Genomic DNA, 144,179 nt, shown 5'->3' on the forward strand with positions numbered 1-144,179 from the left:
ACAGACTCACAGACACAGAAAACAAACTTATGATCACCAGCAGGGAAAGGAGGTGGGAAGGGATAAATTGGGAATTCGAGACTTGCAAACATTAACTACTATATATATATATTAGATAAACAACAAGTTTCTACTGTACAGCACAAGGAACTATATTAATATCTTGTAGCCACCTGTAATGAAAAAGAATATGAAAACAAATATGTGTATGTATATGGATGACTGAAATATGATGCTGTGCACCAGAAATTGACACAACATTGTAAACTGACTGTACTTCAATAAAAAAAATAAACAAAATAAAAAATGCTGGACATTACATTAACCCTCTAACATAAGATAACTAGAAATGTTTCTGACTTTTTATACCCCAGTACCAACTAGTACTTCATGGTGACAACACTAAGGAAACAAAAACACTCTTAATCACTTCAAGAACTGAGAATTGTACTCCAGGCCCAGGATGACTTGAATTTCTGAAAACCAAGGTGGTCACAGAAATCACGATATACCTCCTTTCTTACTACCTAAAGCTCATCGAAATGTGTGACTTAGCTATACAGATGCCTGAGATTCTGACTCTAAAGTAATAATGGTCTGGTCATTGGTACCCTGGAATGTGGAAGGGAGAGAGCCCTGACGTGTGTCCAGGAAGGCTGGGTGAAGGCTGGCCAGGATGTGAGTGAGTCCCAGGAGCTAATGCTTCACTGCAACTTGACTTTTCCTTTCTCCCCAGCATTTCACATGCTCTAGGGAGCAGGGGGTGCTGGCTGGCTGGTGAGTTTCAGTCACAGTTTGTTTTTAATGTTGCCATTCTGCACAGATCCTCATTCAAATAGAATACACCTTTTAAAACAATGCTCACACCTAAATATCTTTCTCTGAGATGAGTCCTTTATGTCGCTGTACCACGTGTAAATCCAGCAGCGAAGTACTTCCATGTTCAGTGGATAATCACAGCTATTGCAGGACACAGACTTTCTCAGTTGAAATCCAGCTATATAATCACTGTGCCTTCCGTGCAAATTATCCTAGACGTTATTCTGACCTAAAGAAACCCAACCCGCAATTTTCAAATGCCAGATGACACAGAAGTAGTTGTCACAGAGGCGAGCCCATGGAACAGTCAAGGATTCCGCAAAAAGAATAGTTTCCGTGGATCTGTGGTGATGGGATGTCTGGGGAGGCTGAACTGAGAGAAAATGAAAACATCTTTGCTTGGAATTTCTAACCTTAATGTCCAACTCTCACCCTCATCTGCACGAAACATGAGATGCGCATAATAAGTGATCTCATTTGGAGAGATCTTCACTGTCATCTGAGGGCTAGTCACCTACCGGTGGTGTTTCTTTAAACCCTAGAAGGTCACTTGTGATCACTCTGATGTTGCAATTTATCATCTTTTGATGAAAGAAGAAAGTTCATGTCTGGCTTTTACACAATAATTATGTATCACTTCCCAGCCATGCGCATGGTGCTCTGGGAAAGGAAATGTTTTTCGCCATGGTCAGAGCTGATCACATAAACAAACTCATTAACATCAGTTTATTGATTTTGATAATTAACCCAAATTAACAGATGTCTTACTCGTTCACTGTGATAACCACAGTTATCATCTTTTGATATTTCTCAGCTGTTCAATATGTGATATGGGATAGATTTGCTAAACTTTCCAACAGCATGACTCACAAAACAAAACAGAGGTATACAAACAAAAATAGAACTTTAGACAGGCAGTGTCATTTGTGGTCAAGAACGTAAATTCTGGAACTGTGTAATGTGGATCCAGCTCTGACACTCACTCATGATCTTAGATGAATTATTTAACCACTAACAGCTAGCTTCTCTTTCTCCATATGTGAAGCCTGGGTTGATAGTACCCACCAGCTGGGAAAGCAGAAAGAGACATTTGCAAAGCCTTTATCATAGGATCTGGCAAACAGTAGATTCTCACTAAATCTTTGCTATCACAACCATTTGAGACTTCAATTGGCTAAACGTCTTAATCAAAATATCTTCTGGTCAGTGGAAGTCTTTAATAAATATTCCACATGTGTTTACCAAGGCTCTAAAAGTTAACAATATCACAGTCATAAATATTCATCATATTTGCTGATACAGCCTATCTTAGCCCACGTTCCGGGAAACAGCCCCAGGCAAACGCAGATGTGCTGGCGTTAAGCACAGTCCAGAAAGGCGGGCGTGAGGAGATTAAACACAAACAGTGCTGGACCTGACTCGGTGATGCGTGGGTGGCTGGCTTTCCCAAGATGCCTCCAGTGAGCGTTTGTGGAGTTACTGAGTCTCCACACAGTCTTTTTCTGACGGAGGAAGAGAATAGAATGTATCCACCAGACCTCTCCTTGTTCAAAATTCGCCCAAGGGCATAGACGGGTGTGGGTTGCCCCTGCTGGGCTCCCAGGGAATGCCCTGTCCTGCGTCTCAGTGACAGGGAGGCCACAGGCCTGGAGCAAGAGGAACCCAGGGAGGGGGGCGAGCTGTTTCAGGGGCACGACACGGAAGATGTGAGAAAACAGGGAGCAGCTGACTCTAACACAGACGCTGGGGAACTTGATCTGAGAATTCCTAGGTGAATCAAGACATATCTCTTTCTCTTCTAAATATTCTGGGTACAGCACGTTGTCTCTGAATACTTGCCATGATTCTCTGCGTAGCTAACGCGCTCGGATCAGCGTGAGCACCGTGAGCATCTCCGTCAGGCTCCGGATGACCTGCTCCTGCCATCGATCCTCAGTCTCTTCAAATGCCAGTTCACTCTCTGGCGGTGAATGGGCGAAGTCACAGAGAGGCAGACACAACCCCAAACAGAATTAGCTGAAACCATCCATAGCAGTGCAGTCAGAAAACAGGCAACACTTGAAGGAAAACACCTGGTCAATTATTGTTTTCAAAGGTGATGCTAAAAAAATGTCCCTATTAAATCAAATGCAGGCACAAAGCATCTTTAAGCCGTCCATACAAGTTAATATTTGACCCACATTTTACCAAGAGACTATGATCCCAAGATGCAAACTGGAACCATTTGAGGGTGTATCATACAACTGAAAAGTACCTACTTTACCTCAAAGAAAACATAAAATAATGGGAAACCATTGAGGTGCATTCTGGTTAAATCTGATCAAAAGGAGAAGTTGAAGAGTGAAAAACATGAAGATTTTTAAAAGATGATATATATAGCCCAGAAGGATTCTGCTTTGGCCTGTTACGTCAGCTTTGACCAAAGGTAGTTAAGTTGCTACTGTAAGTGAGCTAAGTTTGATCAGAAAATGGACAAAACAAAAATCAGTTTTAGGAATTAGAAAGGATTAAAGGGAGGGTGGTAGACAAGAATTGAGAGTCGTCCTCTGCTGTGTAGCAGAAAAGCTGAACAAAGCAGGTAAGACATCTGCTTTAAGGCGTGGGAGAGCCAACGTGTTAGTGGAAAGTTACTGCTCCAGGATCTTGGGGTAGAAAAGAGAACCAGAGACGTGAGCAGCTCAGCTCTGTGACCGCTTTTCACTTTTTTTTTTTTTTTTTTTTTCCTCTTAATTTGAAAGAGGAAACATGAGAGAGTGAGAGGTGCTTTTGACAGAACAGAAACAGCCCGGAGCCTTCCAGAGGGAGTCCCCAGCTGAATCCCCTTGCGGCTGGCTGGGACACGAAGGGACGCCCTTTCCGGTGATAAGGGTGAAGGCTAAGAGTGAGGGGTGTGGGCAGTTGAAGGCACTATGGCTCAGCTTAAACCATCTCAGTACAAGAAACTGGATTAAGAGTTCAGAGCAGCACTATTTCCAACAGCCACGACATGGATGCAACTAAATGTCCATCCACAGATGACTGGATAAAGAAGTCGTTGTATGTATGTATATGTGTATACAAATTTATACACACACACACACACACATATATACATATACGATGGAATACTACTCAGCCATAAGAAAGAATAAAACAATGCCATTTGCAGCAACATGGATGGACCTAGAGATGATCACAGTAAGTGAAGTAAGTCAGACAAGACAAATACCATATGTTATCACTTATATATGGAATCTAAAATATGATACAAATGGACTCTTTTACAAAACAGAAACAGACTTACCAACATGGAAAATAAACTTACGGTTACCAAAAGGGAAAATGGGGGAAGGGACAAACTAGAAGTCTGAGATTAGCAGATACATACTCCTACATACAAAATAGATAAACAGCAAGGTCCTATTGTATAGCACAGGGAACTATATTCAACCTATAATGATAAAGAATATGAAAAAGAATTCGTAAATGTATAACTGAATCACTACACTGTACGCCAGAAACTAACACAACATTGTAAATTAACTATAATTTAATTTTTAAAAATGAATAAAATAAGAAGTAATCAGGAGGGGAAAAAAAAAAAGATCCACATCTCACCATTGCTCCCAGACTCCTGGTGGAGGAACAAGTAAATCCTGTCTGGAAATTATAACATTATCCTCTTTTCCAGAATATTTTAAGGGCAATTTGTAAACATTATGGGCAAGGGGATGGGACAGGAAACAGGCAGAGAACAACACTGTTGAAAAATAGCAGCAAGAAACAAAAGAAACAGACCCACAGGAACTCCAGATTTGGAGTTAAGCTTATTATTCTGTTCAAGGACATAAAAGATTAAGGCTTCAAATTTTAGCAAAAAACTAAAGTCAGTTTTTTTAAGATAGAAGTTCCAAAACAACAACAGTAAAGCAATCACCAAAGTTAAAATTTCAGTGAGCAGCTTTTATACGAAACTCAAGATACTGAAGAGAGAATTGGTGAACAGAGATGTTGGTTAGAAGATTGTCGGAATGAAGCATGGAGGGACTGAAGAGTGAAACATTCAGGAAAGAAAAAAAGAATTATGAAGGGCCATAGTATAAACGCCTAACATGAATGTAATGGAAGTCCTAAAATAAGAACAGAAAAAACAGAACAGCAGTTAAATTTAAAGAGAAAATGACTGAGAAGCTTTCTAAACTAATGGAATAAATCAAGCCACATTTTCAAGAGGGCATTCAAAGCACAAATAGAAAAAAACTAAGAAGAAATCAGTACCTGCTCCCATCATGATAAAACTGAGTGGGGGGAGGGTAGAGCTCAGGGGTAGATTTGTGCTTAGCCTGCACGAGGTCCTGGGTTCAATCCCCAGTCCCTCCATTAAAAATAAATAAAATAAAATAAAATAAAATAAAATAAAATAAAATAAAATAAAATAAAATAAAATAAAATAAAAACTGACCCTGAGACCAATCCAAAGAGAAAAATCTTAAAAGCAATTAAAAGAAAAAAGAATTCTGACAGCCAACACCTCGATGGAAACAATATAAGCAAAAACAAACCAAAAAAAAAAAAAAATCCTGAAAGCCATGAAGTATCTCAATAAAATAACAATCTAAATTAGAACGAGTATGCATAGCAAAAATGCCTTCCAGAAAGAAAGATGACAGTGAGACACTTTCCAGAAAACAAAGACTAAGAAAATGTGTCTCCAGCAGACTGACATTTAAAATATTTTTCAGGCTGAACAAAATTTATCCCTGAGGGAAATTCAGAAATTTAAGAATTAAGGACTCAAACACAGTAAGTCCAAATGAATGAACCATCTGATGAAAGACTTCTGTGGTGAAAGTCTTTATGATGTTTCTGTCCAAGGACGAAAACCCAGTGGCATCCATCAGTTTCAAGCATGCCTCTAATGACTGCTCTGCCATGTAATACAGTAGCCACCAGCCACACGTGGCCTTTGAGTACTTGAAATATGACCAGTCTGAACTGAGATATGTTGCAAATGTCAAATGCGCTCTGGATTTAGAGAACTTAATTTTTTCAAAAATAAATATATTAGTAGTATTTTATATTGATTAAATGTTGGCATGATATGGTGGATGTACTTGGTTAAGTAAAATGTGATTGAAGCTAATCTCATCGGTTTCTTTTTGCTGCTTCTCATGTGGCTATTAACCCACCACAAATTTCAGAATTGCATCGAGGACTCTCACTGTGTTTTTCTTGGGCAGTGCTGCCTGAGAGCATGAATTCTATCAGCTCAAAGTGGAAAGTTCCGTATTTGATATCCACTCTCTGAAATCACTGTAGGGAGTTTATCAATAGCAGAGAGGTAGTAATTTACGAATACTCTGGTTTCTTCCTTGCACGATAGTATCCCTATGTTTATTTATCACTTCAAGAGCTACATCCATCCTTCAAACAAGAGTCCTTTACAGACTAGCTCTGCTTGCAACACAAAAACGCAGATCTGTAATGGGAGCGAAAGCCCGTTCTGCGTTAACCGTATCCACACTGGTGGAAGCGCCGTCACCTTTGGAGTTATATGACATCCATCACTAAAAAAGGAAAGCTGTTATGACTTAGAGATGGTTCACGTTTCTTATTTATTACAGCCTCTTGGTAAGCACTTCAAGGTTTTGACATATGAACAGCACATGGGAAATGAAATGAGAAATGAAGGCCAGCCCTTAAACGTGAACGCGAGCGTGCACACGCCGGCTGGTGATGCCGCAGCCTGTCCGGAGAGACCGGGCAGACAGCCCCACGTGCATGTATGTGTGTGTGGGGGGGGGGGGGTGGTATTCCGTGTACGCTCTGGTCTCCCCTCGGGAGTTCAAAAAGACCTTGATTGCGCTCTTTCTCCAGCTCAGTAACCAGCCACGGGAAAGGCAATTTGGTTCCCTTAACATTATCTTTTCTCTTCATTCCAGGCCCTGCTCCCTAGGTCAGCGTGTGCCTGAGTTACGGAAGCGATGCTAGTTCTACACTTCTTTCAAGTCATACCAACCAGGAAGCCAGGAGCAGGATCCCTCTACACCTGGTACAGGAAGAAGTTGACAGAAGATAAATAATTGAGAAAATATTTTCATGTGTCCAAAAATCAACCCCCTTTGGACAATTCCAATGTCATGTCTTCAAAGGACCAGTCCCAGTATCTGTGCTCCCACTTTGCAGATTCACAAATGAGTCTGCGCATTCACAAGCAGATTGGTTCCTGCCCCATCAGCCTCACCTCACCTTGCCTTCCCACCTGCCCTTGCCGTCCAGAAAGACCAGCTTTCTTCTGCTTTCCCGAGCAAGCCATTAGCTTTCACACTTACACTTCTGCCCACATGCTTTCCCCTCTGTCAGGAATGTTCTTCCCCACATTCTCTGGTGGCTTAAATCTATTTATTTGGTCTAACGAAGCTCAAATTTCACAGCCCAGTGAAACTTCACAGCACAAAAAATGATTTTGGAAATCCATTTTAAAACATTGTTTAGACAAATCTGTTTAAACCAATGTTCATTTTTATTGTTTGATGTGACTAGAAGGTTAAGTTTGTCCAGGGGTAGTTTTGGAATAAATAAAAGATAGAGATTCTACTATTTTCAATAGTCAAGACATGGAAACAACCTAAATGTCCAACGACAGATGACTGGGTAAAGAAGCTGTGGTATATTTATACAATGGAATACTACTCAGCCATAAAAAAGAATGAAATAATGCCATTTGCAGCAACATGAATGGACATGGAGATTGTCAATCTAAGTGAAGTAAACCAGAAAGAGAAAGAGAAATATCATATGATATTGCTTATATGTGGAATATATATTTTTTAAAAAAAGACTCAAATGAACTTATTTACAAAGCAGAAACAGATTCACAGACATAGAGAACAAACTCATGGTTACCAGGGAGTAAAGGGAGTGGGAAGGGATAAATGGGGAGTTTAAGATTTGCACCTCTTGGGGAGTGATGGAAATGCTGGGTATCTTGAGCGTGGTGGTGGTTTCACAGGTGTAGACATCTATCAAAATTCATCAAATTATACATCTGAAATAGATGTAGTTTACTGCACAGGAATTAAAAAATTTTTTAAATATTAGAATAAAAAAGAGCTTTGTTGACAGTACCTCTTTATTTTAATGTAAAGTCTAATATTTAAAAAGTGATCATTATTATAAAATAAAATTCTCTCTTCCTAGTCTAATAATATATCATATTTCAGGTTTCTACTTGAAAACAAGAGATGATATGATAAGAAAATTTGCTCTTTTGTTTGACTGACTTATACAATCACCGTGTTTAATGATAACTGCTTTTAGGAGGGAGGGTATAGGTCAGTGGTCGAGTGCATGCCTAGCATGCACGAGGTCCTGGGTTCAATCCCCAGTACCTCCATTAAAAAATAAATAAGTAAGTAAATAAATAAATAAATAAATAAATCTAATTACCTCCCCCTCAAAAAAAAAAAAAAAAAACCACTGCTTTTGGAATAATAGGAAGTTTTGTTAAATGCTGACTTTGTGTATATCTTAGAATGCAAATTTAATAAAAGTGTGTAAACATGCATTAAAAAACATTTTTAGATGAGTCTGGGAAAAATATGCAGAAATCATGTAATTCAATCTAGAAAAATTTAAATAATTTCATTAACAATTAGTCACACATACATATATAGGAATACATAGATACTTTCATAATTTCTCTCTGAAGATATGAGGAATTCTATATCCACACATAAACATAAAACTAGGTATTAATGTTAACCAAAAAGAAAATTTTGCCACTATTTTGGTTCATCTTTGGGAAATAAAAATTCATATTTAATAGTCACAGGAGATATATTTGCTGTTATTTTGTTAGAATATTTTCTCACTAGAATGACTAAAATTAGCTTATGATGAAAAAAATAAACGACATGGTCCACGAAGGGACACCAAATTAAAATTTCAACTCCAGTCATGACAACAAAAACATGTTTCTCTTCAAATTTAATTTCCATGAGAAACTATTCTAAATTAAAACCTTCCAGCACAGTGTCCTTCCATTTTTTGCATTTTTACTACCTAGAGATCAAACAGTTTGACACAGCAAAAATTCTGGTAAGTTAGGAAGAAATGCTGATTGGTTTGTTGGCTGGTGGCCGGGGGAATGTTATGACCGAGTAATTATGTGTTCTGGACAGATGTATTAACCAGGCTTGGGGTTGGAGCCACTGGATATTATTTTAGTCATAAGACTAGAGGAACTGAATCATTTTCAAAGCATTGGCTGGCTGACATGGCCTTCCTGATGCCTGTTCCAATGACTCTTTGGCAGTAACTTCCAACGCTGCACTTATGACATGGTAAACAAAAACTACATTAAAGGTTTGCTTTTTAATCATGAAGGAGTTCAACATTTCCACTAAGCTCTCTTGCTATTCATCAAGTCACATTGAAGGCTATTGCAGATTTTCACAGCCCCGTCTTCCGACGGAAGGATTGCAGCAATGCAGCAGGCAGAAAGGCTGAGTGTTTCATAAGCCACAAAAAGTCGCGTGATGAACATTCAAAATGATAATGCACTTTTACAACTGCTTTCTCAACTATTAAATAGACTGAAAGTTGACAAAAGCTTTCATCTTTCACCAACGACTGATTTCAGTTCATAAAATGCCATTCCTTCTACAGCATCTATGTTCAATGATGAGAAAAATGTACAGAATAAGAAAACGATACAGTCAGCACGTGACAGCTTTTGGCTTCTAGGAAAAGACAGTAAGCCCCATAATAATCGATTCGCTTCAGGCAACTTTTCCTTTTGTGGGATCTAGATTTGAAGTTAGTTTAAATTTGACATCAGGTCCTAACTATAAATTTAATAATAATTTAATTAGAACCTCGCCTGGTTGTTGCAAATATTCTATAGTGGTTATTTAAAAACTGAGTAATTTTAATATGATTTAAAATAGAAGCATTTTTACTTTTTTAATGAGCCTGAATTCTGAAGGCCTAGTGACGTTTCTCTCTAGCGTAGCACTACTAAAGTAAAATGCAAGTAATAGGTTTCACAACATTGGAAAAACTTGAATAGATTTTTCACGTTAGCAGATGATTGATCTTGATAGATAGCAGGGTAGGTGATGGATGGATGAATGGATAAATTAATAAGCATAAATGGATGATTGCCATAGGGAAATATGGGAGGGTTTCATTGGAGTTCTTTTTTTTTTTTTTTGTATTTTTAGAATATAAGGACCACAAATGTAAAACTATTTAACAAAAGTATTAGAAGATATCCTCCAAAATCAGATTCTTTGCAGATCATCATTTTGTTCCAGTTTCCCTAGTGTTACTGTGATTTTTTTTTAAGTTTTGATGACACACAAAGCATCCATCAGGGGAAAATTAAAAAATCACTTTTGTTGATAGAATTTTTCTTCTTTAATTCCCAAAACAAAAAAACGTTCAGCAATAAGTCCATTGAATTATAGTATTAGTGCATATGCTATAAATAAGTTATATGTCTCTTAAGTAAATGCAACTGAAATTTCTTAGAAAAAGACTTCTTGAGGTAATTATAAATTAGTAATGAAATACATTAATGTGATCATCACAATCACTGTAACCATCTTATTATTCTTATTAATGACGTTCACTATTTTAAAATGTTTGTTTGCTTTAAATGAACACATTCAGGAAATGCTATTCCCTGGTACTAAAGAGCTATCAGAAGTCTGGAGGGCTCAGTTAATTGGAATGTACTTAGTAAACTTGTTAGAAAAAATTTAGAAAAACTCCCTTCTAAACCAGCCAGCAGCTCCAAAAATATAAACTGACTCTTTTTGTTATATCCAAGGAGAATTCACTGGAAGAAACTTTAAAATATATCTGAAAAATAAAAGCCTTATAAATGAAACCATGATGATGAAAATTGCGAAGCTATTTCTTAGAAAATGGAGAATGCAGAGATGAAAAGGAGAAGACTGGGTTGGTGAAGAAAAAGGCAGAGCAGGAAATGCCAGCTGAATTGTCTGAGGTCAAAATTGGATCATGTTCTGAGAAATGGTTGTTTATGATTCAAAAACGTAGGATATATAGAAATGTAACAAATCCAATTAGATTAAAATTTGAAATACATGATAAAATGTTATAATGATGCTATGTTATAATTATTCTATAAGAAAACATTTTAGTCCGTTAGAATTCAACACATTACCAATATAACAGAAAAGTTTTTACAGGGAACTGTACTGAAGCCTGGCATTGAGAACATACTGCAGAAACTTCTCACTTAAAAAATTTCTATTCCTTCCTTTGCAGCAGGGACTTAAACAGTTTCACAAGAGAAAGTGTTTTCTTTTTTTTTTATTTTAGTCACTTCAATAAACTTATTTTGCTCTGAGCTGTTATTAATTTGACTAACAGTGTTAATTAGAGGAACTAACTAATTGCCCCTTAAACCCATTGCTGGATAAATGAGTGGAATGTGATTTAGTGCGATTTTATCATATGGGGTCTATTCAATTCATTTCTAAAAAACAAAAAGGCAAAATAGTTGGTAGTGTTGTTTTGGCTGTAAAATTAAAATATTTAATGCAACTTCTGCCGCAAAGCAGCTATTTACAAAATATCACGAATAAATAAATCTGTTCTTAATCAATGGGTTTTCATTTGTTTACGAAGTCTAGTATTCAAGATTTGTTTCAGCACTTACTCTATCTACCCTCATGCATTGGTTTTTATTCAGTACATATATAGGATGTACACATTATAATTCCTGTTTAAGTGTAAAAAATTCTGGGACTAGTCTTTTCAAAAGTTTTTATAAGATGCTTTTTGATTTTTAAAAAAGATAGACCATCAGATGTTCACCTAGCTGAAGTATCCTACTCCCCCCAAAAAAGGCAAAGAGACTTTGAAAAAAAAATGTCTTTGAACAAGCAAAGTATAAAATATGGTGAAAATGTTGAAAGGTATTTTATTACCACAGGGTGTAGTAAATGTGAATTTCACATAGTGACCTAAATTAAATACAGAAACTTATACAGTATCTCCTCTGGTGGACCTAATGAAAAGGCAGTTTTTAAGCAAGTTTAGAAAAAAAAAAGAATGCAAACAAAAGAATGCATGTTAACGTGAGATGACCCTCCACTAATGATTTTCTTAGAAAGAAAGAAAAAGAAAGAAAGAAAGAAAGAAAGAAAGGAAAGAAAGGAAGGAAGGAAGGAAGGAAGGAAGGAAGGAAGGAAGAAAAGAAAGAAAGAAAAGAAAGAAAGAAAGAAAGAAAGAAAGAAAGAAAGAAAGAAAGAAAGAAAGAAAGAAAGAAAGAAAGAAAGAAAGAAAGAAAGAAAGAAAGAAAGAAAGAAAGAAAGAAAGAAAGAAAGAAAGAAAGAAAGAAAGAAAGAAAGAAAGAAAGAAAGGAAGGAAGGAAGGGAGGAAGGGAGGAAGGGAGGAAGGGAGGAAGGAAGGAAGAAAAGAAAGAAAGAAAGAAAGAAAGAAAGAAAGAAAGAAAGAAAGAAAGGAAGGAAGGAAGGAAGGAAGGAAGGAAGGAAGGAAGGAAGGAAGGAAGGAAGAAAGAAAGAAGGAAGGAAGGAAGGAAGGAAGGAAGGAAGGAAGGAAAGAAAGAAAGAAAGAAAGAAAGAAAGAAAGAAAGAAAGAAAGAAAGAAAGAAAGAAAGAAAGAAAGAAAGAAAGAAAGAAAGAAAGAAAGAAAGGAAGGAAGGAAGGAAGAAAGGAAGGAAGGAAGAAAGGAAGAAAGAAAGAAAGAAAAACTTTCAATGAAGCCTAAACAAGGCAGAAAAGACATACATCTGTCATATGTTTGCTGCTTTATGGTTAAGGAAGGATGTGAGTTATGAAGTGAGTCCTTTTGTAAACATTCTAATAAAGCCTGGGTAGGACACACGAGCCATCAGAACCCTCCAAGCTGCTGCTCTAAATAATACCAAGAAGTACATGAGAGCCTCCCAGGTCCTTGTATGAACTGCTGCACCAGCGCAAAATGTGAGGCTGCTTGGTCACTGTTTAAATCCTTTTCAGAAAACCTGTGTTATTCTCCCACTCGACAAAGAGGTGAGAAGACAGCAGCAAGGAACCAACATTTTAGAAGCAGCCCATGCTTTTTGGAGAGAGGGATCAGTACATTTAATCTATGAGCCCTAATTCTCTTTTTTTTTTTTTCCCTCCTAAAACCTCCAACCATGAACTCATAAGGGAGATGGTGTGAACACAAGCAAATTCTAGGCATTTATTCTTAAGAAAGAGGTTGGTAAAAGGGACACAGGAAAGCCAGTTAGCCTCCCATTCCTTTATTAACTGCAGTGTTTAAAAACTAAATTGAAAAGACAATAGATTTCAAAAGTTTAGAACAAACAGTAGACTGTCTCCTCTTGTTCTCATTTGTCTTTTCTCCTGAATATTTCTGAATCAAATAATTTAAATCCTTTGGGATTAATGTCCGCCAAGACTGTTTAAAGAATTTATATTCCTTCCTGTCTTCAGACCGTATTATTTCTCATTCAGCCCCATTCCTTGTAACGCTAATGTCTCAATTTTTAATGATTTATTCTTATTATTCAATTCTAAACTAAAACCAACTCCTAAAAAAGAAAATGTTAAAAATTATAAAAATCTATTCTACTAGCTGAAGGAAAAAAAAATGTTTTTCTTGGTTCCTAAAAATACCTAAAGGGAAGGATGTGTTAATATTGTGAGAAAATCTGAAACTGAAGTAAAAAACTGGACCTAACTCAAACAAACGAGTTATTATCGAAGTCTTGATTGTAAACAAGCTTTAACTGTCTCCTGACTATGTGCAGTGTTACTAGTTGAAAGCAACAAAGAAATATAAACATGGTGACAGAAAAAAAATAAATTAAAAAACAAAAACTAACAGTACAGATTTGTTTATTGGCTCACGTAGGATGTGGAACGATAATCAGCTTCCTAGACACTCTCATTAGTGTTTACTATTATTTTGTAAGGATTTATATTCCTTAAATTTACTGTTAAACTTAGCCTGCGAATCTAACATCACGAATTTACTTCTACTTCCTTCAAGGGGAATTCCCTATGGATACGGATGGCTCCAGCAAAATTCGACGCTAAGGAAAAAAGAGAAAAATAGAACAAAGAGTTTGAGATTACAGAAGTTATAAGGATATTTTAATTCTTTACTTTTCTGTTAACTAAACCCAGCAAGTCTGGGGTGCACCGTCTGTAACTGATGCTATGTAATATTTATGCATGCATGACAACAAAATATGTCTCAATAAAAATATATTTGAACGAGCAAAGCAAAATTGCTTTAAGCTTTTGATCTGCGTCTAGCTCACATCGCTGAAGGTCTTTTCCTTTCAACAGTTACATTCAGAAAGTCAAAGATATACAACTGATGATTCAAGCTGAATGACAGCACGATAAACTATGGTTTCTCCCGCAGATAAAATACATCATAAATCGGGGCAACACTTACCTCATTTTAAATATTACTGTCTCCTTTTATCAGGTAACACTATATGACCTCCCCTTACCTCCCTTCTTCCCATATTTTACATGGGATTTTAATTCTATGCAATGATCACAACCAGAATTTTTTTTTAATTAAAATAGGATATATGGCTTTAAAGGTTTAGGTTATCTGATAGAGTTAATTTAAAAAAAAATAACAAGGGGCAGACTGACTTCTGATGCCCCATAAAATTCGGCAATAATGGAATTATATCTATTTTTAAGTTGCAGTAAGTCTTTGTACTTAGCTGCAGTTTATCACATGATATAAAATGATAGACAATACATTTGATGAAATGGAAATGCATTCACCACCAAACGGCAAAGAGAGGTTTTTGCAGGGAGAGTGTGTGATAACACACTGGGTAGCATTTCTCATTAGTGTATCTACTCATGAATTACCGCAACCCTATCAACACTGCACTTCCAGTAAACTGCTTGATTTATACTGTCCAGTCTCCAGCCAAAGGTTGCCCTTTTTCTAGATACTCAAATCTGGATTACACTCCCCGAATTATTCATCACGTTCAATGTGCTAGTTTAAATCCTGATTATCGTCCAAACAGCCTGGGGTTCCTCTGCTCATCCTCCCGGGCCTGTGGAGACGTGGGCTGTCTACTCTGGCTCAAGAGGACAGGAAGGTGGGCTCCCCTGGTCATCGGGGAGCAGCGGTCCAGGGGAGCGCCTCCTGCAGCAGACAGCAGGGTGACCCTGCCTCTCTCTGCCGTCGCCTCCCTCGGCCGCCCCAGAGCAGGTGCTGGTGCGACCCTCCCAGACACTTCAGTTCTTGGCTATCACTGGGGAACATCAGTCACAAAGGCTTTTTCTTCTTTTCCAGTTGCTTTGATCTGAACCTGGGCTTGGGAACAGAAACCAGAGGACTCAGTCCCCTGACTCATGCCCCCAAACAACCCCACCTTCTGAGTTCTTTTCCTTCCAGAACACCTCAGACCGAAGCCACCCAGCACACTCTGAACTGTATCCTTTCATCTGGAGGATCGTGGCCACCAGCATCTGAGGATTGCATCCCACCCGTGGAAGGAGATTCCCAAACTGGCAGAAAAGCTCTTTATGGACTCACCCAATCCTTTTTAAAATTATTGTCTTTTTTTCCCACACAAGAGCTGCTGACTATGGGAAAGCTTTATAATACACCCTATTTTCATATAATGTGAAAAAAATAATAAAATGCCTTTTATTCTGTTCTGTAGGTGTAGGTTTTAATGGTTTCCATTAGGGTCTGTTTGTGGGAAATTTGTGTGGATGGACATCCAAGTATTTCACACCCCATGTTCCATGGAACCGGGCCATGCATTTGCCTCCCCACCACCTTGAGTTGCAACCTTTACCCTGGCCACAAAAAAAGGCCAGTTAATGCCCGCATACACACCCAAAGGCTATCTGAAACCCACATTCCAGGAGCCGCAACTTTACTCCAAGGATGAGGCACCCAGTCTTGCCCTCTGCCAGCGTGCCTCCTCCCGGCCTCTGAACGGCGCCATCTCTGTGCTATAGTTTTCTTCCTCCAGCCTCAAAAAATCGATGTCCTTCTTTTCCACAAGTAAACCTCTCCACCTGTGCTTCATTCCATCTCCTCTTGCCTCTCCAAGGACTTGGTACTATCAATTCTGTGCTCCTGTCCTCACCATGGACTCCTCCCAGTATGCCTTCCAAGACACACAGAGCCAGTTGGAAAAATAAAACTTCATGTGTTTCTGCCACAATCCTCCAGCTATTTCTCCGTGTCTGTCCTTCTTTTTATCACTACAGTCTTCCCAAGGACTCATTCTTCTCCTTCTAGGGCACATAATCTGTGTATCATTAATTACTTGTTTCCTGTCTGTCTTCTCAAGAGATCTGTAAACTCCACAAAGAGATTAAGTGGTCTTGTCCTAGGCTACATCCTCAAGGCCTAATACAGTTTATGGCACACATTCAAAAAGTAAGTAAGTAAGTAAGTAAGCATTGATTATATTGGATTGTTTAATTTGGATAAGTGCTTCTTTTTTTTTCTTACCTGTTTCACCATAATTCCCCAAAATCTGGTTTCTACCCCTCCACTTACATGAAAACTTACACTCATCAAAAAATACATGGTTTACAGAAATACGCTCACAGACATAGAAAGCAAACTGTGGTTACCAAAGGGGAAAAGGATGGGGCAGGGATAAGTTAGGAGTTTGGGACTAACAGATACACACTACTGTATATAAAATACATAAACAACAAGGACCTACTGTATAGCACAGGGAACTATATTCAGTGTCTTGTAGTAACCTGTAGTGGAAAAGAATCTGAAAAAAGAACATATACATATAAATATACATATATATATAACTGAATCACTTTGCTGCACACCTGAAACTAACACAGCATTGCAAATCAACTATCCTTCAATCCTTCAGTATAGCCTTCAATTTAAAAAACAAAACATGGTCTATAGTTTCTCAGCAATGACTCACAAATCAGTCGATACCAGAGCATTTTCTCAACCCTCACTCTCTTTGACCCTAAAGGATCTGAGGCTGATGAGAAGTCTCTTTGAAGACCCTCCTCACACTCCAGTCACTGGGACTTAGTCTCTGTCTCCTTCATCTAAACGTTACAAACTCACTCTACCACCTACGCCACAACCTCTCTGCCTGGGATGTTGTCTTAGGTTCCAACCCCTTGCATCTCAACCCGCACTGCACATTATTAGGAGACTAATTTCCCCTGCTTAGAATTTTCCAAATCTTCTTTCTGCTTGTATCACTAAGTCTAAACTCCTTATCCTGGCATTCGAGGCTTTCATTATCTGTATCGTAATCTCTCCAATCCAAATGACTTATAGTCATCCCAGTCTACCTACTAAAAGCCCACGTATTTTATATTTTCTTTCATAGGACTTCTGCTTAATGCCTGTTGCCCTGCCTAGAATGCTTCCTCTTCATTTCAGACTATCCAAGTAGTATCCATCTTTCACTATTCAGTCCAACTACTATGTCTCCATCAGGGTCCAACAAAAGATTCCAAGTATAATGGTGTCCACTTGAACCATTGTCTTGGAAACCAACCATGAACTTAATGATCGATTTTCTCTTATTTTGTTAGTTTTAGAATACTTTGGTAGCACCTTCTCAGTGTTCAATAATCAAGGGCTGCAAAAGTATATACTCCCCAAAAATATCTCTCTCCTGACACCATCCTTCAGTCAGCCAGTTTCTCTCCCAGGAGTAACCAAGGTTGTCAGCTTCTCATGTACCCTTCTAGAGATATTTCAGTAGAAGCAAATAAAATGTGCTGCCTTTTAATATGTTCAGCATTTTGTACCAAGCAAATATGTATCTTATTTATCTCCTTAATAGATATTTAACATGTTATTCACTTACATATCATCTTCCTGTTTATGGAGACCGTGTGCCTTGACTTCTTTATACAAGAATCTGTCACATAAGTATTCCTTGATTGTGCAATTATTTTTTTCAAGTTTGGGATGGACTATTCAATGGTAAGGCTGAATCTCCACCACCTCCTCCTCAATTAAGGATAAAAATGTAAGCAATAGGGTTTTTTCCAAACACTTCCTCCCAAAACACCACCATTAAAGGGAAATTAAAGCATGACTAATCACACATGCAGATGTGCATTGTTTCACCGCGAGAGTTTAATGCTTTCCAGATACGAGCACGTATTGCCATATTTCCTCTCCTTCTGATACATCTGCTGATACAAAGATCAACAAAAATCACTGATTTGCAATGGACAATTCTGTTTCATTTTAGAAATCTTTCATTCCCGCAGCATCATTCCAAGTTCACCGAAGGTATGTTTGCCTGGAAATGAAATTTTTGTTTCATAATTGCACCCCTCTCCATTTCACGTTGCACGTATTAGAGATGACGAGAGCCCACCCACCTTGTTACTGCTCCCCAGGTGCCCCCCAGTTTCCTAGAATTCTACAAAACGTATATACCAAACCGAGAAATGATAAAGCCTCAATGTGCTTTCTATACTAAGGCATAAAATAATACCAAGAGTCAAGCATTAGAATCAAAGTAAGTTTTATTCAGAGCGACACACCGCACCTAGCAGGGCTAATTTTAAGTGTGTGTTTGTAATCAGACAGTTTATTTGGTCCATGAAGAGATGAAGCAGATAAGCCAGAATCCCTCAAAATGCATTAGTTAAAAGAGCCTTTATCTATCGGATTGGCTGTTTTTAATGGATCAGACTGACAAGATAGTGCCAGATACTCCGTTTACTTCACATTACACCAGACAGAACCTTAATGTATACCCCACACGTGTCCCTTGAATTATTTCTTTCTGATTAATCTTGTACTTCACTCAATGCCTAAGGTTTAAATATTAATTATAAAGGCCCAATTTTTCTTAGGAAAAAAGTGTCCTGAACCAATACAGAAAATTCTAGTTTTAAAAAGTTAATCTAGATTATTTTTATCCCATACAAAGGACTGGTGCTTTTTAAAATCTGAAATTTTTTCCTCAGAACTCTATGGAAAACACTAATATTTTAGGCTTAAGAATTTCAGTAACTCATTTCATCTCCAAAATTGTAAGTTAGTTCTGGTTTATTGTTATTTTTTTATTGGCTTATTTCTTTCCCAACTAACCACACACAAAATTTTCACAAGTTTACTTGGAGTCCTTTGTGCCTTCTACCCCGGGGCGTCTCCTAAGTATAAAATTCAGGGGGGAAAGGGATTGGTTCAGTGGTAGAGCAAGTGTTCAGCATGCACAAGGTCCTGGGTTCAATCCCCAGTACCTCCATTAAAAATAAATAAATAAACCTCATTACCTGCCCCCAAAATTAAAAAAGTAAAGAAAAAAAATTAAAGTAGCTGAAGACCACATAAGAAAAAATTAAAATAAAAAAAATAAAATTCATAGTAAACTATGACGTATTCAGGTGTGAGAGAGATTAAGTAGGTTTCCACAATTCTGATCCATCATCACAAAGATTGGGTTTATTTTATTTCTCCTCACGTTTGATCAATTTCGTTTTGGGTTTTATTTCAGAACTGGGGTGTGTATGTATATGATCATCTAGGGTTTGAGCTTTCTCCAGCTAAGAAAATGAAGGCACATTTAACTGTTCCACATACTGCAGAGTGAGGTGTTGAGACACTGGTAACGTGGGTTGGAAGCACTCAGGTTTGTTAGGCGTGACATATAACCAGGGAAGGAAGTGCACCCAGAATAAGATGCTGGCTTTGAAAGAGTGGTCTGTTCATAAGCAGAACAGCCAATGGGACTGGGGCAGCAGTTGTCAAATTTACAGGAAGTAATTACAGAAGCAGAGATTCCCTTCTTTCACTGGCTGTTTCTGGATTACATACAGATTATGAAGAAAGACAAGAAAAAGGACAGAGCAGCCTGAACAGCCCATCAAACTTTCTACTAAGAAAATTGTTTTTCTCCCAGATAAACTTTCTAATTAACCAACACTTATTGTTTTTATTGTATACCGTATTGATTGTGATTTTGCACACACACACACACACAATTTGGTTTCTATGTTTTAGCAAAAACACAGGGATGTATATTTCCCCCGTAAGGACTTGTTCCCTGTTTCACCAGCATTTTGTAATCTTCTCCATCCTCAGTTTCTTTGGTGGCTTGCCATCTGGCCTGGTGCCTTTGATTTTATGAATAAGGTCCCCAATTGCTTCTGCAGCTGCTATGGGTGCAGTCTGACCTGCAGTGAATGAGGGTAACAGAGAGAGTCTCTCCAGAATTTCACCGCCTTTCATCCCAGTGGCTCCCTCCCCAGCCCCCGCATCGTGTTTCTTTCGTGTACATTTCTCACCACAGATGGTGACAATATTAGACCTCGGGTTCAAGGAAGATATAAAAGCGAACTCTTTCCAGTAATTGTTGTTTATAAATATATGTATGAATCTGAGAATATGGAATCTATTAATTCTGTACATAGTACATACACGTACAGGATTTTCCTTCGTGGTCACTGATGATGCTTCTAAGTGTACAACTTCTCTCGACTTGCACCCAGTTGTTTCTTATGTCTATATCTTCCATACCGACCACAGGCAAAATCATGGTTTTCAAACTGTTTTCCCAAGAGCCCAGCGAGAAGTGAAAGAGACGAGCAAGGTGGGCTGCTACCAGTCTAGTTTTCAGGGAGCAGGTCCATCACCACCCTGTATTTATTCCATGTATTGAGTTTCCAAGTAAAATTCCATTTGGAGAAGGGATTTCACTACTAATTTAGAGGGTGACTGAACTCACTCATTACTGGAGGTGGCCTCAGGCCAGTTCAGCCCACAGATAGACAAGATATTACTTGTTGAAAAGGCCTTCATTAGCGATCTCCCGAAATAGCTCCCCTTGTGGCAAAACTGCCTAGAATTCCCACTTCTGGTCCCATCCCTTTTTAAGGCCTTGAAAACATCAGTTGTAGGGGAACTAGAATAGACTGGACGAGAGAAGGCTGTAAGCCTTCCATGAGCATTAACATATGAATACATTTATCTAGTAACTCCTGGGACCTACTGGGGTCTAGAGCAAACCTAGTAAGTTGTGGTGGGGGTGACAAATAGCAAAGGAATAGAACCTGAGCAGTAGAAGGTGATGACAGGGAACCTAGTCTTTGAGAGTTGGGGCTTGTGAGCCAAGGGGATGGGGGGCTGATGGCTAGTAAGAGAGAGGGGCAGTCTTCCTCTGGTCCTCCCCTGGGTCCGCAGGGCTCTGACTTCCAGACCAGTGGAGATTTTCTTCTCTGACACGTGTACTTTATTCTGTTGATCATGTCAACGGTAAATATATTTGTTTTAATTGAATTTTACTCCAAAGGGCTTCTATTGTCACCAACACCAATAATGCCTAACATATATTCATCCCAAGTTCTGTTGCTTTCAAAAGCCCCTCTATTCTGCTCCAGATTCAGGCCAGAAAGTTCTCAACTCCATGCACAAAATTCATTATGCACACTGAGGTTTAGCTATTTTTGCGTAGGAAGTCACTGATAAAAGCTCGCCTAGGGTACGCGGGTAAAATGCAATGCTGTAAATTCCTGAAATGATATTCTCCCTGCAGCAAGGTATGGCCAGTGTATTTAACTCGCACAATTTGTAAAATGAAGGAAGGGAAAGCCAACTAGGTCTAGTTTTTCCATTATGTTAAAGGGATAAGTAAAATTGAGTTATAGTCATTGCACTCACTGAGAGCAAATTACCCCACATCTCCAACAGCCTGGAGAAAGTTTCCTTTAAGCATACCTCTGTACACACAGTAATTTTGTGCTTCTGAATCAAGAGTGAGCCACGCTGAATTCTAAAGCCATGCTTGGCGGCAGCATAACTTTACAAAGGAAGAAGGCAAACAAGTGTGTATTCTATAAAAAGTGTGTAAAGTTTCAGCAAATGGCAAATTCAGATGAGAGTGGAAGCAAAGGAGAGGTGGCAGAGAACTTGAGTGAAAGGAAACCAGAGCCCTACCAGAAATTTCCTTAGCCACTGTCCCCACATTTGTACATTAAAACTTCAGATACACATAGTGATGCTGCCGGTTAAGCCTTTACAGTGGAAGAGGTGGTTTCACATGCACTCTCCCCTTTCTGCAGGCTGAGATTCCTGAGTCACCCACGATGCTGCATGAGGCTGAAGAACAGCCCTTTAGACCCCAACTTTCTCCAGGCACCACCTTTGAGAAGGGAATCCCTCCTCCTCTCGCTGCCTCCCATCCCCTCGCGCCTCCAAGTCCGCAGGGCCCAGGGCTGTTCCCGCGTTCTTCTGCACACCTTCTCCACCGCAGGTAGCACGGACAAGACACAAGGGACGGCTGTACCCTCCTTCAGGAAGGAGCCCTTTCTTCTACACAGCCTCCTGTCCCTCACGTTCGAAAGCCACACCGAAGCCCGGACACCCTTCTAAAGTTCTCAGCACCACCTGGGACGCGGACAGAGATGCCTTGCCGATGTACCCAGTCCTTTGATGATCAAGTAAAATCAAGCCCTGCTCCCCGCCGCTGTTTGATGTGCGGCTCCATCCAGGTTCTCACGGCCAGGGAGCCCTGCAGCCCCTCACTCCCAGCCCCCAGCCCCCATTCCCAGCACATCTGCTAAGGTACCCAGTCTCTTCCTGCCTTGACGTCTTTTTCCAAAGGTCCATTTGTGCAAATTATTCCTTCCTTTTATCAAGTAACCAGGATTCCTTTTCTTTTCTCTCTGTATCAACACATTCGGGACTGGAGAACCGTCAACATTTTGTGTTCTTATTTATTTTTATTTCTTATGAGGCAGGTTCAAATCAAACAACAAAGCCAGAGAAACTAATCAAACAGTGTGCGGAGGAAGCTTTGCCTTTGTTTTGATTTCGGTTCTCGTTTGTGGGATACTTTTCAACCCCCTTCTTCATCCAGGGGCAGTTAAATCAGCATCCCTGCCCACAGCACCAGGCCCAGGCAAAACGGCTCAGTCCCTGCAGGCTGCCTTGCTCTGGTCCTGCAAGAGCAGCTTTCCAGGAGGAGGCTTTCCATTGAGGAAAAGAGAGGGATTGAAAGACTTTCCAGCAAAATCAGACACTGCCTGGAAACCCCTGCCAGTTCTGGCTGCTGCTGAGAAGTCCCTAAGTCTTCCCCGGGCAACACCTCTGTTCCCGGAGGGGAGGAGGGAGTGAGGTTCCTGGGAGGCAGAGGGAGAAAACCTGGCCCCCCAGGAACATGATCTGCTTTTTGTCTTGAAATTGGCCTGGCGTCACTTAAGGTCCATGGGGCCAAGATTCCCCAGAGGACATGAAAAATATTAGCTTGTTGACTCCATGGCTTGAAAAAAGACCACCACTATTTGAGAATGACATGGAGTACCCTCCTCGACACCACCACACAGACGGAAATGGGCTGGGGGCTGGGGGCTGGAGGCTGGGTGAAAGGCATTGCTATCTGCTAGGTAAGGTGCAGGGAACCTGTAGAGAGACTGGGGAAAGGAAGGCAGTGTGATTTGATTTATTACGTAATATGAGTGTACACAATAAAGAAACCTCTCAGGTGACAAAGAGAGAGGTTCCATCCTGATGGCTGGGACTATGATGGACACATCTATTAAAAAACCACATCCTCTCAGTGTCCAGCCCAAAGTGAGTCCTAATGCAAACCTGATCCTTCCCCACCAGAGTGGAAGCTCCAGGAAAAGCTGGGGGGTTTTTGGAGGTAGGGGGGTGTTTTGTTTTAAATCGCTGTGTCCTTAACATCTAGATCAGTAGGCATTAAATCCATAGCTAATTGATAGAACATTACAAGACCCCGCCCTCCCCAGCGCCATGAAACAATAGGATGTACAAACGAAAACCAGTAAAGAAAGAAGAGACTGGGACGGAGATGCTCTCCATCCACAGTTTGGGAGGAACTGGCCACCCCGGAAGATAAACTCTTTGACTCAACATCTCCACCTACTCTTTATAGCAAAGGGAAGCCAAATCACACGTTGGGTTGGGGGCCCTGTCGCGGGGGTGGGGGGAGTGGGGCCTCCTAAGGACCATTCCCTGGGCTCTTGGAGAGGAGAAATCCTGGGAACTGGGGGCTCAGGTGAAAGGTGACATAAAACATTCAATGGATAAACGCAAGACTGCAGAACTTTCAAACTAGTAAGTGAAGGAAGTGTGTTCATCCGAATTACAACTAACTGGTAAACTGGTTTCGGAAGCGGCTCTAGTAAGAGAACTGTTGACCTTGGACCTTCTGGTTCAGACTCATCCTCGCCTTCCCCGCTTCGGGTCCTTCCTCAATGGGGATGCTCCCGGGCCAGCACCAGCCTTCTCTCGGTCGCTTACAGACCCAGACAGTCGACGGACTATCTCAACGCAACGACGGAGGAGATGCCGGGTTCGGTTCTGGAGACCCTGTCCCGGACCCCAGGCACCATGGTCACAGCCCCTGCTCCCCCTACCCCACCCCCCGCTACCGACAGAGGCCGTGTGCAGCTGCCGCAATATGTATAAAAGAATCTCCCCCAGACGTTGGTTTCCTCTGTTCTTGGAATGCTTTTGGCAGATCCTCCACGTTTTCCAGGTCTCTTGGGAGTCTGGGCATATATTTCCTTTGTTTCAGACGAGATTGCAGAGCCTTAACCTGATTGTGCCCTTCCGACTACCTCCCCCCCTCCCAGCCACCAGCCGGTCCCTTTCGGCCGCGGGCGCGCGGGGGCGCGGGAGCGTGCGCCCTGGCAAACCGCAGCCTTTTGCATCTTCCGCGGGCAGAATCTCCTTCGGAACCAGGACGATTCAAACTGCTTCTAGGTTGTGTGCTGCCGAAGACCGAAGGGGCTGGTCCGGCCAAATGCGAGCTGCTGCGGCCCCCAGCGCCGCGGCCCCCGGCCGGCCGGCGCGTGCGCCGGGGCTCCGGATCGCCGCCTTGGTTTTCAGACGCCAAGAAAGCATCCGTCCATTGGAATTCATGCCTTCTTTCCACCGCTGGGGAGAGGAGCGGGTGGAGCGGAGCCGGAGCGGAGGTCGGGGGCTGCGGGGGAGAGGAACCAGAAAATGGGAAACACGCCTCTGCCGACCTTGCGTTATTCGGCTTGGATGCTGCGCGGCGGCGAGGTTGGGTGGTTTCGGTCCCCGCTCTCACGGGCTCTCGGCGATGCTGGAGCTAGTTACGGGCGTTAAACTGACACGCGGGTGGGGTAATTCATTAGGCAAGAAATGGAGTAGTTGTTTATTATCTATAAACATGCCAACCACAGCAACCAATCATAAAATCGCGGAAGGGCCTGTAAAGGCAGGCAGCCGCGAGCCTGGCTGCGGGCAGTGCGGCTCAGCCGTCGTTGCTGGAGACCAAGGGTCGTTTCGAGAAAGGGAAAGAGTGAGAGGAGGCGGGTGGGAGGCGTGGAGTCAAACGACAAAGCCTTTTGTAGGAGAACTTCCTAGGCTGGGAATCACGATTTCTTTAAGTTGAACGGGGTGGGAGAAAGAAAGGGCGAGTAGGAAGAGGGGGATGAGGGTTAAGGAAGAAATAAGGTGTGGAGGGCAGCGGTGGGTCATTAGTGAGGTGGGTACCAGCAATAAAAACTATTAAGTAGGGAGCGCATGTAGCCCTTGGTTCTTGGTGAAATACTCAAGTTACCAACCCTGAGAGCAGCCTAGTAATATGTTATGGAAGGAAGGCACTTTCAAAACTGGCATCTTTCTAGTGACAGCAATTGACTTGGCTGTGAGGCTTTTTAAAATTCTCGTTTGGGATAAAACATTTTCTACTAAGAGTTAGCCTCACAGAGTGAAATACCGTTTTGAAGTATGACGTCTGGTGGGTTTTGTTGATGTTTTAACCAAATAGCGATTTTGTTTCCTTAGGTATTTCTTCAGACCAGCTTTAAACTCTCACTGCTCGTTTGATATTTTGACTGATTAGAAACAGTCATCCAATTTTTCTACGCTGGTTTTCTAATGACTACTTCAAGTCATTGTTCTTAATTTGATTCAGAGCCTATTACTTAGAAATCTAGTTATTAGTAAATTTCTTTTAACAAATATATTGTTTGGAAGTTTATTAGAAATAAGGTTTAGAAGATCTAGTGACATCCACACGTATCAGAGGTTTGCTGTCTTAGATTTTTAAAACTTTTAATTGTGTAACAATCTAAAAAGGGCCATGAATCATAAGTTTAGAAGCTTGATAAATTATTAAAAACAATATATCTCATGTAACTGCTTAGATCGAGAAGAGAATTAACAAGAGAATTACCAGAAGCCCCCTTCATTTAAAAGAAAACAGTATTAGCTTTTGGTTTGGGGATGTGCTGTCTTTAAACAGCTCCTCATCAAGCCCTCAGGTTTCTTTTCCGTATCAGTGTTGTAGTGGTTTTTTTTTTTTTTTTTTTTCCAGATTATCTTCTGGAAAATAAAAATAAAATGCTTTGAGCTTTCCTGTGTGCAGGAGGGAACAAAAACAGTCTCCAAATCCACCCTCCACCCCCCCCCCGCAACCCCCTCCCGATCCCAGCTCTCCTGAGTCCGCACTGAGAGACATAACAAACAAACGATTACATGTTGAAAAACACATCTGAAAACAGAAAGGTCACATTACCACCGAGTCCTGGGGAACATTAATCTCGTGTTTGGAAAACAGTTGACAGTTGAAGGTTGGGGTTTCTCTCTCTTCTGCTCTTGGACGGAGGCGGAGAGAGAGAGAGAGGCCTCATTTGAATGAGAATAAAACCAAAGAGATCACCACGTTGTGGACTCTTCAGAAATAAATGCTTTGGGGAACTAATAACTTTCCAATCCAGATTTAAATGAATAAATGAATGAATGAATGTATGAATTTAAAAAAGAAGCTGCAGAGACAGAGAGCATCTGAAATGGAGTTCGCCGTTACTCAAAGGGTGGAGGGGTGTGGGTGTACTTTCCTAAAATAATTAATGCGAATAGTGAAAAATAATCATGATAGCGTCAAGCCCTGAATGCCTGCGGGCAGAGTTTGCCGGACGAAAACCAGTCCCTTCCCTAATAGCTTGTGGGGAGGTGAAAGCTGATTGCTTGACCACTTGCCTCTCTCAGCATTTCCCTGGGCCCGCGCCCACCCCTGGTCCCCCACGTCTCTCGTCCTCTGGCTCCGTGTGCGTCGCCTGTAACCCACAGCCCCGCGGCCAGAGTGGTAGGGAGGTGAACTGGGGGTCTAGGACCCCGGAATCTAAGATCGCCTGAGATTTCTCTTATCTGAATTTGTGACGTAGGATGAGAAAAGATGTGAAGCACATTCCTGGGACAATATCTGGAAATATCACATTGAAAATTACACTGATCAATTGCAATGGCAGCAAATAGTGGTTCCTCCTTTACAGGCACCCTTGGGGTCCCGACATCTCTAAGACAATGAATTTGAGAGTCGGGACGGTGGAGGGGCCAGGCGGCGATAGCAGGGAATCAAGGAACTTAGGATCAAGCAACAGTTTTCTAGGGCTGTATGTGACCTTGAGAGTGTCACTTCAGTCTCGATGCGCCCAGGGCTCCCCGCGCATGTTCTGACGATGCGCTCTTGCGCTGACAGCCGGACGACAATCAGGCCCTGGCGAGCAGACGCAGTCCGTTGCTAGAACCTTCTCCCCAGCGCCCTTTGCGCGTCTGACGAAGTGCGAGCGCGGATTTGGAGCCCAGGAGACTTGGGTGGGAAGACTGGGGGACAAGTGCCTGCGGATCTGGAGTTTCGCGCTGAGCCGAGGCAGTTAAACTGCCTGGAGCTGGCGTGGCCAGTGCGAGCGAGATCGCTCTGCCAGCTGTCGGGGTTGACAGTGATTTATGCCCGGGACACAAGCCGGCCGTGAACCCGGATGGTTGGACGGGATTTGGGATTTGCGTGAAGGAAAGTCCTTCAACCTGCACACCTTTCCTCGGCCTTTCTAACGATGCTCACAGCCCCAGGGCGCGGGGATGCAGCTTTTCCTGCTCGGTAGATTCAATGTCAACCCCCTCGGTTAACTGAAGGCAAGTCCGCTCCCGGACGTGTCACCCGAGGGCTCCGGCGCCCTGGGCCTAGCTTGCGGGTCCCGGGCGTCCGCGCCTCGCTGAGCTCCGGGTGCAGGTCCCGCACCGATGGTGGGACCCCCCCACACACACACCCAGATTTCAACCCCAACTGCCCTGATGGGGCGGTGGGGGGTGGGCAGGGGAAGGGACGTTTGCTCTGAGAATAACTGTCCCTGATCATTTAAGACGTGAACTCCAGACCCAGGAGCATCTGTGGCCGTAGCCCCAGCACCGGGCAAGCGGCCAAACCGCGCTCTCTCTGAAGCAGCGAGACCGGTTCCATCCGGTTGCAAATATACTTTTTTTTTTTTTAAGCCACGGACACTGTGTGCTTCCCTCGCCGTTCGCGGTCCTCAGCAGCTGCCGCCCCCAGGCAGGCGGCGGGCTCCCAGGCCCGCGAAGCGAACGCCGCCTCCGCCTGGCAGGCCCCGGGCGGGACCGCTGGACCTCGCCTGGGTTCCGTGGATGCCGGCTCGCCCCTTCCCGCTTCCTTCATCAACCCTGGGGTCCGAAAATTCGTTTTACAACCAGCTCCGAACAAAGGCGCCCCGACCAAGAAAGATAACAAAGAATTAAACCGAAGTCAGGCCCCCAGGTCTCGGGGAGATTTTCTCTTGAGGCTGGGGCGGGGGGGGTGCCCCCTTTTCGAGTCGCCCAGTTTCTTACAACTTTGTGGTCCGCTTGGTTCCAGAGAGCGGCGTGGACACGGTCTGGAACCAGGTATAGTGGGCGGCTCCTCTCGCTGGCTCAGGCCGGGAGACTGGAACCCACCGCCCTCCCCACCCCAACCCCGCCCTGGATGCAGGGACGCGGGGAAAGCGCGCGCCGCTGGGCTCCCGGACCGCAGTGGGAAGACCTTCGGCCCCAGGCTGCGGCAGCCAGGCCTTAACGCCCGGCGGAGACGGGGGCGCGGGATCTTAGAGGAATCGGGCCCCGGTCCCTGCTATGCCTCTTGTTTGTATCAGCCCCCTGCCCCGCCCGCCACACACACACACACACCTGGAGGGAAGGGAAGTGGACGGAGAAGGGGCTGCAGAGACACTCCCCCCACCCCAGGCGATCAGACTCTCCCAAGGCCACGCGATTTGCCCACTTCTGGTGGAAGTCACAGAAGATGCTAATGAGAAGATGAGAACGGTCTGGCTCAACAAACCTCGGGACAGCCCTCCCTCATTCCTAAGTGTTACTCCAAATGCGTTAGAGACCTTAAGGGATAGCCGTTTGGGGTCCCCGCTCCTACACCTAAGATGCTGAAAAAGGTCGGAAATACTCTGTGCGAGTCACGTGCCAGAACACCGGTAAAGTGAAAGTTAAAAAGGAACTAAAACTATTTAAAAGCACGCGCTTAACATTTTAAGATAACTATATACAAAATGCTCACGTAATTTTTATGAGAACAGTAATGATGAAGAAATAATGTTTCTAATTTAGTAAAATTAGTCGCTTCCCCAGTTTTTCTGAAATTGATGACATGTGATTATAAAACTTTACTCTGCAGAAAAAAAAATATTGCTCCCTTTTGAATTGTAACACCTGGCAGCAAAATAGTACATTTGGTTTTTTAAACATACAGTTTTGAAACAAAATGTTTTTAACTATCTGGTACAGACACAAACCCTAAGAACATGGTTGTTGTATTTTAGAAATTATCATAATACATTCCACTCTGTGAAATCAGACTTTGCCCTCATTTAAACCAAGAAAGAACAACTAACTCTTCGGTTTAAACAATTTTTTCTTCTTAATTCCTAGACGTGGAATGAAAATTAATGAATGAATATTTGCAAGAAATCATTAAAGTCAAGATTAAAATGCTGTCTAAACTTTCTAATAAAATATAATTTATATACTTTTCACATCTGACCTTATGAAACTGTCATTTATACATTTTACATTTTAATGAAACATAATTCACACATTTTATGTATTTTGTAGCGAAATGGAGGCCTTAGTGTTTAGTTTAAGGACATATTGGATTGTTACTTCCCATGATTTATTTTTATCTTTAAGAAATCCTTCTCCCAAATGAGAGATCTTTTTGTTTAAACAGCAAATTATATCAAAATACAAAATCTGAAGCAACTGGCCATTTGAAAGTCTTTTGACAACTTTAGAGATTTTATTGGTTGGGTTTTTTTTTTTTCTCTTTCTAGTTTCCATAATTTACATGTGTGAATGTGTGTTTGTGTGACTGTCACTATCTTTTCCCACATAAATCATGCATTCTAGCTAGGAAAAGTTAATTTTGAAACTCTCATTTATTCTTAAAATGTTACACATTGTGTGTATAAGGTGAGTCCACTAACTTTAGAGTTTTTTTAGTCACACTGATAGGACAAATGCAAGTAATACTGTATTATTGATGTTAAAAGACAAAACCTCTCACCCTGTGAAAATCAACGACCTACCTTCTCCTGATTAAAAAAGTGAGTATACATTGAGTTCTTGAGTCAGGCTGTATGTAGCTTTTATGTAAATATCGAGATTAGAGAGCTAGCTTTATTTCAGTTAAAGAGAGCTTCTGAACAACATAAACATTAAAAAAAAAGAAAGAAAGAAAGAAAGAAATCTTCTCTACATACCCACATGCCAAACTTCCTATCCCCAGTGCCGCAGGAATAATTTTTTTATCCCATTAAAGTGATCACTAACCTTATAATAATAAAAGAACGTTTCAATCTCCTACCTGAAAGAGTCTTGTCAATGTAACAGGAACTGAAATTGTGACTGTTTCGTGTTGTCTATTACAGTGCAGGGCTCGGTAGCGCTTTGCCTCCGTGAAGGCTGCAGTTACAATGTACAACTACTGCCTCCCGGGACCTTGTGAAAATGAGATAGATAACTGGTTCCAGTAAATGTTATAGACCTGGATCCTGAGACACAGTTGAGAAAAACAAATCATTTCACATACACTAAAAAATAATTTAAAGGTTATTTAAAACTTTGTTTATCTTGCATCTGTTATTTTGTATGTACATATGAATGTTATACTCAGTCACCCAAATATGTAAGAAGTGATTTTACTTCTAAAAGTAATACTTAAGCCTTTTGTTTTGAGAGGGGCAAAAATCACATTGGAAAGCAGTTGTTTTGCAAATCCCACTTTTCAAGTCTGAAACGTGAGTATTGTCATTCATAACTTATATCTTTCTCATTCTAAAAAATTTTAGGTTTCTTTAAAGCTAACTTTTTAAAATTTTCTGCTTTTTGGTAAGTTGGGTATGTAAGGTTGTATTTCCCATTGATTCTGTCAAAATAAAGTCATTGTTTGCTTTGGATTTAATATTTATTTGAATGTGTGTGAGTATGTGTTTAAAACTAATAGATAAACAGAAGGTCCTACTGTACAGCACAAGGAATTATGTTCAGTATCTTGTAATAGCCTATAATGAAAAAGAATATGAAAAGGAATATATACATATGTGTATGTATGAATGAGTCACTATGCTGAACATTAGAAATTAACACAACATTGTAAACCAACTATACTTCAATTTTTTTTAAAAAGCTACAAAGAAATATTGTACAACACAGGGAATATAGCCAATATTTTATAATAACAATAAATGGAGTGTAACTTAAAAAAAAAAAAGAACTCTGGAGAGAGTTTTTATTCTATGGAACGTAAGTGAGTATTATATAATGAATATATATGGTTTCCACTAAAAAAACACGAGGTTCATATCTCAACAATATATTATTAAAACATGTTAAGATACTGTTGACCTAAGATCAGCTTGATTTGAAAACAAAAAGAATAAGTTATTTTAATGAACTACTAGCAGATGTTATATGGAAACATATTTGGCTGACTTTAGAATGGAAATAATTCTCCTGAGAAAGAGATTTGAGGTGGGTTACCTAAAAACTTTTTTTACCCTATATGTTAAGGTACTAAAACATAGTCGTATGTTTTGCTTTTTAAAATATTTTCAAGAGAAAGTCTCAAAAATCAAAAAGACACTAGAGGAAAACTCTACTTAAGTTACAGTCACAAGGTGAGGGGTGTAGCTCAGTGGTAGGTTGCCTGCTTAGCATGCACAAGGCCTTGGGTTCAATCCCCAGTACCTCCATTAGGAAAAAGATAAAAATTTTAAAAATAAATCAACAATTAAAAAAAGGTTATGACCATTATTCTGCTTTTTAAAATTACCAATGTTTATGCCAGAAGCAATATGTTTGAGACATTAACACTTTAGGCACACTGAAGCAGAAGCCTAAAATGTTATTTTGAAAAAGAAAAAGATACATTCGTACATATGCATATGCAATCTCTTTTAAAAAGAAGGCTAACTGGGTTCCATCATTTTTAGCAACAGAAAAAGGGAACAGCAAGTATCACGGCCCAAAGCAAGAAGAAAGCCAGCCATGGCTTCCAGGCAAAGAAGAAAGGGCATTTTCCAGGGTGAATTTAGTTGTTTGGAGCACTTGAGGTGAAGGAAAGGTAGGCTCTCTAAATTAATTCATCTGGATTACCTGTCTACACAGAGCAATGAAAATGCTTCCTGTCCCTAACGTGCTATATAGACCTTTCTCTAACCCAAGAACATAGACCACCATTTACTTTCGAAATAATTTGGAGCTTTCATTTCAGTTAGGGTACATACTTCGCCAGCTCCGTACTGTAACTCTTCCTTCCAGGACATTCTCCATAAGATTGGTAGTCTTCAAATGGAGCAGACCTCCAGGGGTAACTCATCCTTCATTTAACAGCTACCGACTGATGGCCCACTAAGGACCAGGCACTGTGCCAGGAGCACCGGGGCGCAACACAAACAAAATCTTTGCCCTGGGTGGACCCAAGGCAATTCTTCCTGGAGGGTATGGAAATTAATCACTATCGGGGGTAAAAATCCTGTAGTTTTCAGGTTATCCACTAGGTGGCAAAGTGTGAAAAACTGAAGGCTTAATGTGGAGCAAAATTGGGTGCAAAGAATAGTGTCTATCTCGGAAAATTCCATTCATGTTTTGTTTACAGTGTCTCTTTTTGAGCACTGCAGTTAACAGCTAATGGTCAGAATGCATCTTGTGTTCGGCTTACAAAGCATTCATTGCCGGGGTTGGGGGTGGGTGTCTTCTAGGAAATCAGAGCCCGAGGTCTTCCCTAGGGCCATCTGGAAGATACCCACTTAGAGGGGGAGGGTGTAGTTCAGTGGTAGAGCGCACGTTTAGCATGCGTGAGGTCCTGGGTTCAATCCCCAGTGCCTCCACTTTAAAAAAAAAAAATTAAAAAATAAATAAATAAACTTAATTACCTCCCTCCAAAAACAAAATGAAAACAACAAAGGAAAAAAAAAATCTGACCTACACACAAAAAGGAATGTTTCTCTTTATCTCCCCATATTTCTCTGTGCCCTCAGGTGTGTAGGATACAGACATCGGCCTAAGGGTCTGAACATTTGGCTTTGCCTGGGGCCCCAAGAAGCCTTGCGTCAAGTTTATTCACATTTACACAGATAAATTTAGGCATGAGACTTTGATTTGCTAATTAGGGGAGTTACTGTCTAAAACACTAACATCTTAGAACAACATTCATGCTGACGAACAGTCAAACACACTTGCTAAACACACACATACATGCAATCACGTACATCTTTTGTTTTCAGGGACCCCTTAAGTAAGAGCTCATACTTAACATTGAAGAAATAAAATTACTTCATTTAATCAGATTGTTTTTTCGGGTTGGAACTGAAACACTAGCCCCAAATGAAATGGAATCTGCATTCATTTTTAGATCTTCCAAAGAACTTAAAAAAAAACAAACTTCCCTTCTTTGAAAAATGGCTTATATAGTATATAGAAACACTGGCAGAGGATTTAAATGAAGAATTTGCGATTTTTCTGTTTCCACATGAGTGTTCTTTCAACCTAAAAATGAACTGTTGTTGATAAATATTTCTGTATGGAAAGACACTTTCTCCAGCAAGTCTGTGAGTTCCTTTCCCGAGGACAGAGTTAGCAGAGCGCTCACATCTTAATAGGTATTGCTGACAAGTTTCTCCTTGCATTTTGACTTTGGCCGTGGTATTTTTCGATCTATTTGAAACGCATGGATCACAGTCGAGTTCATCAGTTTGGTCATTGGCGTTGATAACAGTTGTGAATAAGCAAAGAAAGTTTTTTTAAAAAATTTTTTATTGCAGATTCTTGGACCCCACCCAGAAATTCCTATTTTGTGGGGTTCAAGAGTCTACATTTTATTTTATTTATCTATTTATTTTTTAAATGGAGGTCCTGCGGATTGAAGCCAAGACCTGTGCCTGCTAAGTGTGCCCTGTTCCCCTGAGCTACACCCTTCCCCTCAAAGGAAGGATAATTTTATATAGCAGTTGCAAACGTGGCTAAGTCTTCTGGAGGCTGTGGCTGTGGCTGTGGCTGTGGTTGTGCAATTTGTGGAGTTCTAGGGTAACTGCTGCTTGATGGAACGTGAAAACATGGATAACGCTCAGTCCTTTCAGTATACACAGCTGGGCATCAATTTACACCTGTATTTCTGGGGGGCTCCACCTAAAGCTGAATTGTAACAGCTTCACTTTTTGGTAATGATGATAATTTCATGCTGAAATCATTTGTTTAAAATCTATTCATATCTCTTAATGTGGTCAACGGCGTGGTGTGGTATTACTGTTGAACAATCTGTTCTCAATATGCTTTTCATTGAAACGGGATTCACCTGTCTGAACAAAAGGCTGCATCATTAAATAGTGTTGGAGTGTACAAAGTGCTCCAACACTACAGGTGGCAACTGGTTGTTACCCCCTCCTACCGACCCCAGACAAGGAAGAGCCTCAAAGGGAAACACTGGGAGACTGGGACTTCAGGTTAGAAAAAAGGGGGAAAATTCTAAAGAAATTAAGGTTACAAGTTATGGAATAGATTATCATGGAACCTCATGGAATCTCCTTCTCTTGAGGACTTGACCAGTGGAATTTTATATCAATAATCTGGGTTTGACTTTTTTGTTTGTTTTTTTGTTTCTTTTTAAAATGTTTCTTTATTTTCCTTTTTTCCCTTTTCTTCTTTTTTTGCTATTTGACTTTTTATTTGGTTTCTCCCTCTCCCCCATTATCCACATTAATTCTGCTTTGAATCTCAAGACTTGGGAATACACTGCTTAGTGGTTTTATGATAATTCCATTACAACATCCTTTAATGAATTTATTATACCAAAATTTTATTCTGGATGGCAATCATTTTAGACTTTTCTCATAGACTTATGGTCTTTTACTAGAATTTTACTTTCTTACTCCACAAACAGTATTATAACATGTGGAGTAAAATTAACATTTTAAAAGACAACAAAGCCTTCAATAAATCCAAGTTTTTACATAACCACATTTTTGACTCATCTTTTTCAATATACAAACATATTCTTTTTTTTTAAATTATAATTATTGTATACATTCTGATTAGGTTTTGTAACTTAATATTTTATTATTGGGGGAAGGGTATAGCTCAGTGGTAGAGTGCCTCCATGCATGAGGTCCTGGGTTCACTCCCCAATACTCCTTTTAAAAAAAAATCAATTGCATCTCTATACACTAATAACAAATGGTCTGAAAAAGAAATAAAGAATAGAACAACATTTTTAAAAAAAACTTTAAAAATATTTTATTATAAACAGTCCTCCCTATTCTTTTTTTCCTTTTTGGGGAGAAGGGGAAGATGTGTGGAGATAATTAGGTTTATTTACTTGTTTACTTTTGTAATGGAGGGACTGGGGATTGAACCCAAGACCTCATTCATGCTAAGAAGGCGCTCTACTGCTGAGCCACATCCCTCTCGCTCCGTAGCACCCTCTATCCTTAATGAGTTGTACGTTTTTCTAGGTTAATAGCTGAACTCCTTTGGATTTCTTTCCTAAACGTGTTCCTCATCGTAGTAAGTGGCACCATCATCTATCCAGGCCATAAAGCCAAACACCTAGGAGCATTCTATTTTTTTATATCTCAACTGCCACCGCCCTTCTCCAGGCCTCCGCGACCTTCCATCTGAGCAACCTCAAAAGCCTGATAACTGGTGTCCTTACTTTTATTCTCCACCTTCTTATCCATTCCTCACACGGCAGTCAGAATGACTGCTTTAAAAACATAAATCACATCGCATCACTTTTCTTTTTAAACCCTTCTGTAACATTCCCATGCGCTTGAGCAGAACCCGGACTCCTTACTACCTGTGAGACACGCCCTCTGCGCCGGTCACACACTGACCCCCCGTGGGCGGGGCCACTCGTTCACTCGCGCATGCGTGCATTCCTTAACGACTTAACAAGCTCGCTGTTTCTTAGGCTTCTGTGACTTTTCAGGTGCCTGGAACAGAAAATTGAATAAACAGGTGTCTTCCTTCCTGAAGCTTCCATTCCGCCGTACCTGGACCAACCTTGCTTCTGCCTCAAAGCCTTTGCATTTGCTGCTTCCTCTGCTTTGGAACGGGCTTCTCCAGATCTGCTCAGGGATGGGTGGGTGTATTTACATAGATGCAGATACATGTATGGGTCACTGTAGTCAGTATATTCAGGACTCTGGCCTGTGACTTTTAAGTAAAGTCACATTTCCTTTCTCAGTGTGTACTTGTGAAAATTAAATCAACATTATTCATAATTTTGATTTTAAATAGCTCCCTAATCTTTCCAGAGGTTTCTGAGACGCACTTCCTTATGGCTTTGACCCAACTTTAAAATAAACTCCTCTGCAGGGATTCTAAGTTACAAAATACATTTCCAGCAAGCTGAAAGCCCGTTTCCTTCCGGAGCCAGAGCTCTGGTGTGCGGCGCGGTGCAGATACCCCCGGCTTCCCGGCGTGGTTTCTATCATGGATGCCGGTTGGAAAATAATTTCGAGATGTTTTTGATTGGAAACAAATTTTGACCCATCGGTGCATTACATTCAAAATGTTTCTCCTGCAAAGTGTTTAAACTTTTATTATTGCATTTATCACATTGTGTTACAGTCACAGGGAGGGCCACCACACTTCCTACTTTACGCCCGTCGTCTTGAAGTACCATCTGGTTTAGCATTTTAGCGCTCTCAAAAGTGTCCTGGTTTAGACAATAAACTCTTGAGTCCCCCAGGTTATGACGCAGGTGCCTGGCTGGAGGGGAGGAGGAGCACTGGGGTGGTCCTAAGCCCAGTGTGCGCCTGTTTGAGAAATCGGTGAGGCTGGTGCCCCAGAGAGGTCTGGCCGCTTTGCCTGCAGAGAAGGGCTTTGGGGGAAATGCAGGCACTGGAGGCTAAAGACAGAATCAGTGGAGGAGAGTCAGGAAGGCCTCAGAGATGATGGTGAAGCCCCGTGAGCAGAGTCCCTCTCCCTGTTTCTGGAAGAACACAGCGTGGTCTAAGAGGCGAGACTGCAGAGAAGAGCGAAAGTCTGGCTCTTCTGGAGTCTGCAGTTCTAACAGCCTCCTGGTGAGGAAATGAGGAACACGAGCCATCACCTGAAGACGCTTTGCAACCCTGAACCTCCGGGATCTGTGAAAACTACTAAACCTGAGTTTCTAGAGACTGAGAAATATTCCGGTTGAGGGTGGAGCGATAGTGGATTTGCGGGGACTTAATCCTCAGGGTGAGATTTAATTTGGTTTCCTATCATTTTGGTTTCAAGTCTTCTAATTACAAGGTCAGCTGCAGTCTATTCATTAAAAAAAAAAGAGAATATTTGATGAGTGGAACCTTTGTATTTCTGCAACGGCGTGGATCGGCAAGAGGAAACTTTTCTGAACAGATAGGACCTTGGTTATTTAGTTTTAAAATAGTATTGCATAAGATTCTTTAAATTGAAACAGGATGCTATCTTTCTATATCCAAGGCATAGATACAAATATTAACGTTGTCACGCTCACTTAGCACAGTGCGTAGAGGGTCTAAGGAAGTATTTGCTGAATAAGCAAGTTGATAAGTGTGCTCAAATATCTAAAAATGTCAAAAGTGCTTTAATAACATGCCTTGGACTCACCATCTGACTTCCAACCCAAGTAAACTTGTCCTTCACGTTTGTTCTCGCTGTTTATGACAGCAACATTTCTTGGAGTAATTTTTAACTCTATCCTTATGTCCAACATTCAGTTGTTTGCCAAGAGGGTTTACTTCCAAAATGACCCTCAAATTTGCCTGCTCTCATTTCCACTCCAATAGTGATGTTGAGGTTCAGATTTCTATTATATTTCACTTGCACAATCCCAGTAACCACTGCACTGGTTTCTTTATACAACATTCTGTTGCATTTCTACTTAACCTTTTTGATTGGCTTGAGAAAGAGCTTCCCAAACCACAGATCAGAAATGACATCTTTGTGAACATCTCCAACCGCCTCCAGAAATAAAGTACCAGCTCTCCATTTTAGCATACTCTCTGTCCCACCTGTCTTTCTCCAGTACTTTCTTACACTAAACCATTGCTCAGATCTTCCCGCCAATTCCAGTGGATTACTCACTGTTCCGTGACTTGACACATTGTATGTTTCAATCGGACAAGAAGCCCCACCCAGGATTACACGTATTGAAATGACATTTGTCCTTTCACACTCCACGAGGTAGTATTAACTGCTCACTCTTCTGTTTCTAAAATACTGATTTTATTCTTTAAAGATCTTTTAACACATCCTCTTCTGCAGTTCACTGTGGTTAGTAATGTACCAAATATGCTTGGGGGTCTGCTTCCCTTGATGTCTATGAACAGTCATGTGAACCTCCAAAATTCACATAACTTCTCCAGACCTCTGCAAAGCTGTGGTGGTAGATAGAAGTAATCTAGAGCTGTTTGTGGTTATGACTACCTTCCTCCCACTGGAGCCCTTGACAACAGGGGATTGTTTTTTTCATTTTTGTTCTTTCAGAGCACATAGTTAATTCCTTCCTTGTGCAAAATGAGCCATCTTTATTTATTTATTTCCCTTAAAAGGGCCACTGGGGTTTGAACCCAGGACCTCGTGCATGCCAAGCACATGCTCTACCACTGAGCTAACCTCCCACCTGCAAAATGAGCCATCTTTAAATGCTCATTTAAATATTTAAATTAAAACTTCATTGCCCTTTCACACTCACCCTACCTTTGAAAACCATCAGACTGGGGAGTAGGTTTCAGTGTATGACTTTGGAGGGGGTGGGACACAGTCAGTCTAGAGCACTAGCCATACGCGTTTCACCTGAACTGGTGCATGTAAAATCCAATGCCCTACAGCTAAGTCATGTTATAGGTACTTGGAGGCTACAGTGAACTTGAATATGAGAGAGATGAGATTTCCCTTAAATAATGAGAAAAACACAAAATGCATCCGAATGACTTTAGGAGGGCAGGCCATGCCTGCTTAATAAATCAATGGGAAAATAATGAAAGTATTAGAGACATTCTGAGTCAATGAAAAGGGAAACTCCTGAGAGGGGCAAACCATCGCTCCACGTAGCCTAAAACAAAGAGAGACACAGCAGCAAACATTGGTGATACCTGACAGAAAGGTGTCACATTCTAAAAATCTATTAATGTATTTATTTATGGAACTAGTTCCATTCATGAGGGCTCCATCATCCTGACCTGACTGCCTCCCCAAAGCCCTACCTTTGAATATCATCACACTGGGGGGTGGGTTTCAACATACGAATTTGGGGTGTGGGGTGGGACACATTCTGTTCAGAGCACTAGCCAAACGAGTTTCACCTGGTCTGGCACAGTTTGCTCTTTGCTGCTCCCCCCAAAACATTCGTGACTCCCTCCTATTCCAGAGTGTTCAGAATGCAGTTCTGATCATGGTTGGAGCTGTGGTTCAGTTTCACTGATACAGGTCTCAGGTCGCCAGCCGGCTGGGATGTACTTCTTTCGGGGTGCACGTTTGCATTGTTTGATCTGTTTTTTATAATGAGTGTGTATAATTTTTTCATATATTTGTACAAAGGGAGGAAACTGCTGCTGGTGTGCCAACCCCATCGTGTTCACATCCCAGTGTTTGAACACATGCATGCACTTATACACATGCACACTCATTGAAAAAGGCCAGGTCACAAGCACCAAACAGCTAACGGTGGGACCCTGGGAGTGGGAGGGTATGGGGTCGGGGACAGGGTGCTTATTGTGTCTTATGTCCTTTATAGCTTTCTTAAAAGTTACTTTTAATTTTACATTTTAAAAGTTAAATTACTTTTAATTTAAACTTTTAATATTTTCCCCCCAAATTTTATGTGTGATAAAATCATCTCTACTGAGAGAGAGAGATGCTTTTGGCTATTTCAGTCTGATGCAAAACATAAAGCATTCGATATTCTGGTAACTTCCGTCTCTCTGGCTCCATGATCATCAATCAACCTTCTGTAGACTGGTAAAGGGGAAGTACTCGTCACGTTCGGTAAGTCAGCATGGTAACACTTCCTTTAGTTCTAGATTTAAAAATCAATGCCATGAAAAATAGATTTCCTTGAGCTAGGTTGATAAGACCAGATACCTGAAGCCAGAAGCAGAACCCGAACAAACACAGATTTATCGTAGTAATAAACACTGCCGGGGAGTGCTGTCTGCATAGACTTCACCCGACCCAGCGTGAGCTTGGCCTCATGCAGGAGTTTCTCATTTCTCTGGTTCATTGTTGACAATGGCCCTAATGGTTTCTGGATGGCATTTTGGAAAATTGTTGTTGTTGTTGTTCTAAGATTAAAGGAAGGAGTTTAATTAAGGGAAGGAGAGAAATATGTATCTTTTTTTAATTTATGCAGTCAGTAAGAACAAAAATCTCCAAAGTGAATAATTACTTCCTTCATATACACAGTTGCCTACCTTAGGGGAAAAATATGCAATGGTGCACCTCAGTTGCAATAACAAGAAAGTTCACACACGCTGACAATAGTGTATTTAGTTTCTGAGAATTTTAGAAATGCAAGAAACTATTCGACGGCCTCAGGACTGGAAATGCTTTGGAAGAAACTCACGGTGGGGCAGCGTGACGGGCGACGGTCGGGCTAGTGCGCACGCACGGTGACTCCGGCTCGCTCCTGGGACGTCCTCTCGGCAGGAGCAGCAGCCTTGCTCTGGGCCTCTCGGCTTTTCTGTGCTTTTTTCAAATTGCGCTTTTCTCCCACAGGAACGAAGCTGCCAGCCCTGGAAGCCTGACTCTGGCGGAGCGCCTTTCTCCCCGTGTTGTGCAAGTTTGCACAGCTCAGAAGAGACAGCGACCCTGATACTGTTTAACATGAGGCCGCTCGCTGTGCATTTTTGGCTTGGATAGAAATTGGCAAATACACATTATGTTCAATTTCTACAAAGATAGCCCTACGCTAGTATTGTTTCCTTATGTGGTTAATTCAACGACAAAGCCAAAATAATATTATATTTACCACCTAATAACTAGCCACATTTAGGAATTTTGTTTTAGCAAATTATATCATTGAACATTTTTAAACATAAGTACCTAAGTGAAAAAGGGTGTATTATGTCTGATCACAAACTTAGAGCTTGATTATAAAATGAGGTCATGCTCTTATTTACAAAACAGAAACAGACTCAGAGACATAGAAAATAAACTTATGGTTACGGGGGAAAGGGGTGGGAGGAGGAATAAATTGGGAGTTTGGGATTTGCACATACTAACTACTATACATAAAATAGAAAAACAACAAGGTTCTACTGCACAGCGCAGGGAACTATATTCAATATCTTAGAATAGCCTATAATAAAAATAATACGAAAAGGAATACATATATGTATAATTGAATCACTATGCCATACAGCAGAAATTAACATTGTAAACAACTATACTTCAATAAAAAAATTAGGTCAGACTAATGGTTAAGAAAAAAGTAGTTTCAAAAGTGAAAAATTATTTTACTTTTTTAAAAAAAAGCTCCACCTTAATTTTTTTAAGTGAAGAAAATAAAAAAGACAAGAAAAACAAGTGGCCCAAGATCATGGAAATCCTTATTTGTTCAGTTTTTAAAATAATTTAGGGAGAAGGGATATATTAGTAAAGATTTTGCCTTAAAATCGTTTCACTTGGAAAACATCAACAACTTCAGCATTTAAATGTGATTAACCACTTGCAAAGGGACTGAAAACATCCTCGGTATGTGTGTTCCCAAAACACACATTTTCCGACTGAGACTTTTAAACTGTCAGTGCCCGAGAGACAATGCCATTGACGTGTACCTGGCACTAGGTCGGCCAGTTAATTTTTCCCCCGGAGAGTGGTTTCGGGCGACAGAGTGGCGTCCTGGTTTCCCAGGTTGTTGTACTGACAAACTGCAGTGGGGTAAAGTCAAGGGGCCTGACAAAATCTCATTAATCATTTTAAATTAAATCCAACCCTCCTGTCCAACCGGGCCAAGAAGAAAGCCATTTTTGTTCCTAAACAAATGAAAATTTCCTCAGTAACGATTTGGTATCTTTCTCTTGCTAGTCTTTAATTTGATGAGACAAAAATAAAATAAAACAATCCACTTTTCTAAGCTCAGAAACAAAACATTTGTCCAGATATGATTTAACAGATCAACCAAGTGTCTTTTGAAAATAAAACAAATTTTGAATAAAAATACATGGAAACATTCTGAGGGGAAACTATACTAGTTAAATTAGGAACACCATTTATCTTTGTTTTCCGAATACTTCAATGAATTTATTTTGTTCTGTCTAAGATATATGATCCTGAGTAATATATAAAAAAGTAAAAAAAAATCCATTGTCCATAGTATTTTGGTGTATAATACTCCAGTCTCTTCTTTCCATTCATAGGTTTTGCTTCATTTTACATAACTGTAATGTGTGTATATGTGTATAATTTAAAATTCTTTTTAAAGTTTATCATTATTTATAACAACTTCCATTATTCATAAACATCATGGCATCATAGTAATATGTCATGAGGATGTATTCCGGTTTACTTAACCTGTGCTCAGCGTAATATCTGGTACCCAGTATGCTCTCAAATATTTGTTCTATGTTAGAACATTCCCGGGAGAGTTTGGGGCATTCCAGTTGTTTCTATCTTTTTTGTTTTCTTTAATGAAAAACAACAATGTGACTAAGAGTGTGGGTACTGACTTTCCTCTGTTTTGGATTGTTTCCTTAGAATGGCTTCCCAAAGTGGACATATTCACTTACAAATGCTTGAAAAGGAACTGTAGAGGCAGTTTCGTTATTAAGTGATATTTAAGAAAAAGTTCACTTTAAACACAGGTAAAACAGACTCCAATTAGAATAAACAGGTTATTATTTTAAATGTATAGACTTCCGAACGTGCTTACTCTGATTGAGCACCAGAGCAATTAATAATAGTGTCAACCACGGGAAAGATCATTTCAGAGCAGTAACATCAATGACTCAAACTCTTAAAATTAAAAAAAAAAGACAATCTTAAAGTTACAAGGATTTATCCAAATACTTAAAATTAGACATCCTAGAGTGATGAATTTCCATCTAGAACAATACATAGGTTGAATCTGTGTTAGTAATTTTTAAAGTGTCAACTCTAGCACAGTCTGATTTGTAAACTGTGTACACCTGAAAGGTCTGGGTATTTTTTTTTTTTTTGAGATGCAAATACTAAAGCCATCTTTCTACATACTTATACAGAAACTAAACCAGGACTACAGTAATTCATTCAGGTTTATTGAGAAATTGCTCTGGGCCAAGAAGAATAAAATTTCCACCTGCAAGAACTGAGACATTTGCCCTGGAGAGGGAAGAATCTGAGAACACTTTGAAGGACAAATACTATTTCAACAGGTAAAGAGTGGGGAGAGGTTACAAGTTTTCCAGAGAGAAAGCAGAACAGATGAAGTTAGAGAGCATTCGTTTTAACAGAATGTAATTAGAAAAAAGTCCTGCTGATGGTAAACTTGGAGGGCGCTCAGAGTTTTCAAGCATTTTCTCCCCTTTCCTTTCTTATCTTAAAAAAATATAATCGGCATTGTGTTTTAAAAACATAAGTGGTGATGACAGACAGGAAGGACGCACCAGCAGCTCACAGTCAGTGTGTTCTGGGCTGGACACAGCACAGCTCTTACTGGGAAGGAAGGTGTGGACCGACAGATGCAGTGGAGCCTAAGAACTCTTGTGGGTTTCGGCAGAGCTCGGATTACACATTGAGTAGGAGGGTATCTGGTCAGAGACAACACAAAAGCCATTAGCACTACTATGATTTTCTAGCCTCAAAGAACTCAGCCCCAAATGGAAAAGGTAGACTCAAAAAGGCCTGAGTATAGATGAGGGAAGACAAAAATCTCAGGCTGAGGCTCATGCCCAGGTCAGCATCCTTCCTGACACTCCCCTTCCCTAGCTCTTGGGATTCCCTCCTTCTCGGGCCCTTCTACAGTTTTAACAAACCCTCTTTTTTTCTGACTTCTTTTTAACCTACCAAAACCTAAAATGCTGCCTTTCCCGTGTTCCTTTTTACTCACCATATTCCCTTGAGGAGTGTCTTTCCCCTGCTTCACCTCATACACTCCAAATGCTATTGACCCCCCAACTTATGTATCCAGCCCTGATTTTATAAACTCTAGTCTGACTCTCTAGTGTCTGTTGATACTTTCGAATTCAAAGCATCCCCAAATTGGAATCATTATCTTTTCCATTTCATTCCATTGATTGCTCCTCCTATTAGCTTCCTTTGATTAGCGGACAACCAGATCCTGTTAGAAACTTTTCTCCCAAATCACTAAATCCTATCAGTTTCCAGGTGTGTGTGTGTTTAAATTCATGCCTCCTCTCTATACCCTCTGCCATGTGCCTAGTTCAGGCCTTATGACAGAATCTGAGAGGCTGCGAGGCCCAGGGCTGCCTGTGCTCTACCACACTGTACACGCAGGACTTGAACATCTACGGATTGTGTTATCCTGGGGGGGCCTGGAACCAATCCCCCATGGATACTGAGGGACGCCTCTACTGCACAAAGTGGGGAAGTCAACTGAATACTACCGACTTCTTAGTGGAAACAATGGAGGCCAGAAGGCAGTGGAATAATATCTTTAAATTGCCAAAGACAAAAAACAAAAAACAAAAAAACCAAAAAAAAACCCCAAAACCTGTCAACAAAAATATTCTTCAAGAAGGAAACCAAAATAAAAACATTTTCATATAAAAGAAAACTGATACTTATCTCACTGCCAAGAGACCTCAACTGTAATAGATGTTAAAGTTTTCAGGCTGAAATGAATGACACTGCAAGGAAACTTGGATCCTCAGGAAGGAGTAAGAGTATTAGAAATGATAATGTGGGTAAATATAAAGGAGCATTTTCTGTTAATTTATTCAAAATATATGTGACTGTTCAAAGCAAAATACGCCATTATATTGTGGAGTTTGTAACATACGCTATACGCAAGACACAGCACAACTGGCACAAGTCGGGGGATGGGGTAAACATGCCCCTGTGGCTACAGAGTTTATGTTTTATGGGACAGGCACAACAGTAACTGTAAATAGGTTTCGTAAAGTTGCACGTCTTGATGTGGGTGTTGTTTACACAGGTGTACACACTTGTGAAGACTCACTGATTAGCAGCCTTATTAAGAGTTATTTTGTCATGGAATTCAAAATTATGCACGTGGAATTCAAAATTATGAAATACATTTAGATATTTGCTTCAGAAACTGTTTACTACCAGTCTAGAAGTCCCTTTGACTTTTAAAAGTTGTTTTGATTGTCTTCTGTTTTGTCTTTGAAAATTCTGTAGTATGTTCTTTAGTTGTAATATTAGGGTCAGATCTGGAAGCCAGGAGGCCACACACACACACACACACACTAGCAGCTCTGCCCACCACAAGGGGCATCATTCCAAGGCTGATGCTTCTCGCTTAGAGCTATCTCCAGGGACCATGTGATTTACCGTGTAAATATACTGTTCTTTACTATTCCAATGCTAAGTGTCTTAATTATTAAATAAGCACTAATTAAGATGTACTTCATACATATGCTCCTCGTCTAGCAGGAGTCTTCCTCTCATCACCCAACATGTGACACGTGTGAAAGCACAGCCCACGTCCAGGTCTCACTAGGACCTAGCACAGTGCTTGGCGCACGGCAGGCCCTGCGTAAATATTTACTGAATGAATGAATGAAAGCTGTTTGCTGTCATTCACAATATTCCTTCCCCAACTGATTCTGAACAGAAATCATCAAGATGAGGAGAACAGGAAGATCCGACTAATTACTTCAGATGTAAGTTCTAATAACATTTTGTCCTTAGGTGTGGAAACCTTAGATTTGAACATGTTTTGCTCTCCTGAATGGTTTAAAGGACTTGATACTTAATGCAGAAGTTTTAAAAAAATGAAGTGATGAATTTATGTTATAAAACTAAGTGCCTGTTTTGCATAGTCACAAATTGATGCTCTTTTCAAAGTTCAAAGGAAAGAGAAGCTGGCATTGGTTTCTATCAAAGTCAGATCCAACTTTCATGGAGTCAGTAATAAATTCACATTGGAATCAAATAAATTTCAGAACTCAGTTTGAGAGAAAAAGGAAAGGCTTTAGTTAAAATCTTTACAATAAAATAATTATGATTATAAATCTTTTTAGTTAAATATGTACACATTACATGGTATTTTAAAAAAGAATGGAAATGAATAAAGTTTTTCAGGCAAATCTAATGCACAAATATACCATCTTTTTTAGACTATAATGTCAGTTGAACATTCTTAAACAGCTGGGTCAGACAATGGCTCCGCTTTGTGCAAAACATGATAAGCAAAATTAAGAAAAATTCTGCAAAATTCTTTAGTTCCCCAAGGAAATTACTAAAAAAAGAAAAGAGTAAAAGAAAAAGAGGTTGTACACTCAAGCTTGATTGTATACAGAGGCTAGAATGCCCAGCACTAAAGCAAGCCCCGTATCTGCTGAACAAGTCCTTGGGTAGTTTTAGTTTGACGTTAAGAGGTGAAGTCCTAGCAATTGTGCTTTTATGCAGCCACGTGGCCAATAAGGTAGATGTTGTCATAAAGGTGCCCCACAAAATCTTCACTAATGTTTTGAGCAGCACGGCGGGTATTTCGAATAAATTCTCTTTTTGACATTTTGTTCTTCACGTGAGGGCTAGTGAGGTCAATGGAAAGCAGGATCAGAGAGTAACACAGCACATAGACGCCATCTGGAAGGAAGCAGAAACACCGCACATGGAGCATCGTCTTCAAACCAGGAAGACGCTGGACTCATCCTAAACTTAAAAACTTCAGAATTGGCTTTCTTTTCCACTTGCTTTCAAATGTGGTAATTCCCTTCAACTACCCGTAAGATACATTTGCACCGTTGGTACACCTTCCCATTAAAAAAAAAAGGCACGTATTTAATTATGTATACTTTTATAAAAACCTAATGTAACTTGAAAGCATCTTTCATGACAAGAAAATGCGTTAACCTGGTACTGCAGAATTCACATATTAATCTCAAAAGTAAATCTTTAGGAAAGAGACTGCTAAGCCTGAGCACCATGCAAGAAAAACATTTTCACCTCTGTACTGTTCACGGTGATAGTTGATGTTTCCCGTTAAAACAATGACAACCCTCATGATACCTGCTACCACTATCTGCTGCTCCCGTGGAGTTTATATTGCAGAATCTTGCAATCTTGATAAAGACTGTCCTGCATAAGCATGTTCAACAAATTTCTTGTGGTAAGAAACCGTTTTGGAATCTCGGCTTAATAAGATAAGCACAATGACATTTTTGATATGAAGAGATAAACAAAGCAATAGCACGTGAAAAATTATGTAGGTGACAGGCTGTATCCTACACACAAATAATGAAAACCAGTCATACTAAAAACAAACTCTGGTAGAAAAAGTCTAGGTGTTACCTATGTAATATGTGTATTATTAAAAAGCTTCAAAATTTAAAAAAAATTTTAACTCAAGTATTTAATTAGACTAATAAAATATCCAATACTTCATGAATTTTAAAGAATCTATATAGCTAAGTCTAACTCACAGTATATTTACCACACATACATGACGGCTGTGACAAACTAACGCAGCCACTGCTACAAGCAGTAAAATAAGTATCTGTAATTACTGGAAGCATTTTTCCCCATTGTGAGAAAAATGTCTCATCTACGGCTGTTTTCACCTGGAGATGGGAATGGGCCAAGGAAGGAATTCACTATATGCATTCTTACCAGGACTAAGGCCAAGTTCTCTCATTAAATCAGGGTTACAAGCACAGAATCTATGTGAGAACTTTGTTATAAGTGTTTCAAGATACTCCCCACGCTCTTCAGGGGCATGGATGTGACGAAAAAATTCTCTCAGTGCATTGGGTAAGAACTGATTTCTAAAATTATGCAGTGTTACAAGGTCATCCAAGACATCTCTCCTAGTAGAAAAAGAAAAGGGTACAGCTTTAGTTAACGTTGCTCTATCAAAAAAATGATAGGAAAAATCATAAATTATTTATTTTTTGGATGAAAATACTTTATTGTTGATTACCAGATCAGCCAATCCTATAAAGCATGTCTTATAATTTTTTTACCTTGAAGTATGAATATTTTTGAAATTTAAAACTTTTAAACTTAAAATCTTCTGTGAATAGAAAAACAAAACAAGTTTTAGAAACTAGTGATTATAATTATAGAATTAAGAAAAAAATGACTTTTTCAGTCTTAAAAACAGCAACTTCTTTTCAAGTAACTTCTTGGCTAAATCCAAATGAGCAACAGAATTCTTTATCTTAAGGAGATTCTTCACCTTCCATACCAATCTGCATCACCAGAGGTCACAACTGTTTATTTAGGCTTTCTTTAAAGTGTCCACATATACCATACATTGTTCTAGAATCTGCTTTTGCTTGTTTCACATAATATTGTGAACAGCTTTCTGTGTCTTTACACATAGGTTTAACTCATCCTTTGCAATGGCTGCAGTGCACAGTATCCCACCTTATGGATAGAACAATTCTAATCACATACATTTAGGTTATTTGCAATTATATAAATATTTGTGTACATATGTGTGTATACATAATTTTTTTAAAATCAAGAGCATTCTAACAGTCACATTTTGTTATAATATGCTCCAATCCTTACTGAACTCAACCATGATTATATGAGCATAATCTTAATTTCTACCCGTTGCTTATGTCAGGGACAGGCAAACTACAGCTAGTTGGCCAAATACTGTGGCCCACTGCTTGCCTTTATAAACAAAGTTTTACTAGAACACAGCTACACTCGTTTATTTACTTATTGTGTATGTTTCCTTCCATGTCGCATTGGCAGGCTTATAAGTAGATCTGAGATGCAACAGAGATCATATGTCTTTCAAAGCATCAAATATTTACAGAAAGATGTGCTTCTTTACAGGAAAATGGCTGATCCCTCGGAACTCAGCATTTAAAGACAAAAAGAGTGAATGACACCATCTTTATGTAAGAAATTTCTTTCAGTGATCAATGAGCTGAACTGGAAACTCCTCAAAGACAGGAGTTTCTCTCTAGCAACATTATCTCTCTGGACTATAATGAATATAAACTGTTGTTGAAAAATCCTGAGAAATTTTTTTTAAAAAGAGAATTACAATGGAAAGGGCAACACATTTTTGAGCTGTTATTTATAGTGTGAGATCTGAAATTTTTTAAATGGTAGTTCAGCGATGTCACATCAAAATATTTCCCCAATATTTTCATCTCCATTGATACCCAGAATTAACGAGTACAGATGAATGGCTATCAAGTCAGAACAGCATACGGAGCATCGTCTCTGTAAACCATCCTATTAAGTCACACTTTCAGACTCTTCAAACTTGTACACGAAGCTTTTGTGTAGTTTACATGCAAATAAGCACATCTTGTATCTGTAAGGTTGCTCTTCATGACAATTTGTCTATTTGATTTTTATATGGACAATTTCAAAATTCAGAGCTTTTAATTTCCCTGGCACTTAGATTGTATGGCTAGTTATTAAGAAAAAGGGCTGCAACTTCCTCAAAAATATTTGATTTTGGTTCATTATCACAAAGATGTGGGGCTTTCATTCTGTGTTCGCCTGGGCCTTTTTGTTTGTTTGTTTTAACCTGTACGATGGTAACTTCCTCATCAACAAGTTAAAGCTCACAAGATAATTTGCAAGATACAGGACTCCTTTCCCTGTTTCTACTCAATTTTATTAACTAGCTGACTGCCATGTGGTATAGTTTTTAAAGTAAAACTTAACTCATTAAAAGCACTACTTAACTCATTTCTGATGAAAAATTAAATTTTTTTTTTTTTTACCTTTCATCAAGATAGATTCTCAGTTTTTTCCAGTTTAGTGTCCTTGTACAGAAGATGAACTTTGCTATCTCCTTTGGTGAATCATCTAGGATGCCCTTGGACATAAGGTAGTTCACCCCCTAAGGCAGAGAGACAAGTCTATGTAAATACGATCAGCCTTTACCTACACATTTAACAACGAGGCAACAGCACAACAACAGCTACAGGCTTTTTCCAGCATTAATAGGCTTTTATAGCTTTAACATGCAAAGTACAAGCTAGAACTTGAACCGAAACTATTACTTGTGGTTGATAGTTTACATGCAATGAAAAGTAGGAAATTCAAAGTTAAGACTCCTAAAGAAATCCAAGTTCAATGTCCTGGCTCACGTCAGCTAAAACTACCTCTCCAGAAATCTGACCCAAATCGGTGGAGGTGGTTGGGGACGACTATTATCTACACTTTGAAAATAAGCCTTATAACAGACACTTCAGCTGCCTGATGGGACATACGACTTCTCAGAACTCAGATACATACTGTAATTCACTTTCCAAGGAAATAGCTTCTTGAGAAAAAAAGAATTCTTCACATAAAAGACTAACGATTTTATTCTGGAAAGAAATAATTATTTAACTTAAAATGGGCAGAGTTCCAGACTGGTTTATGGGTTGTACACATTTTGGCTTTAGGCATAGCTAAATTCTTACAGAATTTAGCACCGATACACACTGAAGCTAAACACAGTAAGACAAAATAATTTCAATGTTTTTCATAGGATTTATCTTTGAATTTCCTTTTCTCTGCATGCAAAGTTTTCCAGAGAAGCATTACCCATAAGGTTGCACTCTACTTTAGATTTAAACCAACGACAATCAAACAGCAACAAAAAAATCAAACACTGAAACTAATGTTCTCTCATGTATATGAAGGTCACATTCATAAATGCCTTGTGTGGATTTGAATGTGAAGTTATTGAAATAAAAGGCAAGTGTGTTTATTTCAACACAGTTACCCAGATACATGCATCCCCATGAATGCTTGTGTCTGGATAACAGCACAACGTGTACAGTTAATTGGTAGAGAAAATGACGTATCATATACACGCAACACACTATTTTCACACATAAAAATTCCTTCAGCATTTCTTCCCTTTACAAACATTTACATAGTACTCAGAAATATTGCATATATTAGGAATTCAAGAAGCTGGAAGTTGTAAAAACTCTTTATGAGTTGGTTATAAAACCTCTCAGGATAAAACCTTGCTCATAAAATTTTTATATTAAATATCTAAAGCAATTTGGTACCATGAGGGTATGTTTTGGAAAGTTTATAATTATCTGTAAACTGTACTTCAAAGATAAGATTTTTATATAAAACTAATTTTATGAGCCATTAGGATAATACCCTATTAGCAATGTTATCAAATCCTCATAAGAATTTTAAAAGTACAAAAGCAGTCCTAAAGCAGTGATTTCATTTTTTTTAACTTTTTTTATTGAGTTATAGTCATTTTACCATGTTGTGTCAAATTCCAGTGTAGAGCACAATTTTTCAGTTATACGTATACTAAAGCAGTGACTGCAAAACGCATACAGAGAACAGAATATGGTAACGTGGAACTCTGTCAGCTCAATGGTGAGCATATTCCAGAACGCATCCTGGACCCCAGGCCAGAGGACGTAGCATGATCAAGATGGAAAGGCAAAGAATCTGTTTGAAAGGGGGCTCTCAGCAGCCGTCTGAGGGGCAGGCACTAGGAAACTGGAATGCCTCTTCCATCCTTTCCTCCATTAGTTTGAACAATCGAGAGTTGACTGTATATTTATTGATCTATTTAGCAAAATTAAGTCAAGTTGGACTTCTTCCAAAATTCCTCCATTTAAAAGCGTAACAACATAACAGAAGTATTTCCAGTGCTTAATTTTAATCCAAGTGATTCAAAGACAAAGGGATGTCAATTAAGCAGTAATTAATAGGTCCTTTATTCATGCCTACATATAAATCAATATTTAAGAGATATAAAACTAATTCTAATTTATTTTAAAAATTATACAAAATATAAAAACACTAATGTGATCCATTAAATAGTATACAATTCTCTAATTATGTGACATATGCCATCTTAGTATCATTGGATGCTCCTTATTAGCTATACATTGACAGTGGTATTCACCTTACGCAAGCATCACACAATTGCTGGTCATTTCCTTTTTGATTTTTAATAAAGTTTTGGAAGAATGGTACAGAGGGATCATGAGACCATACAGAGTATTAAACAGGACTAGCACTCTTAGCAGTGTGTGTGTGTGTGGGGAGGGGTGGTGTGTCACAAGCAGAAGAAATCGCGGACAGTGATATTAGCCCACAGTAACATACTTTCCAGAAAAAGGCTGTAGCTCACTGTCATCTACATGATTCACTAAAAAATGTCCAATTCTGGGTGTCACATTTTAGACGCATATTCACAAACTACAACTATCTGAATAAAGGAAGTCTGGACCTGACTAGAAGTCATGCCACATGAGGAAAGGTGAACATATTTGGGAAGGAGGAAAAGATTAAGACATTAAGACATCTGGAAAGATGAGAACTTGTGACATCTTCTGCATCACAAGGAAAAAGGAACAGACATTGTGTGTGGTTTGAGTGAAGACCTTAAGCTAACGGAAGCTACAGAACTTTTTCCCAAAATGATGCACACTGCCACGTTTTCAGTGATAGACACTGAGAAGTAGAAGAGTTTTGCTTTAAGAAAATTAAAAAACAGTGAATTTCAACAGGTCCCTTTACACAGAGTAATGGGGACTTAAGTCCAAGCAGAAAGCAAACAAATGAGCAAGGTGAGGAGGCTGAGTAGAGCCTACTCACTTGAAAAATGGATTAGTAGACAGGAGGAAAAAATGGCAAAATTAAAGGGCAAAAGACAAGAGAGAGGGGGATAACTGGAGCATCCAGGTAGAGGGTGGGGGGTGGCGGAGGACTGGAAACACAGAAGGAGTCTCCCATGCTTTCCAAGCCTGGAGGACAGGATGCTGGCACTGGCTCAGAGACTGGTGCATTAAAAGAAAACACAGAGTGCATGTTGCTTTTCTTTTTAGGGAGGACAAGCCACCTGGAGAGAGTTGGAAAAGAGAGCTGACTCGGATCCTCGAGGAAAACGGTAAAGATTTCTATGGCAGTGTGCAAGGGGACGGAGGGAATCCACGAGTAGCAAACAAAGGAGTGCCAAGCAGAGTGCAAACCCAGGAGAAATGGAGATGAGCTCATCGCGTCCTGTGCTGAGGTTTTCTTTAATGGAACACGTTTTCAGTGACTCAAAGACAAAAAAATCAAGAAATTCTGTAAAGCATTCTCCATGGAGTATGTCACTAAAATTTGTTGTGGGAATGATAGCACCAAGATTTAAAACATCAAATCAGAGTGGTAAGCTGTTCAGACGTAACATTTAGGTAGCAGACAAATAAGTCAAGAAAATATGCACAAAGAGCTAAACCCAATATTAAGAAGGAATCAGAGGGACGAGAGGGCTGTGTCGGCGCTCAGCCACCTACATAGCGCATCTCTCCAGTTTCTGATTACAGTCAAGGAGGCCCCCCGCCAGCAGTCCCTGCTGTAAGGTACACCTACCCTCTTTTCTTCTATTACATAAATACTCGTGTGTTCTCTCCTCTTTTAATAAAGCCTACTTTTTCTGAATCAAATCATTATTATACATAGTACACTTCAAAAGCAAAATCTACTATATATATGTTTAGAGCCAGAAAAAAATATATTTGGGAACAAAGTGAATTCTGGTAAACCAGGCATGCAGAGCCAAATGCAAAACCCCCCTTAGCGGGGACCCTAAAACTGCTCTAAATAATGAAGTCATAATTAAAAAAAAAAAAAAAAAGTGCTGACTACTGGTACTGAAAGCACTGGCGGCGGGCCCAGGCGCTTGGCAGGAATACCGTGTAACAGTTGGTATCAATAAAAGAAATCACCACTAAAACAACACTGACATACTAGGGAGCACCCTTAATGTGTTTTCCTAAAGAACAACTTAGCACAGAGATTTGCTAAAACATCTGCTTTAGCTAGTTTTGTTCAAATTTGCCGTTGAAGAAAATGTAAAAACTCCAGTACCGTGGCTACTCCTTTCCAGGTACTAAAACCTGTCCTTTGAACATTATATACTAGAAAGCAAACTGGACACTGCATTTAACTTTCTTTTTCAAAGGACATTTGGAAGTGTACTCTGAAAGTTTTCAGGGAAAAAGTCCTTAAATTTTAACAATGAATATTTGTAAAACAAAATACTTCAATCTAGATTTTTAATTTTTGCTTCAAAATGAGAACCGAATTAATATTTTAATATATTCTTTTTCGTATTCTCTTCCATTACAGCTTATCTACAAGATATTAAATATATCCCCTGTGCCGGACAGTAGGACCTTGCTGTGTATCTATTTTAATGTAGAGGAGTTTATATCTGCTCAAGTCCACATTTTAACCAGAGACACGAACAACTGAAATGTAACATTTTCATACTAAAAGTAATGTAAAAATAAGGAGATACAATATATATTACAAAAGCTTTTATTTTAAAATCTTAATTATTTCTTAAAAAATGGTATTTTTAGAAACAACAGAGGGCAGCCCTCTGCAGGTCGGACGAGCACTCCCGCGGTCCGATTTGGAAATAGCAGCAGGGGTTAAGGTGCCCTCCTCTTACTGCGGGGCCCTGAGGTCACGGGAAGGTTCTACATGACTCATAAGTAAGAGGAAAGGGGGTAATAAATACTGGGGAAGAAACGGGAAGGTAATGTTGATGCCAGGTTGAGATCTGAGCTGCAGATTTCAGTCTTGCCTCTTCCCCAGGAAGGACAGAGCACACGCTGCCCGTGCTCACGGGGAGAAGTGACAGCTGTAAGGAGGAGAGACAGCGCCAGAGCGGCCAGTTCCCTCTGGCTAGTCACTGACACTGGTCCGAACACCACGCCCTGTCTGAAGGATGATGGAAAGGCACGAGCGTGGAATACATGGGCTGGCGCCAGTTTCCTCCCGGACCTCGTTTGAATGGGCAAGGACTTCAGCTTCCAGGAGCAATTAATGGAGGACTTTTCGTGCATGAAAGGGCACAATGCTGAGGAATTGCTAACAACAGTCACACAGAAACCCTAAATTATCTGTAGCTGTAAGATGTCAGCAGGAAACCCACATAAAGGAGGGACAGCTCAAAGAAAATGAAAAGAAAAACGGAGATTCACCTCGAATGGAGTCACCTCCAGGGAAAGTGGAGGAGAGACGCAGGAGAGATCTTTCTGCTTCTTTTTCACAGGAAGAGAAGGCAATGACATTAGACAAAATAACATGAACCATGTTATCTAAGGTTTCAAGTAACAATAAAAAGTCCCTATTAATTAGTTCTAGTAACTGCGAACAGAAAAGAGCCACTCCTGTGAGTTCTAATAGCTGTCCCCCGAAAGGAGTCACGCCTGTAACTGGGGTGGATCAACGCATGGGAAGATGAAGTCACTTCCTAAACGATAAATTACTATAATAATCAAATATGGCAACCATTATTGTAATTAGTATTGACAAATATGCTGGTAGGTGAGGTAAGCTTCTAGAAAAAGCCCCATCTCTAATCTGTCTGTAAATCAGAAAAAGACAACATTCTAATCAAAATATGGAGATAGAACTATTAGGTTAAGGTATGATGAATACTGCTTCAAACTAATGATAAAGTGACATATGTGAGCACCAATATTAGTTAATTTAGAATCCCTGCTTTATAAAAAAAAATCACACGCAAATACTGTGTTTGCACTATGTGCATATATACATACACACACACGGCTATTTAAATGACTTAACGACTCTGATATGTAAAAATTGCAATTTTATCATACTACCTAGACTCTGGAATGTACATTTATAAATATATTTTAACAGCTCTGAATCAATTTTTAAACAAGATTTTTAAACAATAGTAGACAAGAGAGAAGCTGGGACGTATATGGTGGTTTCCCTGCCAGCACATGTGCATACTTCTTCATGGAATCCAGGTTGTCTGTTCGTCCTGCCACTGTTTGAGCCAAGACACATGTTTTAATTTGAACATAATTTTGGATCCCCTATTAATTGCTTAAAATGTCTTCACAAAGGTTAAACTAAACAGTATCACTGAACCAAAAAGGTACTATATATACAAAGACTGCTCATCACATGTCAGAAAATAAAATTAAAAGCAAAGCAGATGACCATCTGAGGAAGATGCTGGTGTGACTGATACACACTTCATGAGGGACCATGACTCGGGTGTCAATTACTTAGCCACCACAATCCAGAAGTTCCAGGAAAGGAAGAACCCACAAGCCTAGAGCAGTGCCCGGCTGCAGGTACGGTGATGTGTGCAGTTGTGCCTCTTGTATAAATAAAAAGCTACATTTTCGTGAGTACTTGGAAGTACTAAACATTTAACACATATTATTTAATCTAATCTTCACAGCACCACCATGATATAAGTACCACTACTGTCCCCATTTTAGAGATGGGGAAACTGAAGCACAGAGAGTGTAAATAATTTGCCAGAGGTCAAAGTCATGTTACCAGTAATAGACAGACACTTAGCAAATATCTGCTGAATGAATGTTTCAATCTATCTGTACAAAGCTTCCAGCTGACGCTGAAGAGAAGCTGTAAACTTGTAAGGATTATATAATTCAAATAGGGGGGAAAAGAGGAAAATCGTAACAAAAGAAAAAATAACATAGCAAAAACCTGTGAGTTGGACCAGTACACTGTAAATGCCTCACACTATAAACTCCCAAAGTCGAAGTCACCATTCCGAAAATAAAAAGCAACATGTTATTCTGATGATGTATTTAACTGCTAATAAGTGGTTCACAAAGATCTTAAGCCTTTGATTATAAAGAAGGCATCACTAAAAACTTTATGATATGAAAGGGGAAAGCTATATAATCTTATGGATAAATGTACACTACAATTAGTTGGTCAAAAAACTGTGTTTAATGTAGTATTTACAATACAGTACTTCCATATTGCAAAAGCTGCAGTTACACTGATGGATGCTATACACTGGTGACAGCCAAGAGCTGAAGAAATAACTGTCTTTCCGATTTCTAATAAAGCACTTGTCTTTGACTGACATCTACTGTGACACTGGTAGCAGCTATTTTAAATTCAAGAAAGATATGTAGGAGAGACAACTAACTTGGATATTAATGCTGAGAACTTAAATCTAGGCAGTGATGTCAAGTTTCCCTGAGTCTGTGGTCACATCAGATAAGGAAGAACATTGTAAGAGGTGCCAAGGTGGTCAGACAGGGTATCATAAGGAAATAAAATGCAAACAGATTTTTCTTTAAAATGTACTTAAAATATTCATACAACACTGCAAAGTCTCTGGGTACACTGATCTCAACTGGTAACAAAATTCAAACAAAGGAAAACATTTGCTCACTTTAGCATTTCATATGTATAGTATGAATATGCTAAAATATTCTCATCTTATTCTTTCCTCTAGTTCAAAGTCCTAGATCAATACAATGTGCACTAATTTCAGTTTGCTTTTATTGCAGACAATTCACACTAATCAGATAGCAAGTTATCTCCCGTAACATACTGAGGAAAACGAAAGCAAAACCCTTCAGGTGGGCTGAGTGATGAACACACTATGGAACACCCTAGACCTGAATCTGTTTCAATTAGATACAGACTAGAAAAGGGCCAGGGAAATTGATTCTCCTGGAAGCTTCTGGAAGGTCTATACTGAGTCTACAAATGTCCTTCTGTGGACTGCTTCTAAATCACATGCTGGAATGACTCTTGGAGACAAGGAAGGGTAAGGGAGGGTGGCGAAGATACTGTAGGGTCAGGGCAGAGTGTAAAATACATTTAACCTAATAGACACAGGATAAAGTTGTCTTCTTAACCATAAAACCAATACCTGATGAATCAGACTGAAAAGACAGAAACACACACACACACACACCCCTACATCACGTTGCCCTCAAGAAAGTGAATGGCCTCCAGTTTAGTATGACTTGACTAGCTGTACCAGGTTGAAGGTTACTAACCCACCTAGACAGAGGATAATATTTGGTGTCTGAGAGGCACAGTTTTGCACTTTGACTCTAATGATGATCAAGGGAAAAGGACTTTGCCAATGAACTTGAGGATTTTAGCTCCTTTGGGTAAATAATCTTTTTTAGAGGAGAACCTGTACTTTGGGAGGGGAACTTCTCCCATTGTCAACTAGCTCTTTCTGCTCTAATTAAATTCTCATCAGCAAACTGGAGATAAAATTAATCAATTTGCTAATGAGAACTATTTTTATGAAAAGAATTTTTGTTCAGGATTACATCTCAAACTCCTACGAGTGTGGGTAAGAGCAGTAATGATGATGATGACGTAGCATTAGGATGCTTTGACTGTAAACAAGAGGAACTCCAATTTAAAAAATGTACAGGGATTTACCGCCTTATATAAGAAGTTCCAGATACAATGGCTCCGGGTTAGGCTCATACATGGCATCACGGACCCAATTCCTTCCTTCCAATGTGCTATTCTCGGTGTGTTTACAGACCAACCACACGGCTACAAGATAGCTGCAGGTGTTCCTGCCACTACATCCTCAGATACCAATGTCCGGAAGTGTGCACGTACAGATACAGTACTACTTCCCTGTGTCTCTTTTTAAAACTTAATCTTTCTGCACAGAGTCTCCTCTAATCTCGGAGGTCAGAACTGGATTACATGGATGTCACGGAAGCCAAAGGGAATGGAAGTAACGTGACTAGCTTGGAATAATGAATATCTAACTCTTGACGAGTAGTGACACCTTCTCGGCAGGCTGAGGTTCCTGATAGAGTGTGGAGTCTAAGTGATAGGATTTAAACCCTGCCCATTCAGGGCTACTGTGATTTTTGAAAAATAACTTTTACAACAGGATATAGTGGTACTAGAGGTAACTCTAAGATATCTCCTGGGTTCCACATATATCCTTTTGTTCTTCCACACTAGGTGGCATTAACTATTTCCTTCTGGCAATCAGGCTTACTCACTGCAACCACAGCATAATTACTACCTTCGTTTTTATTTGTTTGTTTGTTTTTCTTTTGATCCTAAAATGGCAGGAAGATGGTCCCCGCAAGCAATCTGAATTGTCGTGCCTCTGGTGTCGATATTCCTGTTTGGGAATTAAGATCTCTAAGCCAGCAGAGCCTCAAAACAAGGGAAGCCAAATCACAAATCTTCCAAGTGGCTCACTTGTGAAAACAGTACTGCTGATGCCGGAACACGTGCCCAAAGGCCATTTCTCTCTTTCATTGCTTCTAGCATCTCAGCCACAGTTGCTAAATCATGGTAAGTCTAAGCCAATCACAGAATTTTTTCTAGTCTGTTCTCTGTTGGTCTAGGGGTGTTCACAGGATTCAGTTGTGTTCATATGAAGTGAGCAGAAGTACACTGAAGCGGTCTGGAAAGGGTTTTTTTTCTGCCTAATATGCATAAGGGATTGGAGGAGAGAGTCGGTCTGTCCCCTTGCTCTGTGCTGAGGGTGACTTTCAGACGAGACTGCGATAAGCCTGAGCGGTGGCAGCCTCTTGTTACCCAGAGAGGCAGAAGTCAACACACCGAGGTCCCAGGATGAGACCCTGTATCCCTGATGTGACTCTGGGACACCTATCCCTGGTGTCCTGGGAAGTAGATAAGTGTGTATGGTTTAAGCCATATTAAGTTCTCCATTCCTTCAAGCCACAGACACCCTGGAGGAAACATTCAGGGAAAGCGGGTTCTGCAGGGAGGTCATAAAACGTCGTGCTGGCTGAGTGGAGCAGCACCGTGAAGGGCGGTGAGGACCCAGTTATTCCTAGATTATAGTTCAGCTCACAACATTAGCTAAGAATTTAGGAACTTTAGTTTCTCTCTCTCTCTGTGCTACAAGGCATTGCTCAAAGCACAAGCATCTTATGGTCCACCTGGCTCAGGTTCCACAACCTACAGCTTAAGTTTATTCCCGAGATACTGACTGATCTACTTGCAGTGGAAAGACACAGTCAAATCTCTAGACCTAGAGAACTAACCTCAAAAGGCAGTACATTTGCCAAATTAAAAAAGCATCTTTAGTGGCCTGTCAACCTTCACTAGCAATACCCCTCTGTGGCAAGAGATACTGAAGTTTGATGAAGTTAGTGTGAAGAACGAGATACCAAGGACATGACAATGAACGACCTGCCCCAAGTTATTTGACGTGGAAGCTTAATCAGTGTCTACAGGTAGTTATTTGAATACAATATTGCTATCAAGTTTGTCATCCTACCCTTGTTTTCCAAACTAACACTTTCTTTAATATGTCAAGACTACCATCAGATACAGGACACGAATAAAGCTGTTTGTCAAGACTCAGCTCTCAGTTTTACCAATTTTTTTGTAATTAATACTATTTTGTAATTAATACCAAAGAAAAGAGAACAAATAAATACAGATCCATAGACTTTCAATAAAAAGAAGATTACAGGTAAAATCAACATCAGACAGCTGTCAGTGAACAAGGTATTTCAATCACTCAGTCCAGATTTGTCTATTCATTTAGGAGCACATATTTATCTGCACACAGTTAAGATTACAGATGATCCATACGAGCACTCCTTAGAATGTGTTCCCTGGAATGCTACTTTATCCCCACCCCACCCTGCAAAAAAGATACTATGTCAAATCAACTTGCATAATTCAGCACAGGACACCCTCCTCTTAGCTATTCACAATGTGCATCAATATGTCAGGGACTTTGGAAAGTTATTCTGTAAGTGAGCCAATTAATCATAACCTATCATGGCCAAACTTATTAGACTTGGGAATCTTTTGACAACGTCCATTATCCTGTGGAATAACTATTTCAAAGCATACACCTGGGAAATGCTTATGTGTACACTCTGATGATATCAAGGCTTTCTATCTCTAGGAATACAGTTATTTTTCATAACAGTTTCTATGCTATGAAGTAACGGCAATAAACATTTTGCTGCTGTATATTTGAGCAAAAAGTCAAGAAGATGTAATATATGAGATATTATAAAAATTGAACACAAAGTCCTGAGTTCTTTTCTGTAAATTCTACAAATTTCCTGTTTATATTTTTGCTGGTCCAACAACAAAAAGAATGTTATCTTGAAAATAATTTGCTTACACATTTCCCTCAAACATATATGCTCAGGTAAAATTTAAAATGTTAAAAAGTGTTTCTCATGATAGATTTTATCCCAGATCAATCTAATAAAATGCATACAATAGGTCTCTCTGTATGAACATAGGGAAAAGGTGCTTATATAGTTTAAAAAAAAAAAAAAGACTTCTTTTACCCAAACCCAATGAAGATAGTATTTAAAAAAACTTTTCATAAACATATTTATACAAACAAAAATAAGCCTATAATTTATTAAGGCTAAATCATATTCACTACCAATTTCAGACTCTAAATTTAAAAATAACTATGTCAAGAAAATGTTTAATACTAATTGCAGCACAAGGAATGTATAATTTATACATTGATTGGTAAAATCTGGTTCATCAGTAAAATTACCTTATTATAAAACTGCTGTGGAATAGGACCACACACACAACTTGTGCATGCAGGGGAGATACAGCCTAATGTCAACAGATGGGTTTTAGCACATTCCTTTACTAGGATGTGGTCACCTGCCACAAAGTACACAAGCTCATGCACCAGGTCAAGACTTTACATCCAGCTGAGATCACAATGTCATGCATGTAACAGCAGCGTGCTAGACAATCGTACCACAGTCTGAGCGGAAGTTCTCCCCCACCCCATGAGCCACTGCCAGCAGCTGCTGTGGGGTGTGGTTACCCATATCCGTGACATGAACGATGTCCTTTGGAGAATCTTGTTCCCTGTGGCTGTAAGTATTCTTATTTTTATAATATTTTAATGGCGCTTGCTATCAAAATGTTAAGTACAGAACTAGAAATTATGGAAAAGTAGACTTGTTACAATACTAAACAATCATATACACATCTTATCGCAGATACTTACAATAAACACCACTTACATTTAAACATATCAGCAAAAGTAACTGACTTCTCAGGCTTCAATGAACCCAGCATAACACATCTGATGACAGTGATCCAGTGAGGGGGGAAAAAATCAACCTCCATAAAGTACTTCCTGATTCCTAGCACTAAAACATCATGGCAAGAGTCATTCTAAAACCTGGCCAAAGGATGACTCATATAGGTGAGTTCTGTATAAAAACATTTATTAGGATAACTCTTTCAATTACATGATTTCAATTTTGAAGGCTTGACTTGGATAAACAACAAAACTGACACTGATTATCAGTCAATAAAAGAAAGTATGGAATAGTCATTAAAATACTTCTCATTTCCCTGCACCTACAAGTATATTCCAGTGTCCCTCCATGCCTATTTCTGTCCTAAGTTTATTCTGGCAAAGAGAGAGTTCTCTTTTGTTATCAGGTGAAACCCGCTGGGTCAGCGTTGTTCATAAAAGCACAGAGCAGAATTCTGGAGCCACAAGGCACTTTGGATGGTTCAGCTCCATGCCTCCTGGCAGCACTATGTGTCCCTTTCAAAACAGCAAATTCAACACTTCTAGAATGCTCCAGGATATCTTTAAGTCAGGCCAAGGAGCAAAGAAAAAGGAAATACAGCCAACTCTCAATAACAATGGGAGGTAGGATGGATAAGTGAAAATCTGAAGATCTAAAAATCTTATTTTAATTAGTAAATTGAAGCCCCTCTTTTAGTAAACATTTGACTTAATTTTTAAAAAACTTCTTTGTCAGATAAAAAGAGGACTTTAATTTTGTCTCTTTTCTCTGCCCCCTCCTCCAAACATTCTAGAGGAGGTATAACAGGAAATCTATAGTTTGATAAACATAGCTGCAAAGATGGAAATGTATTTTAACATCTATCTTTTCCAACTTAGGTATGTAAAATTTTCCATAACATATTCTAGTATATAAGGGCCTGTCCACAGTTTCATCTTTGCATAAAAAGGATATTTTTTAATTTATTGTAAAAATTGGTACTCCTTTAGCAAGGACGGACTACTTACCATCACCAGCGTCAGCAGTTAACACCCAACGTTTCTGACTTTGTAAACCTACAACTCAGTACTTACCCAGTTACATTTTCCTTAGAATGTAACATTTGCAAGTGATATGAATTGAGGATGACAGTTTTACTCAACACGGGTAGAATTCATGACTGGAGCCAGCACACCTTGATAGACTGGGCATAATAAGACAGGCCCTGTGGCGGCCACCCTTCCCCGTTCTTCCGCGTCTACAGTGAAACACTGCACTATTCTGCCTCAGTTCTTCTCCAGTAATCATCACTCAATTAACTCAAGATGCTGATGCCACATGTTTATCTTATTAAACGCTAGTCATACGGACTGTTTTAATGAGCAACAAGTAATGTCTAACTCTAATAAATGAGAAAAACGACGTCTCTGAAAGCACACCATTCTTCAACTACGTTAACTTACACGGAGCAGGGCCTGCCAGTGCACGATGAAAACATGCTTACTTTGCTACATATTTAGGAGGAACCAAACATGGATTTGACCAAAAATAATGTCAAAGCAAATGTATTTTATGATAAAAGGTATTAGGAAAAATTTGCAATACATTTATGATTCATACTTATAAAACCAGTATTTACGTTTAATGGTCAAATATTTTGCACGGGAGAAACATTTCCCTAACACAGCAAAAGTTAAGATCTTTTAAAAAAACTGACTGCATGATTTAATAACTTAATTACGGAGTATTAAGGTAATTAAGGAGTCCTTAATACCTCCACAACAAATGAAAAAAAGTTGGTTTCTGAAAATTAAGTTAAAATAAAATTTAATAAATTTTTCCAGAGGCAATAATCCACCCAGAAGTAACAGTTCTGAGTGCTACCTAATTTCCATTAGATTTCTAAGAATAAGATTTTTGAAAATCTGAACCATTCCAGAATATATTAAAATAAGAATGGGGGAAGGGGAGGAATTCAGTGAAAGAACTGTCTTCACACTTTGATAACGCATATATTGTGTTAAGAAATCATTAAGTAATTAATTTTAACCAGTTCTTTTTGCTTTTCCTACTCTCCCTTTTCTCCATTTGTGTTTGCTTACCATCTTAAAAAAAAGAATTAAATACTTAATGCAAAATTGTTCTACTTTATAACAGAATCTTTAATGTGTTTCTATGTCACCAGGGAATTAGACTGTTAAAAAGGCATTATTTAAATGTGTCACCAACTAGAAAATCCTCTGTATCTCTGGTAAAATCAGCATCATTACAAAACAGAAACAATAACACGAAGGAAATGCTGCAGGTGAGCTCTGCTGAGCACGTCCTGCACTCTGGACCTGTGGTGTAGGTGGCTCAGCCAGGTCCGGGAGGGGACTGCTTCTGTGTCATGGGAGCTGGCACACAGCGTGAGCAGGTAGAGATCAGAACAGGACAAGGTGAGAGCGAAATGACTGAGCCACACGGCGGTAACTTCAGATACCCAGCTAATGAGCAGTGACTGGAAGGTCACGTTCAGTGACTTGTCATTTTACTTGCAAGTCCGTTACACGGGAAGGCTGCAGCAAGGTAACAATGAGGTTCACGCTCTTCACTTACCTCATCCGGGCTGGCATTAAAGGTGAGGCTGCCTTCATCCAGCTGCATGTACAGTTTTCTAAAAGAAAATCCCAGAGGCGGGTTCTTATTGTATATGGAACAGTGACCCCATGTGGATTTACACAACCTGTAAAAGATAAAACCAGACAAGCAAACATGACCATATTGAATTTCCTAAGTCAAACATGTACACACGTGATAAAATGGTGATGTGAAATGATATAAAATTGGATGTTACAGCTCTACAGTTTAAAACGTTTAATTTTATACTTGTTTTTTTTTGTTTACTAGAGTGTGATAGACAAATGTCTTCAATTTAGCAATTCTGACAGCACTTAAAAATGTGAGTCACCAAGATTAATAATATTTGTGAGTCCTACCTGAAGTTAAACATAAACTAATGATGCTGCTGATGATAACTGACATTCACCAAGTGCTTACTAGATAGCGGGCGCTCATTTAAAGCATTTTAATAGTATTAACTTGCTTAATCTTTACAACAATCCTATGATGCTGGTGCTACAGATAAAGTAACAGACACTGTAAAAAAGCTGCCCAGGGTCAAAACTAATTTGTGTAGAGGCAGGATTTGAATCGAAGGAGCTTAATCCTGAGCCCACAATCTTAACCAAAAAGCTCAAAAAAGATTAAGTAACTATGAGCTTTGTTGCAAAATAAAACTGAATGAGGGGGAAAGACTGCTGGGCAGAGGGAGAAATTGCCTGCAATGCTATAACTTCAATATATAAACCAAAAGCTGTGACTTAAAGCTTAGCTGTTTTTAAGATCTGGCTTTAAAACACTGGTCTTCGCTCTCACAGCTATACATGGTCATTTTAAAAAAGTCTAAAAAACTAAAGTGCTAACAGTTCACACCTCAAAAAACGCTATTTCTACATGTTGGGATACTTGTTTCCAACTCCGTGCAGAGGCACGAGCTACTGGTGGTTATTTGAAAGCTAGTGCTTTATCTAATTACAATGCCTTGAAATGTGGGGTGTATACTGCAGATAATTCAATACAAATGCATTTCTCTAGAGACACGGAGACTACTGAAATTGTTATTTTGATAGTTTTAATGACTCTTTTGTTCAAAATCTGCGTGTGTGTGTGTTTGCTCAAAAGTACCTACTTGCTGAGACAAACATTAAAACAGTTTCACTTTCTGATATTCATTATTGATTTTTGGCTCACACTTCCGTCTTTTCTCACACACAAACAACTTACAGGAAAACGAGAAAAAGTTACAGCCTCAGTCTATAACACATAGTTTATGAGGACCGTGGGTAAAATATGTACTTTCACATGGGAGTATCTTCATAATAGTTAATTTACATCCTTGCAATATTGTTACCAACCAAATACAATCACCGATTTTAAATCAATGAGTTTAGTGACTTTAGAAAATTAATCACTATTTTACCAGCCTCTTCAGCCACATGGCTTTTGACTTTTATTACTAACCTAATATGTGAAAGCAACAGAACCTCTCAACATCCAAAATTAAAAAAAAAAAATAAGCCTTTAGTTTAAATAGAAGCAATGTATTGCTAAGGAAAAAAATCCAGGCACCACAGAAACAGGCATAATTATGAGGTAAACAATAAAGGAAGCATTTCTTTCAGAAATGAACAATTCCCAGATTTACATCCCAAATGAAGAATACATTCGGACTGAGTTCAGAAAAGCTTAAAGTTTTTTTCCCCAAAGTTCAAATAAGGAATGATAAGATAGTAAAAGAAAAACAAGATGAGACAGATGATTTTTATTTATTTAGAGGCTGAGAATGGACTATATAGTCAACACTGTAATTCTGTAGCACTGGGAAGCCTGAGGTAGGGATGTCCCGCTGGTAATGCATTTGTACTGAAGTTTGGCTATTTAGATAACTGACTCTCAATAGATCGTCACTGAGAAATTGTTTGAAGCCTCAAAAAACTTGTTTTATACTGTTAGGAAGTCTCATTTTAAAATAATGAGACTCAAATAAGCTTTGGTAAAGAATGCTAGAAAACCCAAGCTTCAATGATTCTTCTGTGATTGGTAATATTTTCATGACTCAAATATATATGACATAAGGAGTCATTCTGGTTCCACAGATTTCACTGCAGTAAACGTTCTAAGATTCACAGCTTAACTTTAAACCGGTAAAACAGCTCCTAAAATTCGTATAATCCACCTTCACTTCAGCAAGCAGATGATGATCTTGCTCTTCTAATATTTGCCCACTTCACTGAAAAATAGTGATTAGAAAAAGAAGCAGATGAAATAGTCACCTGTTAAGTGTATACTAACAAGCAGCACTGGTGAAAAGACATTTGGGCAAGACGATGTTGAGAGAGACCTGAACCAAACCCGGCAGCCGGACTCACCCTTGCCAGAGCAGCTCGTCGTTCGCCAGGTCCTGCCAAACACAGGAGGCCAAGCAGAGGTCCGTAGCATTCAGGTAGGACAAGATGGTAAAGCTCAGCTCGGGAGGCAGCATTTCCAAATTAATGAACCCTTCCTGTTCTTTAGATTTCCTTGTCTTCAGAAGATGATATATATCAATGCCGCCCTGGACCTGTTTGCGATGACTGGTGCTGGAAACGCTGCTGGCCGCCATCCTCCTGCTCTGCTCTCTGCTGAGGTAGCCTTGCTCTCCGTAGCTTTCCTGCTGTAGCTGCTGGTTTCTGGCCACTCTCCACAGCCCCTGACCCATCTGCAAGCCTGGGACAGAGCCAGAAGAAAGAAGGCGCCGTTAAAACAGACATCCGCCTTTCCCTGTGGCAGGTCAGGTCTGACCTGCAGCATTCACTTATCAGGACGGACATCCTTCACTACAGCAGGTTAAGTGGAGCAGCATGTTACACAGACTAGCTGGACCATCGGAAGTCTAAAACTCGGACAGAGAGATATTTGGTTTGAGTACCACCTTTACCCCAGTTTGCTAACCACTTTTAAAGCCCCCAGGTGACATAATCATTTTTCACAGGGTTAAGATTTAAAAGTTACTGACATCCTAAAGACTCTTACAAATTATAATTATGTGGACTTATGGGCCAGTATTAAATACAACTCTGATCAGAGCACAGGACTTCACTTAAAAGACCTCTACACCCTGCTTTTTATCACAACTCAGGCTGAGCTAAGCTAGCCCCTTTTAACCAAATTCCCAGATGTGTGGCAGCTGTGAAACAGGCTTTTCATTTAATTCTTGCCAGTCTGCTCTTAAGTTGCAGGCTGTAATAAAATGTAACGTAGGCCCTGAAGTCTAATTCAGAAACCTTATAAATTAGACACCTAGAACTCCATGATACAGAGCTCAGTAGTGACTACTCGATTTTGCTGCTGCTTTAAGTAAAAATCATTATTTAGATGAATTTTCCAGTTCTTCTCCACATAGCCCTACAGATTCAGGAGGTACCTGGGGAAAGGCTGGAGGAGAGGCTGTGTTCCAGTCTCTTCCACCTCCACTTGACCTCCAACCTGAGCAGCTCCACATTTATCTGCTACAATGTTGGACTTCCTCATGTACAAATATTTAGAAAACCACTGGCCAAGACTTCCTATTTGATCTTGGCTTTGAAAACAAGTAACTTTTCCTGGGCAAATAAATTCATTAAAAAAGATGAAATCAGGAAGAACTTTTAACTAATACAAATAATCATTTTCATGATCTCTTTTCCAAACAAATAGTCTTGTTTTAAAAATCTAAATTGACTACTAATACGCATGTGGTTTTAAAATTCGGAGGAAAGAACTGATTTTCATATAAAATCATTAAAATAAAATTCATAGGATGACCTAAACTTAAAATATGGTTTTGTCGTATCTGGCTGTTTACAAAAGGGAGTAACCATTAAAGAAATAAAAAAGCAATTCCTCCCTAGATGCACTGGTGCCAGAAATTCTGCAAATAGCTAGAAATGATTTGAAATTGAGTAGAATTTTAAAGAATGTCAAAGATTACGTTTTCATATTTTAAAATGCACGTGTATTTACTGAATTATTGGCTATTACTTGGATAATGGCCACTGTAACAGGCTACTTGTTGATCAAAACAGAAAAAACAGTCCAGGATAATTTTTCATGCTTCCTCCTTACTGTGAGCTGCTTGGAAATCCAACAGCTTAAGCTATAAAGGGATGGGGGGGGGCACAAAGAGAAGAAATATATTAATAATTTTTAAATGTGGGAAAATCTGTTTTTGCTAAGAAACCACAAAAGATTCCCACCTATGACACATTTCAGCATACCTGTAGCAGTTCGTGAAGTAGTGGTTAAATTTTCATAATGAAATTCTTATTTTCTATTAGAATGACTGAAATCCCAAACTGACACCACCAAATGCTGACAAGGATGTAAGAATTCAAAATGGTACAGTTACTTTGGAAGACAGTTTGACAGTTTCTTAGAAAAATAAACATGTTTTTACTGTATGATCCAGCCCTCATGCTCCTTGGTACCTACCCAAATAAGTTGAAAACTTATGTCCACACAAAAACCTGCCCGTGAACCTGCAGCTTTAGTCATAATTACCAAAACTTGAAAGCAACCAAGTTGTCCTTCATTAGGAGAAGGTATAAATTTACTGTGGTACGTCCAGACAATGGAGTATTTAATGCTAAAAAGGAACAAGCTATCAAACCATGAAAAGCCATGGAGGAAATTTAAATGCATGCTACTAAGTGAAAGAAGCTGATCAGAAAGGGCTACATGAAGTGTGATTCCAATTATATGTCATTCTGGAAAAGGCAAAACTACAGAGTAAAAATTAACACAGAAAAAAAATACAGAACACCAACAAAAATTGGTAAGGAGTTTTACGTTTGCTTAATGTTTAAATATGCCACATCACATGACAACGTAAACACGATTTAATTTTGACACAAATCTTTAACATTTAAGACTAAACATAAAGAAAGGTGTTTTTATCATGGCTATTTCTTTGTTTATCTTAGCAAGAAAATATCTAGAAATTGAATTGATTGCTAAGCTCATCCAGTACTTGTTGTCATTTTAGATAATTATACTTTCCTTTGGGATTTGCACCACTAATGGTAAATACTGAAACATGGAAACTATGATGGCTGAAGTCTCAAGATTCGAGGCATTTAACATCAGTGTATATGCACTTCCCTTGCAACATCTTTTTAGTGGCATATGGTCAGGCAGCTGCTGCTCCTCTCAGGGATGTTGCTAGGGAACAGAGTCAGGGTGATTTCCCTGGGCTCTGGACTTTAACAGGGACCGCTTAAGTGGAGCACTGGCTAATGTGATTCAGATAGCATCCAGCGGGTAGAAAGAAGTAAAGCTGGCAGCTGGTTCTTGGGATTAAAAAAAAAAAAAAAAAAGGGATGGGGAGGGTGCGGGTTTGAGGCTCATATGCACATAATTTGAACAAAGAAAACCGCATTTTCTATTCTTCTACTGCTAAATGACACTGCAAATTGCCCTTGTGGGACGTTTCTCTTTAAAGCAGTTCTTGATTCGGGGCAAGAACAGATTAGGATAAACCACTCGAGAAGGATGAATATCGTAAGTTTAGCCCTTAGAAAAAGGAAAGGAAGTCTGCAGTGTCCCATCACACTCCCAATGTTCCTTAAGGCAGCAGTGGTGTGGGATGTGGGCAGAACGGCCAGAAAAGTGATAAAACTCTTCAAAGGACACGAGACCCACTGCAGAAGTTGTGAAGCAAGTCATGGAGGAAGCACGGTGCTGTGGCCTCTGAAGTTGAACACACTGAAGTTCAAGTCCTGACTCCGCTGGTCACCACTTACAGCACCTGGGGGATTTACTGACTATTCTGAGCTTTGACTTCTTCACTGCTAGGGTGACAATTTGCATATTACGAAATAATATATACACCTCAAAGAGCTGTTGTATTAAATGAGATACTGCATACAAAGTTCACTCCACAGTTAATGATAATGTTAGCTAGTTTGTTTTGACGAAACAATATTCTCATAGAGTGAAAATAATGAGCACTTTAGTAAAACTTACTCGATGATACTTCAATTATCTTGACGCTCTTCCTGCCGAAGAGACACAATTTTTCATCTCCTTTAGTTATTTGTCATTCATGCCAATTATTCAGTCATAAAAAATGAGCTACATAATGAAATCACTGAATATGCAAAGAGTTTTGAATTGAAAAAAACACAAAGTTTTGTATTTTCAATAAAGTTTGTTGTAAATAAGGACAGGAATGGATTACAATCCATCACATACAAAAAGAATCCATGTGTGTATCTACACTGATAATAAATACATATATAAAGAAGAAAGGAGAGTTCTTCCTTACAGGAAAATGTTGACTCATAAAGACAGAAGGGATAACAGAGTTAGAAAAATCATCCTTTTACAATCATCACAGAAAAAACAATTCAGGCAAGAATTATCAGTGGGTGCTGAATCTAGAGTTTGATAATAGAAGATTTACAGAGTCTCAAGGTATCTCCCCACATATTACTCATTAATTACAAAAAGAAATTCAGAAATTAGATATCACTTAACCAAATGTTCAAACGTAACATTCACCAGTAAGACACAAATGGACATCACGTGCCTCTGGAAGTGGTGCCCTGAGGAAGACATAACATCAGTGACACAGGATTCCAGCCAAAAATGTGTAACTGGAATCTAATCATGAGGAGTAACAGAGAAAGCCAAACGGAGTCTGTAGATGAATTGTTTTTTTCAAAATCACCAATTCTGTGAAGCTAAAGAAAGGAGCCATTCCGGAATGAAGGAGACTAAAAGCCATGACATCTAAATGCAGTATGTGGACTGCCCCTTATACTGGGGGGAAAAAGAGCTATAAAGAACATTATTGGGATAATTGAAAAGCTAGACATACAGGCTGAGGACTGGATTGAAACACTGTTCCAGTGTGAACTTTTCTGAATTTGATAACTGCACAGAGGCTTTGTCAGAGTATATTTTTGTTCACGGAAACACACTGAAGTATTAAGGCAGAATGTACACAACCTCATCTCAAATGGTTCTGAAAACCAGAAACATCCATCTCTGTATAGAAAGAATGATACAGTGTGGCAAAATGTTTAACATTGGTGAATCTGGGTAAAAGGTACACACTAGTGATTTTTACTAATCTTACAAACTTTCTGTAAACAGAAATCTCCTGGTTGAGGAATCCAAGCATGTGAATTTGAAAATAAGTGTCTGAGTTTGATGTGCACTAAGTTTAAGAATTACTGTCCTACATGCTTAGTGTCCCCAGACTGAAAACCATCACTAAGGAGCTAAGTGCTCAGCACTGCAGTTTAAGAGTAGGAGATCTCTGTCAAAGCAAACCTCAAAATACTCAGTAAAAATTATTTTTGCCAGTTTTGATAGAAATATTTATTTTAAAGGGTGGAGAAAATTTTTTTAAAGAAAGTAGAAGAAAAATACCCCTTGTGCAGATTTAAGGCTTGGAATTCCCAGATGTGTCCCTCCTTTCATACATAATATTATGTATACAATATTGTTTACATAATATTTAATAACATAAACATTAAACAATATTATTTTATACTATAAACCACAATTTATTTAATTCTAACTCTATGCCAAACACTGTTGAAGTTAATTAATATGTTAATTATCCCATTTTAATCCTCACAACAACCTTAATGGGTTGATATTACTCTAAGTTTATAGCTAAGGAAATAGTGACCCAGAGAGGTTAAACAACTTTGCACAAGGTCTCAGAGCTGGCGAATGGAAATTTTCGGATTCAAACTCAGGTCTGTCTCTCTGAGCTCCAAGCTTTTATTCTTGACACCAAACCTTATGCCCAGAACCATCAGAATCCACAGATGGCAAAGGCAGTCTCCCGTCTGTTCCCCCATCACTAGCTCCTCTCAACTCTTTCACCCCCATCATTGCTTCTCATCTCCTCTGTTGCTCCTGCTGCAACTTCTCTTGCGGGCTGCTGTTCATGTGGAAAGCACACAGGCTTCGATGTGAAAAAAAAGATCTGGTTCAAACTCTGGCACAGAATCTGATTAGCCTGCAGTCTGTGGTCCTCATTATCCCCGTCAGAAAATAACAGCGAATAACTCTTCTCCCCTGGGGCTTAGAGGGGTTACCACTGAGAGGATCTAACCTACAGGTAATCTACCACAGCTAGTTCTGCAGTCCCCACTCAACCCCCTTTAGATGATAAGCCTTATTTTGGGTCCCCCATTTCAGAGTACACCTGATTATTCTAAATCTAATTATCTGAGTAGCTATAATCCTCATTCTAAATTTCATTAATTTAGGATCTGTGAATTTGGAGAGATGTCATTTACCTTTGCTAGGAGAAAAAATAACAACTAGTAAACGTACAAAGTTAGAAGAAACCAAGTTTCCTTAGATTGACACACTTCGTTTGGCAAATAATGTCAAGTATTTAGTCATCAGTCAGTAATAACACAGACACATTTTTTGCAGCTAAATACGACCGTCAACTTTAATCACTATTGTATGTTTCTAGAGATGAAAACTTCAAGACTTCGTGGGAAGATTCAACATGTCAGAGGTCCTTCCGGCAGTATTACAAAATGTATCTGTTGATTAACAAGAAGAAACTTCCTCTATACATCTTTATGACATCTTCACATCCCCAGGAAATCGAATTATAAAGAGCTTGGAGAATAGCATGTTAATTTCTCAGATCTTTGAAATCAACGTTACAATTGTTGAAATTTGCATTTTTAAGCATATCTCTTGATTATAAAACACGAATTACTCAAACACATGTTCATTAAGACAATAACAACTTTGGAACTCATCTATCATATTGTGCTTTATTGTTGTTTATTAAAAGAAATAAAAATTATTTATTGCCTCATATAACACCTGCTCACTATTGGATAACAGTTCCACGGGACTGTGCACAGCAAGACCACCGTTCTCCTATGCACACGCTTCAGTTAACATGGTACCATGTAAAGCGAGAACTGCCTGTAAGTACTAAGATGGGGAACTGGCTCAGCACAATAGGCTACATGGAAAAATCCAGTACCAAACACAGTGCCTTAGACCTAAGAAGTACTCAGAAAATATCTGTTGACTGGGTGAATGGTAAACAATGAGAAAAAACTGAATTAGATAAACCTTGACCTTAACTTCACATCTTTCAAAAATTTTCTCAAAATAGATCATAGACTTAAGTGCTAAGCATAAAATGATAAAACTCTTAAAAAATACAAAGCAGGAAGTCTTAGAGATCTAGGTCTAGGAAAAGAGTTCATCAAAGTCATGATACCTAAGAATAAAAACTGATAAAGCAGACCTCAATAACATTAAAAACTTTTGCTCTTTGAAAGCTCATGTGAAGAAGACAAAAACATAAGCTACAGACTAAGAAAATATTTGCAAACCACATATCTGACAAAGGACTAGTACCTAGAATATATAAATAATTCTCAAACTCAACAGTAGAAAAAATCAAACAATGCAATTAAAAAATGAACATAAGACACGAACAGGTATTTTGCCAAAGAGGATGTACAAATGACCCAGAAGCACGTGACAGATGTTCAGCTTCACCACCCGGGAGGGAGGGAGGTGTAGTTATACAACAGCAGCATGAGGGATCCCAGTGGTGTTTGAACTGTTCAGTGTCTTGACTGTGATGCTGGATGTGTGAACTTGTGCAGAATTTCATCCATGCAGATATACGTGTCAGTAAAAAAAAGGGGGGGGGCGGAATTCTGAACAAGACAGGTGCAGTGGATTAATGTCAACAACCTGGTTGTGATAGTATATTGTGCTTTTGCAGTATGTTACCACCCAGGGAAACTAGACAAACCACAAGAGATCTCTCAGTATATTTCTTGCAAATGCATATGTATCTACAATTAACTCAAAAAAGGGGGAAGGGGCAGAGTATTGTACACTTGAAATGGGTGAATTTTATGGTATGTAAATGATACCTCAATAAAGTGCTTTCAAGAATTAAAGGCCCTGATATAAACACTCTAAAGAGGGTGACGAAGGACACAGCAAGTCTAGTGTCATTTGACAAACAGTAATTATTTTAGATTCAAGAAAATCCAACTATTAAAAATCTATCACCTTTGAATCATCTCTGACTTCATGGAATTTCCTATAAAGATCAAAGAAGACAGAATCAAGGACTAAATCCTTAAAGATACAAATTCTATAAAAATGCTTGACTATTTACCCAGGATGTATCAATAATTGAGTATAAAATGCAAAAGGTATAAATGCCTCTTACATGGTCTAATAAAAAAAAAAAGCATAAATGCAAAATATATCAAATAAAATTGGTTTAATTACTCATTAAAAATCCAAATACATAAACTAATGTGATTTAATTTGGATTGCTTCAAATAATTTTACAATATGTCTAAGAATAATGATCTACTTTGTTAAAAATATCTTAAATACCACAGTAAGCTGTTTAAATCTCCTACTTATATATTCTTATTTCTATTAAAATGACAGCAACATTAATAATAGTACTTTAATTACACACTGACTGAATAATTTAGGAGAGACTTTTTAAATCTAAATATTTAGGTCTTTTGGTTTTTAAAATTAATTTCTAGTTTTATTATGCTGAGATTAGAGAATGTGGGCTATATGATGTCTGCTTGAGAGAAATGTGTAGGTTTTCTTGACACTGCTACTCTGGAGGGTGAATCTAAAATTGGAGTTTCAAGTACACCACATGTGTTACCTTATTAGATATTTCAGACAAGGTTTCTGACCCTCGGCAGCCTAAAAAATGGGGGAATCACTCCTATTACACAGGACTGCTATGAGCCTTCATGAAGATAGCATATTTTAACTGGTAAAGCAGTGTCTCTGTCCTGACTCACTCACTTCTTTCTAATACAAAAATCTAAGGGACGGCTACACTTCTCCGACATGATTTTGGATGTAGTTTTCTCATTTTTAAAAAAGGAAATACAGTTGTAGTCGACATGAATCTGTTGTAACTAGCACAAAGGCACTTCCCCTCAGAGAGCAGAACAGATTAGATTAATTACCAAGAACTCTATCAAGTTCATTATTAACACTTATGAGAATAATACTTTTCTATTTACTTCCAGTAGATGGCTACATTTCTTAAAGAGATGGAATTGTTTTTTGACTGATGGTACTTGCAGTATCTTGTTCTCTTTTCAAGAGTCAGGTATGTCCACAAAAGAATGACAGAGATTACTTTATTAACGGCTGTTGGTACATCTAATATAAAATTATCTGTAAAATATATTAAGTAGCTTTAATCAAAACATTCCTATGCAGCAAGTTAAACATCAAATGAAGTACTATTCTATGAGAACATACCGCACTACTGCTTTCAGTAATTCTATGGCACTGAGCACTCACATAGCACATGCTGTGGAAAAGACTATATGTAATAAAGAATGGTTTAGGGGTGGGTGTAGCTCAGTGGTAGAGCACATGGTTAGCATGCACCTGGGACCTCCATTAAAACAAACAAATGTATAAGTTAAAAAAAAAAAAAAAGAATGGTTCATACACCAATTAGGTGGGTGGATGACACGCAGCAGATGACCAGAAGAGCACAAAGCAGTCTGGAGGTCTCAAAAAAGCATCCTGCTTTACACGCTTTTGTTTGAAGCAAACTGATCCCACAAAGCCTCTTCCTGAGCAAGCAGTGTCAAGTCACTGGTTACTGATGAGTGACATGAATAAGCTAAATTAAATACTCAGTATGAATGGTTACTTTTCTTCAGTATTTCTTAAGTGTCTAAACAGCAGAATTTATGAATAAGAAATTTCCCCTCTCAGATAAAGATCTAACATGTACCAAGAGCGTTATCTCTAAAGTGCAAATTCTATTAAGACTTAAATATGAGGCAGTTCACTCATTTATATTTTCTTGGAAATTTTCAATTGTTTTCCAACTAGAAAGTAACAACTAGATTTTTGATTACTTTAGGTTTTAAAAAAAACATCAAGTGTTATCCTGTGATATCATTCAGTGGCACAAGAGCATGGGACATTCTGTGAGAAAATACTTTCTATGAGACACTTACAATCAAATTGGCAGCCTAGCATTTATTTCTCGACTTCCAAGAGAACAGACCACCAAAGTCGTTTAGAACAGACTGAGCAGAGGGGGGACGAAAAGAAAAGAAAAAACCTGATAACCAATCACACTTCTAACACTGAAAGGCCAACAACCGTAGAGAAATGGAGGAAGGGTAAGTCCACAAGGAGGTCTTTCTGAGGAGAAAGGGGAAATAGCTAAGTACTAAGAGGTCACAGGGTACATTAAACACATAAAAAAAAAACCCTACTCATTAAATTTAAAGATCTGGTCCTGCAAGAGCAGTTTTTGTTACTAAGAGGCATACCATTTGTAGGGTGTTTTTTTTTTTAATTCAAAAAGATTTACAATATTACTTTGTTTCCTGAAGGTTTTTTCCTGTTCTTTAATTTGATTTTACAACGAGTGGTACCAAATGGTATCTAAACAAATGTAAAAATTAAGATGTGTTATTTGAAATGTAACCAGAAAGTGGAGAATTTGGGGCTTATTTAATTTCACTTCTTTAATTTCTTCAGTTTCTTTAGCAAGAAATGTTCCACCATCTGCTTTAACTTTAAAATAAAATAATCAGACTTCTCACCAGCATTGTTTTTAATCGCGCTGGTTCTCTGACTTCACTCCTTACTCAGTCCAACTGTAATCAGTAGCGGCCACGGCAGCATATCCCAACCCCCCTCCTTGGGGCCACCACGCTCCGTGCCCACCAACCACAGTGGCCATTCCTACGAGGGCTGTGGAATTAAAAAACAAAACAGAAACTGTACTTCTCACTGAATTGCTTTTATAACAAATCAGACAAGGTACTAAAATAAAATAAATATTGATGGCAGCCCAAAATGGGAGGAAAGTCAATAATGAGATGAGAAAACAGCTAGCAATGAAAAGAGACTGACACTTGATTCAGGCTCCTTCTGTAACTAGTTGGGAGTATTGGGCAAGTCACTTACATTTCAAACCCCCAGTTTCCTCACTCGGAAAACAAGGATTTTAAACTTGATCCCTAAAAGTCTCTTTTAGCTATAAAACTCTTCAATTCTATAAAAATGAGAAAATCCTAAAAATTAACCTAAAATGGAGAGGTGATGGAGATGGATGTGTGCATTAAGCATCTCTTTTCCCCCATGTTCGTGGCTTCCACAAATCACTACTCAGCATGAGCAGACGAGCTCTCCCAGCCTGGCTCACTGGCTGAAATCTTGTTCCTTTTTTCAAATAGCTTATGAAACCTTCTGCAATCTGCTCTTGAAAAATACAAATTGCTGATCACAGGGCTCAGCTCCCCAAACGTGCTGCCTAAACTTAAAACCAAATCTCTTTTCTCATCTCTACATCACAGAAAGCACTTGCCCCAAATCGAATATCAAACTTATTCAAGAAAGGATGTTTTAGTTTACTGTAGAATCAACATCAATAAATGTCAGAAAAGCAAAATGTTGAAGAAAAAATAAAGAAATGGGGAACATAAATTTCTAGAAGTAGATTGTTTTACAACATTAAAAATAATTCAATGAAAAGGTAATACAAGTTAGATGTACATTTCACAGACTTCATATTAATGATTTTGACACATTATCACAGGTCAGCCAGAGGACTATCCAGTTTCCAAATCTGAATCAAAACGTAGGGAAAAAAACAAGAGTTGTACACAGCAGCTGGGTAAGTAACGAACTATAAAACTGTAAATTTGAATGACTAATTTCAGTGCGCTGTGATCAAAGAAAAGATAATTTCTTGGTACTTCAATGTTTTTATACTGTGAAATAAGGAAAATGACTATCTTTTCATCTATGTAAAAGCACAATAAACACACAAAACATTCAGTATTAAACTGATCACATGTATAATAAATTATGATATATGCTTTAGCTTATTTAGTTATTACCATAAGATGTTTTGTGGATGGAAGTATTTCAATGGGGTTATTTCCAAAAGGACCTGTTTAAAATTTGGCAGATGTTGAAGGGGCCCAAACTACGTTAGCTAAGTGGCCGTAACCTACTATAAATGAAGTACATGAACCTGATACGAAGCACCAACTTAAAAGCCAAATTAACAACAATTTGAGAATGGACACAGGCTGGTGTTAAGCACCTGAGATATAAAAGATAAACTTGAATAATACTTTATGAAGGATTTACAACATCTTTCAAACCTGGAAGAAGCACAGGCAATTTTTACAGTGGGTCACAGCCAAAACAGTGTCACAGTAAACCCGAAAGCCTGTACCTTTCGTTTCCAATAAGCTGATTAGATTCACTGTCTAAAGCTGCGATGGTGATGTGCGTCTAGGTCACGCTGAGAGAAGGTGGTACCTGCCATCTGATAATGCTTACAAACACACAAGACCCATTTCTGTTCTCAGACACACCTTTCCCACCCCTATTTGCTCTGCTCCCAACATAGACTGCCACATTCTTTCTTCACCAGAAAGGCTTACCTGTAACTTTTCCTAACTCCTTTACACCTTACAAGCTATCTCTGCTCGTGTTTATTTTGAGACAATTTCAGCCATAAGAAATAGCAGTAAGTAAGGAACACACAACCTCCAGCTGTGATATGCTTTGCCCCTGGAGATACTAAAACATAAACCTTCCTCTCACACACATCATCCCTCAAGCAAAGTGTCCCAAGAAAAATAATAAGCTTTTCTTCAGGTAATTAGTAGGGAGAAAAAGACAAAAACAAACAAAAACCCCAAAAAACAAACCAAAAACCTTCCAAGAAAGATAATCCTTGTGTAAGTTTGTCTATTTCATTATAATCAGGCGTTTCTCTTGGATATATTTTTGCTCAGTTATTCCTACCCCTATCAGCCTGGGTATCTGTGTTAGGCAGCCTCTACGATGGCTCCCAAAGACCCCTGCATCCTGGGATTCACGCCCTTGTGTAATCCTCTCCACAATGATTCTGAGTTGGATTTTACTGGCGCACTTCTGACAATACAATATGGCAGCAGGGATGGGAATGCCACTTTTGAGATTAGGTTATAAAGACTACAGAGTCTTGGGTGCTGTTAGACTGCTCACTCCAGGGAACGCCAGCTGCCATACTGCATCCAGCGTCTCAGACAAACTGTCAAGATAACTGGATAAAAATGGCAAGTTTCCTACTCAACCTAAAAAACAGAATAAAATTTACTTTTCATTCTGATACCTGCTCAATTTTGTAAACCATTTTCTTAGGAGGGGAATCCCTCCTATCTCAGGAATATGGTTATGAAACTCCAAACATTAAAAGAAAAAAAAAAAGAAAAGCTGAAATGGAAAACATAAATTAGCATCACTTAGCAGTAATAAAGGTCGTGATATATTGATCTGGAGAGAAATATCTAGGATCCTTGAAAATAAAAATTCCACCTGGTAAACCAAGTAGATTCAATTATTATTAGATACATAAAGAGCTTAAAAATAAACAAAATACTTACATGACTGGGGATGGGGATCTATTTGTGATTTCATCCAACGACATTTAATTGCGCACCCACCACGTAAGAAACTAGAGGCCAGTCCCACAGAAACAAACAAGTGACGACAGATTAAGAATTTGCTAAATTATAACCAACGTTTAACAGCTGAAGCAACTGGCAATCCACCCTGACCTTAACTGTATGTATTTGCATTCATATTCCTGGAAAGTACGGTAAAGAACCCAAAACGGTGCCCATGCACCCAAAACAAACAAAACAAACAAACAAAAAGCACCCCTCTACTGGAAAAGCAACATCTGGGCTGGAAGAAAGCCCTGCTGGCTGTTTCCCGGCTTTACTTCAGAACGAAGCCGAGTCACAGCTGGGGTCTCCAGCCGACCCACACCCCAGTGGCCTAGGAACGCAAGGAACACACCTACTCCCGCCTCCTGACGCGCGTCCCTCATTTTCATAAGCCATCACCGCTGTCACTCAAGATGCTTTGCACTGTCATTGGTCCCAAAGTCTGGCTGGTTGGCAAGTTTCTGCCAACTGGCAAGCACCGGCTTGTCTCTATGTCCGAGAAGAAAAGTAGGGGTGTAGGGGGAAGACAGGCAAGAGCTCTGAAATACCGAGAGCGGCGTGCGTACCTGAGCGACCTGCGATCCCCACCGCCGCCGCGACGACTCGGCCTCTGGGCGGGGGCTTTTAGCCAAAAAGAAATGGCTCAGCCGGGAACGGGTGCCCAGGCCATGGAGAAGCCGGTTCCCACTTTACTGGTTCACGCCGGCGGAGGATACGGCGGGAAGAAGCCCAGACAGAGCTCCGAACCCCTCGGAACTCCGCACGCCTGAGGCTGCCGCTGCCGGAGCCGCGGAGTTTTTGACGTTTCCTATTGTTGCCGGAAGTGACGCTAGGGTTCGAAGCCTCCAGGAAGAAGTATTTTCATCTCCCTGGCCCCCGATTCGCCACAGCGCCCCTGTTTCTCACTTCTCAGTCCGATCCTCGCAGAGCCTCAAAATTGGACAGACCTCGAATCTGCACAGTGGGATCGGACTGGCCGCCGGGAAGGCCCTCGGCAGGGTCAGTCTCCCCTGGGGTCTGGACAAACGTGCTGTGGAATCTGCAGCGCGGAATCAAGGAGCGCGGAAGAGCCGGCAGCTTGGAGGGGCCTGCCGCGATGCATGGCGGGATTCCACCCGCGGCTCCCAATACAAACGGTCGGCGCGAGGAGCGCGTCCGGGCGCGGGCGTCGGGCCACAGGGACTCGCTGCTGGAGCCTGGGCTCCCGGGGCTCCCGGGGCTGCCGGGGCTCTCGGGTAGCACATGCTGCCGCCTCTGCTGCCTGTTGCGCGGGGCCATCCGGAGGCCTTCAGAGCCCGCTTCTTTGCTGGGCCGCTGCGGGGTGAGCCCGGGGGAGCTGGCGAGGCTGCGACCCAGGCTGGGCAGGGGTCGCCTCTCTCCGCTGCCCTAACCGAGGCTCCGGGCGGGGGCGAATGACCAGGTCGGCCCTTCCTCCTTTTAAATGAAGTCGGGGGAGGAGAGCCCTAGACGTGCCTTGCCCATGGACCCAACTGGGATATCCTTTTGATAAACAACAGCGTGGGAGGACTCACAGAACCGCGGCCCCTCATCCTCTGGGACTAGGCTGTGACTTAGAGTGGGGAAGTCACAGACTGCTTCCTCCCGTTGCAGCCCCTGAGCTGAAGAGCGATCCGGCTCCTCGGAAATACTGACTAGAAGGGCGAGACGAAAGTAGCCCATGTTTTCTCTCCTTTGCATTTCCCTAGCGTTTCAGTGTTCCTCCACTTTTCCTGTGTTTCCCTCAGTATGGAAAAAAAAAATCAATCTTGAAATGTGGATTCCAGAATTATAGCCATAGTAGATAATTTTTCTAAAGTTATTCACAGACCTTTTAATAGTTTTCTATGTGAGCACAGCTATCCCACAGAGTTGTGACCTTGACCTTTGCTCCCCGTTTCCCCCATTTTTCCCCCTCTAGTTTTGATGATGTCCAGCGTTATTTGAGCTGTCTCAAACTCTTAGCCATCGATCGTAATCATTACACTAGTTTGGTTTAGTTGCTTCATTCTGAACAAAAACCAGAGTTCAGTGGCATTCCATTGGAAGGCATCGTTTAAATGACTTCCAACAACAGTGAGGTTGGAGTAGGTTAAAAATCTTAACCTGCTATTTCATATCATTTTCCATTATCTCCTGTAGTAAGTTCAGTTGGGCAGATCTAAGTGGCAGCAGAGAACTCTGGTGGAAGCTGGGAAGCGTTATTGAGGCCATGTTAGTGGCTGAATCTACACTACAAGCTGAGCAGTATGTGCTTTTTTCCTTTTAGTTTCCTATTGTGAGGGTTATAACGCAATAAAGTTAAGCGACTTCTTAAAAAGCAAGTCATTTTTCATCTCTAAAAGCACTGTAGTAAAATGTGTGTAAGTCCTAGATTGGCTTTTTAATGTCTTAATTTTTAGTGTTTTTCAGTTGTATAATAGTAAAGCCTTTCATGAAAATGTAGAGCAGTAGCTGTAATTTTTTTTTCTGTAATACTCTTTATTTTTTTTAATCCCTTTAGTTTTTCTATCCTGTTTCATCACTTATCTCCTTCACCTACAGATCCCAGCTGTACTTTGTATCTTACTCTTCTTCAAAGTATTCTGCTGGTACTGAAGAGGATGTGTTCCAGGGACATACTTTGTTGTCAGAAATTCCATTACCAGAGGTAGAAATAATTAGACATTGATATATGTTACAGGACTTCAGAGAAAGGAAGGATGGAAAGAGACTGTAAAGTGTTAAAGAAAACAAAAATTCCATGTACTGCAAAGATGGAAAATACATCTGGAAAGATTAAAGGAAGTCTGCAGGAAGAGATAAAATTTATATTAAAGTTATAGAATGTCTTAGGAGAAGAGGTGCCCCTGGAAGTGTTAAGATACATGGGTCTGGAACTTAAAATAAGCTACGACCTACTGTATTGGCCAGTGGCATCACCCAAGAATTTATATTTTTTGCAGTCAACAGCTAGATTAGTTCCCACTTCATCTTCCCCAGGAAAATAAAGGCCGGTCTTGGGAAGTCATCTTTAACTGCTTCCATATGTACATCCACCCCCCCCCCAGTCATCCTAAAAGATGTTAAATAAGCTTTACCTTCTTGGCCAGTATTTTGTGGAATGTGATTTTAAGATCACCTCCTCTTTTTTCCAGTTCCCTCCCATTTGACACTACCTGAAATTCCCTCTGCCTAAAAATGTAAATGTTTTTTTGAAGTAATTGACTGGCTGAAAACTACTGACTCAGACTCATGAGTGAGTGTTTAAAAGTATATTCAATAACCTGTTTTTCACCATGTTGCTAAAGGAAAGGAGACTTGGAGCCCTTTAAGAGGAGGAAAGGATACAGAAATGGGTGGCCAGGGCCTTAAAATAGAAAGCTTACTAAAGTTTGGACTTCACAAATCCTCAGCCTGATTTACCTCTGGTTATGTATAGATACAGGGAAGGTGTGTAAGAAGGTGATTTGTATCCAGGCAACTGCTGGAATGTTGACTAGGGGAAAAGATCATGCTAACTCCACTGGTCCTGATTTATGGATTGTTCTGTTTTGTCTTTAATGTCAGTGACTTCGTTTTAGAGGCGCTTCAATCCCAGAGGATTCAATACTCAAGGTATTGTGTGTTATTCCCCTTATGAAATTTTCATGGATAGTTACAAATACTAGATATTTTTAATTGTGTCATTGAGCTGTGCCTTGCTGATTGATTAGATTTACAGTTTAGAAGCCTTTTGTCTATTTCTAGCAAAAGTTCTTAACCATTTATTTTATGACCCTCCTTTGGGAATAGCCTCCCTTGAGAATCTAATGAAAGTCCTACCCCATGCAATAAAATGAGTCATTAAAAAATATAATTCCGTGGTGGGGGTAAGTATAGCTCAGTGGTAGAGTGTGTGCTGACCATGTACGGGGTCCTGGGTTCAATCTCCAGGACCTCTACTAAAAAAACATTTTATATATATATATAATATAATATTTGTATATATATATATAAAATTCCATGGTATTATTTTCTTTGAGATTTAAAAAAATGAGCCATTTTATTTAAAATCTCAAGTCTTGTTCCTGTCTTTGGGTGCACATAAATGTACAGCCATATTCTGTTATTTGTATTGTTTGGAGTCACATTCCTGTTTCATGGGCCCGGTGTATGTCAGTAGATATTGCCAGTAAGTTTCCTAAAGTAATTGTGTTAACTTACCCTTTCACAACATTGTGTTCTGTTACAGATGCTTTACAGCCTCCCGTTTTGGATTTATTTTGTAATTTCTTAATGGTTAATGAGATTGTGTATCTTTTCAGGTTTACTCTTTTGCAGAGTTCCTGTTCAAGTCTCTTTCCCTTTCAAATCTCTTTCCCATTTTTCTATTGAGTTGTCTTTCTTTTTTCTTGTTACTCTGTAGGAAGTTCTTTACATATTTTAGGTAATCTTTGTGTTGGTTTTATGTAATGACAGCATCAGCTTCCGCTCAGTGGCTTATCTTTCCACTCTCCTAGGATGTCTTTCGATAACAAAAGTTAGTGATTTTAATGTGTTTCATTTTATCCGTCATAAGACAAGAAATCTTTATCTACCTGAAGATCATAAAAATATTCTACTCTGTGATCTCCAGAAAGCCTGTTTCTCTTACATTTTACATTTAGAGTTTCAACAAACCTGGAATTAATTGTGAAGGATGTGAGGTACCCTTTACATCAAGGGGTCAAGGTTTATTTATTCCATCTGGATATTCATTTGACACAGTAACATTTATTGGAAAAGACCATCCGCTCTCCAGGGCAAGTCCTTACCTTTGTCATAAATCTAGTGTTGATGTACACACAGTCCATTTCTGTACTCTGTTCTGTTCCACTGGTCTGTTTGTACACCTTTTCAATAATTGTAAATTTAACTTTATAATGAGTCTTATTGTCCAGTGGTTAAATCCTCCAGTTTTGATCTTTTTCACATTGTGTTATTTATCATTTATCTCTTGCATATCTATGTAGATTTTGGAATCAGCTTGTGAATTTCCATCTTAAACTGTAGGGAGTTTTTGGAAGGCATGGGATGGAGGAAATACATTGAATCTATGGATCAACTTACTAAGTCTTCAAATCCTTGATCAGGGTGTAGACCTCTTATTTAGAGCTTCTTTATTTATCTCAGTAAAGTTTTATTTATTTACTTATTTTTTGTTTTGCAGTTTTACCCATCTATTTTAGATTTAGTCACATGTTTTGATATTTATTGAGGCTAGTGAGTTATTTATACATATGTATTTTTAAACATTTTCTGGTTCTTTGGGGAATACAGAGAAATACAATTGATTTTTGTGTATTGGCCTTCTATCCAGCAACCTTGCTAAATTCACTTGTTTCTTTTGGATTTTGTCAAATACAATTATGTCATCTGTGACTAATGACATTTTTATTTCTTCCTCATTATTATTTTTTTATTTCTTCCTTTTTAGTCTTTTTTAGTCTTTACTCCTTTCATTTCTTTTTCTTGCATTTTTGTACTGAGATCTCTAGCACAATGTTGAATAGAAATGGTGAGAGTGGACAAGCTTGCCTTTTCCCAGTCTCAGGAAGACAGCTTTCAGTATTTCCTTACTAAGTATGATGTTCACAGTAGATTTTTTGCAGGTAACTTCAGGCAGTTCCCTTCTATTGCTGATGTCCTAAGAATTAGAGCATGAAGGGATGTTGAATTTTATCAAATACCTATTCTATATGTATTGAAATAATCACAAGGCTTGTCTTCATTATTTGTCAATGTATTAAATTATTCTAATTTTGTTGTTTTTGCTGTTCAAATCATCTCAGCTCTGACCACTGGACGCTTTCATTTTAGTGGTGTTTAGAAAAAGGGAATGAAGTAGTATGCATATAATCTGCCATATTTAACCAGCTGAATCCCGAAAATTTTTTAACTCATCTATTTTTTTTCTTTTTTAAATATGTAATATTTTAGGTTTATATTCTCTAATTACAAAAATATCTATTTTATTTTTTTATGCAAAGCATCTGATTTGCAGCTGTGTAAGTTCTGAGCCCTGGGAATAATCATGAAATCTGAGCTAAATTTCTCTGTCTCCATTTCTCCCTGATTTTATTGTGTAGCCTTTATAAGCATCCAAAATAGTCATTGATGGAGAGTCTTTTATGGTGATATCACCCCAAGTGGTACCTTGTTATTCAAAATTAAGTATTTGGGAGAGTGTCATAGACTATTAGTCACGTTGTAAAAAGATGAACGTAGGGGCAGACTTTTTTTTCTGATGAAAAATATTTAAGGGAAAAGCACACCTGATACGCAGGAATAGATACGAAAGACAAGACAGTAGTAGACCAGTACGGGAGGTAAATTAGGGGAGACATAGCTAAGATAGCTGTGGTAACTGTGTGTGAGATATGAACGAAAGAGATTAGAGAAGCTTAACAAATAGCAAAGACTTACTGTTTCATTGATTTTTTTTTTTTAGGTGAAAAATTAATTTCCTAAGCTGGAGCTGGATCAACTGTTAAAGAATGGCAACAGGTGACTTAAAAAGAAGCTTACGGAACCTGGAACAGGTGCTTCGTTCGCTGAATTACCCTCGAGAGGTGGACTGTGTCGGGTGAGCCACAGCAGAAGACTTCTTTGTGTTATTTTCAGGAATGATTCGAGGTGGTCTGTGACATGAGGGGAACATCTAAATAAAAATTCAGGCTTTAGCTGGGTCCTTTAAATGTTTTCCTTGAGATGAAGGTATTTTAGAAAGCAGTTAGGAATTTGTTTCTAAGTATGAATTAATGAAAAATCCCAACACAAGAGATTTAAAACAACTTTTAGAAGTAGAAGCATATAAGGGGTGGTCTTTGTACAAATTTGAATCTCTCGGAAGTGTAATAGATTTCATTATTTCTATAATTTATCACCCTCTCTCGTTCAGTTGGATAGTATTCCTTTGTGATTTAGAAGATTCTAGGTAATAGGTTTATTTTAACAACTTACTCCATGCTTGAAGATGGTATTAAGCTATCTCATTTAATGCTATCTTATTTAATAGCTCCACTTGGAACCTTTTCCTTTAGTTTCCACTTTGCAAATATGCCTTACGTGCCTCTGTAGGATATAGCAGCATTCCTTTCCTCTGTGACTCTGCCGGTCTCATCTGGCGCTCCCGTCGTCCCCTGTTCCTTCATAGCCCCTTTTCTTCCTGCCTGGGATCAGTGAGGCATTAAATGTTTCTCCTGCTACAGTGCAGCCTGCCGCCTGGTGCTTTTGTTGAGTTCCCTGCGTGTCCCCCACATCCAGAACTGTACCTGGCACGTCTCAGAAGCTAATTAGATATGTATTCAATGAACGTGTCAAGGGACAAGTCTGGATCAGGCGCGTGGTGAGTGAAACTGGGTTAAACCAACTACCCAGTAGAATCCTAGCTATTCGAACTGTGTGCTAGGGAGAGCTAGCCAAGGGAAGGCTGCAGGTGAAAGGGTAGCGAGGACGAGGGGACGTTTGCCTCTGGCGACCGTTACTACAGGCATCATATGTGAGCAGCAGAAGGCTTTCCATGGTCCATCCCCGGAGGACGTACCAGTCATATCCTGACTCCTCGGGGCAGGGAAATCCTGCTCCCCAGGCTTGCAGGGCCTTAATCAGTCTGAGCAGCCAAGTTTTCTTCTTCCCACCTTAGGCATCAACACTTTAAAAGACATTCTGAATAGGAATAATTCTAAAATACACTGATTTTCCTCCTGTCTTCTGAGTGTAGCATTCAAACATCTGATTTTCTCATTGACCCCAGAGTCACATTAAGAACAAGTTTAGATTATCTTATAACCGAGTGATGTCTGAGGGTTTATCTGAGGTAGGTAATGCTACTTGCTGCCACGTCCAGATTCCTCTCCCCGACCCAACATACACACATACACATACACCCTCCACGTATTTTGATTCTTTATATTTTTTCCCATTTTTAAATTTTTTACTGACGTCTCGTTTTTGTGTTGGTGTGCCAATTTATATTCTGCTTTTCTTACTCTTTCTAGGTGAAGTCCTTAAAAACTAGATAACCAAGGGTTCTGAGATCATTTAACATAGGAGGTATTAAATGCAGACCTGGCTTTCTATTCATATTGTGCATAAGATGGACAGATTTTGCTGTGAAAAAGTGTTTTTTCATTTCCTGTTTTGAACCTTCTCACATATAGACAAGGTTGCCCGAGCAGTTTCCTCACTGGGTAAATTATAACTGTCAACATAAAAGAGAAACAATTATGTTTGTCCTAAAAAAAACCCAAAATATAGTGTTATCATCAAAGTTGTCCCCTGCCTTATTTAAAAAAAAATGGAGCGGGGATGGAGAGATTTACGTACAAGTATGAATTTTGTGGAAAGCAAATGTTTTAAGTACATTATTGCCTCCATTAAACAAATACGCTGGGGCCTTGTTGTGAGAGAATCAGTGAGGGCACTTCACTCTGAGAAATGTGTGCACGTGTGTGGACGACTGGAAACGGGCTCTAGGCAGAGCGTGGGGTGCCAGGTGCTGAGCACCCGGGAGTCGTTGCGGTGGGGGGGTCCTTGTGGGTCGGGAAGCTGAGAATGGCATCCGGGAAGACTTGAGAGTTGACTGATTCGTAAAGAACAGACGGCACGGGGGGAGGGTGTAGCTCAAGTGGCAGAGCGCATGCTCAGCATACGCAAGGCCCTGGGTTCAACCCCAGTACCTCTTCTAAAACACCTGAGTACCTCTCCCCCCCAAAGTTTTTTTAAAAAAACTAAAAATACAAAAAAATAAAAGCAGTAGAAATTGGAAAAAAAAGAGAAAAAAGAATGGCTGGCACATGACAGAGAAGAGGGGGAAGCCTTTGTGGGCTGGAGGAATTAGCTGCTAAGGTGCAGTTTCACACGTGCCGGCTGTCGGGAGGACGGTCAGCTGGCCAGCTCGTCACGGTCCAGGCCTGGTCCAGCCTCGCTCCTCATCTGTAACTTAGACCTGGCGGTGTTTCGCCTTTGCAGGCTTGTGGTGAAGAGCAGGTGAGGGAAGGTGAGACGCGTTCGCAAAGCCACGGGGTGGCCTTGGGCCCTAGGGGGCAGTGCGTTTGCTCTCTTTTGAGGAGGAAATGGCCCCGCCAGGCTAGGCTCTGACAATTCAGCCAATACTGTGGGAAATAGGCTTGTGGCACCAATGAGTGAGTGTAAGCTTTGTTTCACAGTAACGTGGCTGTCTGGGCTTAGAGCAGCTGGTAGGACCTGAAGGGTCTGGGCCCCACCTAGTGATGATGGTGGGAGCGGCCCATCTTGACAGCGTTTCTTACGCTTCCCTGATTACCCGACTTGGTGGGATTATGCTCGCTAAGCATCTCTTTCTTTTTTTCCTGACAGTTTGGTGAAAGGAGACACCGCAGCATCCCTGCCCATCATCAGCTATTCCCTCACCTCGTACTCGCCTTACGTAGCAGAACTTCTGCTGGAGTCCAACGTGGAGCTCATAGCAAAGAATGACTCGCGCTTTATAGATACCGTCTATAAGGTACTGTGAATTCATGGAGCAGTCATTCTTTCACAGGTCACTGAGTATTTCTTTTAAGGTCCATGTTTTCATAACTCCTGAACTATATGCAGCATGTGTAGTTGACAGAGTGTTTTCATATACATTTATCTTGTTTAAATACAGTATCTATCAGACATAGAAAACAAACCTGTGGCTACTGGGGGGGAAGGGAGTGGGAAGGGATAAATTGGGAGTTCAAGATTTGCAGATACTAACTAATATATAAAAAATAGATAAACAAGTCCATACTCTACAGCACAGGGAACTCTATTCAATGTTTTGTACTAACTTACGGTGAAAGAGACTATGAAAACGAACATATGTATGTTCCTACGTGACTGAAGCAGTGTGCTGTGCACCAGAAACTGACACAACGTTGTGAACTGACTATACTTCAATAAAAAAAATGTATAATAAATAAATAAATAGAATCCCTACGATAATCAAGATGCAATTCAAGTTTGCTTTATGTTTCATACACTAATAAATATGGCAGCTGGTAAACGTTCGTCATTGGTTGTCATTTGTCCTTTTTATATCGAGTTTTAATAAAATTTGGTATATTGGCAGAAGTTATGGAGAAATGTGGTTTTATTAAAAAAAAAAACGTGGTTTTATTGAGCCAAGTTTGTGGTTCATAGAGTTGTGAGGTAATTTAGTTGTTTCTAAGAAGGAACTACAACTTACGTTGGAACAACTTACGCTCCTGAAGGTCTGAGGCCCTGTCGCACTGTCTACCCTGCTGTCTGCACTTGTGCACTGTGTGTCCTGAACTTAATCTCCTATTTGATTTTTGAAAACCTTACTTTGTATCATTAATTTTTGCTGGAGTACTGTGGTTTTCTTAACTTTTTTAAAAAAAATACAAAGCCCACTTACCAAATCAAATCTCATTTTTTTCTTTTTTAACTAGAAAGCTGCATTTGATGAAATGGTAGCTTTTGTATGTGGTGTCTGTCTCATCTTCCCTCTCTTTGCCTCTCACCCCGGAAAGCTCCCCTGGAAGCCCGAGAGGCACGTCTAAGAAATCCTCGGGTTCTCCAGAGAAAGTTCTGAAAATTACCAGTTTAATCTATTTCTCTCATTTTGCAAATGAGAAATTGAACCTCAGTAGTCTACTAACTTGTTTAAAAATCAAGTCATGATTTCTCTAAGCAAACAGAACTGAGGTTTTCTGATACCTGGTGTGGTGATCTTCTATAGCGAGCTGAGGTTTTCCAGTACCTATGAGGATACTTGAGCTTGCTGACAATTAGCTATCCTTCTCCATCGCTCTGGACAGCCAGCCATACTCCGTACATCCCAGCTACCTTTTGCCTACCTGTTCTTCCTGGTCATGACCCACACTACGCCTACACATCTCTTTAGCGCCCTTACTTAACAGCTTCATCCTCCCCCTTCTCCTCTCAAAAATGGCATTACATCCCTGATCACGTGGTCATTTGTCATTTTGGATTTTTGAAAGAAATTGTTCCCGATTATTACATTGATCTATTTCCTCTTTACAGCTTCTTCGCGATCAATTTAATTATAAACCAATCTTGACAAAAAAGCAGTTTCTCCAGTGTGGATTTGCAGAATGGAAAATCCAAATTATTTGTGACATTTTGAATTGTGTGATGAAAAAGCACAAGGAATTGAGTTGTGTTGAGAAGGTAAATTTATTAATGATTTTAACTTACACTGCGTGGCTATATTTTACCGTGTAAAACCAGTACCCTAGTCAGCAGATAAGTGCACAGTGCAATACTGCGTTATTCACAGCTTTGGGTAACCTGACGTGCCTGATGTTTGCTTTAAATGCTAGTCACTTGCTTTTACACGTTTGTGACTTGGAGCTGCTAGTCCTGAACTAACAGTTCAAACATGGTACCTTTTCATCACTTCTTAGTTTTCAAAAGACATGTGGTCCCGTTAGACTCGCATCATTTGGCAGTCACGTTTCACACGAACATTTGAATTTCATGCCGTCACACACAGCTTATTACATCTTAATACCTTTTTTTCAGACTCCATCACAACAAAGGAAAAAAATCAATTCTATTAAGTCAGAACCTTGTACCAGCGGTGAGAAGACAGCCACCGAACCTGTTGGCATTGATGTCACTGGCAGGTTTATGACGTCAGGAAAGGTAGGGCAGTACAAAGAGGATGTGTCCTGCAGTGTTCAGATTTGCCCGCCTAACTGATCCAGTGTGCAAGGTTCGCTTTTCGGACTAGCATCTGATACGACACTCTGCTCAGACATTAGCGCGTAAGGTTTAACAGTGCGTGTCATGTGTTGTCTGGGAACATTCCCAAAGGTATAAGAAGAGGGTAGAAATGTACAAGTGAACAGGCTTTCTCTTTAAATTTGTAACCCCTAACTCTGCCTGTTGTGATCATGAACATTTACTCTTAATGAAGTATCTAGTCTCCTGGAGCACCCTCCCGGTGATGGGTCATGATTTGCATACATTCGCGTTTCTGTACCGGGAGTGTGAATTGCCCAAGGAGTGACGGCCCTTAAATCTATAATCTGGTTTTGGGTTAGGGTTGTGAAGTACTTTCTCTCTGTGGGTAGAGCTCTTCCCTGCCCTTGTCTGCTCCCAGCACCTGTGGCTTGAAGGTGTATTTAGGGACAGATTTCTCTCTCCAAGGGAAAATGAAGCCAAAATATGATTTTACCATGGCAAATAGACTTCTAGCTGACTTCCATCCCGGGCAGACCCTCTGAGACTGAAGGCTGGACTACCAGATGAATAGTCAGTGTGTAATTAGAGGATGTGAGTGTTTTTTGGCTGAAGTAAAACCTAGGGAATTATTTTTCCCCAAGTCAAAATATGAGTTATATAGACAGAATCTGTGAATCTACATACTTTATGCCTTTATAAAAAATAGTGACATTTAACTGTAAGGAAAAGGTTCTTATGTCAGTAACTTTAAAAAATATGCCTGTTGGCTCCACGTCATGAGGGCCACATGGAAGGGAGGGCTGTGTCTGGTGTCCTTTCCCAACTAGAATTTATATAAACAGGGATTTTTTTTATCATCGTGCTTAGAATTAAATACATTGTAAGGACTTTCTCAGTCTGAGCTGATAAAACTGAAGAACGCAGCCTTCTGTTTCAGTGTTGGGGCTGAGGGGCTGGGTCATGAGACCCACTCATAAAGCCAGTGCTTTTTGTTTGGGCTTCCCATATGTGGTAGTTGAAAGTTCTGTAAGTCTTAAACGGGAGAGAGGATGTTTCTTTTGAAAAATTGCTCGGTGTATGTTTAAGACAACCGTGTGAGGAGAACGCGGGCGCCCCTGTGACGTGTCTGTCTCTGTGCAGAAGAAAGCCGTGGTGATCCGCCACCTGTACAGCGAAGGCAGCGCCAACCTTCCTGAAGATGCAAGTCCAGTAACACATGTTAATGAAGCATTTGACACTTGTGACCCAAAGGCTCCTGAAATAGAGATTCCTGAATTAGAGATTTCTGAGATTAACTGTGAGCAGCAGGTAAGAACTGTGGACTTCTTTAGCAGATGTCAGTACTTCTCGCTTTGACTTACATGAGCATTTCAGCATCTAATCTTTGGAACACTTCCAGCCTTCTGAATGATCAATCACGACATGCTACCTTTGTTACTATTACCCAAGAATCAGTAAGTGTTACTGAAGGTCATTAAAGGTCGAGGGCACTAGGCGGGATGTTGTGGCCAGTGCAGTGATGAGTAAGACATAATACTTGGCTTCAAGGAATTGACAGCCTCGTGTGAGATGAAGATACACTCCTTTACAAGGTGACCACGCAGACAGCGGAGCACTGCCCATCACCCGCTGGAGACCAGAAAGTGACGTGTCCCCGACCATCTCCTCCATTCTTCCTCTCAACTCTCCCTCAACCACCAAAAAGAGCTTCTCTGTCACTAAAGACTAAATAAAAAGCTCTTTCCCTTGAGCATTTGAGAAGAGGTTGACATAAGATCTGAGCAGGAGGGAGGGAAGCGGTGACGAGCTCTTGGTGTCACACCTGGAGTGACAGGAGCAAGGGCCCCCGTGGGTGCAGTGATTCGTAGCTGCTCTCCGATGGCCGCACAGTCGGCTTCTCTGATCTGGGCTGAAGCCCGGGGGGAAATAAAACCTGCCTACATTGATTCTTAAAAAAAAAAAGATATGCTACTTTGTTTAGCGAGGGCTCTTCACCACCTATCCCCATGTTGATGAACGGGGGGGGGGGCACCACTGTCATTCCGTTTCCTTTTTGGGCCCTTGCTGTCCTCTGTGCTGTCTCTCTCTCTCTCAGAATGTCATTTTTATTCCTTTATAGCCACAGACACCATTACAGTGTCCAGTCTCTGCTGCTCCTGTTAAAGCTGCTTTTCCTATCTTCTATGTCTTGTGACTTCCATACATCTCTGTATACAGTTGGCATTTATAAAAACCACCAGATGGCCATGAGGCTTGTTTCCTGCTGACAGCGGACCGGACAGGCTGGATGCGCTGCCGCCTCCCGGTTGTTTCCTCTTGGCTCTCTCCTCGTGTGGTGACAAGGAGCTAGTTACGGCTTTATTTGTACTGACTGGCACTGTTCTGAGAGCTTTATGCACATTAACTCGTTTAATCTTACAAGCCCCAAATGAAGTAGGCACTCGTATCACCTGTTTTTTTTTGGAAGATGAGGAAATTGAGTCATCAGGGCGTCTCACAGGAGCTGGTGTTGGTGTCCAGGTGGTCTGCCTCCAGAAGCAGCCCCCTGACTCTCATGCTGTCCTGCTAGCCATAACTGCTGAAGCAATGCAATGAAATGGGAGACACTGAATTATTGGAATTTTAGTTTATGTAATATTTTTAATGTTTCTAATCATTTTAGGATATGAAAGTTAGCGCTGAGATCACCTCGCTGCGGATTACGCTTGCTGAATGCCAAGAAAAACTTAAGAAACTGACTTGCATAGAGAGCAGACTGGAATCTTTGGAAGAAAAAATGAAAGGCAAAGTGATGGTGAATGAAAAAACCTGGAATAATCTTCTAAGTCGTGTCACTCTTCTTGAAACAGAAATGCTTTTATCTAAAAAGGTATTTTCTTCCCTCCACATTTATGGAAGATCTCAGATACAACAAAGAATGTCTTTTCTTCATCGTTATGCGTGTATTCTCTGGGATGGCTAAATAAGAGAATGTCTAGGCTACGGGAAACGTTTAGATGGAATGAGATCCTGTTTAGACACGGCCCGTTTGGTGCTGGTGGTTGTGGCTCTGGCTTTTCCCTTCAGCAGGTAAGGTCACCTGACAGCCTTGTAAGTCGAGCCTTCAGACAGTCCCTTTGCTTTCCGGTCCTAGTTTTTCTTTCCTGCCTAGAATTAGTACATTCAAGGCTTCTATCTCCTTCTACATTTAAAAGATCATTTTTTATACGTAGGGATATTTATGTTTTGCTTGTAAATAAAATAATCAGAAGTATTTAAACATTTATTATGTCATCTTTATATTTTATGCTTAGCGGTAAGAGTATAAAATGGAAACATTTCTTCGCATTTGATCCTAAATGCTACACTGTGTTATTCCAGAACGATGAATACATGCGGTTTAATGAAATGAGCGAAGACTGTGCCTCGAGCAGCAACATGGGTGCTCTCAGTCTGGGTAAGTTCTCGGCGCGCTGGTGACATGGTAAGGGCTTTTATAATATTTGGTCATTTTAATATCCTGAAGCCTTGTCTTTTCAGAAACTGCAAAGCTCCTAGGAACTAAGGAAATGCTGAATTTACAGACTATAAGCCAGGAGTTGCTAGAAAAGCCAGCTTACGTATCTTACGTGACAGAGTGGTTGAATAAATTCCAGGGTACAAAACTGCAGTCTTTTAGAGGTATTTTACTCCTTTAATTGCAAAATGCTTTAGAATAATAAAAATGGACCGCCGGAGTTTCTGATGCAAACTTAAGTGATAGCTTTCACATATGTAAATAGTATAGGTAAGAGGGAAAAACCCACTTGTCAGTAACCTATGAAGTTTTACAGACCTCTTGCATTTCAGCAGTTTGCTGATGATGATGAAATGAGAAGGACCGAAAAGGAGGGCACATCTTCTCCATGCCATTTCACTGCACTAGGCTCCTGGCGTTTTCACTGTGACTGAGCAGCAGGGACAGGCTTTCTGGGCTGGCTCTTCAGGGACAGCTTTTATTTCTTTGGTTCTTACACTTTCTGGAAAGACAAAGGTCTGAATTTTGTCTTGTGTTTGTAATTAAGTCATATTTGAGATATTTTGTCCAATTGAGAAGTCATAATGAAGCTAAATTTTAAAAATTTGTGCATGTTTAACATCATTCAGTCTTTCAGCTACTACATAAATAACCATTTAACGTCAGCACATTATAATGCCAACTGTGGTCCTGCACTCTTCTACCTGCTGTAGTGAAAAATGTAATTCTCAAAGCAGCCATCCAAGAACAACAAAACAAAAACAAAAAAATTCAAAGCAGCCATACAAGATAAGTGGTATTATCCATATTTTACAGAGGAGGAAACTGAGGCAGGGAAATTGAATAACTGCCAAAGGCCACACAGCCATTGAATGATGGAACAGATTTGAGTCGAGGCCTATTAGCTTTAAAGTGTTCCCTTCACCACTGCATATTTAATGCACATGCCAGTTTCATTGCCCAGAGAACAATTTCAATAATTAGGTTATTAAATATAATTATTTGGGATGCTATTGCTGGCACTAAATTTATCAGAGACTACAGATTTCAGATTGAGTACTAGTTGGCTTTTTTACTTTTGTCATTCATGACTCAACAAATTTGAAAGCTCAACTCTAAGATTCTTGAGAGCAAGACTATTTTATGGTCTGTCCAACATAATGTCTGTGCTTCCATCCCCAGTGCCTGTATATGGTAGAAATCAAATTTTTATGCACTGAAAGAATACTGAATGCCTGCTATCTGCAAAGCACTGCCTTTTCCAAGTTTGACTTCACCTGTTTGGACTTAGTATTTTTTAAATATCACATTACAGAGTATACTTGTAACAAAACACCGAGCTTAAGACACTGTGCTGGCACTTAGATGAAGAGCAGAGAGACCACTATCTGAAATGGATGATAGGTTATGAATAAGGTGGAAATAGTCTCAAAAAATTGATAACCTGCCCTTGATCAATGAAGAGTCAAATTTATAAAGCCTCACCCATCACACCTTACCTGTTACTGCTGCTTGGACTCAGAGGGCTCGCCTTTCTTTTGGTGTCGTGAGCAGTAATTCACCAGTCTGATTGTAGGATCATGGTAAATTGGGAATGGGTTTTGTGCAGTTCACGCTGATGGGTACGTGGAGGAATGGAGCAGACAGGAGAGAGAAGTAGACAGAAGAGACTGTGGCTCTGTGAGAGAGGGAAGTCCTGTGGCTGCACTTTGTTCCCTAGTTGAGGTTGTCTGTAGGCTTACAGTAAAACTGTGTAAATCAGTTTAAACGGGTGCCTGATTTTTTTTTTCCTTTGGCCTTGTTTTTGCAGCCAAATGCACCGTGACTAAACACAGGGCTTATGGGATTGGTTGCACAGGAGGTCGTCTTACCTGTGACGTTCTGTAATTGATGTGGTTGTAGGAAAGACTGCCGTCATGTTGAATGAGTGTCAGGACCCTGAAATGGAAAGTTGTTCAGTTCTTTAGGAAAGTCAGTCTGTGAACCCTGAATTTTAAGCATTTTTTTCCATGGATGTCAACTCGGTGGAATGTTTCTTGATTTTTAAAAAGTACGTATAGTCACTTTTAGTAATAGTTGCCACCAAGAATACACATGGGTCAACAGCTTATATTTAAAAATACATTAACCTGCCTCTTAAGTTGATTACTGTCATGATGAAGATAATATCACCTTCTGTGATTTTTATTGGCCAGTTTTTAATACCTAGACCTCCATATGCAGGTCATTATCCTGAAAGAATAGTAAAAACTCATCTGGACCTCCTACACCAGTTTCCATTTTATATCGAGATGATGTTTGGTTTTCTGCCCTCTATACATAAAGTGTTAGACACTTGACTCCACTGTGAAAGGACAAGGTAATCTACAAGTTAATTTCTCCGCAGACAGAAAAAGCAAAGGGGAGAGGCAAGCAGGCGTCCCTCTGTCCTCTGGCTACAGCACAGTGTCGTCGGATTCAACTCCCCGGGCCTCCACCGTTAACTACTGTGGTTTGAGAGAGATTTCCGAGGTAAGAGGAACTGGCGCCGACATAGATGATTCCCCCTCCGAGGTCGGGAGGCCGAGCAGGCATTAGATTCAGTCGTAGGTGCCACTGGCAAGAAAAACAGTGAAACTGTAAATCTTAATCCCATAAAGATTCTTTGCAATAAATAAACAGAACTTAATGCATTGTTTTAGACTGTGTTTTCTGTGTTCACGGACCATCTTTATGGTTTGCTTTGAGAAATTGCCTAAATTTGTTGCTTTTTAAATTAAAGGAAACAACAATCCAGAAAATGGAAAGGATGAAAAAAATGTAAGTAACAGAAAAGGGCAACAGAAATCCGCGTCTCTGTAGGGGCTTGTGTCAGGTTTCAGTGCACACAGAGCATGCATACGTGTTTCAGACCCTGAAGGTCCCTCAGTCAGGTGTGGGATTTCCTTCAGGACCCCGGTGGATGATAAATCCACCCACCGTTATGTGTTTGCGAGATGAGTCACTGTTTTTGTTTCCAGCAAGTGATGTAAAACGTTGTTAATGGAATTAATTGCAGATTAAAGAGTGCAGAGACATTTTTGGTTGATAGTTCATCAAGAAATTGTCTATTTTTGATACCCACTTTGTGAAAATAATAAATTATGTAGATAGGTGGTTTGGAGACATTTAAGTATTGCTATAACGTTTTCAGTCCTTTAGACAATTATTGGCATGGTAAAAACTAAATATGGAACTTTGATCTAACAAAAACGTGAAATTACATGATTTGTCTCAAAAGCAGTTGAAAGGAAATAAGACATGAAATGGCATAGGATTATCATGCAGCCTACTACTTTAAAAACTATAATTTTGTTTTTGAAATTTGAGATGTACTGAAATAACTTATGCTCCACGAATTAACTCATAACTTTCTGACTATAGAATGTGGCTATAGAATACTCATCATTCACAGTAACTGTGCCTATAAATAAGCAGTGAAATTTATTTTAGGCTCAAAAGCATAATTTCAACAACCTAGATTCCATGCCTCATTACAAATCAGTTATTTACTTAATATATTATTTATTTATTGTATTTCAGGTTTGAAGAAACTGCAGAGTTACTGAAATGTCCAAATCACTCACTATAGAATTTTCTGCACGAACTTCTCTAGGACTCTGGCTACTGTACATGTTGTATATTTGAAGAGTTCTCTAGGCAGTTTTAAGACACTGTAATACTTGTATTAGCATTTGAATTCCATTTCGTATATTAGTTTTTTCATTCAGTATTGAATAAATGCTTCCATTTTTTGCACTATGGTTATACTGGTTTACTCTTTTTAGGAACACTTCTGTGCCAGGACATTTGTTTTACAGAGTGAAGTCATTCCAGCACTGTTTTTGTGTTGACGTTTGTTGGCAGTGTGCTAAGTAACATGTTTTTTAAAGGCTTGAGGACCACGGTTTACATCCTGTTGGAAACGCTCCACCTGGGACTTGCGTATTGTCCCCGGGAGGCTCTCGTGCATACCATCGTGACATCTGCACTGATGAATTTGTTGTAATGAGAAGTTCAAAATGCTCATTGAGGTTTAAATAAAACAAAAATACGACTATTTCATGCTTAGTCAAAAGGCAGAACACATTTCCAGTTAACGCCGAGGACGTCAGGGCACGCTTCTCCTTTTGTGCTTGGGAGCAGGTTGGACAGCCGTGAGGCTGTGTTGAGTGTTTTCTTACTCTGTTCCGTCACACATTTTAAGACCAGCAGCTCAGACACAGATGGTGGCCGCCCAGTATTACAAGATACACAGTGAGTTTTTGTGTTTTTTTTGTGACGGGAAGCTGTGTATTTTTCTAGAGAGAGAAAAAGTCTTAGGTGAGAAAAATGAAATTCATTTTAAATTACTAGGTCATTTCCTTTTTTAACTATAAATAAAAGATGTGATAATAGTCCGGGCAATCTTCAAGAAAATTGGTTCCATTATTTGGAAGGAAAAAAAGAGAATTATTATTATTTAGATCATCTGATAACTTATTCATATGTTTATATTATGTAAACGTAAGTTGATATTTGTCACATATGAAACACTAACACTAAGTTAAAACCAAGTAGAAATAACACTCGGGAAAGCACTTTAATTTTCTAACACGGGTCCGGGGCAGTCATCATACTTTAAAATTATGAACTTTGGAAGTTAGCATACAACTTTGAATTTAGTAGTTTCAGTAACTATTTCTAGAATTGATGAATCCCATTAGCCTTATTTTTTTCAATTACAAAAAAATTATAAATCAAGATAGATATTTACAGTCATAAAAGAAACTTGTCAAACTTGTAACAATTCATCATCAGCATGGAATTGTAGTGCCACCTTGTGGTTTAGATGCCTGTGTTTTACCTTTTGTTAAAACGTGATTTCCCATAAAACATAGGATCACATTTTCCCTTTTGAAAAACTCAATTGCAATTTTAAAAAGAAGCATTTTTGAAGTTCTCTTGTGCAAGACAGGAGAAAAAGTCTTCTTTTCTCTTTATCTTTCCCCCTCTCCTTTTTCCTTTATGTAGTGTGCATATACACACAGTTAATATGATTTCATTTTTAATCTCCTAATTTACATAAGTGTGCAAAATATAAGTATCTAATGAAAATATCGTAAAAGATGACTTATATTATCAGGTGGAAATTTGGACTCCAAATGTTTTCCTACTGTTATCTAACAACTTAAGCAGGAACGAATAAAAGCAACTCCTAACACCAGACGTTTCCGCTTACAAAGACTCTCACTATGCTACCTCGACAATGTAATCTTTTGGGGAAAAAAAAAGCAAATTTGATTTCGTCGAAGTTATTGAAGAGGAAGCCAAATTATTTATTAATCCAACTCTCTTAGAAATAGTAGAAAAAGTCCTCTCTCTTGAGCAATTTGGTAAGTATTTTGTAACCATAAACCAGCCCCTTTTGATTAACTTGAAGGTCTCGGGAAAGTGAGGGAGGGGAGTCCTGGAGAGATTATTTGGAGCTACATAATTAAACCCACAGTTACTGGAATTCTCACTAACTCCATCCCCTGAACTCTCCCACAAGCGGACTGAAAGTTATTTATTATTCCGCCTCAAAGGCGGCGGCCGCGTGTGGGGCCCGCCCCTGCGGTGCTGCGGGGCCGCGTCTGGCTGGAGATCACAGGGGGGCGCCGGCGGTGCGTGAGGGGGATGAGAAGTGATGGCAACTGCGGGGAAGTTCTGGGCGAAGCCTTCTATTTGTTTGTTTGTTTTACTCGAACATTTTTAATGCCATGTTTTAACATGTGATACAGACCCTGAAAAATAAAACTTCAAGACTTCGGAGCTGCATTTTATGCCGCTCGTTACTCCCAGCTTTACATCCTTGACAGGCACTCGGGGAAGCATTAAAGACTGAAAGAACCTTGTCAATTTTACACACTACAACACTTTCTGAGCTCAAATAACATTATAGATTTAATTTATACTTTTTAACAATCCCCAGGTTCATCTAGTGAAAATGTCAGGTTCCTTATACTGCTGACGCCAAGAGTGAAGAAAGACAGCAGTAGCAACACCGAGAACGGGCGCACTTCTTGGGGACGGAGGGGATTTTTTAAAATCCATATTTATTTTATCATGGCTTTTATTTATGTCTAACACTTGTCGGAATGGGGACTGGATAGTACGTGTGTCTCATTTTTCTCTGAAGTCCACTAAATCACTAATAGAAATTTTTTATTAAAGAAATTTAATGCAAAGTATTCAAGTCAACATTTTAAAATTAAGAACAGCGCACTTATTCAGTAAGTATCCCAAATGTATACATTATTTGAATTGTATATTATGGATGGTATGAAGAAAAAGGAGGGAATCCCTGTTTCAATTACCCAGGAAACCTGAACAGTGGGAATTAGGGTGATAGGAGGGCTGGATATTTTGGAGTAAGTCCTAGCTTGTAACCCTTCGGTTCACTTAAATTGCTGGGTACGTGGAGTGTAATCAACTCAGTACATCCTGGGGCCGAGCTCTTCAATTCAATTGGCGTGGAAACCCTGAAAGTCGTGTGTGGACCGCACCAGAATTCTCCTACGTCTGCTCCTTCAGTGCCTTTTGACTGTCTCCGTGGACTGGCCTCAAGTCGTGTGTTTGCGCACTTCCTTTTGCTGAGAGTGGCTTTCCCTTCCATCTGGCCGATTTCTGCTTATCCTTTAAGACGCTTTGCCTTTCACTCGGAGGCTTCCTTTTTGTTTAGTATTTATTATTTTATTTTATTTGTTATTATTTATATATTACGCCACCTCAGGTAGAGCCTAAGAGCATTGTCACATTAGATTTCCATTCCCCCTCAAGCCTTTTGTTAAGCATTTTACTTCTACATATGGTTACAGCCCCCCAAGACATTGTCATTATTTTTGCTTTCAACATCTTTATTTTTTAAAAGAGGTTTCTTACAAGATATTTAAAATTATCATAGAACTGTCGTCATTATAATAGTAATTATAACTGGTAAGCATTTGCAGGAGTGCAGGGCAGGCAAGTAGGCTGCTTGAGCAGAGTGGGGCGCCTCCTAACAGACTGCACGGAGCAAGACATGTGATGAATACCGCATCACCGACTAGTGGGGAAAGGGTGGCTTATTCAGTAGAAAGTTCTAGGACTGCAATCAAATGGGAGGGAACTAAATTAGAGCTGCACTGATCAAAGAGATGATGATTTTTATAACTGGGGTGGGGAGGTCGTTCTTAAGACAAAGTGCACAAGCCATAAAAGAAAAAACAATCTCAACATACAATACTTCAATTACCGGCTGGGAAGATGGCGGCTTCCTGAGGATTGGGTGTTAACGGAGAAGGCAGCAAATAGGCAGATGGAAATGCTGGCTGTCGGTACCTGGAGGGCATCCCCAGCATCCTGCACCTACTGCACAAGCGGCTTACCTTGCACTGGCTGAAGCATGAAAGGGCACTTGCAGGCTCATCAATGTGATGGGTAAAGGGAACCACAGACATAGCTGAGCCCAGAAATCTCACTGAGGAGGAGGAGGTGGTGGAGAGAGTTGAGGCCATGCAGGCTTCCCAGCCTGGAAGGGAGTGGGAATTGGGCGCTGGGGCTACGGCCATTGTGGGCAGCCACGGTGCGTGTGAAGGAGGAGCAGCTAGGGCGTGAGTGCCCCCCCGCCCCACCACCCCCCACCATCCCACAGGACATCTGCCCGCAGAGTCCAGGTAGCGTGTCTCTGGCAGCAGTTTTATTGAGCTCTCCTGAAGGACTCACACACAGCCCTTTGTCCAGGTACCACCTAACATGGTCTGAACTGTCACGGGACTTCCCCTGTCTTCTCTGTTCTCCCAATGATATTAAAAGGCAGCCTTTGTGGATTCATCTGTCTGAGACCTAACTTCTCTGTGTCAAAAACATTGTTCATTTTGGTTTTGGAGTTAAAGCTCATAGAATCGGGTTTTTTGGTTTTGTTTGATTTCTCTGAAAAGTGAGGAAGCAGAAGACTGACTACTGTGGAATAATCTGTTTAATGGTGATGGATACAGTAGATGCCTACTTGCTGTCCACTCTCACACCTCCCTTCCTGGGGTATTTACCCCAGGCAACCACACCTTCCCTTTCCGGACCGTGTAGCTTCAAGCGAAGGAACTCAGGAATGTGCCCACTCACCTTATAACTCATTCTACTTATTAGACACCGACTGACAGGCGAGCAGACAGCCCAGCTGTTGGCGAGGAGCTTGGCCTTCTGGGAGAGTAGCTACCGGAGAAGAGTCACACTGTGCGCAGCGCAGTATGAGGATGTGCCTCTGGAGCTCATACACTTGTCTGCCTGAGTGAAGAGCTGCCATGTGGACCCCACAGAGGGACGTATGTGGCAAGACACTGTTTGAGATGCTGGAGGAAGCATCTTCCAAAGCCAGGTCACCTGTGGACTTCCCATTTTCATGAGCCAGGAGAGAGGTCTTATGTGTATACTGTTATATCCAGAAAACTGTGTGTAATTTTTAGGAAAAAACAAACATTTATTGTTTTCTCATGGCAAACAATTCACTAAATATGGCAAAGAACTATTCACTAAATATGATTTCTTTAAACCATCATACTTTGACATATAAAAAATGTTATACAACTCAAGCTAGAAGGTAGCAGTTGTTCTTAGCTTTTCAAGCCCAAACCATCACTTAACAAAAAAAAAAAACCATATCAAAAAATAAAAACATTAAAATGGCTTTTAAAATCTGAAATTATCTAGAAAAATTGACAGCAGATCATTAGCATTTAGAATTAGGATATAAAAAATAATGGCGGGGAGGGTAGAGCTCAGTGGTAGAGCACATGCTCAGCATGCACAAGGTCCTGGGTTCAATCCCCAGTGCTTCCATTAAAAAAAAAAAAAAGAATAAATAAACCTAATTTATCTCTGCCCTCAAAAAAACAAAACAAATAAAGAGTAATGCCAATTATACTTTTCATTAAGAAAGTGAATTGAGATGAGTAGGAAAAGACACAGGAAAGCACTTTGCTCAAACAGGAAAAAATTGCATTTTAACAAGAATTGGCCATAAGAATTTTCAGAAAAGTCGCTACTCTTCCCTTCTTAGCACAGTTTCAGTCGCTTTTAAGTTGTAAAAGCCAGAGTTAAAGGAGACATGTGTTTTTAAATTGTTTTTGGTGTATCTTCAAAGTTACAAAAGTTATAAAGTAGTCAACGTTAAAATATATTTGGTAGTTTAACAATAACATTTTGCTTCCAGGATAATGTTCTCACACTTTACAGCTCTAAGAATATACTTCACTCCTGGGAACTGAGACTGTTATGTTATGAGAAACTGAAGGGAAAAAGTTCAAAAGGTAGTCCCTGGGTTTTTGTTTTTGTTTTTTTTTCTTTTCTTTCTTTTCTTTTCTTTTTTTTTTTTAGGTTTAGAAAAAGGATAAGACTGTTTGGATTATGTTGTTCTCTGATTTAGTAAAAAAAAAATGCTAATGAATATATGTTAACCTTCAAGTTATCAACATTCTTGCTCAAGATAGATTTATGGTAAAAATAGACTACTCAACTGTCTTGTTAAATTTTAAAAGATGCGTTTGGATGAGTTACAAATAACATCCTCTCCCCTTAGGTCAAAGAGAATATGTAAACTTAAATTTTTTAGATAAGAATACTTGTTATAGTTTCAGCTGTCGCACATCCTATTAAAATGACTGTGTAAAAATATACGAATCTTTTCTGCTTTTATTCTAAATACATAACATGTTCACTGTTGAACCTATTCAAAGTAACACAGGTTTGCTTTATTTTCATTTTGAAAGTTTCTGCAAATACAGAGAGAACATTGCACCCAGAAATATCCTTTGTTACTATTTTGGTATATCTTTTTTTTTCTTTTTCTGTCTATATGTATATTTATGTGGATTATGTGGGTTATTAAAAAATGGAGATTATATTTTAGATATAATTTTTATTGTTTTCATGGAACTCATGAGCATTTTCCATGTCATTATATATGTTTTCAAATGCAAAATCTGAATTTTAATAACTACACAATATTCTCTCCTAGGAGTTTAACAAACATTTGACCTTCAATGTGCCAAGCATCATGCCGTAATCTCTGGAGTAATTTTTCTCTTGGGCATTTTGCTGGTTTATAAAGTTTTTAAATATAAAAAGTGCCACGATAAACATTTCTACATGTATCTCTTTGATGATACGTGTTATTTCCCCAGGAAATGTTTTTAGGGGATGCAGCAGCTGAGGGAATTCGTATCTACTTCTGACTTCATGTCCAAAAAAGTTATACTCTTCTCCTGGAGCCTTTAAGTATACACAATTGAGTATATTCAGCTTGTAAAATCTCTACTTAAATTATTTCATCATTATATTTATTATTATTAATTTTTTAATTAGATTAAGATGGGAAAGGGTAGAGCTCAGTGGTAGAGTGCATGCTTAACATGTGCGAGGTCCTGGTTTCAATCCCCAGTGCCTCTGTGGAAAAAAAAAAATTTAGACGGTTGCCACAGTTTCTTATCCCTGCAGCTCTTCACCTGAGCCCCACTTCCCAGGGGGAAAAATTGACCATCTTGACCGCTTCTCTGGTGTCTGTCTGTGCATGGATGAACACGGTGAGTTTCAGTTTGTTTGGCCTCCTTTAGGCATTATCTCTGGACCGCCTAGTGTGGAAGGGGGAGAAACAGCACGCTAGCTCCCATCTGCCCATTCTACTACTGTGTGCATGTGCAGCTTTAATCTGCCATTTGTTTTCTTCCCAGAACCTTCCCTTATAGAGTGTCCCTTCCCCTCGTTCCAACCCGGGCCGGCTGCGCTCAGCCTGCTCCACCCCATTGGTCCCGGTCTCTCCTGGCCCCTCTCCTGGGTTCAGTCTGCATTTCTGGGACCGCTTCTCTCCCTTTTCTTGCTGCACTTGGATGCTTTAGTGGAGCTCATCCCCTGAACCCAGAGATGCGCCCTCAGCCCCAGCTCTGTGGCGGGGTGTACCCCGCCCTGGGACTGTTTCCTCCCTGCCGCATCGGGACACCTGTCCCTCCGATTTCCGCTTCCCACCAGTGTGTGAGAACCCCGGCTGACAGCCCCTCACCCATCCTCTTCACATGGGCTTACAACTTCCAAACCCTTTGACGTGGTACACGGGGGTGCAAGGCAGGAAAATACATGCTTTCTTAAAATAGAAGACCTGCTCATCAACTTTAATACTTGGATTGACTTAAGGAAAAAAATACAAAATTAGTACCAGCTCCCTAGAGAAATATTCAGATGTTCTGGAAGCACCAACGCAGCCCATGCTAAGTCTCCTCCCATCATCTCTTTGGTCCACTCGGAGATAAAGTCAAGTCATGGATCCAGAATAACGAAAGGGCCAGATGTGAACATGGGCTGGGGACAGAGCTGGGCAGGGCACACAGCGCAGGTTTCTTTTGCATGGTTGGTAGCCTAAAGGCACAGCGCTCCGCATAAGCTTGGGCAATAAGAAGAAAACAAATCACGTCTCTGTATCTAAGCTCCCTACTCCCGTGTGGGTGGTGTGTTCTGAGCTGCACGCACACGACAGTGCGGTGGGAGGACGCAGGGGCGGTGGGAAGAAGGGACAGTAAGGAGGAAGGCCATTTGCTGCTTCCCTGAGCGCACAGCCTGGGCACCACGCACCCCTGTAAACACATTCCCACAGACCCCGCAGAGCATGTCTTGGTCCCATTCACCCCACTGAGTGGTTTTTCAAATTGCTAACAAAGAATTTTTTTTCCCGCATCATTTTCATCAAATAAAATTCACTTTCATTTTTATGACCATATTTCAAGCAGAAAATATCCCCCCAAGTGTTCTGGGTCTCAAAGTGGCAGAGATTTTATGGGCTTCACATTCAAACTGCCAAAACCCTCCGGCGATGTGTGCAGTAATTACGACCACTTAGGGTTGGGGTTCAGATGTCGACCCAGTGTGCAGGACTGCAATCAGAGTGGGTCTCAGCCTAAAGGGAAAATTATTCAAGTCGGGCATATCCATAAAGTCTGGCTCAAGCACTGTATTTGGGGGGCAATAAACACAATTTTGTTCCTAATTGGAGGGGAAAAAATCCTGAGGCGTGAACCTGTTGCCTTCCCAGAATTGAGTCTGCAACACAGGGAGACAGTCTCTGTAACATTTGCTGATTGGAACAGTCCCCCAGGATGCCGAGTCAGACTCCGTGTGGAGGACAGAGTCCTCTGGAATTCACTGAAAGTGAAAAATTGATTACACTGGGCACAGGGGACATTATATATTTATAGAAACACTTTAGATAAGATGACTTTTACAAGCCAGAAAAGAAATTGCTTTTAGGGAGATATCAGAAAAATGTTGTTATCTTTTAAAATTTTTAATAGGCATAGAAAGAATGGTTATATTGATATTGACAGAAATTGGGTGATTAATTGAAGATTTCAACTCAGAAGGATGAATTGCTCAAACATCGGTTTAGAGTTTTGCTTGACTATATACAGTTCAATTTTGTGGTCTGGCAAGTGCCCAATAGCCATTTATCTAGTACACATACCTTTCCACAGCTGGATTTTCAAATATGATTATAAAGTTCGTATGACAGAACTATCCTGAAAATAAATATGTCAGCAGGCTTTGCTTTATTTTATGCATTTATTCTGGACGTAACAGAACTTGATACAAACACAGGCGACGCTCAGAAACATCTTGCCAGAGCTATTCAAGCAGAGCATCGTTGGAGATTGTGGAAGGTGGCTTAGAAACACCTGGGTCGAGTATTTATATCTTTGCCTTAAATCCTGAAAGCTTTGCAGTTTTATAGTCCTTTGGGGGAAAGACAGGAACTACATTAACACTTGTTAGTGTAACAGTTAATGCACTGCTTAGAAAGACTTTGTAAAAAAAATTTGAAAATTATGTGGAAAAAAAATGAAAGGAAGCTTAAAAAGTGTTATGTTTGATCAGTCTTTATATGTTTAGGAATATTTTTTAGAATATATATTTTTATATTTTATATTTGAGGGGATTGGGAACATGAAGAGAACAGGCATTGAAATAAAACTGTGAATCTTTGATTAAATGAGCACCATTGTTTGTGGTAACATTTAACAGAATGGAGCAAAGAGTCCCAGCTAACGTGGAAGCAACAGTCAGAGATGACTCTGCTCAAGCTGCTCTGTGTGGTCCTCTCGGAACCTCTGTCTCGATATTATTTCCATACGCTCCTCCTTCCCTCCCTTACGTCTGTTTGGTCCAACTTGATGCCACACAAGACAAAAAGCTTACTTCATATGATAGAAGCATTTGAGTCAATAGATTAGGATGGAGAAGAACCATGATGTTTCTTCCTCTCTTCACCAGCCGCGTATTTCCACGAACAGCCATCGTCTGGAGAAGGGCCTCCACCTTTCTTGTCAGAAAAAGTAATTTTCAGCCAGTGTAGCCCTGTAACTCGTGATGAAAATATTTTTTTCAAAGTGGGCCGTTTCGTAGGCTTGGAGATAACACATTAGCCATGTGAAGTGCCCGGCTTTTGAAAAAGGCCCCCTCCCCCCCAAGATCGTCTTTATCAATAATAACACGAATAGTTGCTCACATTTGAGTAAGATCACTCAGACCGGGCAGAGTGGATTGCGTATATCATCTCATTTAAATCTCCCAACAAACAATAGATACTTGTTTTATACCAGCTCACTGCTGAGATATCTCAGCCAGTCACCTACTGTGATTAACAAGCTACCTCCAGAACGACTGGCTTAAACTGTCACCTCTGAATGGAGCTCATGGTTCTGTGGATAGTGACTTGGGTGGGGCCTCACTGCCTGTTCTGGTCCAGGTGGGCTGTGACCTTGTCATCAGCTGTGAGTCATTTGGAGCCTTCCTGCTCTACAAAGACCCTCGCTGAGACCCCAGGCCTCTCTCCTCCTCTGTCCACCAGCCCAGGCTTGTTCACGCGATACCCACAGGGCCCCAAGAGCTCCAGCGTGGAGACGCCAAGACCTCTTGGGGCCCAGGCTTGGAACGAGCTCAGCGTCTTTTCTAGTACGTTCTGTGGGTCCACGCAAATCACAAGGCTCGCCAGGTTTCAAAGGGTGGGGGGAAGACTCCATGTCTTGGAAGGAGCTTCACTGTGACTGTGTCTGCATTCTACCACTATTTCAGAGTCTGAGAGAGGTGTGGTGACTTGCCAAAGATCACACAGTTAAAACGTAGCTTGATTCTCATCTGCTCCTGGGATGAGTCGTACACCACCTCGGGAAACAGCTTGGCATTTGAGTTGTTTCTCTTGTTATCAAATTGTAAGAGTTCTTTATATATTCTGGATACAAATTTTTTTTGTCTGACCTATGTGTCATGAATATGTTCTCCTTGTTTTGGGGGAAAACTTGCTTTTATTTCCTGAATGGTGTTTCCTCAAAGAGCAAGCATTTTTCGTTTTAACGAAGTCCAATTTCCCAATGACTTTCTTTCATGTCTTGTGCCTTTGGTGTTCTGCTCAAGAATGAATGGATGAATGAGAAGTGGCTGAGAACAGAGTGTGGCCCTAGAGGTCTAAGGGTATTGCCTGAAGTGGTCCAAGGCTTTTATTTAAACATGGATTTAGCGCTCTACTTAATAGTCATCTTGCTTGCCTTCACATAAAAATAATGCCTTACTTGTGACAGCTGATCAGACACTCCAGGGTAAAAGCCCACGTGTATTCTGTGGCACAGGACTGCACGCCTTCAGAACATAAGAACTCGCAGTGGAGAATCAGAGAGCTGAACGGCCGCTTGCCTCGGAAACTGACATTATTATTCATAGTAAGTTCCAGAACAGATAAAAGTGATAAGGCTACAATTAAAAGGGGGAAACTGCAATATATATAAGTATCTGCCTTAATCTTTTCTGATCATTGACTATATTATTAACTGTCCACGTAGATTCAACTATTCAACTGCTTATACAAGTCTAAGCTACTAAAAATCCTTCCTGAATGAAGAGCAGATGAACAACTGAAAATAAATGAAAACAGATGCTTCAAAGAGGAGGACCCAGAATTGTCATCAGGTCTTCACAATCACTGCATGCTTTCTCTAATAAGCCCACAGTACGCTGCCAAGCTTTATTGACTTCTTCCAAAGTTTCTGTATGAAATGGTGATCTCATAGAGTTCAGGATTGCTGGCTAAAAAGCACAGCTCCCTGGCATGTCTTTTCAAAGAGGCTGGCACCCCAGGAGTGCTGGGGGAGGGAGGCACATGCATGCATCGGAGGACATCACTAGCCTAAACCTTGCTGCATAGAACAGAAAATAACATAAAACAATGGTTTCTGTGCTAGCTATTTGCTTTGGATTTTATGTACGTATAATTGTATAATGCATAGAATGTTAAGAAGTGACAATAGGTTGGTTGAGCCGTAACTGAATGTGACAGCTAAGACTAAGGCACCGTCTGATCTTTTATCCTCATTGGACAAATCCTAGAAGACAGAAAATTCATCTTATGCCTCATTTCTGTACACACATCAGATTTATCTGCTTAAGTAATCTCATGGGTCTATAGCCCTGATTCCATCTATATATTTTTTTTCTGATTCCTTTTCTGACCAAAATAGTTGATTTTTCAGAGACAGCTTAACAGAGGGAAGATGTGTGCAGATCCATGTGCACAGAGCTGCGGAAAAACGCAGCTGGCGGGGTCAGGGGGGTGGCGGTGGTGAAGGAGGCGTATGGGGGTATGAGAAGCATCTGTAACTTCTTTCTTTGTTTTCCATGCATACAGGCAGATACATAAGTGTTAAAATATATGCCTATTATAACAACTGCTAAAATTACGGTTCGTTTTGATAGAGCGATGTCTAGCTCAAAATCTAATTTCAGGCAACTCTTCCCCAAGCAGGATCATAACAACGATCTTATCTGTGCTTTTTGTGTACCTATGTTTCTGATCGATCGTGCTCGTTATGGGAAGCGTTTGCTAGCACTCTACACAATGTGTCACAACGTGCAACTTGAATAAAGGCAAGTTGTTAGTATTTGAACGTTCAGAGCCCTCATCCTTTCCTTTACAATGATTCCTGGCTTCATCTTAGCTATACCATTGGTTCTAAAGGGTTTTTTTTTGGTGTGTGTATGTGGGTCATAATTAGGTTTGTTTTCTTATTTATTTATTTATTTATTTATTTATTTATTTATTTATTTATTTATTTTTAGGATTGTTGTAAGTTTTATTTTATTTGTATGTTTATTTTTCAGTTGAAGTCTAGTCAGTTTACAATGTTGTGTCAATCTCTGGTGCACAGCATCATGTTTCAGTCATCCATGTACATACATATATTCCTCTTCATATTCTTTTCCACTACAGGTTACTACAAGGTATTGAATATAGTTCCCTGTGCTGTGCAGTAGAAACTTGTTGTTTATCTTATTTATTTTTAGAGGAGGTACTGGGGACTGAACCCTGGACCCCGTGCATACTAAGCATGCGCTCTACCACTGAGCTATACCCTCCCCTCCCTCCCACCCCTGCATTTGGAGTCTGTTTGATGGCCTTGTTCCCTAAAATATAGCCCCCCCTTTTCAGATTTAATTCATTAAGATGAACATTTGAAAAAGAAAAAAAAATAAGTGGAAGCTTTACTCCAAATGTGAAAATACATTGTTTTTCAAAAAATGGGAGCTGCAATTTGCTATTTTCAGATCAGCCGGGGAGGGGGGTAGCTTTGCCAGCACTGTTGACTCTGCAAGTGTCCCCGTGTTCCCCAAGCTTGGTATTGAACTGTTCAGTCAACCACTCTAGCAGAGGACCTAATGTAATTCAGTAGCTTGAAAACCTAATGCCGTTTCAACCGGTAAGTGATCTTCCTCAGAAAGAATCATGTGCCTTGTTTCCGAGAAATGAAATTAAAGAGTTAAGTCAAAACGGATGGTTTTGATCTATCAGTAAAGCAGGTTGGAACCCTTTTTTGATTAATAGCTAACCAAACAAAATAAACTAATAATTCTTGAGTCATCTTTTCATTCCGTCACTGGGGACTGGCTCTTCCTTGATTACTTCCACAGATCCACTTTAGAGGGTATGTAGGAAACACAGCTGCAAAGCCAGGAGCAGAATGGCTCCTTCAATGTCATTCTCACTGTCATTGAAAGGGACAGATTTTTGACAAAACTCAGGATTCACTCTGAACTATTGTATGGGTTTATTTTCCAATGGCAGGTGATTCCAGCCCGACACAGCAGTTAACATGGACACTTCGTTCATGAGCTAAACCTTCAGAACCCCTGACTATTCAACATACGTACTTCATGTAGGGAAACCTCAGGGTCAATCTTTTACAGAAAAGAAACGAACTGTTGCAACACTTTGAACTCCAGGTGAGTGAGGGACGTAAAACTGATGTGTTTCTGGTGTCTCATTTCAAGATAACAATGGATCTATTAAAGAAGGACATACAGCTGAAGCTATCAGAGCCACAGCATCTGCAAAGAGGGTACATTTGGAGACGGTTGGAGGCGCTAGTGAGTTGCCCACATGTCTGGGTCGGCCGTGGTGGTCCCTGAGCCGGATAACACTGCTTTTGTTTCCCTGTGGACTCTGAAGCATCCTCTTCCATCCGTCTGTCAAAGGCAGACAGAACCTCATCCCACAAAGGGCTGTTCACTTGGGCATCTTTGCCTCTCGCAATGGTCAGAAGTTGTTCATCAGCTATCATAAATGTGCCTTTGCTGAGTAGGTCCAAACGTTAGCCCCAAATTTTGCCCATGATGTTGGTGTATCTATTATGATTTTTCTGATGCAGGAGAATAATCAGCCTCATTCTGTACCTTAAAAAATAGATGTAAGTGTGAGGCTGACTGTAAGATTGTCTGTGTAGGAAGGAAAGAGGGTGGGAGTTTGTCTTCGACCAAGCCGGCCTGGGAAGGAGATTATTTTAGCCTTAGGTCGTGATTGTCTTTTCCCACATCAAACTCAGTGATAAACAACATCAGCCCAGTAATATTCTGCTCTGATTGGCTTCCGCCCAGTCATCCTCCAGGAGAAGTGTGTTCCCAGGGCCAGAGTGCACCCCAGGAGCAAGGGGGGAGCCTCCCGGGATGCGACAGTGATGCTCAGAGGCTGAGCTCTGCCTCCCATGCTGGGAAGTGCAGGTGAATGCTCTAACCAAAAGCCTTTCCATCTGCATCACTTGCTCTGCAGCCTTTGCGTGTTAGCTCAGAAAACGAGGCGTTGGAGAAGAGAGCTCCCTGTGAACGTGTAAGGACCACCACAGGTGCATCGGGATGCTCCAGGTGGGGTTCGGTGCCCCGCGGAACCGTGGGGACAGTCCAGCCCTCCTCTGAAGGAACTCAGTAACCACAAGCTCCCCACGAGGGAGACTTACTGGCGAGGATTCACTGATGAGAAGCCTGGAGTCCGAATTAAGGAAGCTGGAGGCAATCATAAAGGATGAGCTAGTGAAAATATCTGGAAAAAATAAAACCCAGGTAGATAATGGATGTTTTGGCCTTTGTTTTGGGGAAAAGTCACTCAGAAAAGTACCCGTTCCTCACCTGCACGACTGGTCAAAGATTTGGGGTTGACTTCTGATTGACCTTGACTAATTTTTATCACTGTGGGAGGGAGGATAAAGCCCATGGCTGAAATGAATGAAAAGCGTGTGTATTTTTAGCACTTAAAAACATGGATTCACTCAGTGCACCTTAGTCAGTCGTCAGCTCCGTTCCCGGTGCTCTGGCTGGCAGCAGGGGTGCTCTTTCTAGAAAATCTTGAAAATCTAGAAAATTTTGATAATCATAGTGATGAGCTAGGCAGCCCACTTTGCTTCTCTGGGCTACACATCAATCAAGGAAATTATCATGGAAAATAAACAACTCTTAACAGTTTTTGTGGCGATGGAGGCACATGACAGGCTGTTAGAGAAAATCTATTACTAAATGAGGAGGGTTCACATTCTTTGGGGATAAGCTGATAAACCTTAATGAAACACAAATGTCAGATTATGAGCTAGAAATCCTCTTCCATTTGGAGCTGGATGTTAATAACCGTGACTCAAGACCAGCTCACTCTGATTCATCCAACCAAAGTAAACAACTACTTCGGTGGAGTATTAAGCTGTAGAAGAAAACTGGGGAACTTTCTTCCGTAATTTCACTGAAATAGGACAGACATGCTTATTTCATGATTCCTCAAATACGTTTTTGAAAAACCAATTGCACTAGGAGACGCCAGTCTAGAAGAGGAGGATGTCTAAGCCAGTAAGTGCAGGACGGTGGAATGGCAGGTTTGAAGGCTGTGATCGACACAATAAAAGCCGAAGAATGTTCTAGTTAACTGCTGCTGTGATATTCCTGGCGTTCCCTTAAACACTCCCTCTTCTTTATTTCCCTTTTCCCAGCCAAAAAGAGAAGAAAAAAAAAGAAAAGATAAGCAAAATAGCGTTATAAACCATCAGGGGTGGTTAGATATTTACAGCTCTTATCTTAAAGCTACTTTTCTTCGCCTTTTTTTTAAACCTGTTTAACTAACTAAATGGCTTTATTTGACTAATACCTTAGAAGGATGGAGGGAAGGGCTTAAGGATGTCTCTAGGCTCCAGGTGGACGGGTTGGCGTAGGCAGTCCTGGGAAAGCCCCAAACAACAGGAAGGGGAAGACGAGGTTTTCTGACTTCCGTGTGGAAAACTGCATCTCACAGCTTTTTTGCCAAAGGTTAAGCCTGAGTGATGATGCTTCGAAATATTTTGCTCCAATGTTTATCTGCCCCATTTTAAAACTGGTTCCTGATGGTTCCAGAGTCATCTGGAGAAAATTTTCTAACTTTTTGTTGCCTTAGATGTGCCATCTGCAAAGTGGGGAAAGAGATGTCTCAGTACTTGTGACGAGGATCAGGGCACGCCACCTAAAACCTGCCCCTTGGGCATTTGATTATTTTGAATTTGACTTCGGGGGAAGATGTTTTTGTCTGAGGCTTCACTCTCCCCATAAAAAAGGTGCATGGAGAAGGCTGTGCCATCAAGTGTGAGTAACTGGAGCCTGAGTTCTCATGACTGAAATGTAGGGCCCCCTAGAAATTCCTATGGAAATTCTTCTTCCAATGTATAAATAAAATGTTCGCTAATTTTTTTTTTTTAAATTTCTAAGAAGTATTTGTTTGAGTGCCTCAGAGAAGGGACCAGCCTCAGCAGAGGGTGTGTGGGAGCTGAAGTTCTCCAGGGGGTTTCCTCTGGGATTTGCCTCCTGTCTCCAGCTTCGTCCCACCCTCATTTAACCCGAAACCCGAATATCCATGTTAGGTTAGTTTCCCCAAACTCTTCCTTTAATGACATCACTTTCCAATGAAAAGCCATCAGTGATTTTCTTTTTTTTTCAAACTGATAAATCATATGAGAGTCCTTCACCTTTGTTCTGGACCCTGGCTGTCTGGCCACAACTACCTTCATGTCTGTTTGTTCAAAACATGACCATCCCGGGGGGAGGGTAGAGCTCAGTGGTAGAGCACATGCTTAGCGTGCATGAGGTCCTGGGTTCAATCCGCAGCACCGCCATCAAAAAACTAAATAATGATGAACCTAATTACCTCTTCCCTGCAATAAATAGATAAATAAATAATTTTTGTAAAATGATTATAAATCAGTAAAAAATGTTTAAAAAAAAACCAAAACATGACCATCCCACACATTCAAAGTGGCTCACTGGCAGTGACCCACACCAGCTTTCCTTCTCCTGTATGTGAAGCACCTTGCTTATTCCTTGCAGTTGAACTTCCCAGATTCAGTCCATTTCTCAAGACAGCACTTAAGTGCTACCCCTCCTGAACCTTGACCTTGCCAATCAACGCCCCTTGCTGTGTTCTCTTCTCATGACGTCTAATGCGCTGTTTCTCACTGACACCACTTGTGAATTTGTTTTATCCTGGAGAAATGTGATTTTATTTTAATAATAGCTAAATTCTTCAAGCAACATGCTCTCCTTCAGTTGCCTTTGATATACTTCTCCACCTGTTTTTCTTTCTTTGCAGGAATAAAATCACTTCATGTATTGCCTGAGAGATTGACAATTCTGCTTCAACGATGATTCAGAACTCCAGAAAGAAGAAAACCAAACCTGGACCCCTACTATTCATTGAATTTTACTGGTGCCTGTAGTTTTGCTAAACACACTCAAGTTGTCAGAGTAAAATTCAACACGCCAACAGTTTGCTCACCGCACGGCTTTGTACAGACACTCTTGCTTTATGAGCTAGCTTCAAAACGCCAAAGACAAACAATATTCCTTCATTCCACAGGTAAGAGCAACCTTGGACCCCGCTCCTACGTCCTTTCTCCACCCAGATTAGCAAAGATCACACCTCCTCAGGCTCATAGGCTACCTTTAGGGGCGAAGGAAAAAGAGAGACAGGCTGTCACTGGTCAAAAGAAACAGATGCGTGGGCATGTGGGGTCACTCCCGAAGTTTCAGAATTGTTCAGGGTTTGCAATGCTCCAGTGAACGAATTTTCTTTCCTGCTCCTGTGTCAGAAATCTGTCAGCGTCAGCGAAGCCATTCAGATCTTGGCTAAGTTCCTGGGATGCTTTCTTTTGAAAGGACACGGACATGAACTTGAAAATAAATAAGTAAATTACAATTGTAAGATTTATTGTCTTTAATTCAATATACCACAAAGTAATCCCTATGAGAAAGTACAATGTCGTTACTATTTTTCAACAAAAGTTAATAGCCTAGGATGGAGAGCGTGGTCACGAAGTCAAGAGGAGATTTTGATTTCCAAGTTGAATCTACTTACTTCTTGCACGATCTTTTTTTTTCTTTTTTTCTTTTTTCCCATTTCATCTTCAACTTGCTAAGCCACTTGTGCCTTTGATCCGGCGACTACTTCCCTGTGCAGGCTGTGGCTTTGCTGACAACACGTTCAGCGGGCTTCTCTGAGTCATCTTGCGTCTCTGGACAAGGGAGGGGTTTGCTGTCAGTGAGGTGGGCTGAATCAACACGACGTCCCTCTCTCTCTCTTTGCTGAGAATGGGAGAGCTGCCAGGAGGCAGTGGTGGTTTGGGCAGCGATTTGGCTTACTCTGGGATGTTAACAGAGACTCCAGCTTGCAGGCTAGCAGCCTCTTCCACTTTTCTTTCAAAATAATGATACATGGAAAATAATAGCAGAATGAATCAGATCATCATCTTCTTGAGGAGTTCGCGTCCACAGCGCTTTTACGCACCATATGGAATTTTCTTTGTGGGTGATGAATTCTCACGGATGCTAATTAAGCTGATAGAGCAGAAGATGTCCTTACTGTGTGTTACTTTCTTTTACGAATAGCAGGCAAACTCCATTTTTAGGAGTTCGCTCAATGTTGGCCCGTCTTTAAAAACCAATAAAGTTGCTGGACTTGAACCTCCCCAGCACTCCAGCTACATTTGGGCTTGATGGATACTGACCCTGGTTAGTCTCCTGAGCCCCCGCCAGCTGCAGCTCCCCTCCCTCCTCTGTTCTGAATGGCCTGCTTTTGCTCGTGGACTGTAAGGTGCAACCTAGCACAACGATGGTTTTCACTGCTTTGTACCCCTCGAGCCAACACAGCACTTCAGACACACATCAGGGCTCCAGAAACACTTGCTATTCAGTCTTTCTTTTTTTCTTCCAGTTTTATTATGTAGAATGATTACAGTTTGACTGCACATACGCATTATATTGCATGTAAATACACATAAACAGTATACTGCACTTTTTTTAGTTTTCGTATATGTACTGATTATTGTTTCTAAGAGCAGATTAGATCTTTAGCTTTTTAAACTTACAGAGTTATCAAAGGAATAAAGCCAGCTGCAAAATAAGAATCAGCAGAATGCAGTAATCCAGTCGTAAAGGACAGTCAGATGTGCTCACACATATTCAACAAATCAAAATGATAATTAGTTCATTTGTGTCCTTATTATTATTATTATTATTATTTTTTAGATTCTTCATGTAAGTGATGTCATATGGCATTTTTCTTTCTCTTTCTGGCCCACTTCACTTTGAATGACAGTCTTCAGGTCCATCCATGTAGCTGCAAATGGCATTATTTTATTCTTTTTTATGGGTGAGTAGTATTCCACTGTATATATGTACCACATCTTCTTTATCCAGTCATCTGTTGATGGACATAATACTTACTGTTCTTGATGATGGTAAACTATGATGCCTAGCATTTTAAATTTTAGAATTTAAAGGGGTAACTGAACACAGTGATACAATCTCCTTATACTTGAGCTCATTTGTTCCTTGCAACCATTCTATCTTATAAGGAGGAATATGGACTTAGCGTAGGGAACTTGCTTAAGGTTTAGGCTGAATGTAGCTCATCTCAAATGATAGATTTGATTCATGCTGCCACTGGAATTGTCAGACTTGATTAATGATAGCTAACATTTATTACATTCTTAATATGTCAAGCACTGTTTTAAGCATTTTGCATTTATTAACTCAGCCTCACAGCAGCACAAGGAGAGAGATGGGTTATTACTTATATCTTGAAGATGAAAAATGCAGAAATTTAAATGTTTAGTTGCTGGGGCCTCCAGGTTCTGTAAAGGATCCCTCCAGGGTTTAAACCACGGAAACCATTTCAAAGATCTGCTCTCTGCTGAGTTGTTTTACAGTTTTCCCTCTAAAATGAGGTTTTCATTCAGCTGCTGAGGTTAAGATTACATTAGATTCCGTTCCTCATCTTAAATAATTTTTTGTGTGCTCCTAGCCAAGGTCATTTAGTGTCATTGAACTTCCCTTTTCATTTTTAGAAAATTATCTCTTCTCAGTAATTTTATATTAGTCTCACCAGAAGACTGCTATGGGCTGTGCCATGAAATGTATTTAATTATATAAAGCAAGATAAAAGGCATGCTATTCGCAAGCACTTCGACGGATTTCTGACAAAGATATAGAAATAATTCAGTGAACGAAGGACAGCCATTGACCCTCCTAAAAAGGGAGCTTTAACCTAAACCTCACACCGTATTCAAAAATTAACTCAAAATAGATCAGAAATTTAAACATACAGTGCTATATACTATATGACATTTAGATAAAAAGCAAAGGGGAGTATCTTCAGGACTCAGGGCTAGGCAGAGTTCTTGGACATGACATCAAAAGCATGAGACATAAAAATTTTTTTGATTAAGTTGGACTGCCTCAAAATAACAAAAACTTTTGCTCTGTGAATGATTCTGTTAATAGAACAAAAAGACAAGCTAGACAATATTTTCAAATGCCATATCTGACAAAGGAATTACATCCGGAATACATAAAGAACTTTCAAAAGTCAACAGCAAAGAAAAAAAGAAAGAAAAAGGAAGGAAAATGGGCAAAACAGGAATTCTCCCAAAGAGAAGACGTAGATGGCAAGTAAGCACATGGGAAGACGTTCAGCATCATTAGCCATTAGGGCAACGCACCTGAGAGCCACGACGAGGCTTCGCTACCCACCTGTCAGAATGGCTGAAATACATAACAGTAATAAGGCCAGATGCTGGGAACTGAGTGCCTCACACACAGCCAGTGGGAATCTAAAATGGTACAACCGCTCTGAAAAGAGTTTGGCAGTTTTTCCGTGGGCGTCTCTATGCTATTTTTGCAACTTCATGTGAATCTCTGTTTCATAACAGAAAGTTAAAGAAGTCACATATCCAACGTAGGAAAATTGGAATGGGCTTTTACTGTATTCATTTTTTTTTTTTTTGCAGTGGTAAAAATATTATTGACAATAATGTACATATAATAGAATCGTATACTTATTTTTTAAAGTTTTCATCTGTAGTTGCTTCAGATGAAAATATTAACACATTCTAGCAATTTAAGAGAAAAAATAACACTTTAAAATGCTAGTCATGGCTTGCTGCAGGAGAGATGTTTTAGTTGAAAAATTCAAAGGCACCACTAGATGGCAGTAGAGGTTTGGACTTTTGTTCTCTGCTTTTTGTAGGGGAAGGCTGAGAAAATAAAGGACAAATTTGGTTCTGCTTTCAGGAAATAAAATTTTGTAATGATAGACATTATTGATGATTAGCAAGGTTGAAGCTGCAAATGCAATCATTAAAAAGAATCAGTGTTGCTGTAAGTTAAATAAAATCTGCAATAAATAACACACCTGCGAAAGACCCTGGGCAGAGTAAACTTCGTAAAATAAACCTTGGGCTGACAGTCTGGATGAAAATGGATCATTTTCAAGGGGGAAAAAAAGTTTAGCAGGCAGCTCTGTGATGGCAATTGAAATTTTCTGGTTCAAAATCTTAACGGCTTTAAGAAATCTTAAGTAGCTCTTTTACTTCTGCCTCCTCCCACTAATAATTACACCAAACTCAGCTACTCCTCATTTCTTATCTGGGGAAAAAGCCTTCCTTTTTTAGATTTACAGATTAAAGCAATCCAGGATATGAGACAGAGGAGCAACATTTGGCTGTTGGTGCGATACCGCATTTCAACACACTCAATAACTTTTCACCTTGTTAAAGCTCAGAGGATGGTTACTGCGGGAAGGGGGTGGGAAGGGATAAATTTGGGAGTCTGAGATTTGCAAAGGTTAACCAACATGTATATATAAATAGAAAAAAAGCAAATTTCTTCTGTACAGCACAAGGAACTATATTAAATATCTTGTAATAACCTTTAAAGAAAAAGAATACAAAAATGAATATATGTATGTATGTGCATGACTGGGACATGAAGCTGTGCACCAGAAATTGACATATTGTAACTGACTGTATTTCAATTAAAAAAAAAAAAAAGAAAAGTCACCAGGAAAAAAAAAAAAAGAAAAGGGGAAACAGACAAACAGGCAAACAAACAAAAAGCTGAGAGAAAATCTCTACATCCCTTACTGGATTGGATGTGAAATTTCCTTGCTGGGGACAGATTGAAACACTGACTTAATACGAAGGTTCAAGGGCCCCTGTGTTTTTCTTTGTAGAGGTTAATGGATGGACTTAACCCGTTCATGGCTCTCGTTCTAACTATATATTGTCATCAAGGATATTTCTGGGGTATTTATTTGCATATGTTACTGTTCTATGTCGTCCTAAAGTCAGATGGACTTAAACAATGGGAATTATGCCTGGGGCTCTTCAGGAAGGAGAGACACATTTAAAATCTTGACTACTGAATATTCACAGAAGTGTTAAGCAAAGTTCCACATGCGTCAGGCATCAGAACAAACCCATGGTCCAACTCTTAGTCTGCGATGCCGTCTAAACCTTATGGATGCTAGGCAGGGACAGAGGACCAAGATGTGGGTAATGAGACATCCCCGGTGAGGCTGGCACGGCACCCAGGGCAGCACCGCTGTGGGGTTTGAGGGGTGAGAGCGACACAGAAGAAAGGGCTTAGCACTGCTGCCGCCCCAGAGCAGGTGCTCAGGGAATCCTACCTGCTGTGAACGTGGCTGACCTCAGTAGGTGCTAATTCACAGCATATTCTTAGCTCAGTAGAGTGAGAACAAGGACATGTCCTTAATGCCGTAGTCGAGGGGAAAATCTGATATTGTCTCATTTACCTTATCCACATCATCAAGCCTTAAGAATTCTGATTTTCATGACGTGGTAGTATGTCTGCAGACCCACCTTCAGTTTAAATAGCAAAACAAGCTTTCTGAGGAACGTGTGTGTCTGCAAGGTCTGCTTTTCACTAGAAGAACAAGACTGTTTATTTTCTCTGTGGTTCTGTGAGTCAGTAATAAAATAGTTAACTCATGAATAATATGGGTAGGCTGGCTATCATTGTTTGATAATGACATCATTAAAATGTCTTCAGTGTTTGTCAGTTTTTTACTTTTTCCTTAGCTTTGATAACAAGCACAATCTTGAGTTTTGAAATTAGAAAGTTTCCTGAAAAAAATTCTCTGGGGCCACTGAGGCTAACGGAGGTCAGTAATGAACAGATCCTCCAGGGTGTATACTGTTTATCCTATCTCCCCTCCGTTATATTTTCCCCCAAAACTCGACACAGGTTAAGGCACTCGATAATTTTTTTCAATCCTCTTCACTCTACTGTCTCCAATTCCTTCAACCCTTGCATTTTTGTTTTTTTTTTTCTTTGCTTGTGATTTTTCCACTTAAAAAAAAATCTACCCTTGATTCCAGTGACTCTTTTGCAGGATATATGTAAATCCAGATAGCAACAGACATTTAGAGAATTTGGCTCTGGAGCTCAGGATCTGGCTGCTAGGTCTGATGAAGATGAATATACATCAAAACTTCCAGGGTTAAATATCATCATAGTTGAATAAAGCTTTGCCCTTACTCAGCTGATTGGAAGTTGCATTTTGTTTCTTGAAGTTGCTCTCTAGAACCTCCTAGCAACAATTCTTAAGTGACTTGTTTTTTTTAATACTTTTAGGGAAAGCACCAGGGGACTAGATTAATGTTTCACTGTAGGAGTCAGCTTGACTCGTGCTCAGCAGTGGTAACCCAAAGCAGCACATTCCTGAGAAATGGCCTGAATCTTTGTGCGAAAGAAATTGTCCAGAGCATCGTAAAGAGGAGGCTCCTTGGAACTAATCTTACTGCAAATTTCAGTCCTTTATGCTTTAAAATAGTAACAGATAAGTCAGAGCGTTCTCTTCCAAGCGTGCTCACAGAGTGACTGATTGCCACGACTTGACGTTTACATGGAAACCATCTTTAAATCCTCGATTGGGTCTTTTTATATATATATTAATTTATTTTATTTATTAGGTCTATCTATCTATCATCTATCATCTATCTACGTATCAATCTATCTATGTATCTATCTATTTAAATAAAGGTGCTGGGGATTGAGCCCAGGACCTTGCACGTGCTGGGCAGGAAGTCTACCACTGAGCTATACCCTCCCCTATGCAATTAGATTTTAAACAGCATCACACTGAACTTCACCTCTGGCATCTCAGCAACATAGCAAGAGGTAGTTACTCCATTTTTATTAATGCCAACATTAAAGCAGAGTTAGAATATGCCAGTTTCCAGACCCTTGAGAAGCGTTTGGCTCTCTGTGCCAAAGTTCTGTCGACGTCTCTGTGCTACCAAATTCACGAGCGAGTGGAGATCAGGCAAAGTGGCAGAAAGAAAGGAAAAGAAAAATCCAAAATTGTTTCAAGAACTAGTGCTTGACTGGCATTGGGCTAGGCACTGTAAAATGAAATCAAATCAAATCATCAAATCTTCACAACCCTATGATGAAAATTTCTTTTTACGCACGAGGAAACTGGAATTCAGAAAGGTGAGATGACTTAGTTCACATCAGGAGCAGGTAGAACCCAGTTTTGAGGCCTGATTTGTCTACCTCAAGACACAGCCCTTTTTGGAACCCTTGTGCCCTGTTGGCGGGAATATAAATTGGCACCGCCATGACGGGAAACAGTGCAGAAACCTCAGAAAATGGAAAATGGATCTAACCAAATGGTCCAACAGTTCCCCTTCTGGGCATATACCCGAAGGAAATAAGATCAGTATCTCAAAGAGACATCTCTACGACCATGTTCATTGCAGCATCATTCACATTAGCCAAGATATGGGAACAACTTCTGTGTCTGTTGACAGATGAATGAATAAAGATATTGGGATGTAAGAAAAAATATCACAGGACTCATCCTGAAGTGAATGAGCCCCTTTTACACAGTGCACTGGTTTTGAGGCACTTGTTGTGTTAAAACAACAAAATTCAACCGAGTAAATTTGACGATCTAACTAGCTTTACTCAAGGATTCCTGAGTCAGGCAGCATCCTAACTAGCAAGCAGAAAGCCGTTCTGAGGAGCTTTTATAGGCAGAAAGGGGTGGGAAAAGGAAGTTTCTAACAAAGAGTGGATTGTTCCAGGCAAGGTCCCCTTCCTTTGGGGGGAGGGCGGGGCTCTGTCATGCAGATGACCTCGCTGGTACTGATCAGGTAATTCCAGATTGACTGGTTAAAGGTCACATTTCTGGGAGAGGCTGACAGTGTAATTAGGTTGCATATTAAATTTTGGTTTGCTGTTGTGGGGCAAATGACCCCATTCTGAGCTTCTTTTCTGTCTTTCTTTTTTTTTTTTTTTTTTTTCTTTTCTTTTGAACAATTGCCCCTCTTTGAACAGACTCAGCTTAACTGGGAGATGTGATTAAACTGTAAGGCATTACAGCCATTTCCAGCTGCCATTCTGAAGTTCCTGCAGGCTTTGTGGACCCTTGGGTGGTGTTCGTAGGTTGCGATGCTTTTTGCTTCATCTCTTTGATATTCACAGGCCATGATTCAGGCTCACAATTTTTAAGTCAGTCTTTCTCTTTGCTCATTTTTTGATGTTCCAGCCTTAGGGAGACTGTTTGCTTGGTGGTGAGTGGCTGTGGACGTGCACACAAGAGAACACAGCATTCCAGGCAGACGACAATGACTGTTATGAGCAGGGTAATTCCCAAGGTCTGGAGTGCACGTGAAGGCCACGGCCTCCGGGACTCAAATCAATCAAAATCAAGTAAGTCAAACAAAGACCCCGTTTAAGTCATCTCTTTAAGCCAGCTGGCTTGCTCAGTGAGCTTTGTTCCTTTTCCTTTTTGGCGGGGGTGGGGGTGGGGTGGGCATGTGTGTGGGAGGTTTATTCATTTACTTATTTACAATGGAGGCACTGGGGATTGAACCCAGGACCTCGTGCATGCTAAGCACACACTCTACCACTAAGCCATACTCCTCCCCACTCAGTGATCCCATGTAACTGAGTTTCAACTTCCCCTCCATGCGCAGCAGGTTGTGTCGGCCAGGGAAGCAGGGCCCTACCAAGAGGAGCCAATCCTGAATCACGAATGCCTCCTGGTAATTCCCGTTTGCACTGGGACTGAAAAAGTGACAGCCGTGGATGCCAGGAGGATTTTAGACCACACGGGCAGTTTCATTCTAGTTTCCTCGGCTTTGTGTCCTTTTCTTTTTGTAAAGCTTGGAGGCGAAGTTCACCAAGCTTGGCGTTGTTAACCAGAGGCAGGAAAACAGACCGAGGGTCTCTAGCATCATGGACGGATCAGAGTTTCTGAAGACAATCCAGCAGTCTGAAAGTTTACCCCTTTCACGATGGCCTAAGAGATACAGGCATGGCATTTTCTTTCTAGGCCAATGGCAGAGGTAAAGGAAAGAAAGAGAAGAGATGTTTCCATGTTTGGTTAAACTATGAAGTCTTGATCTGGGGTCTTGGGAGAAAGCAGTCCACCTGGATGCTGGCTACTTTTCTTCCTAGTCAGTTTGACTTCGAGGTCTCCATCTGGTGTCCAGAACAAGGTACTAGGTGGAAATTCCTTCAGCTGTGAGATGCACAGCCAAGACTCAAATCCTTGAACCTCTGCAGCCATCTGGTTGGTGAGGAAGACCTGGTAGAGTCCCTTTCAAGGAGATTCAATAGGATGACCTGATTTTGCGAGGGGTGGAGGTGGTATTTTATTTTTCCATATTTTATTTTCTCAGACACATCCTCAGATTCAAGAACGGATCGTTTTGTTCTAAGTAGTACAGCACTGAAAAGTTTTGAAGACTCTGTTCTGATTTAATTTAAACCCTGAATGTGGAATCTGATTTTTTCCCTTTACTTTGATAGCTTTTAAAAAATGTATTTAGTTTTTAAATATTTTATTTATTTCTATTATTGTATTATTTATCTGTTTTATTTTGGCATGGTAGGGGAGGTAATTAGGTTTATTTATTTTTAAAGGAGATGCTGGGGACTGAACCCAGGACCTCGTGCATGCTAAGCATGCGTTCTACCACTTGAACTACACCCTCCCCCTCAAGAAAAATTTAAACATAAAAAAATTCCTCCCTGCTCCTCGGCCCCCACTCTCCCCCACTGTGCATTATGTGTCTGCTTTATACATTGACCAAACCTGTCCCATCAGGAGGAACACCTGCTCCACCATAAAGAACAACATTCTCCGAGCACCAGCAAGACAACGCCTTAAAGATAACATTTCTTCTTGATCTTCTAAGGAGTCACGTGACCCACCAGGATGACGCTTCCATCTGGATTATGTAAATGGTCAATAATATGTCATTTGATGCGCAGCCCTCTGTCTCAAACAACGTACAAAACTGCCTCTTGATTTCTAACCAGTGGAAGCACATTCTGAGATGTTCTTCCTGGGCGGGGGGTAATCCTCAAATCTGGCTCAAATAGAATTTTCCATCTCCTTCTTAGATCAACTGATTAATTTTTTGTCAGCAGCAGTATTTTTTTCATGTATTCATTGCGAAAGAAAATTGAGGTGCCAATGTTTTTGAAGTGCTTCTCCATCTTTAAAAAACAAAACTTGATTTCTGCTTGAATCATTCATTCCATATTTTAATTTAAGTGGATTTAAATCCAGCAGATTTCTTTACTTTCCTTTTTATTATACAGGTCATACAGAAGAGAGTGCATCTAAATTCCAATTCTTTCCATTTTTATTTTCAAATGTTGCAAACACAGCGACACAGTTTTACAAACAAGGTTGCGAAAACAGCTATGTGCTTGCATATGTAAATATTTCCTTCAGATTCATTGGTAAACTTGCAATAAATTCAAATGTCTTAACAGAATTCGCCCCTGAGCCATTTCCCTGATCATGGAAAAGAGTGGAATACATAAGTTCTTTCCTACCTCCAGCATAGAAAAATAGGACAAAATGCGGAAAAAATACGACAAAATGCAGCGGGCAGGCTTCCTGGGCGCCAGTGCATCCTCCGCCTCCCAGCAGCACTAATGAGGTCCGCGAGGGCAGCTCCGCCACGCAGGTCCCCCCGGAGGGCATGGACCGCTAATGAGCAAATGACTCACTGAACCATAATGCATTTGAACCAACTGGAAAAATAAGAAGAAACCTCAACTTGTGCAAATTTATTGGAAAAATATCAACTTTCAACTCTGTGCGTAGCAGTGAACTGTGATTTAATTTGGGGGCGAGATCCTGAGTTGAACGACCACAAAGCATCCAGTAACCAGCTAGCTCCTGGAGACCTGACAGTAAATCTGAGGTAGGCGAGCTAATGGCCTAAACTACGGAGAAGGGCTGCGCGGAGACCAGGGGTGAGGAGTCCCTGTTTCCAGGTTCCCTTTGCATCTTTTTGTTGTTGTTGTTCATGGAGGTGCTGCGAATTGAACCCAGGACCTCGTGCATGCTTAGCACATGCTCTTCCACTGAGCTACGCCCTCCTCCTTGTGTTCTTGTATTCTCTTTTCTTATGTGAAGAAAAGGGGACAGAGATCGGGGAGGGAAAAAAGAGGAGGGGGACAGGGAAGAGGGAGAGAAAGATGGGAAGGATGGCTTGGCCCTGGAAGCGCTCAAGTGGAGAATTCCTGGTTGTTTCATTTTCAGATCTGTAAGTGTTCTTGATTCTTAGAGAAGCAGTTGGAGCGAACAATTTAGAAAGTAAACCCCCTAAGCCATGAGCTTCAGGCAATGCATTGGGAGCCCGTCAGAGACGATACTTGGTTCGGCAGTAATTACAAGTGCACAGTGGAAAGCTAAGACTTACATGCCCAGAGTTGTCTCTGGTTCCAAGTCGGAAAGATAGAGAAAAATGAGCAGTGTGATTTAAAGGCAAGGGAGATTGTATTTCCAGCTCCCATGGCCAAAAAGCTTCTCTGGTTTAAAAATACAGTAGTAATTTTTAAAACAAATCAAGATGTTGACATTTAAATTTTTCATTTATTTATCTAGAAGATATATTATGAAAATATATAAATACTTATATACATATTTCAGATACATATATATATAAAACATAGAGAAAATCAATAATGTGAAGTAAATTATGCCAAGCAGTATAAAAAATAACAGAATAAATATTCATGTCTGGATCATCCAGCTTAGGGAACAATACTTACCAGCACTGTGGTGGCTCTTTCCTTCCCAATTGCACTCTGACATGTATTAAGTATTGCTAAAAATATGTAACCATTTTGCACATCTTTAAACTTTGTATCAATAAAATTGTACCATATTTTTCTATAACTCAATAATCGTTTGTAAGAATCAGCCATACTCATACCTGTAGAACTAGGTCATTTGTTTGATTGTCGAAGGGGATCATTGTTGAAACAAAAGACAGATACCCATTCTTCTGTTCATGAACATTCAGCTTGTTTCAGATTCCCTGCTATCGCACGCACTGCCAATAGACGCTTTCCTTGGTAATACTTGGCATTGTCAGGTTTTTCAACATTTGCTATTCTGATGAATGTGAAATGATAGCGTGGTTGTAGTTCATACTTTTGATGTCTAGGTTAATAAATTTTTTTTTTAAGAATTTTTTTTTTTTTAGAGCAGTGTTAGGTTCACAGCGCGACTGAGCAGAAGGTACTGAGACTCCCTACACACTCTCTACACAGGCACACAGCCTCCCTCATCATACACATCACTCACCACCACTCACCAGAGTGATACACTTGTTACAAATGATGAACCCACGCTGACACGTCATCACCCTATGTTCATGGTGTGCATTAGGGTTCGCTCTTGGTGTTGTACATTCTATCCGTTTAGACAAACGTATAAGGGCACGTATCCGCCATTGCAGTATTGCTGCCCTGAACATCTTCTGTGCCTCACACACTCATCCTCTCACTCTCAGCCCCCTGGCAACCACTGATTTTTTTTTTTTTTTAATCTCCATAGATTTGCCTTTTCCAGAATGTCGCATAGCTGGAATCAGACAGTATGTAGCCTTTTCAGATTCATTTAGTTCTGTGCCTGTAAAGTTCCTCCATGTCTTTTCGTGGCTTGATAGCCGTGAAACAACAACATTTCATGATACCGGAAAAGTATTTGAAATTCAAGTTTTGGGTCCTTAAATAAAGTTTAATTGGCACAAAGTCCCATTCCTTCAGTCCCTTCTTGTCGAGGGCTGTTCCCACTCTGCGTTGGCAGTTAAATCATTTCATATATTTATTTATTTATTTATTTATTTATTTATTTATTTATTTTAATTGAAGGATAGTCCATTTACAATGTTGTGTTAGTTTCCGGTGTACCACACAGTGATTCAGTTATACGTATATATATTCCTCTTCATATTCTTTTCATTATAGGCCATCGCAAGGTATTGAATGTAGTTCTCTGTGCTATGTAAGTGAAATCTTAAAAAATAGTTTTTCTCATTTTTCAGTTTTATTGGGTAGAATTGTTACAATCTGACTACACATATACAATATACTGCGTGTAAGTACATATACACAATATGCCGCACATTAAAAAAATTACGTATAAGTACTGTTCGTTGTTTCTAAGAACGTTTAGAGCTTTAGCTTTTTATACTTACGCAGTTATCAAAGGAATGAAGCCAACCACAAAATAAGAATTAATTCAAAAAGATACATACGCCCCGCCATTAACAGCAACGTTATTTATAATTGCTAAGATGTGGAAGCATCCTAACGCACATCAGCAGAAGAACGGATAAAGAAGATGCAGCGTGTATATGCAATGGGATGCAACTCGCCCATAGAAAGAAGGCTATTTTGCCATTTGTGGCCCTTCATTCACTTTTTTTGTTTTCACTTCAAAACCCAGAATTTTATACCTGACATAAACATCTCCATTGCATCAAAAGCAACAAAATACCTAGAAATAAACTTAAAAGTGGGTCTGACAGACACTATCCAGCCTGCAAAGCCTAGGATATTTACTGACTCTTTACAGGAAAAAAAGTGCGATGTGCGCTGCTTTCTGACACAGTGGGAGAGAATCCAGTGCCGGGGCCTCCAGGGCTCAGAGCCGGTGGCTACCTCTTGTCCTCCCATCTCTATGAAATGTGTACAAGTGGTCTCCCTTCTGGTCCCTACAGAGCCAAGAGCACAGCTTGAGGTCCCATCTCTCATGTCGTCTGGTATTTGAGATGGAGGAGGTCACAGGGATGCCCCCAGGGCAGTGTCACCTGTTACCATCTGAGCACTTGCACAGAGAAGGACTGAAGGATTCAAACGCCTCTTTTTCACGTGGAAATGGCACCTGGGGTCATCACAAAATTCTAACTCAAATCTTGCAGTATTGAGTGACCAACTCTGTGGCCTTCCTATTTGGCCCTGGTTTCTTTTGGATTTTCTGTTCTTCAGCTAGCCAGGCCCTATTTGGGAGTGTCCAGAAGCCATGTAGATAATAGATTTTTTTTTTTTTCTTATCAGCTTATTCCCATGATGGAGGGTGGAATTCACATGCCTCTCAGATGATTTCAGGGGACTTCACTGGGTTGCTGGCACATCCAAAGTTGACTAGAACTGGGCTGTAACCACGATCCCCTGGAGTTACACACAGGGGACCTGGAATTCTGTCCTCCCACTCCCAGTGCTCGGTGTAACCAAGGACACTTGCTTCTGCTTCACAACAGCAAAGACCGTATTCTGTGATTGACACTGCACTGGGCTGAGAGTGAAGGGGACAGGATTCAGTTCCATTCCTGCCTGCAGCTAATTTCGTAGCCCTAAGCTCCTCGTTTGACTTTTATGGGCCTCATTTTTTTGTTTTTGTTTTTTAATTATAAACCAGTGTAGTTTGATTAGATGACCTTGATGGTCACCTGCAACTGCAAAACATGATTGTCTTATTTTAACTTTAACTGAGGATTGCCTCTTCCCCTGCCAAATTTGACTCTGAATCCCTTGATTTTTATACAAGTTATACATTTATCATCTCTCTGAATTCTGGTGGAATTTGTTTGCTCATAAGGTAATTAAACGATCACAGTGAATAGATGTAAATAAAATATTGCCATAAAATAGTGTTCGCTTCATTTAAAAGAGAAGTCAGCCCTGCTGGGTGTCAGCTAATTGTTATATGAAAGCCCCAAACTAGTAGTCAAATAAGTTATATACGATAACTAGCTGTCTCTGTAGAAGGTGAAGACGTTCTGCCGGTGACGACGTGAAAAAGCAGAGGAAAAGTCTCTAAACATCTTATGAAAAGTAAAAACCAGACAGTCTTCCTCCATCCATTGAAACAAAAGCAATTTCTCAAACTTCCGTCTCTTCCATGTTAGCATGTTTCAGGGTCAAATTGGTATTTATTTGTTTGGCATTTGCTGACTGTTAAAGGCACAACATTTGTCAGTTCAACCCTCTTCAGACTTTGCCAGTAACGAAAAAGGGAGACAGGGGCAGAGAAGCAGCCTGCAGTGGGGGGAGAGAGTTAAAATGAGAGGGGAAGACGGGGGGCGGGGGGGAATGTGTGCACATTTCAGCTCGAAGACTACTTGCTAAGACCAGCTGCACACTTTCATTTTATTTCTTAGAAAACAATCTCTGACCTCACGAGACACCTTGTGAATGTGTTCTGTTCTTCCTGACTCAACCCCAGAACAGAAAATTGAATTCAAGATTGACTGCAAACACCCACTACGGGAAAGTTCTATTTGAGGTCCGTGATGACAGGACACACTTCATCTTGAAGGTATTTTTTTGATGGTGCGTTTAGACCGCCTGTTGTCTTTTCCAAATACTTTACTGGCAAGCAGACAGGTATTTGAAGATAATTTCTGTTTTTCGACAGCTTGAAGATTGAACCCAAGAAAGTGGCACAATAGTTTAGTTTTGAAAGTACATCTGTTTTAAACGAAAGCACCTGGAGAATGATTTGTTATATAATAACCAAGTTCTACTTAATATCTTCTTACTCTTTCCCTAGAGAAATAAATCCTCACCCTAGGCAAGTGGCGCTTCCCTGTGTCGCACTCATGAGATTCCTCCCCCGCCCCAGACGGGCTGCTCTTTTTGGATGACAAGGTTGTGCTTGCATTCATATCTGTTAGGTCACTTTGACAGTTTGCTGTCCCCCTAGTGTGCTCTCACGTGCCAATCAACACAAGTTTGAATGCACAGGGTCGGCATTTTGCTTTGGAAGGAAGACCGACTCATGGTCTAATAATACGTAGAGCCGATAATAAACAGAGCAATTCTCTGACCTCATCTCAGATGAGGGCAGTGAACACAGGTTAGCACGTCCAGCTCTAAAGTTCTGTAATGAGAGTAAAATCCAAAGAGAAATGAGGTAATGCTTGAGATGAACTACAACACTGAAATTCTCCGGTAGAGATTCTCAAGTCCCTTACGGATGGAGCTGTGATCGCCAGCTGACTGAGGGCCCACGCAGGGAAAGCAAAAAGCCACCGATTTATTAAACTTCTGCGATCCAGGATAAGCATTAGTTGCTAAGGGTACAAAACCAAATCACGGCCCCTGTTCTGCAACCAGTGCAGCAATGTTTGTAGAGGGATGTGTAAACTGAGTCAAACTGCAATGTAGCAGCAAATAAAAAATCGTGCATTTGGACAGAGGGACGCAGGGATTTAGCACGTGTGCTGACCGTGTTAGTTTCTTATCGTTGCTCTTACAAAGTACTACACACTGAGTGGGTGAAAACATCACAAGTGGTAATCCTACAGTTGCAAAGCTCCGATGTCAAAGTGGGACTCAACCGGGCCAGAGTCAGTGTTTTGGAAGGGCTGTGTTCCTTCCGGGAGGCTTTAGGAGAGAATCTGTTCTCTTGCCTTTTCCAGCTTCCACAAGCACCTGCGTTCTTTGGCTCACAGACTCTTGCATCTTCAAAGCCAGCATCACATCACACTGACGCTCACAATTCTCACTCCCTCTTTCACTTACAATGATGCTTGTTGTAATTGGGCCCACCCAGATAATCCAGGACAGTCTCCCACCTCAAACTCAGTTTATCAGCAACCTTAATTCCATCTGCAACCTTAAGGCCCCCTCTCCCGTTGCACTGTACCATAAAAAGGTCCCAGGATTGCAAAGATTAGGATGTGGACAACTTTGGGAGGCCAGTGTTTGCCCGCCACGCTGATGGAACTGTAAATACTGATGCTGTATTTAGCTATCATGAGCAATTCCAGTTAATCTTACTCACGCTGCAGCCACTGAAGAACATGCCTTTCATCCCGCGGCTTTGAAGTCCCCTGCAAGTCTGATACGGGTCTTTGGAAATTCAGCCAGACACAAGGACAACTGGGTTAGGGCAGCTCTGGCATTGCTTCCCTAGGAGCTGTGAACCCACATTCCCATCGCCCCATTCTTAATTCTAGTTCATTCTGACCATGTGTTGCTTCAGTACGTACAACTCCAAGGAAATGATGTTTTGTTAGTACCATCTGTTTATTACAGACCATGAGTCATCAGTTGGCTCCCGGGACCGTAAGGCATTCGAGAGTCCAGTACCAGTTCACAGGTCTTTAACGGTATCACACAAAGAACACTGAACGATCTTTTTTTTAGGCAAGACAGTACTACAGCTAAAACTCATTCGTGCACTTCAATATTAAATATAATTCTTGCCTCCAAATAGGATGATGCTAAGAAGTGATGACAATTGATTATTCCGCATTGAATCACTGGCTGTTACCCACTTGGCTGTGATGGCGAGGTGACATCCTGCAGTGGGTATCAAAGAAACATAAATCAATGAAAAAGTAATGTTGAAAGGGACTTGAGAGGCCACTGCGTTAAAATTTCTTACTTGAGAGATGGAGGAAGGTAAGATTCAGAGAAGTTGAATAATTGTACAAATGTCACCATGTAAGTTAGTTATAGAAGTGGGGTGAGAACCAGGCTATTACTTTTGACTTAGCCATGCAGGAGGCATGAGGAATCCCAGGTTCTAATCCCAGGTTCTCTGGTGACAGTGGGTTTTGTCTTTTCACCTCTCAAATGAGAACGTTGCACAAGGTAACCCCCAACATCCCTTCTGGCTCTGATACTCTGTAGCCCTCGGATGCACTCAGGAGAGCATCACGGCTAAAGGAGAGATGTGTTAGCTTTGAGAATGTTCAAGATCCCTACGATCAACACTTCCTCTCTACAGTTACAAGAACATGCTGGTGCCGGGTATTCATCCTGAAGGTGGGCATCAGAAAACGATGGGCCAGGGACTCTGAAACGTTCTAGCCTAGAATAGCCAGTTCCTACATTTCTAAGCCAGTTCTGGCACCATTGACCAGAACAAGGAAATCCCAAAGAGAAATGAACCTGGAACAAGAAAACTGGTAGGGAGCTGGAGGTCTGTGATTAAGCTTCGTGGTAGGTCTTGATCTACCGTGTGGGAGGAAGAGCAGAAAGCACGAAGGAAACCCACGGAGAAGTGGGTGATGAAGTAGGGGAAAAATAGGGAAGTCTTGGGCTGACGCAGGAGGGGAGAAGGAAGAAGGTCTGATTAAAAATGGCAGAATTCATAGGTTTTGATGAAGAGCGTGGACTATGAGGCTGTAAAATTGGGGATTTGCACCAAGATTGTTTATTTCTTCAAGAGTGAGGGTGACCTTGGATCTGGGTTGCATAGGAGTTGTGGATGGAGTTAAGGGCAGAAGCATATTGTCAACACCAGTTGTTTGTTTGCTGTAAGATTGTAAACTTTTTTTAAAAGGCATTATTGACATATTCAAACCCGATATGGAATTATTCCTAAAGCACAAGAACTCTTTGATAAACGTTTATTCGGTTTCTATAATAATAAAACGTAAAAAGCTCACAAAGATCACAGCAAGCCTTTTAATCAATGATTAATCCCAGGAGCAAATTGTAAAATTAAATTCACTGCAAGAAAGCCCTGTTTACTTTATCATTCTGACAAATGAACAATTTGCAATAGACTATGAGGAAATTTATAATCCAAGGCAAAGACAAACCTCAGACACCAGGGTGTGAGTGACGGTGTTATTTGATAAAACTCCCTGGGGCTTCTATAGTCATTTACTTATTGGGTTGTAGAAGTTCAGCTAAGAAAGTTTAATTTATCAGGCGGATTACTCTCTTCAAGATGTTCTTACAAACAACATAAAGGCCACATTGTCTAAGATGAGTTCCTACCCAAACATAATTAGGAATCGAGATTATAATTTTTCAAGCCCTATTTCTAGTGAAATTGGACCGATCATTTCTACTAGCTGGTGACTATGCCAGAAGGTTATAAAGAATGGTCAGTTTGGTGCTGGGTAATATAAGTGCTCTCAGCCCCTGCAGGAAAGTCTCTAATCCTTGCTCATCTGCTGTGTGTTAGGATGACAGTTGAGAAGTCTAATGTGTTGGCTGCCTCCCTGTGAATTAGAAGAGAATGAGGAGAGAAAAGAAAATGGGATAAATATCTGAGGCTGAACAACCTTATTAAAGGGAGAATGCAAAAACCAAACCAACTCCCACCTTGAACACCGGATATTCAAGAAGAAGACTTTCCAACAAGCACCGTATAGGTGGGACAGAGACATCACCTGCCATTCAGTTAGGGCAGAAGGAACTCATTCACGCCTTCACCCCGACCAGAAATCGGATTGTGGAGGTGGTGCTGATGAGTCAGTGGACATTACAGACTGGAGGAAGATCAGTCCACTCATTTAGCCAAGGAGGATCTCAAGGGAGAGATGGGAAAGATTCTTATTCAAGTGAACTTGAACTTCCAAGGAGTATGTCTAGAATTCTTCAACAAGAAATGGGCTCGGATGTTGGGAATGAATTTCCTGACAAGATGCCATCTTTAAATGATCTGGTCAGTTAGGCATCAGCTGCTACACCCAGTCAACAACTCCAGGCCACCATGCTGGTGAAGGGATACGCAATCTTGTGGTTGCCTTAAGTGAATATTGAAGACATGGGCAGTGAATCCTCTAAATCCTTGAGTGTTTCCACTCACCCTGTAACTCCTGGTCATGGCAGTTACTTTGGTCATTCCACAGAGCCAGGAAGAAAATGTGCATCAGGAAAATATTCTTTTTAGGATTGAATAACCTCAACATGGTGCAAGTTAATTAGAAGTTGGCTATTCATATATTACATAACTGAAATGGTTAGGATGCTGGTTCGTGTAATAATAGGCAAGATGCTCTTTAGTACAGCTTCTTCTGTGTACAGAACTAGTTTTTTGTACTACTCTATTACATAGAAGGCATTGAAAAAATGGGGGCGTCACAGCCTAATATTGTAATGCCTGATGTGAAGGCTACAGGTGCTGCTCTTCCCCAAGCATCTTGTATCTGTATCTTATCTGTTATTCATTCCATTGATGGCAAGCAGATAGTGCAAATAAAAACTACTTCATTTTTCTCTTTTCTGTCTTCTTTTTTACTCTTTGTTCCTCTTTTATTTCCAAGGGGTTACTTTGATGGTCACACATTTTCTCAGATCTCTTTCCCTTCCAATTCTAAACGAATGTTTACAACCAGGGTGTCACAGACAGCAAATGTTGCCTGTTGCTATGTATGTTTGCAGGGGGTCATTGTACCCAGCCCTGGGCTGCTGTGGCTTTGAGGTCTGCCTTGTCAACTGGGGAAGGCAGCCCTTCCATGGGGCTTTTCCAGAAACACCATAAGCACCAAAAATTTGATCCTACGTGAAAGAAAATGGAAAATAAGCAAAAATAAATCATAGCTTGGTTTTTAGCTTTAAAGATAGAATTTTGGATTCCAGGAACAAGAAAACTTGGAATGGAACTAACTACTCTAAAACTGACATTGTCAGGTATTCAAAGATTTCCCGAGAGTTATATTTTTTATATTTGTTTTAAATTATTATTTATATTTTTCTTTTTTCATTTTCTTTTTTATTTTAAGTTAAATATATATTTATATTTTCTCTTTATGTTAAATTAAAGTTATATTTTTCTTTTTATTTTAAATTAAAAACCAAGATCCTTACCTTACTTATTTCAGTTTTTTTTTTCTATTCCAAATTGTAAAATATGAAATGTTACATAACTGCCTATTTCCATCGCTACCACCTGGAGTAATGCAGCAGCCTTTTGTCTGCTGATCTTATTTCCACTGTTATGTCCTTTTGTTCTTCATGTAGCAGAAAGAAATGACTTAAAAAGGTTTTAAATGGTGTCATGTCACACCACTCCCCTGATTAAATGCTTCAGTGGTTCCAGGACTCTGTATTTCAAAGCACTCAGTTTTACTTGATAGATCTCTCCTTAATCAAGAGTTTATTATTTATTTAATTTATTTCTTTATTTGCTTATATCTGTTGCTTCTGTTGAACTATTAGCTTTATGAGAACAGAGACCATGATATGATAGTTTATCCATTCATTATTTTGTATTCATACATCATGAACAAGACAAAAGTGTTTCTTGACCACATGGCCCTGACAGTTTAACAGGAAAAGTTTTTTTAAAAACCAAACAGGTAATAGCATAAAGTAGGATGTGCAATTTTAGAGAAAGCAATGCCCTGGGAAAGCACAACAGGAAAATGTAGCCGATCCGAGGGACTGGGTCAGGTCAGAAAAGAATTTCTGGTGTATATGATACATAAACTGAAACTTAAAAGATGAACAAAAGCTAAGCAGGCGATGAAGAGAGCTAAGGATGTTTCTGAAGGAGGGGAGAGATGGCCAAAGAATTATGCTATGGATGCTTGTGACATGGTCCATGTGGATGGTGCTTGGTGTGTGTGAGGTGCATGGCAATAATGGAGGGTAGACAGATAGCAAAGATGTTGTGAGCCATCCCTGAGCTCTTAAGAGCATTAGAAAGCCACTGAAATGTTATGAACAAGGATTCAGAAAATCACAGAGACCCATTCATGCTCTTGGTCTTCTTTGTAGAGAATGACCTGGGGGAAAGGATGGAGGTAAGTGAGCTAGAAGACATTGTCCTTAACCAGAGGGAGTAACTAGGGTGACTTGGAAGAGGACAGGGGTAGGGCGATTGGGAAAAGAGAAAAATCTAAAAATTATTAGTAAGTAGGTTAAATGAGACTTGATTTTTCACCAAATGTGGCAATAAAGGAGAGAAAAGCATCAAAGGAAACTCTGAAGTTTCTGGCATGACCAGTGAGGAAGATGCAGGGAGAAGCTGGTTGGAAGAGAGGTGAAGATGATGAGTTCTGTTCTGGATACACTGAGCTGAAGATGCCCAGAAGCCATCAGAGTAGGAATGTCTAATAGGCAGGCATGCACACAAGTCTGGGGCATTGCAGAGAAATCTGGCACAAAGATTTGAGATTTGTAGTGATGGGAGTTGATAAAATCACCAGTAGTGCATGTGTGAGAGAAGCAGATGGCCTAGGTAAGACTAAACCTCAGAGAAATATTCAGATTTAAAGGGCAAGCAGAAGGAGAGGAACTTTAAAGATATCTGAGAGGAAAAGAGGTTAGACTTGTGGAAGTCAGCAGAAGAAAGTATTTCAAGAAAGGAATGACCAACAAGTGGTGACAAGTCCCAAGCAGACCTAATACAAAGAAATTCTCCAATCACCCCGACAGTAGTGGTCCTAGTAGAGAAAGCTGGACTGCAATGGGATACGAGAGGATGGAAGTTAAAACAGATAACTTTTACAAGATGCTTAGTTGAAGAGCAAGAGAGGTAGGCAGATAGCTAAAGGGAATGTGCACTTGGCAGTTTTTTGGTTTTGTTTTTGTTTTTTAAGTAGTAGATGCTCAAACAATCAGTAGAAAATGAGTGGTTGAAGGTACCAACATAACTGAGGAAAATGTTCAAATCATTACATACGACATGATCTCACTCATGTGGAATCTAAAAAAAGAAAAAAGAAGATATTAATGACCTCATCTACAAAAGAGAAACAGGCTCTCAGACATAGTAAACAATCTTGTGGTTATCGGTGGGGAAATGGGGGTGGGCAGGGATAAATTTGGGAGTTCGAGATTTGTAAATATTAACTACTATATATAAAAATAGATAAAAAACAAATTTCTTCTATATAGTTTGGTACTTCGGAACTATGTTTGGTATCTTGTAATAACCTTTAATGGAAAAGAATACAAAAATGAATGTATGTGTATGTATGACTGAAACAGGATGCTGTGCATCAGAAACTGACACATTGTAACTGACTATACTTCAATTTAAAAAAATCTTTACGTGCTGAAAGAAGTATGATTTTTTAATAAGTGGGTAAAATCAAATATCAGGAAATTATGCTAAGTATTACAACATTCTATTTTCATGCAGTTTCCATTATCTGTCAAACATTGTAGAACATTTAAGTTAGGCACAAAATTTATTTCGGCTCGTAATTTCCTTAATATAAACTTAGTTTGGATTTTATTGTTTACAAGATGTTTGAAATGGGACATTTTGGAGCATATCCATCCATTTGGTACAAATTTCGTGATGAAAGTCTTCAGCTAGCTGAGTAACAGCTTTGAGTGTTAGGGTGCCTAAGGGCGCAAAGCTAGGCAAATTTCTTGTTCTGGGTAAAGTAAAAATGTTTGTGGTATAAACTAGTCAGAAATGTTGCACTATTAAGTCTTGACATATTTCTGGTGGGTCTAGAAAAATACGAGAGATATTCTCTACCACACACAGAGTGTTGCACCAGAGCAAGGACGGGTATCACTGTGAAACCTAGAAAGGGCAAGTAACGCTCTGTGCTCTGACAGACACTGCCTCCCAGTGGGACCAGAGTGGAAACCTCAATGACTCTCCAACTCGGAGACTTTGGAACTATCTAGAGGTTCAGACTGGAAAGTCTGGGGCCACTACTGAAGATCTCAAAAGACGACAAATTCCACCAGGACATGCAGTTGGTGAAGACTTTCCACATGAGGAAACACTAATTTGTTCTGATACAACTTGGGTAAAAGTGGAGGAAAAGTCTTATGAGTTTGGAAAGGAAAAAAAGAGTTGAATGCTACTTTCCTTTCCTCCACCCTTTCTTTTTTTCTTCCTATAAATGACATTGGGGGCATCATTCCAGAAAACAAAATGGGAAATGCAAATGTTGGTCATTAGTCCATAGAAAGTGTTGCGATTAAGTTTTTGGAAAGTTTGAAATGGAACAAGAGTTCAGTGTGGAAAGGGTAAACAAATGGACCCACTACCTGTTTTTGTTAATAAAGTTTTATTAGAACACAGCTTCACTCATCTGCTTCTGTCTTGGCTATGGCTGGGGCCGAGTTTAGTGCTTGTAGCAGAGACCTTAAGGACTACAAAGCTGAAAATATTGACTGTTAGGCTCTTTAGGGAAAAAAGAGTTTGCCAGCTCTCTAGTTCAGGGAGTCAGTTAAATTTTTTAAAATTATCTTTCCATAGGTTCCTCTTTCTCCTTGCCTATGAAAATATGCTGAAGCAAATGGCAAATGCAAAAGGTTTAATTTATAATTGTGCATATGAGACTGAAGACCTAGCTCTAAATCAGCCTTCTCTGATTTCAGTGGAGAACGCTGAGTATGTAAGATAAAGAGTGGCAGTAAAAAGGCTTAAGAAGGCATCAATTCATAAGGTCAAATGCACTTCCAATGAAAATATTTCCAACTTTAATATCATTTTAATCCCTTGTCAAATAACTCATAGACTTGACATTTAAAGGGCTTAAAAGCAAATCAAATCAAATGAGTTTCATTATTCCTTATTCCCTTGCTCTCATCAAGGGGCAATTTCTTTATAAGGAAGGAAACAAATGTAGGGGAAGAAAACATGGTGTGTATTGAGGTGGCTTTTGTCTACTTGGTAGAAGTGATATTAAATTAAAACTCTCTAAATAAAAACTAGAATGCTATTTCCTATTACTTGTTCTGTCAAACAGGGGCTGGCTCTCTCATTTCCACCCTTCTCAGAAATTTTTTCTGTGGTAGGTGATCTTGGAATTTGATAAGGGAAGTTTGATTAATGTCTATTACCTGTTCTTAGGCAAAAAATAGGTATCAAAGGCTTTAAAAATACACTTTGCCCTAACAATTCCTTCATTTCAAGATCACTCTAAATAAATTATTAAGGTTACAGCCAAATCTTTAAATATACAATATACAACACAAAGAAATATTTATAATAAATAAACATGAAAAAATCTCCAAATGACTTAGTTAAAGAAATTAGAGTGTCTACATTAAATGCTCCGCTTATAGCCATTGAATGGTATTGTAGGTAAATAATTTTTAACACGGGAAATGTTCATAAAAGCATCTAAGTGAAGTCTCGGGGTACCACAAAGGATGGAGGGCCCACTGCATCCAGTGCCATTTGGAGTCTTGGTTGCACTGAAACCCGTTTTCATGATGCTTTTTCTGATGCAGCTGATTTGACTTGAAATAAGTCATCAGTAAAAGGAATATTGACTTATATGGGTCTGATTTTACATATTCTTATCTACGTTCTCATTTTCTTTCTTTTTTTCCTTTAAACAAAAAGCAAGTCAAATGTCTGACTTGCTAATTATATTTGAAAAACTTGGGAACAAGAACAAAGAAAGTAAAATTTTAATGTAGAATGGTTCCTAAGAATATACTGGCAGTCACTCGTTTGATTACCAGAGTTAATCAACGTCAAAATTCTAAATCACTGGCAATTTATTTTGTTCATAAAGCCTTTCTTATTAGCCCTCCAGCCAGGCTGGTACCTAGTGATGTGATAGAAATTGTTTTGCTGGGTAGGCTGCCAGGATGTTTACATGGTTTTATTAAAAAGTCACTTATATCCTTCTAGGGCTGGATTTTAAAGCCACATTTCTGATCCATTTTCCTCTGGAAATTGTGTAAAATAAGTGGAGAAAATTCTGGCGGGAAGTGGAGGGTGTGTGATTGATTGCAGGAGGACTGGGGACAGTATTCACTGCCCCTGGGCTCGGACCAATAGCACACAAGGCTGTTCAAAGCAGGGCTTTGCAGAACACAGATTTACTGATAGGATGTAAAGCAGGTTTAATTTTCTTCTTTATGTTTTCTCCATTTAAAAACGTTTATTGATGAGCATGAATTGATGTACTGTCGGCAAAACATCAATAAAAATATTTCAGTGATTCCTCACTACCCATCATATAATGGGTAAATTGTTATTTTCTCCCTTTTATACACTGGCCCTGCAGAAACATGTATTTTTCCAAAATACGGTATTTCTCTTTCTCTCTTCCATACCTTTGCAAGTGTTTTCCCCCAGAACTGTCTAGGCAGTTCCTTGGAATCATTTGTTACTCAGCTAAAATGTACCTCCTTCATGAAATGTTCTGTGACATCTCCAGGCATGACATGATTGCCACTTTGGTGGTCCCACTGGACTCGGACAGCACCTCAGGGTGGTCCTTACACGCCGGTGTGTTACGTGTGAGCGTGTCTTTCCCCTGCATCGTGAGAACTCCAGGAACGCAGCGATTGTGTCATTTTCAACTTTGGGTTGAATTTAATAAACATTTATTGAGTCGACATATAGGAAGTGGGGCATTAAGACTTTACTTTCTTCAGTCTTTTCCTTGGGTTTAGCGGGGAAATTTCTCACAACGTTGCTGGAGGACATGGTTGAATAAAGAAGTATTTTTCTTGCATATTGTTTTCTTTTTATATTTCTTGTTATATATTCATCTCAAATGAGGAAGTTTTTAATGACTTTTTACTTGTTCTGTGTTGATTTATCTTCCATCTAGTCTTCCAGAACAAGGAGATCTCGTTTCTCATGTTTGACTCGCTTCATAGACACAATTAGCTGTGTGCACATGAATTCACTTAGATCATTTCATGATACGATGACCGTATTTTTAATTCCATCATACGTAAAAGCCATTACAATTACTAATTGTATTTCTTTCTCATGTGTGGATGGAACAGGCTTCACCAGGCTCTCTGCAGAGATGGTGCATTTATAGACATGCAAGAAAACAAACCCATGGCTTTCATTTTTCTTTGTACTAATCTGCCAAGAAAAATTCTGAGCTGGCTTTTAGATTTTAGTAGATTAGATTTATGGAAACTGGAAATATGTTCCTATGCAAAATATTTTGTTAAAAGATTTTATGCTGACATTTAGTGAATTTTCAACTTATTTAGTCGCAGGTAAACCACTAAGTTTTTTCCAGAACCTCAACTAAACCCAACCTTTGGAGAAGAAAGAAAGCAAAACAATTGCTTCATTTTAGGAGAGAAGTGTAATTAAAAAAAAATAAAAAAGAATGATGGAAGAGTTTGAGTTTATTTTAACATAATTATCTTCTTTTCTTTTTTAACAAAACCACTAAATCGGTCCTTTCTGTAATTTAGACAAATGCTTTTAATAGTCCTCCATCTCTGACAAATGAGAAGTGTCTAGATTTTTATAAAGTGGTGAGACCTGTCAAAACACTTCTACGTTTGCATTTTTTTTCCAGATGAAAGTCACAACACCCGTTAGTCATGCTTAATTTTGGATTCTTATCTAAAGTTGCCTTGAAATCACTGGTAACGTGGCAAAAGCTTTTCTCAAGGTGTGCAATGTTTTCCTCTCAAATACTGGCTGAAATCTGAGACCAATGTGAGCTTTCCCAGAAAAGAAAAGCAGGAAAGAGTGGCCGAGCAGGAGGAGGGAGAAAGGGAAGGTACATTAGGGAGAGGGCAACACCCTGTTGCTAAAATGTGATTTTTGCATTTGATCAAATCGTATTTAATCAATAGCTACTTTTCCAGTTTTAACTGTGATTCACGGTGTTCTCTGAGAATCACCAGCATGGCCACGGGCACACTTGCCAAGGATCACAATACAAGTGTCACTAATCACATTTCCAGTTTTCAGAATTTCTGGTTTGGCCGTCAGCCAGCTTTTTCAGACTCGGAGTAAAGGAGAAGCACCGTTTCTGCAAGTGTTTCTTTCAAAAACGTGTTCCAGACGTGCCTAGAACCACTGGATTTGCTATCCAGGCTGCTTAAGAAACGCACCTTTTTCTGTTCTGTGAAATTCACTGTGCGTGCTGAAACGACTGGCTCGCAGAGAGTGTGTTTTCCCTCGTGTGTTTCCTGAAGTGATGATCTAAATAATGAAACAAGCTACGGGCATGTCACAGTCTGACTCTGTGACTCACCGGCTGGCAGTGGGCACGTGAACAGAGCTCCTGTATCTGAGGCCAATGCAGCTCCTTATCTTACTGATGGCCTAGTAACAAAAATCAACTGTACAGAACCTCAAAACAAAGAACGCTTACAAGGATTTGATTTCTGGATCTTTGAACTTTGTTGTGAGTTTTTTTTTTTTTTCCATTAAACTAGAATGAAAACCTCAACTTCAAAATCAAATACATAGTATTTGGGTTTTTGTTTCTCTGCCCCAGTCCA

At 40.0% G+C, this 144,179-nt stretch overlaps 2 protein-coding genes across 13 annotated transcripts; one reads left to right on the forward strand and one right to left on the reverse strand.

The window, feature by feature from the left end:
• Positions 1–46,182: 46,182 nt before the first annotated feature.
• FBXO8 (F-box protein 8) lies at positions 46,183–80,906 on the reverse strand. Its single transcript, XM_010973179.3, has 6 exons — positions 80,674–80,906; positions 66,962–67,298; positions 64,590–64,716; positions 49,935–50,053; positions 47,845–48,041; positions 46,183–46,821 (listed from the first exon to the last, which is right to left on the reverse strand). Exons 2-6 carry the CDS (start codon positions 67,288–67,290, stop codon positions 46,634–46,636), a joined length of 960 nt encoding a protein of 319 aa, XP_010971481.1. The 5' UTR covers positions 67,291–67,298; positions 80,674–80,906; the 3' UTR covers positions 46,183–46,633.
• A 6-nt stretch (positions 80,907–80,912) lies between these two features.
• Positions 80,913–99,060, forward strand: CEP44 (centrosomal protein 44). Of its 12 annotated transcripts, XM_074355795.1 has the most exons (14): positions 80,913–81,428; positions 82,247–82,351; positions 82,649–82,754; positions 83,654–83,701; positions 86,556–86,690; positions 89,444–89,591; positions 91,121–91,267; positions 91,622–91,744; positions 92,927–93,094; positions 94,449–94,655; positions 95,147–95,222; positions 97,669–97,793; positions 98,044–98,081; positions 98,844–99,060. In XM_074355795.1, the coding sequence occupies exons 5-14, from the start codon at positions 86,602–86,604 to the stop codon at positions 98,890–98,892; spliced, it is 1,170 nt and encodes a 389-aa protein (XP_074211896.1). In that variant the 5' UTR covers positions 80,913–81,428; positions 82,247–82,351; positions 82,649–82,754; positions 83,654–83,701; positions 86,556–86,601; the 3' UTR covers positions 98,893–99,060. The 12 variants fall into 12 exon arrangements, 11 of the variants coding, with proteins under 11 accessions (XP_074211896.1, XP_074211898.1, XP_074211897.1 ...); XM_074355797.1 differs by lacking the exon at positions 82,649–82,754; XM_074355796.1 differs by lacking the exon at positions 82,247–82,351.
• The last annotated feature ends 45,119 nt before the right edge of the window (positions 99,061–144,179 follow it).

This window comes from Camelus bactrianus, chromosome 31 (assembly GCF_048773025.1).
Source record: "Camelus bactrianus isolate YW-2024 breed Bactrian camel chromosome 31, ASM4877302v1, whole genome shotgun sequence".
Lineage (NCBI taxonomy): Eukaryota > Metazoa > Chordata > Mammalia > Artiodactyla > Camelidae > Camelus > Camelus bactrianus.

Coding starts and splice junctions, on each gene's coding strand:
- FBXO8 (XM_010973179.3), bottom strand. CDS start 67,290: ATGGGTCAGGGGCTGTGGAGAGTGGCCAGAAACCAGCAGCTACAGCAG. Junction 48,042..49,934: donor AGAATCTATCTTGATGAAAG/GTAAAAAAAAAA, acceptor TTTTTCTACTAG/GAGAGATGTCTTGGATGACC. Junction 46,822..47,844: donor AGAACTTGGCCTTAGTCCTG/GTAAGAATGCAT, acceptor GCTTCCTTCCAG/ATGGCGTCTATGTGCTGTGT.
- CEP44 (XM_074355795.1), top strand. CDS start 86,602: ATGGCAACAGGTGACTTAAAAAGAAGCTTACGGAACCTGGAACAGGTG. Junction 95,223..97,668: donor CATGGGTGCTCTCAGTCTGG/GTAAGTTCTCGG, acceptor ATTTCTCCGCAG/ACAGAAAAAGCAAAGGGGAG. Junction 98,082..98,843: donor ATGGAAAGGATGAAAAAAAT/GTAAGTAACAGA, acceptor ATTGTATTTCAG/GTTTGAAGAAACTGCAGAGT.